The sequence below is a fragment of the Trichosurus vulpecula genome, chromosome 4 (genome assembly GCF_011100635.1).
Source record: "Trichosurus vulpecula isolate mTriVul1 chromosome 4, mTriVul1.pri, whole genome shotgun sequence".
In the NCBI taxonomy this organism is placed as follows: domain Eukaryota; kingdom Metazoa; phylum Chordata; class Mammalia; order Diprotodontia; family Phalangeridae; genus Trichosurus; species Trichosurus vulpecula.
Window position 1 is genome coordinate 275,716,631 of NC_050576.1, and position 141,268 is coordinate 275,857,898.

At 40.3% G+C, this 141,268-nt stretch overlaps 2 protein-coding genes across 2 annotated transcripts; one reads left to right on the forward strand and one right to left on the reverse strand.

Annotated features, from left to right (window-relative positions):
- Positions 1-25,722: 25,722 nt before the first annotated feature.
- On the forward strand, positions 25,723-107,962 carry SERPINE2 (serpin family E member 2). The gene is made up of 9 exons (XM_036758217.1): positions 25,723-26,057; positions 74,399-74,678; positions 80,908-81,135; positions 88,017-88,214; positions 99,417-99,615; positions 100,412-100,512; positions 102,614-102,700; positions 105,644-105,727; positions 107,186-107,962. The coding sequence occupies exons 2-9, from the start codon at positions 74,420-74,422 to the stop codon at positions 107,221-107,223; spliced, it is 1,194 nt and encodes a 397-aa protein (XP_036614112.1). The 5' UTR covers positions 25,723-26,057; positions 74,399-74,419; the 3' UTR covers positions 107,224-107,962.
- Positions 107,963-114,359: 6,397 nt separating this feature from the next.
- On the reverse strand, positions 114,360-124,107 carry MRPL44 (mitochondrial ribosomal protein L44). The gene is made up of 4 exons (XM_036757965.1): positions 123,856-124,107; positions 121,205-121,673; positions 118,522-118,700; positions 114,360-115,467 (listed from the first exon to the last, which is right to left on the reverse strand). The coding sequence occupies exons 1-4, from the start codon at positions 124,035-124,037 to the stop codon at positions 115,299-115,301; spliced, it is 999 nt and encodes a 332-aa protein (XP_036613860.1). The 5' UTR covers positions 124,038-124,107; the 3' UTR covers positions 114,360-115,298.
- Positions 124,108-141,268: the final 17,161 nt, after the last annotated feature.

Sequence of the window (141,268 nt, forward strand, 5' to 3'; positions counted from 1 at the left end):
TTAACCTCAGTTTTCTCATCTGTAAAATGAGCTGGAGAAGGAAATGGCAAACCACTCCCGTATCTTTGCTAAGAAAACCCCCAAAAACGGGTCATGAAGAGTTGGACATGATTAAACAACACAAGTTCAACGTCCAAATGGACTAACTAGTTTCATGTGAAGCTAGTGAATTGGTCAACAAGCATTTATTAAATGTTTGCTGGGTGCCAAGCACTGTGCTAATTCCTGGGGATACAAACAAAGGCCAAAAAACAAACAAACAAACAAATAAACCCCGCTGTCCTGACCTTAAGAAGCTCCCATTCTAACGAGGGAAAAACCTATTCCGAGCTTCAGACTTCACCCCTGATGCCAGCCAACTAGCCAGAGATTGGGTAGGAGTATGGATTATTTATCACAAATCCATCACTTCTATTGGAGAAAAAAACCAACCCAAAGCAGACATCTTAGGAGAAACACGGACTATTAGAGCTTAAAGAGATCTTAATGCTTACCTTGGCCAATCTGCTCATTTTATAAATGATAGAACTTAGACCCAGGGAGCTGAAGTAATATTGCTTTAAATGACAGGACCAGAATTAGAATGCAGATGTTGTGTTTGCTAATCAGTTCAAAGAGTACTAGACTTGAAGTCAGAGGACCTTGGTTCAAATCTGGCTCTGCCACTTTCTACTTTGGTAACCTCTCTAGGCATCCGTGGGTAAAAGGAGAGGGTTGGACAAGGTGATTTCTAAAGTCTCTTTCAGTTCTAAATTTGTGATCCTATTATGGGGGCTGCAAGATGGGCAGAGCTCAGGTGTTGGAATTGAGAAGATCTAAGTTCAAATCCAGCCTTAGACACTTACCAGGTTCACTACCCTAGGCAAATCACTTAACATCTGTCTGCCTCAGTTTCCTTATCTGTGGAATGGAAGTGATAACAGCACTTATTTCACAGGGTTGCTGTGAGGATAAAATGAGGTAATATTTGTAAAGCACATTGCAAATCTTAAAGGGCTATCTAAGTATTTCCTATTACTGTTATTATCCTGTCCTCCAGATTGAGAGCCCTTTCTGTGAGGCTTCATTGCCTCCAGAAAACCAACATGAGTCATACAGAGTCTCTGTGAGTTTGTAGGTTTCCTTGTTCCTCTTCATAAACTCATTTTCTCTAGGAAAATCCCTATAAACGTCACCACGTTGATGTAGTTTCCTGCTTCCTTGAAATAGCTTTGTAAGAGACCGCCAGTCTTAGAGCTAGAAAGGACCTTGCTGGTCATGGACTCTTACCTCCTCTGTGTTCACATGAAGAAACCAAAACACAAAAAGTCAACTGATTGTCCGAGGATCACAATTAATAATGATGATATTAATATTGTTACTAATAATAGCTTACATTTCTATATGCACCAGGCTCTGTGAAGAGCTAGCAAATGCCTGAGTAGCAATTGAACATATCCCTTAATTAATTAGTTCATTAATTTATTCAACCGATATCAATAACTGCTATGGGGGCAAAGTACAGTGGTAGGCTGAGTATCAAAGGGGAATTCAAAGAAGTGTAAAACAAACTCCTGGTGGCAGATAAGTGGATGTTGGTATGGGAAGGAAACCACAATCTTTTCCCCACTCTACTCCTGTCTCCTTTTGTTCTCCTTGGCTTTTTGACTGCCTCATCATTCTTAACTTTGAAAAGTACTTTCCCAATTGAGCAATCCACACTGGTTAATGCATCTTTTCCCCCAAAGTAAGACTTATGATGATGAGAATTAACAGTAGCTCATATTTTACAAGATTGTTCCATTTTTATTCCCTTTATGACTTATAACACTTGTAGCAGGAATTGACATGTCCATAGGATTCCTGACCTTCTCTCATGTTAAGAGGACCCTGTCCACCTGACCCTGAGAATCAGGTTTTACCCTACCTCCCAAAACACACATGCACCCCTCCTTCCTGAGTTTCTTTAGTTATTGATCTTATGTGCTAACTTATCTTTCAGCTGTTTCTTCACCAGCTGCCTTATACATCCCCTCCCCTAAGGACCTCTTAAGTACAAAGAGGTCTCAATTAGCATGAAGAATTAATCCAATGAAGTAGTCACATCAATTGAATTTTCATTGATATTTCCATTGGATGGAACCAATTACCATATTTTGCACATAATTATAAATTCAAATAGTGCAGATTCATGGATTCATTATTCATACTAATTGGGACATGGCTGCATGATTAAACAGAGTTCACGTGACAAGTGGCTTTATCACTCTGCTTAATTTGTCAGGACATGTGGATTTGAGTTCTGGCTCTGCCATTTTCTAGCCATGTTACCTAGGACATTGGTGAGCCTCAGTTTTCTTGTCTCCAAAATCAGGGTTAATGGTACAGGGAATCGCAAAAGTCTTAATGCCATTTTAAGCTTTAATAGCTTACAACTGCACTAAGATTTTTGGGACGCCCTGCTTTACAGTACTTGTTTCACAGGGCTGTTGTAAGAACCCAAGTGGTATTGTTACCATTGCTTTAGAATGTTTTCCACTGTATATTATCAATTATATCATTTACTCTGTAGGATCCACCTACATCAGTCTTCCCTTGATGTGCCCTGGTAGTGACTCTGGGTTCTCCAAGGTGATGCTGTTGCCAAGGTTACACACCCGGGATGGTTCTACCTAGAGAAAATCCTCCAAGTTCAGAACCAGTAGTGGTCTATTCCCTTGAAGGACTGGCCTACGTGAGATCTGAGAGGCTCATAATCAAGTTGGCTTCAGGACAACACATTTTTTTTCCAGCCAAGATGACTCACCAATCAATCAATCAATCTTTATTAAGCATCTGTGCTAAGTAAGTCTGTGGAGGTGGCCCTTCAAAGGCACAGGTTGCCGGGTAGAAATAAGATTCATCTTCCATCATCGTGGCACCTGGGGACCATAACTAGCCATAAGTGCCAGCACTGCTTTGATACAGGACGATTTCAAAGGACTTCCAGATAGTCCAGTAGAAAAGGCATTGACTCTAGAGAGTCTGAGGATCTTGCCTTAAATCCCACTTTTTATGATTCCTAACTGTAACCTGGACCTCATTTTCTCCATATATTATGAGGGGGTTGGATTAAATGGCTTCTAAGGCCCCTTCTAGTGCTAAACTTATGATCCTGTGAATCCCAGCCCTGCTATCTATGTGGCCTCCAGCAAATCACTTTCCTTGTCTAGGGCTCAGTTTCTTCATTTGTACATGGAGAAGGTAGGACTAAGTAATGCCTAATAACCCTTTTAGCTCTAAATCCTGTAATCCCATGGCTCCTTACAATGGCCCTTCCCTTAGAACTGGCCCCTTCCCTTATCATAATAAAAAGATGGTGTAAATTGCTAGCCCCCACTCAGAGCCTAAAAATAATCCTTCACCTAGTCCCTCAGAGAGCAGGGCTTGTCTAAGGAGATGAGTTTACAGCAAACCAGGGACATCATCAGGACACATTGTACCCAGTTTCGGCAGCATTTCATCAGAAAACCATTAAACACATTAAATTAGTGATGTCCACTCACATTTTCCAGAGAGGATAAGTCCATGTGTTTGAAATTGAAGGGTCAAAATGTATTCCAGACCCAAACTATCCTTCAAGGTCTGACTCACACTCAAATTCTACCACGGGACATTTCTAGGCCAATTTGGCTTATAGTGATGTTCCCTTCTGAAAAACTACAAAATCTTTATATTATTATTACTATTATTATTTACTATCTGACCTTGGACAAGTCCATTCTTAGGACCTTGGTTTCCTCAACTATAAAATCAAGGACTTAGATCATTCCTAGGGTCCCTTCCAGTTCTAGCTCTATGGTTCTATGACTAGATCATCTCTAATGTCTCTTCCAGGAGTAACCATGACTCCTAGGATGGAAAACTCTTTGGAGTCATCTCATCCCACTATTAACCAGATCTTATTGGTAAGAAGTTGTTTCTCACATCTTCTTGAAATCTCTCTCTCTCTAAAACTTCTGTCAGTTCTTCCTAACTCTGCTTTCCGGGACCTTTCTACAGGTCAACCCTTCAAATACTTGAAGATGGCCAACCTGCTTCTTTTAATCATCTCTTCTTCAAGCCAAACAAACCAAATTCTTTCAGTAGATCTTTGTCCAGCATGATCTCCAATCTCCTCACCATCCTGGTTGCCCTATTCTGGATAACAACAAATGATAAGTACAACTAGCATTTATATAATGCTCTAATATTTGCTAAGTGCATTACATATATTAACTCATTTAATCTGGATGTCTTGCAACTTGTGCCAATGTGTTTCCTACAGTATGGTGCTGAGGACAGAACATAATACTCCTGATTGTTAATCTTAGAGCACTTTCATCTATACTGCTCACTTGGGCCCTTCATCATGTCTATTGTTACTTAAATATCCCACATGTGTATGACTTATCTTAACTAGGACAGGGACTATGTCTAACATTTCTTTTTATCTCCCACATGAATCCTAAACAAACAATTTTTTAAAAAATCTAAATGCTGATTTCATTGGTATAGAAACTTCTTCCAATGCATTTGAGCAGCTATTTGGTAACTTACAGTCTTAGAGGGTTGCTGGAGGGCATTGAGAAGTTAAGTAACTTCCCCAAGACCACTCAGCCAATATCTGGCAGATACCAGCCTTGAACTCAGTTCTTTCTAATTTTGATGCTAGCCCTTTACCCACTAGGCAACCCTGTCTTTTCAAATAAAAAATAATAAATAACATTTGTGTAATGATTTAAGGTTTGCAAAATGCTTCACTTATCTTATCTCAGTTGATTCTCACAAACTTGTGACCTAGATACAGATGAGGAAATTAAGACTGAGAAGTATCCAATGACTTGTCCAGGGTTACATAGCTCATAAGTGTCTAAGTCAGGACTAAAACTCAGACAATCCTGACTCTAAGTCCCATGTTTTATTCACTCTGTAACCTAGCCATGTCAGAAGGTTTGAAGGAGGAGGAAGCACCTTCAAGGCAGAGGGGACCCCCTGTTCAAAGACCTGAAGGTGGGAGATGGAGTTATAATAATAGCCATGGCCAGCATTTATATAGATAGCCCTTTAAGGTTTTGCAAAGCACCTCATTTGATTCCTACAACAACCGTGTGAGGTAATATAATTATTCAATGCAATTCAACAAACATACAAGTGCCTACTATGCACAGGACACTTACTAGGTGATAGGGCTAAAAAATAAATCAGCCTCTACCCTCAACGATCTTACATTTGGATGGCAAGTTCAAACACTGTGAAACAGGGGTTTCCGTAAAGCCCAGGTGAGGAGAGAGTGAATGAAAGAATGAATGAATATAAGCTGCATATAGTTTGCATAAAATTGTCATATTTTAAGGTAATGTTCAAGTCTGAAATTGTTCACACTTCAAGAGTTAATGCCTTCCTGGTTAATTCCCTTTCTGGAAAGCTTTGATGGTGGGAGAACCTGTTTCAACAGTTATTAGCACAAACGATTGAATTTAGTCTGTATTGAACCATCTTCATTTTAATGTGTTCACCCCATGTTTCTTGTCTATACCAAATGGAATTTACATATGTCATTTGCTTATATGCCACAGAAATGCTTTTATATTGTTATTGTTCTTGGCAGAAAAGGAAGGCGTTAGTATTCCCCTGTGATATTTGGATTAGAGAATTTGTTTAACCTTGAGTTCTCCCGGGGATATTGCTGATCTGACAAATTTAACTATAATTGGCAATCTGGGGAAGGCAAAATTGAATGCAAATGACGTGTCATTAGTGTCTGAGAAGGTGATCTAGGCCATCCCACAGCTGCCACGTTCCCCTTCACATGCTTTTTAAAGCCAGAAGAGAATTAAACAGTCATTTAGTTCTACCTCTCTCATTTTACAGATGAAGAAACTGAGGCCCAAGGAAGGGAAGGGACTCGGGGGCAGGGGGAGAGAAGGGAATGTGCATTTATTGAGAATCTACGAGGTGCCAGGCATAGTGCTAAGCACTTTACAAGTATTATCTTATTGACCCTCACAACGATCTGGGGAGGTACACACTGTTATTATCAGTTGACAAACAGAGGTGGACAGAGGTTAAGTGACTACCCAGGATCACCCAGCTAGTAAGTATCTGAGGAGGGATTTGAATAAAGGTCTTCCTGACTCCGGCCAGGCCCATTACTCTATCCGTTGTAGCACTGAGCTGCCTTGGATCCACATCTCTTGACTCATAATTGCGAGATTTCTCTTGTCTCCTAATTTAACGCTTTTTTTCTCCAATACAAAGCCCAGACCAAATGCTAAGTGCATGGTGTCTGGCACATAGTAGGTGCTTATAAATGTTTATTGGCTGACTGACTGAAATGCTTTCTACTATGTAGCTTTGATGATCATTCCAGCCAGTCCCTTGGCTCCTTCCAAGTCCATCAGTTCTGTACTCTCATTCTGTACCGTACTGTACATTCTGTACTCTCAATTCTGTACTCTCTGTACTTTCATACTGTCACTTTGTACTATGTTGCTTGGTTTCCTGTTTCCCCTAACAGGACTGGAAGCTCTTTGAGGGGAAGGATCTTCTCTTAGTCATCTTAGTTATCCTTCTCAGAGTCTAGCCCAATGCCTTCACATACAGTAGGCACTCGAATATTTGCTGGATTGTTGATTGAACTGAGTAGAATTGAATTAATTGTATCCCAAGGCATAGCCCATTTTTCTTAGAGAAGCTCAAATTTCTGCTTGGTTTTTACTTGGTAAAACCATCCCCTTGGTGATTTTTTTCCCTCTGTTTGATTAATGAGTTCAGGGATTAAAGAGATTGTAGCTATAAAAAAAAAGGAATGTGTTTGCATTTTAGTTTCTAAGTTTAAAAAGTCCAATTCTAATTCCTTCTTCAGAAGCAACCACATACTGCAGGTAGTTTCATCCTCTCCAGCCTCAGAAGACCATGACAGCAACATTGCCAATTAAAGGCAAATAGTCATCAAGCCTGTCACACTGCCTTCTAATGGAAGAAACCTATCCAAACAGGATGCTTCAGAAAGCAATGATCTAGCACTCAGTAACAGTGGTGTAGTGATAAGAGAGCTGGGCTTGGAATGAAGAGAAGCCTTAATTTAATCCCGACCCTTAAATGCATACTATCTGTGTGACCAAGGACAGGCATACTTGAATAGGAGCCTCACAACAATCCTGCAAGATGGGCCCTACAGATATACAGTTGAGAAAACTGAGGCAGATAAGTGATTAAGTGACTTGACCAAGGTCACTCAGATAGTGTCTGAGGTCACATTTGAACTCAGATATCTTGACTCCAGGCCCAATGTTCTATGCCCTGGGCCACCTTACTCTTACTTTTTAATTATTATCTCCATTCTACAGATGAGAAACTGTGGCTCAGAAAAATCTACGTGTCTCTTCAGTGTAGTAGAAAGAGCACTGGATTTGAATTCAGGGGACCTGGGTTCAAATTCCACCTCTGCCACTTCCTACACATGACTGGACAAATCGCTTAGCTTGTCTGTGTTTCCATTTCCTTATCTGCAAAGTGAGGGAGTTGGACTAGGTGATCTCTAAATATATGACCCTATGACTTGCCAAAGGGCAGCTCAGTGCTGCAGTGGACAGAGCACCTAGGGTCAGGAAGACTCCTCTTCCTGAGTTCATATCTGGCCTCAGACACTCACTAGTTGTGTGACCTTGGATAAGTGACTTAACTGTTTGCCTCAGTTTCCTCATCTGTAGGGAAAGAGGAAGAAATTCCCTCTAAGCTGCCTCTCAGGCAGAGTAAGGTGGCCCAGGGTGTAGAGCATTGGGCCTGGAGTCAAGAAAATCTGAGTTCAAATCTGACCTCAGACACTATCCGAGTAACCTTGGTCAAGTCACTTAATCACTTATCTGCCTCAGTTTTCTCAACTGTAAAATGTGGATAATAATAGCACCTTCTTCCCAGGGTGGTTGTGAGGACTAAATGACATAGCATTTATAAAAGCATGGTATGCAGCACACAAGAGATGCTTAATAAATGTGTATTCTCTTTCCTTTATGCAGGTCAGCACATCATCTGAAACAGTCTTAGACAGCTGTCCAGAATGCTGAGATGTTAAGGGACTTGCCTCAATGTCACACAACCCATACGTCCAGAAGTCTTATAGGTCTTCTTGGCTCCAAAGCCAGCTGTCCATGCGCTACTGTTCTCTTCTCTCCTCTAATGAGTCATGCCTACATGACTTATTATCCCAGGTGAAGACATGGTAAGAGGGTGCCTAGCCACTTTCAATGAGTTAAAGTAGCCTTTGAAACTGCTGATCACCTTCCTCCTTGACATTCTCATCTCTAGATTTCTGTGACACTGCTTTAAACTAGTTCTCCTACCTATCTGATCATCCCTTCTCATTCTCCTTTGTGTGACATCCAGGTCATGCCCACCAACCTATGGTGTCCCACAGGGTTCTGTTCCGATCCATCTTCTCTCCTCCCTCTATACTACTTCACTCAGTGATCTCATCAGCTCCCATACATTCAGTTGCCCCCTCTTATCTGGAGGATTCTCAAAAGTACTGATCCAGCCCTAATCTCTTTCCTGACCCCCCCCCAGTTTAGTATTGGGCAGCTAGGTGGTGAAATGGATAGAGTGCCAGGCCTGAAGTCAGGAAGACTCATCTTTTTGTGTTCAAATTTAATATTAGACACTAACTGGGCAAGTCATTTCACCCTGTTTGCCTCAGTTTCCTCATCTGTAAAATGATCTAGAGAAGGAAATGGCAAACTACTCCAGTATCTTTGTCAAGAAAATCCCAAATGGGGTCATGAAGTCAGGAATGATTGAACAACAGCAAAAGTTTAGCATCTCCAACTGCCTATTGAACATCTCCAACTGGATGTTCCACAGACATCTTAAACTTAATACATCCAAAACCAAGCATTATCTTTCCCCCAAAACCCTCTCCTTTTCTGAAATTCTCTATCACTGTTGAGGCTACCACTAACATCATGGTTACCCAGGCTCACAATCTATGTGTCTTCCCAGAATACTCATTATCACCACCCTCTATGTTTAATCTGTTGCCAAATCCCTATTCATTTTACCTCTGTAACCTCTCCTGTGAGTATACCCTTCCTCCCTTCGGACACTGCCCACCCTAGTTCAGGCCAATATCACCTCTCACTTGGACTATTATAATAGCCTACTGGTTGGTCTCCCTGCCTTAAATCTCTCCCTACCCTAGTCTGTGCTCTATTTAACTGTCAAATTGATCTTCCTAAAGTGTATGTCTGATCACGTGACCCCACTTCCTATTTAATAAATCCTAGTGACTTCCTAGTGTGTTCTTTCAGGATGCGGGGCTAGTTTGCCTTTTTTTGTATCTTTAGCACTGAAAATATTTGTTGTTGTTATTCAGTCGTTTCAGACTCTTTGTGACCCCATTTGGGGTTTTCTTGGCAATGCTACCAGAGTGGTTTGCCATTTCCTTCTCCAGTTCATTTTACAGATGAGGAAACTGAAGCAAACTGGGTTAAATGACTTGCCCAGGGTCACACAGCTAGTAAGTGTCTGAGGCTGGATTTGAATTCAGGTCTTCCTAACTCCAGGTCTGGCATTCTATCCACTGCACCACCTAGCTACTCGTAGTAAACATTTAATAAAGGCCAGTTGAATGACTGATTAATTGATGGTGGTGATGACTGACAGTTTGGTTGATGATAATAGCAGTATCATGTAGACACAGCCAAAGATAAAGACTGTCCTATCAACTCCTTGTGCTATCGAATGCGTCAGTAGACATTATCAAAATACCAACACCTTCAGAATACACACTCAGTGAGCACCTAGATCATAGACTCAGAGGGGTTTGATATGACAGGATGAAAACAAACTGGTCATGCCCTACATGTAATACGTGCTCCTAAATTGTTGAAGAAATGTGGGATGGCCATGCTGGATTTGGAGTCAGAGGGCTAGGGTTCAAATCTTGGCATGAGTATTTGAAAAATTCCTATATATCATAGCATCCACTATACAAGTCCAAGTCTTTGTACCTGTCCTGTGGTAAAGCCTTCCGAGCTCATATGGGTTTGATTAGCCACAGTCAGACACAGGACAAAGGACAGTAACCAACCAACCAACCAAGACTGTCTAGCACACAATCCTGGGCATTCTGAACCCCTGGCATAGGGTACTGAGTGGATTGGTTATCCTACTTTTGCCATCATAGAATCAGAATCCCTTTGGCAGAAACTTTCTTTTCACACACACACACACACACACACGCGCACACGCACACACATGCATGCATACACACATATCCCTACACAGTCCTACTCCTCCAGGCAGAAGGAGCTTCCAATACTGTGGACAGCTTACCATGAGTTGATCATATCCCTTTTATCTGGTCAGTGTTTAATTTAACCAAGTAAACTTGAATTGGCCTTAGGGAGTTATAGAGAAACCTTCTATTAAATGCTTAGCAACTTCTTTCTGGCTTGCATTTAACCTCAGCAACATAATCTACAATCTTCTTTATAACCTAAAGCAAAGGTCTCCTTCCATAGGCTACATGCATGGCTCCCAGTCAGAGGTACTATTTATGTGGTTGGATGAAAGTGTGACCTATGGACTTCCAGAAACATTTATCGGCATCTGTGCAAAGTTTATGTATGAGCACCATCAGAGAGCAAGTCATTTGTCTCCAACCCAGCTCTAATTAAAACCACATCCTTATTTGGTGGCCCCCACCTGAGAAATGTTCCTCTAGGGATATTTATATTCATTCACATATTCTTGACACATTGTTTTGAGGTTATGACAGGTATTTCTGAGATGTTTTACTCATACACAGAAATTGCTCTTGACTCTGAACACCCAAAATATATCAACAGTTGAGGTAATCAGCAGCTTGCTTTAAAAGAACTGTACTATAATAAGAATAATAAAGCATTTTATGAGGATAACCGTGCTATTCTTGACGAGCCCAATTTAGAAAATTATCAGTAATACCACCATCTGGTGGTTCCCCCAGATAGTTACAACCATCTGTATATCAATAGTCAAGATTTTAATGACATCTCAAAGTGAGATCAAAAGGGCAGGAAAATCTATTTTTAAAAACTACTTTTGGAAAATGACTGCTTTGTGATTTTGGAGCACTAATATCAACTAATAGGTGGACTTTCTAGTGAGCAGGTAGAGAGAACTAATGGACTCTCACCTAAGACATACCCCCTGAAGTCATATAGAAATACATTATTGCTCAAAAGGGTTTGAAGATCCATTCATTTATTCATTCATCAAACATTTCTGAGAAGACATCCTACCTAGGGGTTGTTGAGTCAGTTCAAGAGGAGTTCGAGGTATAGCTGAGGGAATAGAGATTTGGACTCTAGAAAGACACAGATACATAAAGGTGATGACTTGAGTTAGCAAGCAGCTTCGTATAGTGGGACCTCTGCCAGCAGAATTCAGAGCCAATTATGACCTTGAGGGGGTTAACCTTGGCAACTGAGAGGCAAGCATCAGAGAAGAAAAGACCTTAGGAGCCCAGCTAAGACTCTGAAGTTCAGGGGAGCTTTGGGAGGATTCCACAGAGAAGAAAACATGGTAAACCCTGACAGTGATAGAGGATGTCTGGGGCCTCTTTACCCTAAAACACACCACCACTCTTGGGGCTTGCTCACCATGGAGTATCCCTTGGCAATGCCCACCCCTACCCCCTTTCTCCCATTAGTGATCTTCTCCTGGAACCTCCATTTTGTGAAGGGTCCTGAGCCAGACTGCCTTCATTGCTCTTCCAACCCTATTCTCCCTGTTTTGGACTTCAAAATCAGCCTCAGCCCAGGTACTTTTATCTCATCCTTCTCCTCCTCCAACTTTTCAGCTTTCTCTCCTAAGTTGTCTTTCTCCATTAAAATGTAACCTCCTTGACGGAAGGGACTCCTTTTTGTTTGTATTTGTTTCCCAGAGCTTAGCACAGTGCCCTTCACATAGTAAGCACTTAATAAATGTTTGTTTACTTTATTCCTTCCTCCTATTGTACCTGCTATGTGCTGGGCACTGTGCTAATTGTTTGGGGAGAAAAGATGAAGAAACAACTACATCCTTAATTGATCCTCACAATAACCTTAAAAATAGGTATTACTATTAGCTCCATCTTATAGATGAGACAACTGAGGCTCTGAGAGGTTTAGAGACTTGTCCAGAGTCACATAGACGGTATCTGATGCAGAATTTGAACTCGGATCTTCCTGACCTCAACTGCAGAACTCCAGACACTCTTCCACCTCACTGCCCATATGATTTTTATATAGAATGTGATAAGTGCCAAGAAACGTATAAAGTATTTTCAGAAAAATATGAATAGAACCCAACATGTAGGAAGTAGACAAGAAGACAAAATAATGTCAATGCACAAGCCCTTCCCCCTCTTCTTCCTTCTCCCCTAGGATCCATCTCCCTCCCTCCCTACCCTAAGCAAAATTTAATAAATAAATGAATGATTTTTCCCCTCTATCCTCATCTGCTCTGTGGGGAGCCTTGTACTATGGTCAGAAACCCTCCATTGAAGAAGGGTTTGAGAGAGCATTTGAAAGGAGAGAGGCTATTGGCTTTTATCTTAATGTATCACAAGGGGGAGTCTGTTATAGACACAGCCGGTACTGTGAAAAGAGACAGGGAGCATGGGACCAGGAGGGGGGAAGAAGTGAGTGAACCGACAGCCAAAGAGTGAACATGAGCAAAGCAAAGAAAATGAAACGAAGGAGAAGCCAATCCTGAAACCAAAATGAGCTTCTGAGAGGACTAGGGATTTTCCATGGCACCATGTGGAAGTGTACCTAGCTATCCTATCCAAGACAGATGGGTGTCTATCCCTGGCATCCTAGCATTATGGCCTTGGAGAGGACCATAGAAATAATCCCACCCAAGCCTATTTTTAACATCCCCTAAGGACGTTCACGTGGAATTTGCCCGGTAATCACTTCCAATGACTAGTAACCTTTACCATCAAGAAATCTGCCCTGAGCTCTAACCTGAATCCATCTTCCTGAAATTTATTTGATCTATGTGTTTGCAGAAATAAAGAATACCTTATAATAGCACTCCCTGTGTATAATACATTGTGCTTAAAATCTTTGCTTGATATTTCTTTTAATCAGACTAAATATATTCACTCCTACAATGTTTCTTAGAAGCCTTTAAATCAACTTTATTTAAAATAATAACAGATTAGGATTGGACGTTCCATTGTGATTTCATTGGAATAGAGATCTCCCTGATGAGAAAAGTAACTCCACCAATCCAGGTCTCACCTAAACTGTAATTCGCAGCCTTATCTCCAACTTCCTGAGTTGTCTTAAACACGGAGAGGTTAAGGGACTTTCCCAGGATGTGTCAGAGGCAGGACTTGAAAACAAGTCTTCCTAATTCTGAGACAAGCTCCCTGTCCCCTACACTACACTGCCTCTAACAAAATAACAACTGACATTTATGTTTAAAAAAACTCTTTACATGCATTATCTCATTTGACCCCCACTCCAGCCTTATGAGGAAGGCAATTTGTTGTTTTTATTGTTTAGTCCTGTCCCAACTCTTCGTAAACCTGTTTGGGGTTTTCTTGGCAAAGATACTAGAGTAGTTCGCCATTTCCTTCCTTAGCTCATTTTTCAGATGAGGAAAGTGAGGCAAACGTGGTTAAATGACTTGTCCAGGGTCACATATCTAGTAAGTGTCTGAGGTCAGATTTGAACTCGGGGAGATGAGTTAAATAACTTTCTTAAGTTAACACATCTACTATGTATCAAGGGAGAATTCAAACCTAGGTCTTTCTTGACTCTGTATCTATTCATCTTTCCACTATACTAAATTGCCTCCCTTATTATAAGGAGTAGGAGTTCACAACTGGAATGTGTTTATTTATACTTCCCTCTGTTTGGTTTTGTAATTTTTTTTAATTGAGAATTTAATCATCAGCAAACATATACATTTCAATTTACAATGAAAGAGGATTATAGTCTTATAATATATTTATACATAGATAAATACAAACTGTGTACTTTTATGTACAGTTTGGTTTTTTAAAGACATGTATATATCAAATTTTACAAGCAATAACAAAATTTCTCTATTTGTCTGTGTCCCCTTCTTTTCTTATCTTGGTTTTCTTCCATGTGTTTTTAAAAATGTTTTGTTGATGCTGTTTTGATAGGAATTTCTATTATTACCCACTAATCTATGGACTGAACCCCCTATGAACAGAAGTCCTCACTTGTAACAAATACATGCAGTCAAGTGTTCACAAAAAGATTCCCAAAGTATTAGCAAAAATAACTCCCATTGAAGGTGGCCTAGCTGTACCAGATCTTAAATTGTATTATAAAGCAGCAGTCATCAAAACTACTTGGTACTGGCTAAGAAATAAGAGTGGTGGATCAGTGGAATAGGTTAGGTATGCAAGACACAACAGCCAATGACTATAGTAATCTACTATTTGATAAATCCAAAGACTCCAGCTTCTGGGATAAGAACTCACTATTTGACAAAAACTGCTGGGAAAACCGAAAAGTAATATGGCAGAAACTGGGCATAGACTAACATCTTATACCCTATACCAAGATAAAGTCAAAATGGGTACATGATTTAGATATAAAGGTTGATGCTATAAGCAAACTAGGAGAGCAAGGAATATATATTCCTTGCCAAATATATAGAAGGGAAGAATTTATGACCAAACAAGAAATAGAGAATATTATGAAATGCAAAATGGATAATTTTGATTACATTAAATTGAAAAAAGTTTTTGCACAAACAAAGCCAATGCAACCAAGATTAGAAGGGAAGCAGAAAGCTGGGAAACAATTTTTACAGCCAGCATCTCTAATAAAGGCCTCATTTCTAAAATATATGGAGAAATGAGTTGAATTTATAAGAATACAAGTCATTCCCTAATTGATAAATGGTCAAAAGATATGAACAGGCAGTTTTCAGAGGAAGAAATTAAAGATATCTATAGTTATATGAAAAAATGCTCAAAATCACTGTTGATTAGAGAAATGCAAATCCAAACAACTGTGAGGTACCACATCACACCTATCAGATTGGCTAACATGACAAAACAGGAAAATGATAAATGTTGGGGAAGATGTGAGAAAATTGGAATATTAATGCATTGTTGGTAGAATTGTGAACTGATCCAACCATTCTAGAGAGCAATTTGGAACTATGCCCATAGGGCTATAAAACCATGTATACCCTTTGACCCAGCAATACCACTCCTGGGGCTGTATCCCAAAGAGATCACAAAAATGGGAAAAGGACCCACATGTACAAAAATATTTATAGCAGCTCTTTTGTGGTGGCAAAGAATTGGAAACTGAGGAAATGTCCATCAATTAGGAAATGGTTAGACAAGATGTAGTATATGAATGTAATGGAATATTATTGTGCTATAAGAAATGATGAGCAGGCAGACTTCAGAAAAACCTGAAAGACTTACATGAACTGATGCTTAGTGAAATGAGCAGGAACAGGAGAACATTGTATACAGTAACAGCCACATTGTGCAACAGCTGACCTTGATACAATTAGCTCTTAACAGCAATGCAAGGATCTAAGACAGCTCCAAAAGACTCATCATGGAAAATGCCATCCACATCCAGAGAAAGAACTTTGGATTCTGAATGCAGATGAAAGCATGCTATTTGGTCTCCTTTTCCTTTGTTGTTTTGTTTTTTCTTTTTTGCAGTTCCTCCCATTAGTTCTAATTCTTCTTTATACCATGACTAATGTGAAAATATGTTTAATAAGAACGTATAAGTAGAGCCTATATCAGATTGCTCGCTGTCTTGGGAAGGGGGGAGGAGAAAATTTAAAATTCAAAATTTTATGGAAGTGAACGTTGAAAACTAAATATAAACTATTATATTAAAAATTGCTCCCATTCGCATTACTGAACTTTCCAACAATCTGTGAGGCAGGTGGTGGGAATGGTATTATCCCCATTTTATGGATGAGGAAAGGTTATGGATGAGAAAAGGTCAACAATGTTAAGCCATTTGCCCAAAGTCATACAAATTAATAAATGGTAAAATCTGGACTGGACCCCAGTTCTTCTGGCTCCTCTTTCCACTATACAAGGGTGCCTCTCCATAGAGCATGTATCACGTTCCTTCCTGTTGAGGGATGAAAGGGAGAAGGCACACTGCCAAGAAAGGAAAAGATGGAAGGGGAGTGGTAAATTTTAAACCCATGAAGAGATTTTTAAAGAAGCACTGATTAATCACTTACTATGTACCAAGGCTGGGCTAAATGGGGCATCCATCATCACATTCTCACACTTAGCATTATAAATTTATCAGTATCCTCCTTAACCTCCCACCCCCAACTCCACTTTACATGTTCTCCCCTGTCTTGGCATCAGATCCAGGCACATCACTGGAGCTTGACCCTCTCTGGCTGGCTCACGCATGGAATCTATCCCCTGGCAATGGGTGGATTTCACTCATATTGAAACTTACCTGACCTACATCTCCTCTCATCTCAAGTTCCCTCTGCCTTCCAAAGTACCCGAGATGCCAACCAGCTACTCAAAAATACAAATCTGTGCCAAAGCACCAATGAAAACAGTCTTCTTCCCCTTGTCCTCCCTCAATCCCAGCCAGCATTCTCCTTCCCCTACCCCAGAGGTAACATCTGTTGATTTAAAGTGACTTGAAGAAGACTTTTCATTGCCTAACTCACTAAACACTTCTATGGAAAGAATTTCAGGTACTCATGAAAATATTGGGTGGGGAGAAGGGGAGATGATTTCAGCTCTGATTTATATCACTTGTTAATTCATAGTAGTTTGGTGATGCAGTAGATAAACCACTGGGCTTGGAGTCAGGATGACCTGAGTTCAAATCTGGCCTCAGATACTAGATATATGACCTTAGGTGAGTCACTCAGCCTATGTCCGCCTGAGTCACTTTCCTCAACTATAAAATAGAGATGCTAATGATAGCACCTATCTCCTAGGGTTATTGTCAATGTCAAATATGACAGTATTTGCCAAGCACTTAGCATAGTGCCTGGCACACAGTCAGCATTAAATAAATGTTTGTTTTTCATTTAATAATCAATCAACAAACACATTACTAATGTAGCAATGGTGGCTTAGGCAAGCTTGAGTCCTCGGCCCCTTTCTTCTGCTTTCTGTTTTCTTCCCTGATCAGAGGCCATAGACCAGTCATCTTGAAATTAAGTGCTTCCAACCCTGGTTCAAGAGGTTGAGAGTTTCAGAGTCAGATGCCATTTGTCCAGAGGAAGGTAAGGCCCACAGTAGCCCTGATCTTCAGAGGATACCTGCAGCTGATAGGACCAAGAAAGCCTATCACCTATGGGCCCTAGCTGGCTGGGATCTCTGGACCTTGCGAGCTGCTCAGTGCAGCTCGGAGATAAAAGTAAAATATCTCTGTCAGAAGTAGCACTGAGGGTTTTTTTAACCTTTTGAGAGAACATAATGTGTGTGGTGGATTATTGTTTTATGTTTCCGTATTTGTTGAGGTGCACTTATGATGTCTTTTATGTTTAAGCATCTTCAGTGGAAATTACTTTCCTATATCTGACACCCATATTTTATATCAAGTATTTCTTCTAGAAGGGATCTTGTTATCCACTTTTTGGGAAGATCCTAGGCATGAACCACATCTGACTTTGTTTTAGAAATTTCCCCAGAGTCATACCAGGGTGAGGGCAAAGAGCCAGAAAGCCAAAAGAAACAATGGCCCCTGCCCTTTTGGGCCAGGCTGTCCTGCAGATTAACCTGGTCTCTGTGCATCCATAACCCAGCCTCAAGCAGGAAGGGGTCCACTGGGCCCAAGTCACCCCTCGTACATAACTGAAATCCATGGAAGGTTGCTAGGCTGGGGAGTGTCGCTAGCAATCAGTGAACAAGTGTTTACAAAGTCCCTTATATGTAAGGCCCTGTGCTAGGCATCAGGGATACAAAACCAAAAATGAAACAATCTTTGCTTTATGTTCCATTGAGGAAACAGAATATCATCAGATCCAAAATATATAAAAAATAAATACATGGTAATGAGGGTGAGGCCAACTGGTAGCCAGTGGAAACTAGGAAAGGTCTGGTGTCCAAGGTGGCACTTGAGTAACCTTTGAAGGAAGCTAAGGATTTGAAGAACCTGAGATAAGAAGGGAGGGCATTTCAGGCCAAGGGCATAGCTTGGGTAAATGCACAGAGGTGGTAAAATATGGAAAGTTTTGTGTGAAGAGCAGCTAGGAGGCCAGGTAGTTTGGCTGGATGGTAGAATGCATGAAAATGAGTGTAATAAGCCTGGAAAGGTGGGCTGGAGCCAGATTGTGAAGGCCTTTAAATGCCAGACAGAAGAGATTGTATTTTAATCTAGGGGTAACAGAGAATAGAACTAAAACTTGTTTGAGCAGGTAAATTACATGGACAGACGTGTGTTTTAAGAATATCACTTTGGCAGTTGTGAAGAATGGACTAAAGTAGAATTTTAGAAAGGTTAATCTGGCTGCAGTGTACAGAAAGAATTGGAAGGAGAGAGACTAGAAGCTCAGAGACAATTTAGAAGGCTATTGAGATAACATTAAGTGATAAGAACCTGAATTGTGTTAATGGACTGGATATGGAAAGGAAGATGAGGATTCAGTCATTGAAAAGGAAGAATGGACAGGACTTCACAAAAGGACAGAAGGTAGGCTAAGGGTTTTCATCCAAAGTAAAGAGAAAATGATGAGATCATTAATAAAGAGATGAAAGTCAAGATGAGACTGGTTTGGGGGGAAGTAGGGCATGATGAACTTGGTTTTAAACATGTAAGTGTTAGGTAATGGCAGAATATCCAGGTGGAGACTTCATGCCAGTATTTGGCGCTTGGGATAGAAACCAGGGCCGAAGATATGGATTTAGGAAATTATCCACATGGCAATGGCTGGCTGAAGTGGCTGGATCATAAGTAGGTAGGTTCTTTAAAAAGAGAGACTGCAGAAGGAAAGGAATCATGGACAAAAAATTGGAGAATATTGGAGAACATCTACCTTTGGGGGTGGAGCAGGAGGGTAAAAGACGAGCCATTATAAGACATAGTAACAGAGAGGTCAGAAGGGTAGGAGGAGAACCAGGAATGTAGCTGTGCTGTGTAAGATGAAAGGAGAGAAAGTTTCAAGAGGGAAGAGATGAGAAAGAAATTTTAAAAAGAAATAAGAAGGCCACTGTGCACAAAGAACAGAAAGAAGCAGACAAGCAAGACCATTTGCAAAATAATGGGTGGAATTTATTATATACATTCTTTAAATCAAGCACTATAGTTTTATATACAATCCTCTTTTTGTGTTGTCCTTTGTATATAATAGCGTTCCCTTTTCTGATGTTGGTTGATTTCGGGATTTTGAAAAAAAAAAACCTAAATTTAAAGAAAAGACCAAGTGAAATGCTTCTTTTTCAATAATCTCTATCTTGGTGATCTCGTCTAATCCCAAGGATATACTTATCATCTATACACAGATGACTCCTAAAGTACATTAGTCAATCCTCATCTCTTTTATGAATTTCAGTTCTGCACCCCCAACTGTTCTAGAAATCACTCTATAACCGCCAACTCAACATGTTCCAAAACAACTCATCACCTTCCCCTTTTAACCTACATCTCCAAAAGACTTCCCTACTTCTGCTCAGGACATAGGATCCTCCTAATCATCAAGGTTTGTAACCTCGACCTTATTTTCAGTGCTCCCTTCTACCTCACTGCCCAAAGCCAACCAATTGCCTAGGACAGTTAGGCAGCGCAGTAGCTAGAGAACCACACCTGGAGTCAAGGAAGACCTAAATTCAAATCCAGCCTCAGATACTTGCTAGTGATATAACCCTGAGAAAGTCATTTAACCTCAGTTTCCTCCTTAATAAAACACCTACCTCCCAGGGTTGTTGTGAGAGACAATATTTCTGAGAGTGCTTAGCATGGCGTCTGGCATATAGTAAACACTATATATATGTTAGCTATTATTATTAGGGTTTTTGATTTTCCTTCCCCATCATCTCATGACCATTTCTTCTTCATCTGCTTAAGGGTCACCACTCTTGTTCATTTCCCTATCATGGTTTTATATGGACTACATATAGCTTCCTGCATGTAAGTGGTTGTTCAATCATTCTTCAGTTGTATCTAACTCTCTGCGACCCCATTTGGGTTTTTCTTAGCAAAGAGACTGGAGTGGTTTACCACTGCCTTCTGCAGCTCATTTTACAGATGAGGAAATTGAGGCAAATAGGGAGGTGACTTGCCCAGGGTCACACAACTAGTAAGTGTCTGAGGCCAGGTTTGAAATTAGGAAAACTCATCTACCTGACTCCAGGCCCAGAGCTCTATCCACTGAACCACTTGGCTGCTCACCGCCCCCCCCCCATATGTATATAGTCTCCTAATTGGTTTTCCTGTTCTCAGTCCCTCTCATCCCCCTCTCCAATCTATACTTCACAAAGCTTCCAAAATAATTTAAGGTCCAGGGGTCTAGCCATGTCATTCTCCAGCTCAAAAAAACTTCAGTGGCTTCCTGCATTTTCTAGGATAAAATATGCCTTAGCCATGCAATCTGGCTTCACTCTACCTTGACAGCCTTATTTCACCCTCTACCCTTTTGTGTCTTCTTTTTTCCAATCAAATTCCATTGCTAACTATGCCCTGGACTCCAAATGGCCATCTCCTTTTGCACAAGACTGAAAATACACTCCATGCCTAAAACACACTCCCTTTCCATTCGTACCTTTCAGAATTACCTTCTGTTAAAATTCAGCTTAAGAGTGGAGTGTGAAGTCTAACTTCCCAACTCAACGGTCTAACACTTAAGTCTACATTGTTTAACAACACTAGGCTCTCTCATGAAGCTTTCTCTGATTTCCAGCTTTTGATGGTCTTTCCTTCCTCAAATATTTCCAGAGTTCCTAATCTCATCTCTTCTCCCCACCCCTCACCCCACCCTTTCCCCACCTTAGACATGTCTGTGCTCCTGTTATCTGTCCAAGAATACGAAAGCTCCTTAAGGACAGAGACCATTGATTTGGATATGGATATTTCCATAGCCCCAGCTTTGGACACAGGTTACAAATAAATCCTGTTTGGTTTGAATATACTGCTGAGAGCTCAAGGAAGATGAAGAATAAGAAAAGGACATTGTTTGGGGCCATTAGAAAGTCAACAAAAACGCTGTGGGAGCATTTCAGCAGAAATGTAAAAAGCTGTGGATAGGGAGTTAGAGGACCCCAAAGCTGTATGCTCAAATGCAGCTCTGCCAGTATTGTTTTGTGTGACCCTCCACTTCGGGCCTTGATTTTTTTCCTCATGTGTAAAATAAGAGGGGTTGGACTAGATAACCTATCAGTTCTCTTCCATGATACTACAACCTTACCTGTTGGAGATGGGGGGGGGCGGCGATTGGGAAGATAGATGGCTAAGAGGTAAAGAATGGTGTGGAAGTGGCTCTATTGAGTAAACACTTTTTAAAGAAGTTGGGGAGGGAGAGAGAGAGGGAGAGAGAGAGGGAGAGAGAGAGAGAGAGAGAGAGAGAGAGAGAGAGAGAGAGAGAGACAGAGAGAGACAGAGAGAGACAGAGAGAGACAGAGAGAGAGAGAAGACAATAGCTTGAAGATGGAACAGGGACTAGGGAAGGTTGCTTTTTTTCTGTTGGAATCGGAGGTTTCCCGTCCTATTTGTGTGATAATTTCAGTGGTTTGACTGTATACCAAAAGCACACCATAGCTTGTATTTCATGTTGTCTCTTCACTCAGAAACTCAATGGAAAGATACACTTGTCAGGTACCTTCACAATGGGGATTCCTTTCATACTTAGGTTAAATTAGGTGGCCTTGAGGAAATAGCTAGCATTTCTATCACGCTTTAAGGTTTGCAGAGCACTTATACTTATAACTCATCTCGTCTTCTCAACAACCCTGAAGTAGGTGCTATTATTAACCTCATTTTACAATTCAAGAAACTGTTGCAAACAGAGGTTAAGTGACTTGCCCAAGGTCACACAGCTAGTACGTGTCTGAGGCAGCATTTGAACTCAGCTCTTCCAGACTCCAGGCCCTAGTGCTCTATCTACTATGTTACCTAGCTGCCTCACTTCCAACATAAGATCCCTTCAAACTCTCAAATCCTGTGATTCTATGAAAAGTGATGAGGGTCATTGGGAAGCCTAAACAGATAAACGTTCCAGTCTGTCTCAGAAGGTTAAGGAAGGAAGTGATTTGATTTCATTGGAGAACAAACTTTTAAAGGAGATAAATGAAAATAAATACAATGTATGAAATGCACAAGTTAAATTCTTGGGTTAGGTTTGGTTAAAAGCCAGTCTTCTTTCCCTCATTTAGATTTTAGAGTAGTAGTGGAACATAGAGAATTTGTAAAAGCTAAGCCTTTTTTACAAATATTACCTCATTTGATCCTCATAGAAACCCTGGGAAGTAGGTGCTTTTATTATTTTCATTTTACAGATGAGGAAAATGAGGCAAACAGGTTAAGTGACTTTCCTAGGGTCACACAGCCAGATTATATAACATTACACAAAGCCTAGGTTTTGTAGTAGGAGTGGTAAAGAGAGATCACAGATGAGAACAGAAACTAGTCATCTTAATACTATACCACCATAGGATTATAAATTTATAGGTGGACAGAACCTCTAAAGATCCTCTAGTCCAGCCCTCTCATTTACCAGATGAGGTAGGAGAGGCTCAGAGATTCAATGACCCATCCAAGGTCACAGAGCTAATTTACAAGCAGAGTCAAGATTCAAATCCAGAATGTTTGACTCCCAAATCAAAGTTCTTTCCACTGCTGGCTGCCTTTTGCAGTCCCCCTCATTCTTCAGGACTTCATATGATTACAAGTTGAGATCAAAAGGGAATTTTTTTTCTAAGGTACAAGAATTTTTTTTCTAAGGTACAAGGTACAAGATATTTAGGTCTGTTGTAGAGGTGGGGGCTGGGAGGGGGCGGTTTATATCTTCTGAAGCTTTCTGCACTGGACCCCTTCCAAGAGAGGAAATAGGTCTAAATGGATCATTTGTTTCCTCCTCTTTTGGCTTTTCTTATGTTTCTCCCAACTGTGGCTTACAGACACAAAGCCAGGCTTAGAGTTCTACTGAGCCTTCCTTGCACTGAGCTGGATAAACTCCAGGTAACCTTACATTTTTTTGAGGAACAAACAAACAATCCAAAGCCCTATCTGAAAAATGTGATGGATTGGACAAATGAATAGGATAATGGAATTCAACGCAGTGAAGACTAAATTACAAAGAGAGATCAGAAAAAAAAAAATATTCTATTTAGAGAGTGAGGAAGCCCTTGGCTTTTTCCAAAGAGACTGAGATATAGTAGGGAACTGTCAATTAGAAGTACAAATTCATCAAAAAAAATGTTTTTTCTAAAGAAGAACCAGACGCTAAAGAAAAATAGCTTTGACTTATTACTACTGACTACCCCCCAAAAAGAAACATAGCTTCTTCCACAAAGCTAGGTAAGGCCTAGTCACAAGTTTATGATATCTCAATTACTATATACAATAATTTGCTTCATACGCTGGAAAAAATGATGCCACTGAATCTCTTTTTGTAGTTCTTATTTCTGTCTCTTCTCCCCAGCACCGGGAGCACAAACTAACATTAGGAAGGCTCACTTGGTTAGAAGCAGAGTTGGTATTCCTGGCACTATCCAACTTGCAAAACAGCCCTTTGTCTTATACTATTCCCTTTTGAGGAGATGCTTTGGACCTTTCACATAATATCCACAGAGAATAAAAGACAGCAATATGTCATGGGATTCAGCCTGGCATATTTTTTTTTACCATGTCCTCCTGATTTCAGAATTGACTATTGCTCAAAATCTTCCTTTGTATAGAGCTCAGGAGAAAGAGAAGGTATTCAATAGCAGTGAAAAGCCTGAACAAAAATAGGTAAGGGCCCCAGGTTTCTGTTTACTCTGAATCTTTTTTATAGTAACAATCCCCAAGTTTTCTGTAACAATCTATTAAAATTAAAACAGCTAAGCAAGAATGATCTGGAAAAACCAACTGCCTAAACTGAAATAATAGATGAACTATTTGGGGAGGTCATATTTGTATAATCCTTTCAAATCTGATTTACGTTTAAAGGTATTTTTTAAAGGAAAATATAAAATTTTCATGAATACCTCCAAAGGCTTTAAGTATGACATACCAGGCTGAGTTAAGGGTCGTCCATCTTTGGGGGTCCAGCCCAGAATTAGTAGCTGTATGGTATATGTCTGTCATTTAGGATGAATTACCTAATATTTTTACCCACTTTTAGATGTATGCAAGATGTAGCAGAGAGGGCAGGCCTTGGAATCTACACAACCTGGGTTCAAGCCCAGTTTCTTACATACTGACTTTGTGACCTTAGTCACTTCACATCTCTGATGCGCTAGTTTTTCTCTAAGGCAGAGAGTACCATAGTTAAAGTTAACTTCCTCACCTGGAGCATGCTATCCACATGAAATCAGAGGCCTGGACCAATATGTATGTATGAGTGCATGCATGCATATGTGTATGTATGTATATATGCATGTATATGTGCATGTATGTGACTATAAAGCCTTGAGACTGACATTTTACATGTGACTTGGAAGAATCACTCCTCATTTGTTACTCAGGTTACTTCCTTAACTAGACAGAAGCTCTTTGAAGAGCCAGGTGCATGCCTTAGACTTCTTTGCCCACCACCCCCAACCCTATGCCTAGCACAGTGCCCTGAACACTGTATGCACTCAAGAAATATTTCTTTAGTGACTGAAAAGGAGACATCATCCAAGATTTTCTAATTATTAGTCAGTGGATTCACATTTAATCCACATTCTTTAGAGGGAAAGCTTTTAGCTTGATTCTGAAAATAGTAGTTATGGATATGATGAGATTTCTATTCCTGTCTATGGACAAACTGAGCCACTGGTAAAGAATGTCCAAAGAGACTCCATTCTTCCTTAGGAGTTAAAGGTAAATATGTAAAATCCTGGTAATTCTGATTGGGGATTTGGACAGAACTTTGTTACTGATCTCCAGGACTCATGCACTCCTTCCTCAGGCAGATTATCTAGGGGATCTACTTGTGCATGCCCTCCATAACCTGCCGCGCCCCCCGACCCCACCTTGAATATTCTGATTTTCTTAGGTATACAAGCAACTCTGGTCCTTTCAGGGCAGAGAAAACCCTGGTGTGGATCCGGTGTGGACAGTTACAGAGTCAGAGCTGGGCCCTGAATTTTGTCCAATGCCTCCTGACCTTGGTTTTCATCACAGAAGCCATCACCAGGGCCAAGTAGGCTGGTAGGTCCTCGGCTACTAGGGTCATTATAGCCTCTTGGGCACAGGCTATGTATGGCAGCCTTCAAGTTTGTAAAAGAAAAGGAAGAAATACTCCCCTCTCCTCCAGTTGGTACATAGTTGTCCCAAAAGCACAAACCTTGAACTGACCCCTCTTGTCCCCTCTCACTTTCTGTTGGAACTGAACCCTATTCAGCCCGCTCCACGTGTTCTGGGATCCGTCCCAGCCCTGGGGTTGCACCTCAGAGGTAGGTGCCAACCCCCACGAAACCTTGGCGGGGGTGGGGGGAGCGAGGAAGGGTAGCAGCTCGGTGGGTGAGTGGGGAAGGAGGAGGAGGAGAAGGAGGAGGCGGGGGCCGGCTGGGAGGAGGGGCCGCGGTCCAAGAGGGCTCCCTCAGACTTGGGGGGGGGCGGGGGGAAGAGGCAGGAAGGAAGGGGGCGGGGGGGCTGCACGGGGCTCTGGGACCGCTCTGCGCAGCCCGCTCCATCTGCTTAATAAAGCCCGGGCTGCGAGGAGCAGCCCTTGGAGCCGCGGTCCGGGACTATAAAGCGAGCTTTGTGGCGCTAGCGCCTTCCCCGCTGCCGCCTCCTTTCCCCTTCGCCTCCTTCCCCTTTCTTTCCTCCTCCTCGTACTTCTCTCCTCCTCCTGCTTTTTTTCTCTTCTTCCGTCTTCTCCCCGCCCTCGCAGGACCCAGCGCCCGCTGCTGCTGCTCCGCTGGTGGCGTACCTGGTGATCGGGACTGAGAGGCGGTGAGTGAGGGCTCCGAGCCGGGGAAGGAAGGGACGGGAGAGGGCTGCGTGCCTCGGGACGGGACAGGACTGGGACTCGCCGCGCTCCCCCGGGTAACGGCGCCCAGCTGCATCCTGCCCCGGAGGCGCGGGCAAGGCGAGGAGCCCCCAGAGCTCTGGAGAGGGTAGCCGTGGCTCTGTGCGCCCACAGGGCTTCTGCTTTTCTACCCACGGTCCTTAACTGCTTGCATTCCCTGGGGGGCAGAACAACTCTTGTAGACCTTCTTGTGCGTGCTTTGGTGGGTGGGGGAAATCCTTTCCTTTGCCCTTTTTTGCCAGCGCCTACAACGTTGAGACGTTGGTGGAACTTTCTCCTGCTTTTTGGATGCCTCTGCCTCGGGTTGGGGGTATCCTAGGTTCACCCCTCCCTCTCTGTAACAACCGCAAACAAGACTCAGGGAGGAGAGAGCGAGAGGCGGTCCCAGTTGTGGTATCCAGGTGTGACTCGCAGCTGTAGGATCTGTAGGATGAAGGCAGTTCAAGCCGCTAGCTTCTTCCATGGGTTCTTGATCGCCATCCTCTATAAAACTCGACAAGGAAAGAGGGCATGGAAAGAAGGGTAAAGGGCATGTATCTGGGGAAGACACAAACGTTCCTGAAGGAGTTGGGGTGGGGGCGGGGGGGCGGATTTCTCTCTCCTTCCAACTTGTGAAACTTGAAATCATTACTGGCCAGTGGTAGAGGCAAGAGGGGCACCTACAGGAAACTCCAGCCGGCCTAATGATGGATCTTGGTGCCAAAACCTTGCCTGAGAGTCACTTGTTAAAGGCAAGACTGGGCTCTGGCTCCATAAACTGGCAGATGAATTGATTGCTTGCTGTACTCCCTACCCCTTACTTGGGCAGGGTGTGGGGAAACTAAAATCTGTCAGCTTTTTGGTATTTTTCTCTTGAAGGTTATGCTTAGCCATTCAGAGAGGCTTAGTATAGGAGGTTGATGAAGGAAAATAAGTCCTTATTGTCACCCTATTGTCTGCCATTGATATATGTAAGCATCTTTGGCAAGTCTGGGTGAGCTGTTTTCATCATAATTTTAAAAAATAGGAATTGTGGGGTGGATTGCTAAATATGTTTATCATGGAAATGTGCTAAGATGCTTGTGAAATGTTCTTCTTGTATGTAATTTATCTGTATTGAAAGAGACAGTTTTTTCCTTTCTCCTGGAGGTAGGAAGGGGTGGAGTTAAACTATTCAAGACATGTAGGAAGCAGATACAAAACGACCTCAGATGGGAACGCAGGAGCAATTGGGGGAGACCAGGAAAGGCCTCCTGAGAAAGGTGGATAAGCAGAGATTCTGTCCCATATCTTCTTTTTTTTCTTTTCTTTTTTATTTATTTAATATTTTTAGGTTTCAGCACTGATTTTCACAAGAGTTTGAATTACAAATTTTCTCTCCATTTCTTCCCTCCCGGCCACTCCAAGATGGCATATATTCTGATTGACCTGTTCCCCAGTCAGCCCTCCCTTCTGTCACCCCACTCCACCCATCCCCTTTTCCCTTACTTTCTTGTAGGGCAAGATAGATTTCTGTGCCACATTGACTCTATAGCTTATTTCCTAGTTGCATGCAAAAACTTTTTTTGAACATCTGCTTTTAAAACTTTGAGTTCCAAATTCTCTCCCCTCTTCCCTCCCCACCCACCCTCCCTAAGAAGGCAAGCAATTCAACATAGGCCACATGTGTATCATTATGTAAAACCCTTCCACAATACTCATGTTGTGAAAGACTAACTATATTTTGCTCCTTCCTATCCTGTCCCCCTTTGTTCAGTTTTCTCCCTTGACCCTGTCCCTTTTCAAAAGTGTTTGCTTTTGATTACCTCCTCCCCCTATCTGCCCTCCCTTCTATCATCCCCCCCTTTTTTATCTCCTTCCTCCTTCTTTCCTGTGGGGTAAGATACCCAGTTGAGTGTGTATGTTATTCCCTCCTCAGGTCAAATCTGATGTGAGCAAGATTCACTCATTCCCCCTCACCCTTCCTACAGAACTGCTTTTTCTTGCCACTTTTATGTGAGATAATTTACCCCATTCTATCTCTCCCTTTCTCTCTCTCTCTCAATATATTCCTCTCTCATCCCTTAATTTAATTTTATTTTTTTTAGTTATCATCCCTTCATATTCAACTCACCCTGTGCCCTATATATATATATATGTGTGTGTGTGTGTGTGTATGTATATGTATATATATGTATATGTATATATATATACATACATGTATATGTATATTCCCTTCAGCTACCCTAATACTGAGGTCTCATGAATTATACACATCATCTTTCCATGTAGGAGTGTAAACAAAACAGTTCAACTTTAGTAAGTCCCTTATGATTTCTCTTTCTTGTTTACCTTTTCATACTTTTCTTGATTCTTGTATTTGAAAGTCAAATTTTCTACTCAGCTCTAGTCTTTTCACTGAGAAAGCTTGAAAGTCCTCTACTTTATTGAAAATCCATATTTTGCCTTGGAGCATGATACTCAGTTTTGCTGGGTAGGTGATTCTTGGTTTTAATCCTAGCATTGACCTCTGGAATATCATATTCCAAGACCTTTGATCCCTTAATGTGGAAGCTGCTAGATCTTGTGTTATCCTGATTATGTTTCCACAATACTCATATTGTTTCTTTCTGGCTGCTTGCATTATTTTCTCCTTGATCTGGGAGCTCTGGAATTTGGCAACAGTGTTCCTAGGAGTCTTCTTTTTGGGATCTTTTTGAGGAGGTGATCAGTGGATTCTTTCAATTTCTATTTTACCCTCTGGCTCTAGAATATCAGGGCAGTTCTCCTTGATAATTTCTTGAAAGATGATGTCTGGTCTCTTTTTTTGATCATGGCTTTCAGGTAGTCCAGTAATTTTTAAATTATCTCTCCTGGATCTATTTTCCAGGTCAGTGGTTTTTCCAATGAGACATTTCACATTGTCTTCCATTTTTTCATTCCTGTGGTTCTGTTTTATAATATCTTGATTTCTCATCAAGTCACTAGCTTCCACTTGCTCCAATCTAATTTTTAAGGTAGTATTTTCTTCAGTGGTCTTTTGGACCTCCTTTTCCATTTGGCTAATTCTGCCTTTCAAGGCATTCTTCTCCTCATTGGCTTTTTGGAGCTCTTTTGCCATTTGAGTTAGTCTGTTTTTAAGGTGTTATTTTCTTCAGTATTTTTTTTGGGTCTCCTTTAGCAAGTCATTGACTTGTTTTTCATGGTTTTCCTGCATCACTCTCATTTCTCTTCCCAATTTTTCCTCTGTTTCTCTAACTTGCTTTTCCAAATCCTTTTTGAGCTCTTCCATGGCCTGAGACCAGTTCATGTTTTTCTTGGAGGCTTTTGATGTAGGCCCTTTGACTTTGTTGACTTCTTCTGGCTATATGTTTTGTTCTTCTTTGTCACCAAAGGAAGATTCCAAAGTCTGAGTCTGAATCTGAGTCTGTTTTCGCTGCTTGGTCATGTTCCCAGCCAACCACCTGACCCTTGTGTTTTTTTGTCAGGGTATGACTGCTTGTAGAGCATAGAGTACTTTGTCCCAGGCTTGAGGGGCTGTGCTGTTGTTTTCAGAGCTTTTTCTACACAGCAAGCTCTGCCACACGAGTGCTACTCTTTCCCCAAGAACCGCCAACCAGGACTGTGACTCAGATCTGAGCAGGCTCTGCACTCCTGCTCAGATCTGCCACTTAATTCCTCCCACCAGGTGTGCCTGGGGCCAGAAGCAACTGCAGCTGTAGTTCTGTAGCTGCACCACCTCCACTGCCACCAGGGTGGTGGCCAAACTGTGAACTCCTTTCACTCTGTCCCCACAGCTTTTTCCCACTAGGGTGTTGTCTTTGATGTTTGTGGGTTGAAAATTCTGGTAACAGCCACAGCTCACTGATTCAGGGCACTAGGGCCTGCTCAGCCCAGCTCCCGGGTCTGGTTGGTCCAGGCGCAGCCCACGCTAGGCTCTGCTCCACTCTGCTCCCAGCTCTGTGCAATAGACCTTACCCAGAGACCATCCAAGTTGTCCTGGGCCGGAGCCCTGCTTCCCTCTGCTATTTTGTGGTTTCTGCAGTTCTAGAATTTGTTCAGAGCCATTTTTATAGGTGTTTGGAGGGTCCTGGGGGAGAGCTTTAGGCACATCCCTGCTTTCCAGCTGCTGTCTTGGCTCTGCCCCTGCCCCATATCTTCTGACCGTCCAGTTACTATTGTATCACAAATATATTGTGCCTTTGACAAAGAAAGATAATCACCAGGATTTCTTTAAAGAAATAGGGTTAGGGTTAGATTCTGTTGTCCCTTGCTGTGGATAGTTAATGGTGTAATTGGAGCTCAAAAGAAGAATGTTACCTTTAGCATCAAGTGAAAAGATGCTTAAAGATGTGACTTTGTCTTTCATTTCCCAAAATAGTATTTACTTGTCTGAATTGCTTTGATAGAATAAAAATGAAAATTACACACTTAAAAATTTTTTTCTGTCATAAGTTGAACACAAAACAAAGAAATCACAGTACAGTATAGCGGGAAGAGAGCTGGCTCTGGAGGCAGAGCTGAGTTGTAGCCTCTGCTCAGCTGTGTGACTTGGGGCCAGTCACCTCACATCTCTGGGCATTCCCTAATCCATACAGTGAGGAAGTTGGACAAGATAATCTGGAGGCTTAATGCTTGATCCTGCATTCTCTCATTCTAAGTTTTAAAAAATTAATAATAATTGATATTTCTATAGTTAACTTCCTTCGTGTTGCTGTACAGAACATGTTAGTCAGAGGTATTGTTGGCAACATTTGTAGTAACAAATTTTTGTAATTGTTAAAGCGTAGACTCTGTAAATGTGGGACAGTATATGGTGATGACTGAAGGGTCTAGAGATGTCCTTGATTTTGTTATCTTAGAAATTCACAGTTGGAAGATTCTTCAGTAGCCATCAAGCTCAACCTATGTGTGGATAAAGGATGCCATCTGCGGTAGCCTCTCCAGCCTTTGCTTGGAGACTGTCACTGAGGGGAGTCCATTACCACTTATTCAGTTTTTCCTTTTGGTCACTTTTAATTATTAGAAAGGTTTTTCTTCTTCGCAACTTTTACCTGTTGTCCACCATTTTGCCTTCTAAACCTTCTTCTGGTCAGGTAGGTGGTGGAGTGAGTAGAGCTCCTAGCAAAGAGTCAGGAAGACTCATCTTCCTGAGTTCAAATCTGACTTCAGATACTTATTATCTATCTGACCCTGGGCAAATCATTTAACCCTGTTTGCCTCAGTTTCATCATCTGTAAAATGAGCTGGAGAAGGAAATGGCAAACCACTCCATTACCTCTGCCAAGACAGGACTGAAGAACAAGAACAATCCTTGTTCCACAATGCTAGTTGTTTGAGTACTTAAAGCTATTGTCTCCCCTACTCCCCCAATCTTCTCTTCTCCAGACCAGAGGTCCTCAGTTCATTCAACTAATCTTCATGTAGCATAGGCTCAAGACCTTTCACTGTTCTTGTTGGCTTTTTCTCTACAGCCTATAATTTACCAATTGATTATCTTTCCAAAACTTTGGCTGCAGAACTGAAGACAATGCTCCTGATACCGTACACTCTCTTATTCCTGGCATCTCTGGTTCTCTGTGTAGTTTAAGGTCACATTGGCTTTTTTGATTGCCATATTACACAAATAATTCGTATTGAGCTTCTGGTCTATCAAAAGCCCCAGGTATTTTTCCGATCGATTGCTGTCTAACCCTGCCATGCCCATTTGGTACTTATTGAATTGATTGTTTCCAACCCAAGCATAAGATTTTACATGGATGGCCAAAGCCAAGTGGTTTTTGAAACTTCTTCATTCAAAGTTATTCTACAGCTTGATGACTCTCAAGGAGATTGGTGGGGAGGAAGCAGAGTGTCTGTTGAATGGAATTTCAGACTTTAGGATCTGACAATGCGCCACCTTCCTGCCATTCTCCCCCAGCCCTACCATTTTACAGTTCTGGAGTTAGTGAGAATTGTAGGTGTCCATTCAGGGGCTGAATATGCTCATTTCTTTGAATATTGTCCAGGCCACAGTAGTATCCAGTGGTGTCAGACTCAAATAGAAATTGGATCCCTGGGGCAGCTAGGTGGCGCAGTGAGTAGAGCACTGGCCCTGGAATCAGGAGGACATGAGTTCAAATCCAGCCTCAGACACTTGACACACTTACTACTTGTGTGACCTTGGGCAAGTTACTTAACCCCAATTGCCCTGCTTTCTCCCCTCAAAAAAAAAAAAGAAATTGGATCCCTGATGGCCACATACTGAGTTAGAAAAGTACACGTTAACATTATCTATGTTGTGTTATATTTTATTTTGTTAAGCATTTCCTTATTGCATTTTAATCTAGGGGAGTTCTGCAGCCCTGAGTTTGACACCTCTGGTATAGGGCACACCTGCTTTCAGCATGGAGTGTACTGGATTACCCCTGTGCCGCACTCGGGCTTGGGAAAGTCCATGATTTAACAAGGGACTGAGGAAATTATCATACAGGCAGTACTGCAAGACTAGTGCTTGGATGCCTACTAATTGTGTGGCCCTAGACAAATTGTCTAATTTCTCTAGATCTTAATTTCCTCATCCGTAAAATGGAGATAATTCTTATAAAAGACACTATCTTGAGGATCATGAGTTTCAGAACTAAAAGGAACTTTTAAATGATTATCTAGTACAATCATCTTGCTTTGCAGATAATGAAATTGAGACCTAGAGAGAGGGTTTGAAGTGACTAGTCCAGTGTTAGTAAGTAACAGAGCAAGGGTTGGAATCCAGATCCTCTGATCCCATATCCAGGGTGCTTTCCATGCTGTCATGCTTAGTGGGGTTGTTGCAGAGAAAGCATTTAGTGCCTGATGGGGAAGCTTGCCTCATATCTCATGTCAAGTGGTGGCCTAGAGTCATGGAACAAGGCTAATGTTTGTAGACACGGTCAGTGTATCACTTCATTTTGCATGACTATAAGTATTTGTTACAAGGGAGAGTTGTATTATGGGAAATGAGTAGTGACAGCAATATTACAAAGAAAAAAGCATCAATAAAGCTTAAATTGTAACTCTCCAAACATTCTCTAAATGTGAGTTGTTTCTAGGTCTTAAGAATGTAATATATGTCATGCTGGGTCAGAGATTCTCACTCTAAGAGGAAATGGTTTGGAAGTAGTCATGATGTCTGAGGTCAAGGATGTCTTCCCAAACCACTCATCTGTCATCTAAGAACTTCTTTTGGACTTGGCATCAGGTGATCTGTGTTCTAATCCTGGCTCTGTCACTATCAGGTAACTAACTTGGTGACATGCTGTGCTAACCTGGAGGCGTCATCTCACTTTCCTGGGCCTCACCTTCCACATCTTTAACATTTAGGTCATGAGATGGTCAAAGGTCCCTTGTAGGCCCAATATCTGATGGCTCCATGACTAACCTATTTTTACCTTTCATTACTTTTGGGGGTGGTAATAATTTCATCAATTTACTGGCTCTATTATAAAATAGCTCTTCCTTCTATGGCCTTCTTTCAAGCTTCAAGGGGTGCTCTTTGTTCTGAACAGAATCCCACATCCTCTTAATATATAGCATAATTTTATAACCTTTGATCATATTCCCCCCTCAGCCTTTGCCGCTGATGATGCCTAACTTTAGCCTTTCAAAGCTCTTTCGTTCCTTTGATCATTTTAATGGATCTTCTGAAGCTTCATGCTGTCTATGTCATTCTGAGGTTCTTGGTTCAGAATAACATGCCTTTTTGGACAGGTATCCACACTTGTACATCCCTTGAAGTCCTCCTTCCACGCACCATTATGGCATGCGGGTGACCCTGGATTCTTGAAGACTCACTCTGCAGAGCCCCGCTCTGAAAGGTCCTACCAAGCTAGAAAAATTGAGTACTTGTCCAGGAATGGACAGTAAGCCTGTTGTCCAGGAGGCTGAGGATAACTAAGGCAGAGAGACTCCTTATCAGGTTGGCTTTAGGACAACTCTTGAATCCTTGTAACCCACACTGATGAAATCACAGATCCTTGAAATGTTGAAATGTGTATAAGGGTAAGAGATAACTTTCTGTTTCACTCTTGAGGTTGACCAGCATCCTCTTGGCCTCATCCCCTAAAACATTCAAAAATAACCCTCCCCAGAGTCCAAGGTCAGCTGTTCTAATTCTGAGCTTGCCATAAAATTGGCTGTTTGACTTTGGGCAAGATCCAAGACTAAGGGTGCTGTGTTCAATTCTAGACACCACAGCTTGGAAAACTGATACTGTTTCTTCATCAAAATTGGGGGTTCTTAATTTGGGTTCTGTGGACCACTGAGGAGTCCATGAACTCAGATGGGAAAAAATTACATCTTTATTTTCACTAGCCTATAACTGAAATTTAGCATTTCCTTCGATTATAATTTTTTTAAAAAGCCTTATTCTGAGAAAGGTTCCATAGGTTTCACCAGACTGCCAAAAGAGGTCAGTTACACAAAAAAGATTAAGAACCTCTGGTCTGCCTGAGCCCAGAGGTTTTCTCCCACTCTAAAATTTTGTGACTTCTGGGTCTCTTTCCTAACGCGTATTTAATAGCTTCTGTTAAGTACTTTATTTTATAAGTATGTAGTCAGGATTCTGTTTCATGCCCTGGTAGAGTTAGAGAATCATAGATTTAGTAGAAAAGCCCTTAGAAGATCTAATCCAGCCCTTTCATTTTACAAATGAGGAAACCGAGGCCCAGAGAAATGAATACTTGCTTAGGGTCACATAGGTAGGGAAGATTTGAATACAATTTGTCACCAAATCCAGGGCTTTTTCTAGTGTAACACACTACCTCTAGTTGGTGTACAAGAACCTCTCCAACTCTGCCATTCTGATAGGGGTCATCATAGCCAACCTGCTCGTGATGTGCTTCATTCCCATTGAGGCTGGTCCTTGCGCAGCAGACACAGTTCATTGTAGGGATCATACTTGAGACTTTCAACTTAGTAAAACCTCTGGGAGTTTGTGCTTTGTTAACATAGCCTTTGAGAACCAGGGTCACTTCCATGCATCAGTGAGGTATCAGGATGGAATTTTTGTGGAAATGGCTTGGCTAATTTTCCTGACATACATTTCTCTGTCTACCTTCATCCACCTTGTTTTAGCCACACTCTGACTGCCTTGTGAGATCAGTTTGTTCATAGCAGTTTGGCATTTCAAGATCTAGCTCTGCCCCTTCCCCCCATGTGGCTCTGAGCAAGTCTCTCTACCTCTCGCACCTTAGCTTTTTTCATTTATAAAGTGGATCAATTGGACTAAATAACTTTTAAATCAGGAGTTCTCGACCTTGGGTCTGTGAACATTTTTTTTAATGTTTTGAGAACTGTATTTCAATATAGTTGATTTCCTTCATGATCCTATGTATATTGTTTCATGTATTTCAAAACATTTTTCTGAAAAAGGATCCATACAAGCCAAAGGGGTCTGTGACACACAAAAGTTAAGGACCACTGCTCCCAGGTCCCTTTGAGCTAGCTCTTAGTCCAAGTATCGCTCTATATTCTCTATGTTCCAAGTAATTTCAAATCATAGATGTTGTGTTGGTAGGAATCTTAGGGGTCATTTGGTCTAGCCCCTATCTGATGCATTACATTCTTTCTACAATTTCCTAGGAATTCCATTTTGTACTGGTTATGCCTATCCCAGGAATGCATTTTCTCATCACTTCCACCTCTTGTCAGACAATCTACTTTCCTTCGAGACCCTGTGAATACTCCACCTTTTCCATGAAGTCTTTCTTGATTTCTGCTCCACCCTCCGCCACATGCTGGTGCCCTTCCCAACAAAATCTTGTATTTACCTCTATACATATGTATTATCTTCTCCTGATGGAATATAAGCTCCTTGAGGGCAAATTCTATATTACTTTTGCCTTTTGTATCCACAACACCTTTTAAGATGCCTGGCACAAAGTAGGTACTCAATAAATATTGATTGATTAACAATCTTGTGAGAGTGTGTGTGTGTGTGTGTGTGTGTCCGTCTGTCCATCCATGTCCGTGTCCTTCATTCTCAAAGAGGACTGTGACATCGAGAAGATGATGTCCTAACTTACAATCGAATTGGATTTGAGTGAGGGAGGGCTGTGCAAAGTCGCCAGCCTCACTTTCTCCTCTGGAGCCATCTGAGTCCAGTGGCCAGATATATATCAGGACAACTGGAGATGGCCCCGGATGTGGTGGGAGACCTTGACCTTTTGAAGCTAAGATCTCGCTTTGAAAACCTTCTTGAATAGCTAGTGATCAGGAAACTATGAGGCTGCCCACTCTATCTTTTAAACAGCTCCATTTGTTAAGAAGTACTTACTTTTTATACTTAGCCAAAATCTGTCTCTGTGATTTTTATTCATTGAGACAGCTCGATGGTGCAATGGATAGAGCACTGGACTTGAAGTCAGGAAGAACTGAGTTCCAATCCAAGTTTAGATACTTACTAGCTGTGTGACTCTCTATAAGTCTCTTCACCTCTGTCTGCCTCAGTTTTTTTTTTATCTATAAGAGTAGCACCTTCCTCCTCACATGATTTTCGCAAAAATAAAAGGAGATATTATTTGCAAAGTGCTTTACAAAACTTTAAAAAGCTATGTGCCAGCTGCTATCATTATTATTATCAGTCCAGGTGTTGTCCACTGGAGCTACACAATATGTCTGCTTTTTCTCCTACGTGAAAATCTTTTCTTAAAAATGTATTAAAGCTATTATGTGATCTCCCTCTACCTCCAAGCTTTCTCTCCTCTGAGCTATATACCCGGGTTCCTTCAACCAATCCTTATTTATAAAAATCATCCTGAGACCAATCTCTGGTGAATTCCTTTCCTTTGAACACTTCCTCATTTCACAGACTTGGGCATTTTTCCCTTTGTCTCCAACCCAGCTCCTTATCCATGACTAAATATTACCTCTAATCCCATGGTAACTCAGTTTTGTAGAATAACCTTTGATGAGGAACTTTATAAAGCATTTTCTGAAAGTCAGTACGTTATGTCCATATTGTTCTTAATCCACATGCTTATTTACCTTGTCAGAGAACTCTAAAACATTAGGAAAGTCAAACTTCTTATGAAAGTAACATTGTTTTCCTCCTATCGGATTATGTTTGCTTAGATGTTCAATGATTTTTTCTATTGAGCTGAAGTAAAAATCACCCTTACCAGTCTGAAGCGCTTAGATGTCTTTTGGGGCCTTCTTTGAATATACAGGTCTCACCAATGCTATTCCCCAGTCCGCTGGTAGTTATTTCAAATAGGAGGTCTAAACATTCCATAGTTTCATCCTGGAATTCAAGCAACTCTCTTGAATAAATCCCATATCTAGTTTTTAAAATTTGGCCTAGAACATTCCACATCCTTACCACTTTAGTCGTCTTTAAAATATTAATACTAATATTACCAATAAATATAACTACATTTAATGCTATCTGGCATATAGTGCTTTAAGGTTTGTAAAGCGCTATGCATATGGTATCTCAAATGATTTTCACAACCACCCTATGAGGTATCTGTTTAATAATAATAATAACAATTAATGATAGTCTTCATTTTACAGATGAGGAAGCTGAGGCTACATGATGGTGACTTGCCCAAAGTCAAACAAATAGTAAATATCCAACTCCTCAAGTACAGTGCTCTTGCCCATTATGCCACCTAGTTGCTTCCATAATTACAAATTTCGACTGGCCAGTAATTTGTTACTAATTAATCATTTAAAATGTTTTAAATTGTTTACCTTCCTCTCAATGCTTGCCTTAAAAAAAGAGAATGTCAGTCGTTTGAAAAGGTAGCAATTTTAAAATGTTGTCTTTAATTATTGATTTAAGAAAATACTTTTTTCCGGCATAAATTGATATTGCTCATACTTTGCCAACTTGTGGGATTTTTTCCTTGGAGGATATGCCAAGCATGGAAACTTTTTTTCTTTCCAAAAATCATATCAGGTGATTATTTTTCTAAAGTCTATAGAAAAAAGATGTCATTTCTCTTTTTATCCAGAGTTTTCATGGGCTGTGATTGGGGGTGGGTGTTTATAAGGCAGAATAACACATCACACTTCAGAAATGAACAAGGCATTTGAAAAGGTGAAATAATGTTTTATGAGCCTGTGGAGTGGCATGCTTTCTCACTATCTCTATGGATTCATGGTCTCTTTGTAGCCATTATTCCGTGCCTTGGCGCAGATGATAGTCTTTCCAAGACTTCTCATTCAGTGCAGTCCTTTGGCTACGTGTTTGAATAAATGCTCCATAGAAAATTCCCTTGATATGCTGGAATCACAAAATCTCAGACTTGGAAAGTTCTCTGGACTCTACCTCATTTTTAGACACAAGAATTCTGTCAACACCATTCCCAAGGAGTGATTGTCCACTCTTGGCTTGAAGACCTTTTACTGAAAGGAGAAACCCCTTACCTCCCTAGGCAGCCCATTCCATTTTTGAGTGGCATTATTAGCAAGCTTTTCCTCACATCAAACACAATTTCGTTTCTTTGTAACCACTACCCATAGTGTCTCGTTCTGTCCTCTGGAGTCAAGTCCCCCTTTCACATGATAGCCTTTCAGATACTTAAAGACAGCTATTATGCGCCCTCCTTGCTCCTTCCACCTCCAGCCTTTTCTTCTTCAAGTTATCCTTCTCAAGTTGCTTCATCTGACCTTTATGTCTCAAGGCCCTTCATCAGTCTAGTGACTCTACTCTGGCTATTCTTTCAATAATCAATTGTTCTTTCTAAAATGTAGCACCTGGTATTTCAGAAGTGATTCAACCAGGTTAGAACGCAGTAGGGCTCTAACTTCTCTAGTCCTGGACCCTCTTCCTTTTTTTAAAAAAAATGTGGTTTATGATTGTATTACTGTTTCATTTTGTGGCTACTTTCACGCTGATTGATTTTGAGTTTTCAGTCCACTAAAGTCCCCAAGTCCTTTTCAGATCAACTGCGCCTAACTGTACTTATTCCATCTTGTAGTGGTGAAATATATTACTTTACATTTATCCCTGTTAAATTTCAATCTTACCTGATTCAACCCAGTGTTTTGGCCTATCAAGATTTTTTTTAATGTTCCTTTTTATTATGAATTTGACAAACATCAGCATTTTCCTATTCAAAAAACAGTAGAAAGAGAGAATTGTATATGCAATATGAATCTTTACTATATAAAGTTTGTGGTTGGGATTTTTTTGGGGTGTACTTCAGATTTAACATGGCAGTTCTAACACTGTGTTCCCTTCTAAACTTCCTTCTCTCTTCTATTTATACATGCTCTTTTCTTTCTTTTCATCCTTTTGGTTTTGTTATCAATATTACTCCCTCATGATTTTCCCTTACTGCCTCCTTCCCCCAAAAAGACCTCTTTTATAAAAACAAGTGTATCAGCACAAAACAAAACCACACAGGACTTGTCTGAAAAAATGTATGTCTTGTTCTATACCTCTAGGCCATGTCAAGATTTTTTTGGATCCTGAATCTCTTTTCCAGTTTGTTACCTATCCTTTCCAGATTTGCTCTCCAATTTGACAAGCATGCCATCTGTGCCTTTAATTAATTAACTAAAATAGCATAAAACACTGCACAAAGCATCTTCAAAGATGATGTTGAACGTGATTACTTTCTGGGTTGGGGAGGAAGGGTTTCTCCTAGTTTCATAATCTACTTAATATGATAGAGACTATGATAAGCCTACATCTTTCATATAATAGCTTGAGAATAGTATGTTAAATCCTAAAGTAAAAATCTAAGCAAACTGTCTCTAGCATTCCCCTGGTTAACTGTACCAGCCTAGTAATCTGTCAAAAAAAAAAGTACAAATGCAAGGTCAAAACCATCTTTTCTATCTCTGGTGCCTTGACTAGGTACAAACTCTTTTTAAAAAAAATTTAATCAATTAGATCTCATTGTGAACAGGGCCTGTACACCTCCTTGAATCAATCAAAGCCATTGTGTGAGAGACTTGTTGTGTGAGTCATGACCTAAATACTTTCATAAAAGGGAAAAATGCTTCAGAATTAGGGAAGAAGAGATTCTAAACTTCTAGATTTCCATCAGTTGGAGCAGGCATGGAGCAAATGTAGGACTGAACTGTGGTAGAGAAGGAACATACAGAGGAATGACCTTGGCTCTGTAATTAGCATGGAAAGGAAGATTAAGGCTGAGGAGAGTCCCAAGAAAAGGTAATTTCTTTCCTCATTTTCTCCTCCCTGTGTCTAACATGAGACACAATATAATCTGCAATTTCATTACCCAAATGTTTGAAGCAAACTGAATTTTTTTTCCTGCCACAAAGAGGCCCAGGGGATAATGTCACATTTATATTAAAAAAAAAGTAGATAGGTAAACAGATAGATTACCTCTACCTAGCTGTTAGAAATTGTTCCTAACTAGAAGGAATTTGGACCTTTTCATCTAAAATAAATTTCCTAAAACTGAAGAGAAGGAAACCAGTGGACTTCATGGACCACTATGTTGCCCCCTAGGCTTAAAATGAGCTAATTATTATAATAGTGTGTTGCAGTAGAAATGAGGAACAGGCAAGCATAGTGTCCTGAGACTTATGTGAAAACTTGGTTTATTTTTTGTTGGTTTGTTTTTTTTTTTTGGCAGGGCAGTTGGGTTTAAGTGACTTGCCCAAGGTCACACAGCTAGTACATGTGTCGAGTGTCTGAGGCCGAATTTGAACTCAGGTCCTCCTGACTCCAGGGCCAGTGCCTACTCACTGTGCCACCTAGCTGCCCCCAAAACTAGGTTTATTACAAGAAAAATGAACATGCATGTGGAACCCAAAGAGTTCATAGCCGTTACAGAAGTTTGTATATTGATGATAGTACAACAAAAGGAGGAGAAAACAGATAGGGGTATGGCATGGAAGGAGAAAGGTACAGTAGCCCCTCCTGAAGGGGAGGAGCAAAGGGATGGCAAAAGCCACATTCTTGTTCCTTGGGAACTGGCTAGAGTAGACTATGAAGATAGTCTGCTGATTATCTGCAAAAGACCCCAGTTGCACAAGTGTCTTTCCCAGCCTGGCATAGAGTGACCGGTTTCAGGCTTGCTTCCCAGGGACACACAGGGAATCCAGCTTGGGGTGCAAATAACAAATTATATCAGCTGAGGTGGGGTCTTCCTTGACACATCCAGGGCCTCCTACATGCTCTGGGTCCAGTGTTTCTGGAAAATATGGCAACTCAAAAAGACAAGTTCAGGGGACCCCTTAATAGCCCTTAACATCTGATATGGAATATTCTTGATGAAATACTTTGGGAACACCACTTTTCTAGCCATCTTCTTAATTAAATGTTTTAGAATTTTGAGAATTGAAATCAAACTTACTAGCTTTATGGTTTATAGATTTTTTTATCAGTAAATTCTCTAGTTCATTGATACCTCTCTTCTATTCTTCACAGTTTTGCAAAGGTCACTGACTGTTTCATCAAATCTTCCAGTTCAAAGCCCAAGGATGTTGGGCTTGGGACTTGAACTCATCAGTGGCAGCCAGGTGCTCCCTTACAGTTTCCCTACATCTCTTGGATATCAGATCTCCATTAGTCATTTTTTAATTTCTCCTTTCCAGTCCTCAGACATATTCCTTGGCAGAGAAAACAGAATCAAAATAAGAGTTCAGCAGCTCTGCCCTCCCTCCCTTACCCATTATCCTGGGTAATCCACTTTGATTACCTTGACCAGCAGCAGCCTTATCAGCTCTATAATTATCCTCCCCCTCCCCGTATAGGTTTTGTTGAAAATCCCATTTTGTTGCCTAACATTTATTACAGCTCGTTCTTAACTTTAACATTCCAAACACTCTCCTTATAGGATCATGCCTAACATTTGTCTTCATCCTCCATCTTGTTCACAATCTTTTTAAAAAATTTAAGTTGGTTGATTTCCCTCTGCATCTTCATTGTTCTCTTTATACAATTCCCCCTTTTCCTCTTCATTGCAATTGCTTCACTTTGTGTTCTCAATCTCATTGTTGAGTTTTCTGAGTTTTCATCAGTAGCCTTTTAGTCCATATGAAATTGCCTATCCTTTCTCTGAAAGAGTCCTTTAAAGTCTGCTCACCATATCCAGCTCCCCTCTTTTCTGTCATTTTCTTAGATAAATGAATTTGTTATTCCCTCTTCCCCTAAGATTTCCATTATTTCCACCCCAGTAACCATTTCTTCCATTGTTGGTAACAGTCAGATTCAGAATGGAAGTTCCCTTTACTGCTTCATACTATTTTTAAGAGAGAAAGATTATATTATCCTAAAGGCAAGCCAAGAAATTGTTAGCTGCCTTGCTTTGGTCAGAGAGAGAGCTCCAGAATCTGTAAATATCTCTATTATGCTTCCCCTCTAGGCCTGTGATCCCTTCCCCAAATTTCTCATCTATTTCTTTTTCATTTCTAGGTGGTCTGAGTATGCTCTAATGCTTGTTTCTGCCTCATTTGATCTTCATCTAAATGTTTTCTTCCGTGTTTCTTCCTTCTACTAGATTTCTTCAATGAGTATATTTTAAAACATAGTTATAGTATATACATTCTCACGCCCACTCCTCAACTTTCACGTAGTCTATTCCTTCTGAATAAGACATACCCTTTTAGAATTCTATCCTAGTTATAGGTCTCATCCCATTAAATCTCAGTGGGATGTAGTCAAATTTGTTTCCTTGTGTCAGTATCTTTCATTCAGATTACTTTGTAGAGAGCGTCTTCTGGCTCAGCTTAGAGGACACCACTGTTTCATTTGGACTGCCCATCCATTCCTTCTCACTCTCAATAATGACTGGCTTACCTCTTCTTCTTCTCATGCACATCCTTAGTGATATTTTTTATAATGCTTCTTCCAAGTCATCTTTAGTAATATGCTATAGCCTTCTTAAACTTACTATATGTACCTTTACATTGCCTTTTGGGTAATCTGAATTTTTATTCTTCTGTGATCATAGTGTTCTATGATTAATAACCATAAATCAATGAGCAGCTCAGGATCATTGAAAGGTCTCTCTAGTTTCCTAACTGTGAACTGGCCCAATCTCCTATTCAGTTCTGGATCCTAACTCATTATCTCTATGCAACACCCATCTAAGATATAGATCTAGATATATTCGAACACATGCATACATAAACACACACACTGATGAATGAAATGTCCTCCAATTGTATGTCATTATTTAGGAAATATTTGTTTTTCTTCCACTTGGTCTTTCTGATGTAAATGGTTAGACTAATCTCTTTTGAAAGACTGGATTTCCTTGAGGGGGCATTCTGGCTTGTGGTATTCAATGCAATTGATAACAGTCATAATCTGTAAACAAACATCTGGAAAATCTCACATTTTAGATTTTATCAGTGGTATTAATGTTCAGTGCTTCTGAATACAGAATATATATTTTTGTGAGAAAGCACATAAAACTTACCTTATGCAAAGTTACTTAAGGTGGTAGTCTATAAAAATGTTAATGTGATATGCAATTTTCTTTATCCTAAAAGACAAACTTCCTATCCTGGTATTTCTTTGAAAAGAGGAACCCTCTGACTTTGTGTTAAGTTTATTTATTTGATGCTTTCCAATGTACATGTTATGTGTTCTAGCATTCCATATGCAAAGAAACTGAGGTTCAGAGAAATTAGATGATTTGCCAGGGTCACACTGCAAGGAAATGGCAGAGGTGGTATTCACACACAAGTCTTCTGACCCCACATTCACTTTTCTCCACTATAAGACAGCTTCCCACATTATGAATTGAGTGATGTGATTTTCTGCTAAGTCTGGCTGTCTTCTATGGATGGAAGAAACTGAACTTGGCAGAGAATGCTTAGTCTCTTCTAGGACTTGAACTTTAAAAGATCTTGGCAGCTAGATTCAGAACAAATGGTTGGGAGGATGATGAGTTAGCAAAAAGAAGTATTACATTCATCCGCTGGATAGCTAGGTACCCCTCAGCCAAGAGAGCTTTATTTCAGACAAACCAAATTCCAAGTGCAACACAGTTGTTTTTTTTATTTAAGGTTCCCAAATGAAAGATGACAGTGTTCATAGGAAGAGGAAAAGCATTTGAATGTTTACTTTTTTCCCAAAGGTGCTGTTTAATTGAGTTTCCGAAGTAGATATTTATTGTCTTCTATCTGTGTGATCCTGGGCAAGTCACTTAACCCTGTTTGCCTCAGGTTCTTCATTTGTAAAATGAGCTAGAGAAGGAAATGGCACACCACTCCAGAATCTTTACCAAGAAAACCTCAAAATGGGGTCACAAAGAGTCAGATATGACTGAAATGACTGAGTAACAACACACATAAAAGGAGAGCTGGAAGAAGATTTTGGCACCTTTTGTTTTTAAACCTGTTCTCTACAATGCTTCCTCTGAAATTGTCTCCACAGTGGTTACTTGGCCAGTGATTAGCTTCTCTCTCTCTCTCTCTCTCTCTCTCTCTCTCTCTCTCTCTCTCTCTCTCTCTCTCTCTCTCTCTTTCTCTCTCTCTCTCTTCCTCCCTCCCTCTCCCTCCTTCTCCCTCCCTCTGTCCCTCCCTCCCTCCCTCTCCCTCTCTTCTTTTTCTCTTTCTCACTAACAATTTATTCTCTTCCCTCTTCAAACTGGCATCTTTCTAGGGAGCATGTGGTGCAAAACCAAAAGATGCAGCATCATCAAGGCTGTAATAGATATGTCTCCGTGTCTGTATGTCTATCTCCGTCTCTCTGTGTCTGTCTCTGTCTCTCTCTCCCTCTTTCTCTGTGTGTGTCTGTGTCTCCCTCCCTCCCTCTCTCTGTCTTTTTTTGTGTCTGTCTCTTTCTGAAGCCAAACAGTTATAAAGAACTGCAAAATAGGCATGTTTACTAACCAGTCACGCTTAGGTACTCTGACATGCCAGCACTGAAGGATTTGATTCAACAAAGACTCATTGGGGTCCTATCCTGGGCACGGTATTGTGCTAGGGGCCAAGGGATATAGAAAAAGGATTGAGATTCAGTACCTGCTGTCATTGGTCTTAACAATTAAATGTTCCAGATAAGTAAATGACTTTCTATAGTAAGAAGAAAGTTGGCCATGATTCATGGAATGTTAGCAATAAGGGACCATACAGATCACTTAGTGCAACTCTATTCCTCACCCACATTCTATTGAAAAGGAAACAGGCTTAAAGAGGTTGGGATCTATCCAAAGCCAAATGGCTGGTAGCAAATGGCAGGATTGAAATGAAAAAAAAAAAAAACCCAGGTTTTCTGAATCTTAGGCAAATGCTCTTAATACCATGCTACACTGCTGTCTTTGTTTGGTCCTTGGGTGGTTTTTTGTTTTTTGATTTTTTGGTTTTTTGCATGTGTAGGAGTCAGCTTTCTCCCTCAGTGGAACTACATTTTCTCACCTATAAAATGAAGAGATTGGCCTAGATCTTAACCTTTTCTGTGCCTTGGACCCCTTTGGCAATAGGTGAAACCTGTACCTGTAGCCTCTTCTCAGTACAATACTTTGAAATGAAATGCATACAATAAAACACATAGGATTACAGAGGAAGTTATATACCAATTATGCTGAAATCAGTATTGAAATTTAAAATACAAAAACAAAAGAACCTGAGTTCACAGACTGCTGACCTAGATGACCTTTAAGATGCTTCCAGCTCTCAGGTTCTCTGACTTCATGTTAATATGTCAGCGGTTACTCATCTTAGTCTAAACTTGCTTTAAGATGGATAACACATTATTAAAAAAACTTACTAAATTTTTATTTTATTATTTTAAACTTTGTATATATGTGAAAATGTTGCTTTAGGAGGCCGGGGACAGGTCCACACCTTAATTAGTGTGTAGAAACTCCATCTCCAATGCAGAGAAGCAAATCCTCTGTAACTTATTATCTAAGAGTTGCCTAGAGCTGAGAACATAACAGGTTGCCCATGGTCACCCCACTAATACGGGTCTTTCCATGGTCCTCCATAGCCAGATCACCTTCCATTATACCAGGCTGAATTTGCACATATACATACATACATACACACGCACGCGCACACACACACAAGTTGATATTGATACATATGTTATATAATTAGAAATAATTCTACAAATAATAAAATTCTACAGATACATGTAATGCATATAATAATTACTATGTAATTATACATATATAGTATATTGTAACTATGTAGTTATATACAATTGTTTTATACACTGTATTGTTTATATAATTATTATATAATAATTGTTGACAACCTGTGCCAAGCCCCATGTTCAAGAGCATGGGTTTGTGCTGCATAGGGAGAGGGACTGGACCCAGGATTTCATTGGTGTAGAAGGTAAGTGACTTGCCCAGGGTCACACAGCCTTTTAAAAAGTGGCCAATTGGATAATGGGGGCAGTCTCTAGTGTTATAATTATATACTAACCTATTATAATAGGTTCTATACATAACAGATGTATAATAATTTTTATACATTACATATGTATTACACATAGATTTGTGTATTAATACAACCTGATGTAATGGAAGGAGACCTGGCACTGGAAGATCTGTCTCAAGACCTCTGTGTGTATACACATATATAGAGACATAATGTGTATATTGTTCAGTTATTTCATTCACGTCTGACTCTTTGTGACCCTGTTTGGGGTATTCTTGGTGAGATACTGGATTGGTTTGCCTTTTTCTTTTCCAGTTCATTTTACAGATGAGGACACTGAGGCAAACATGGTTAAGTGACTTGCCAAGGGTCGCATAACTAATAAGTGTCTGAAGCTAGACTTGAACTTAGAAAGATAAATCTTCCTGACTCCAGGCCTCGCCCTCTATCCACTGAGGCCACCTAGGCTATTTCAGAGTAACTGACTTCTGAAGAGTTTGGTCAGTCAACAAGCATTTATTAAGCTCTTACTATGTGCCAGATACTGTACTAAGTGCATTGGCATACAAAGAAAGGCAAAAACCTGGTCCCTGCCTTCAAGGAACTTACGTGTTCTAATGGGGAGGCAACATGCAAACAACCACATATGTGTAAGCTACATCCCACATGAATGGGAGATCATCTTGGAAGGCAGTAGCAGTGAGGGAGACCAAGAAAAGCCTCTGGCGGGAGGTGGGATTGGAGCCAAGTCTTAAAGGAAGCCAGGAGGTAGGGGTAAGAAGGGAGAACATTCCTGGCACGATGGGGAGACCGAAGAAAAGTCAGAGAGCCAGGGGAGGAGCAACAAGAAAGCTGATCTTGCTGAATTGTAAATTATGTAGAAAGGAGCAAGATGGGGCAGCTAGGTGGCACAGTGGAGAGAAGGCCAGCCCTGGAATCAGGAGGACCTGAGTTCAAATTCGGCCTCAGATGCTTACCAGCTAGATGACCCTAGGTAAGTCACTTAACCCAAATTGCCCCCTACCCCCCCCAAAAAAGGAGCAGTATAAGGAAAGTTTGAGCGTCCCCTTGGCCTGGCAGTTTATGAGAAAGTTCCACCCCCAAGGAGCCTACATACATGTCTCTGTATTTGCAGAGACAATATGCACCCATGTGCAACATTTAAATAATTCGGGGACGGAGCCAAGATGGCAGCGTGAAAACGTTTAAATAATTCAGATTGGCCTATATGAAGTGCCAATTTGAATGGTTTGTTTTGTGCTTCAGGAATTCAGAGAAGGAAGTGACCCCTCTGAACTGGTCTCATTTCAGGAGGCTTCCTGGAAGTCTGAGACCCTCTGGCTTAACTTTGGGGAGAAATTGGAAGAGGCAATAAGTAGGGTGAGGGGCAAAAGTAAGTACTAGAGGATAGACCAGATTTGGTGAGAACCATAGGCAGTATTGCATGGTTCCTTCTGCCTTTTGAGGAAGCATTTCCCAATTCTTGCATGTAAACTTCATAATAAATTGATTTCCTTTTCTAAGGACCCAGGAGTTGTAGTTAATATTTGAGCACAAAGTTCTTTGTACATTTATTTTTCATTCTAGTGAGTCTATGTAATATTGGACCCCACCAATTTATGAAAATGTTGTTGTCTCCTTTGTCCAGACATGGGCACAAGAAAGTCCATGAGAGGCTCCTTTAAAGTCACATTCGATGTCAGGACTTAGTCATGAATAGGACCAATGGTTCTTTCCACAATCATCCAATTTCCCAAAGTATCTTCCCATTCTTTCTGAGCAGTGTGGATATTTAGGGACTTTTGAGGTTTGGATTAGCACTCACTTGGTATGACCTCTGGATGTGTAATATTTTTATATCAAGATTATTTCTTGCTCGCTGGAATAAGTGGAGAATGACGAAGTTTGAATTTGTCCAAAGAGTGAGAGAAGGTAGGGAGGCCCTTAATTGATCTAGTACAGGGGTTATTTAACTGAGGTCTATGAATTTTTTTTACAAAACTGCTCTGATAACCCTTTTAATGTAATTTGTTTCTTTTTACTCCTGTATAGTTTATTTTTTATTTTTTTTTAATAATTAAGATTTTTTTTATTTTTAGTTTACAACACTCAGTTCTACATAATTTTGAGTTCCAGGTTTTCTTCCCCCTCCTCCGCCCCCTGCCCAGGACAGCATGGAATTCGATATATCTCCTACATATAACTTCTCATTGAACTTATTTATACAATAGTCAAGTTGTAAAGTAGAATGATGACCAATGGAATGGATCAGGAGAAAGAAGAAACGGTTTATGTTTTTTTAAAAGCATTTTTTTCTGTTGAGATTTATAGGCTTCACCAGACCGCCAGAGGGACCTGAGACGCACACACACAAAAACAAAAACAAAAAAACTCCTTCTCACCTAGCACCAAAAAAATTGGTGAGCACTGGATGCTGTTCATTGTCCTTCCTTGGGTCATGTCAAGGCTGGCCAGGTAGCAAGCTAGCTGTCCTGTGCCATTGCCTTTGGTTACGGCTGGTCCATGGAAATGGCAACTAGGGACCCAGGATGTGAGTTGTGTGGGCTTAAGGAACTAGCTGGGGGTAGGGCTAGGGTGGAGCATCCAACATTGTAGAAGGATGATTAAACTCATTGTCTTTTGAGGAGGGAAAGAGCACCTAGGGCCTCAGGAAGGGCTGTAGCAGCTGGGACCAGTAGTGACCCTCGCAGGAAGCTAGAATTGGAAAAGGCCGAATTGAGGAGGGTGTATATTCCAGCCACTTGGGCAGCCTGTGCCAACCTCCGCTTTCAAGAGCATGGATTTGTGTGGCACAAGGATCCGTAATTTCTTTGGTATAAGGAATTCTCCCTACTAATGCAGGTTTATATATTCTCTGAAACCTAGTCCTAGATAGGGAGGAACCCTTAACCTGGGATCCTTGAACTTGTTTTTTGTTCTTTTTCTTTTTTAAAAAATTTTGATGTCTGTGTTTTGATGCGATTGATTTACTTTTATGATCTTGTGTATTTTGTTTTACGCATTTAAAAACATTCTGAGGAGGTTGTCAGTAGGTTTCACCAGACTGCCAAAGGCTGCCAGCATGAAAAAAAGAAAGGTTAACCCCTGACTTAGTTCCCTGGAACCCCTAGAGGATAAATGACTTGCCCAGGGTCACACAGCCCTTTAAAAAATAGCCAATTGGATAATGAGGGGCAGTGTCTAAACACTGTATCATGTAAAATAGAACAATAGCTTTTTACTAGAGAACAGTGGCTACTTTTCTGAGTTAATTCTTGAGATTTAATTGAGGCAGTGTAGTGTAATGGGCAGAGAGTTGGCCTCAAAGTTCTATTCCCACCTTGGACTCATGCTGGATATATAACCCTGGCCATGTCATTTAACCTCTTGGGGCCCTCAGGCAACTCTGAGCCTATAATTTGGTGAGAAGGTGCCGCCCTGCATGGGTAGAGGAAATTTCTGAAATCACAGGTCTTGTATCTTCTGCAAAAGGCTTTTCCTAGTCTCCCTCACTGATATTGCTTTTCCTGCAATTTATTTATACTGACTGTAGCTTATAAATAGTTTGCATGTAAATTTCACTTTTGACACTGGATGATCCAGACTGAGGCTTCACTACATTTTCTGGATAAATCAGCAGCTCTTTCTCCTTGTTTGTATCTGGGATTGGCCAGGGACTGCCACCTTTCCCATTGAACAAATGAGTAAATTTAAGTTCTTAGAAGGGACAACAGCCTTACTGGTCACAAGTCTTCTGGTAATCCGAAGATGTGAATAATGCTGCTAATGTTTCACTACATGCAAAATCTTAATGGAACCTTTTTGCCTCTGGCTTTAGATGATGCCACATTATGACTAAGTAGGCAATTTGAGACAGGTGTGTTTTGCCTAGTTTTTTTCCCCACCATGCTAGCAAGGAGACCTGGCCATGATACCAGTGCTTCTGATGAACCTATGACCTCCAAAGAATCCTAGACTGCCAGAGTAGAAAGGGGACTTTAGAGTTTATCTAGTCAAGTTGAAGAAAGTGAGACTCAGAGAGAGGAAGTAGTTTGCCCAAACTTGGTTGTCAAAAACTTTGTTGCCAAAGGCAGAATTAATATAGGCAGAATCCCCATATTTAAAGGTATCAGAAAGGGGGCGGGAGGAATGATATAAAACCCTCATTAAATCATAACGAAAATAGCACCAGATATGCCACAAGATATAAAATGTGCCCCAGGGATTCTTAGAGAAGAGAAAGAACGCTATAAATAACTGGAAATTTATTCCTGGTATCAACTGGCATTGGAAAAGCTTAGATCTCATTGTCACATGCTTCTCTGTGGACCTGAATCCTTCCTGGCCTTGTCCTGGCTAGCATAAATGTGCCGAAGAAGTCTCTTACGTTCAAACCTTCTCTCTACCCTTTCTCCTCCCTTCACTGCTGGAGTAACAGTCAGGCTTTCTTCCCTCTATTTCAAGACTCCCTGTAGTAACTGAAAGCATCAAATATTCATCTGGTCCTACTTTGGGCAAATCACGTCATCACTCGTTCATGATGTCATTGGTCTTCTTCTAAAATGAAGAACAAACAACAGCTGATTTCCTATCATGGCTTGTAGAGAAAGGGTTAAGGGGGGGGTTGTATAAGACTAAAGAGTGAATGAAATTACAGTTCACTCTTTGTGATTGGTAGGAAAATTGATAGAAACAGTGCAAGCTGTGAGATTAGAGATTGGTGGTTTCATGTCCTCTTATTTTTCCTCTATTTTTATGGAATGCTCATTTGAGTATGGTCAAGTTCAGAATAATATTCTTTTCACTGTACCCTAGAGGAGAGAAGAGTTCTGTTGTACTCCCTTACCATAGTCAGATGACATTGAGAGTTTTGTGTGCAGTTCTGGTAAACAAACTTCAGGAAGGGCTTTTAGAAGTTGATGTGTATCTAATGGAAGATGGAGTGGGTACCAGAAATCACACCCATACAAGAATAAGTTGAACCAACTGGTGATATATATCCTGGAGCAGAAGTAGTATTGGGGAAACACAATGGAGCTGCCTTTGAGTATTGCCACATTCAGACTCATCTCTCATTTTTCTGTCAACTTGAACTTCTAGAGAACTCCTTGAAGTTTCTCTCTGTGTTGTTGGCAGCTCATTACTTTGCTCAGTTGAAAAGCTGAGCATCATCTTCAAGCTCTCAGAGTTTACCATGCTTAACAAACAAACCGCTTCTAAAAATGGTAGAAAAAGCAGGTTCTAACGCAAAATCTTGAGTCTTAACTGTTTATACTTCTAATTTAAAACTGACTGCCCCATGACAAACTATTTCCTCCCTCCTCTGCCTTTCCAAGTTCTTTGGTGTCTCAAATTTATTAATAGTCTTTGGCAGATTTTGTCAGGCACTTTGAAAGACTTCATGAATTACATTTTCCCTTCCTTCCTTCCCCCTCCCTCCATACTTGTTTACCCATCAATGAACTCTAACCAAGTATGTTTTCCCTTTACAGAACTCATGTTGAGCCAAATGTCCAATGAGACTACATTTTTAATTACAGAGGCTCTTTTTAATTTAGATTTATTAAATTAATTTATTTTATTTCTTATTTGTTTGTAGCACTTTTAGTTCAAGGAAGTAGTTACCCTCTAGGATGTATCTCATGCATAAGAATTACATTAGCAATTCATGTCTGCCATTCAGTGATCCTTGGTAAAGTTTAAAGTGAACCTATGCCTGAATGCATTTTCTCTTCACTTCTACCTCTCAGAAACTCTAGTTTCCTTCAAGGCTTAGTTCAGATGCAACCTCCTATGTGAGACCTCTCTTGATTTCCACACCTCCCCTTCCCTCACTGGACCCCATTCCTAATTCCCAAGTTTATCCCTCTCAATGTTACACAGATAACCTATTCTTGCCACTTTCCTGGCAAATGAGTCGTGATCTACCTCTCTTAACATCAGTTTTGCCTTTGGAGTTGAAGCATTATCCAACCCTGGATAAACTGGATTTGGATTGGAGGGAGAGGAAGAGATACCGATCATACAGTAAGGAAAAGACCATTGACAAGGCTAGGAGTTCTGAGTTCTGTCCCTGTGGTGCCACTAACTTATCCTGTGACTTGGGTTGAGTCATTGACTTTCTTTGAGCCTCAGTTTTCTCACTTGTAAAATGGGAGGTTTAAACTAGATGACTTCCAAGATCACTTCCAGCTCCATGCTCCTAAAAGTATCAGGCTGTTATATGGAAGAAAGAAAGATTAGATTCACTTTGCTTGGCTCTAGAGGGAAGAACTAGGAGTAATGGGAGATGGCTTTTAGGCTAGACATAAGGAAAAAAAAATTCCTAAACATAGGAGCTGGCTCAAGAGGAAGTAAGTTTCCCCATCACTAGTGGAGGTTTGAGCAAGGGGTCTCTAGGTTACCTCCAAGGTTCCATGGACCTTGGAATGTTATCTTTGGAAGATACCTATGGATTGGTTTGTCTTCCCCACCCCTAGCACCCTCCCCTAGCCCTGCCTTCAGGAGCCCATCAATGCTGTGATTCCTCAGCCAGTCATGCTCCCTTCACTCCTGGCTTGACATTCTCTTCTGGAGAAGTATATCCTCCATCTCCTCCCCAGGAATCTCCCCTCTCCCCTCCCCTAACCACTTCCTATCATGTGCTATGTCCCTCCATTTTAATATAAACTCCTTGATGGTAGGGACTGTCTTGTTTGCTTCCCCCTGGGCCATCTCCAGTCATCCTGATGGATAGCTGGCCACTGGACCCAGATGGCTCTGGAGGAGAAAGTGAGGCTGGTGACTTATACACAGCCCTCTCTAACTCAAATCCAATTCATTTGCAAGTCATGGCATCATCTTCCTGATGTCATGGTCCTCTTCGAGAATGAAGGACAAACCACACAATCACAACCACAGTTTGGTTCCCCAGCACTTAGCTCAGTACCTGGCACATGGGGACAGTTTAATAAATGCTCTCTGTTGATCCATTAATGCATTTCAACTCATCCATGCCCCATAGTGGTACCAGCATAAATTTAAAGTAAAATGGGAGTGGGGTGGGGTGGTAAAGTGGTTTGGTGCAGTATTTCAGCAAACATCTGAGCCCATTTAGCTACAGTTTGATTTATAAAACACCTGGAAAACACAGATTGCCCTTCCCGGAAGAAAATTCTGTTACCAACCCCCAGCCTCGCCTACACTGTTCCAATCTCCAGCTGAGAGTGCTTTTCTAAAGGGAACATCTGCTTGTGATCCCAAGGTTGGGGATTGCTTTATGAATTTTCGGTAGTCTTTTTGCAAATAGGGAGAACACAATTTGGGAATCAGGGGATTAGGACCATTCCTAGTCCACAAAGTACTTTGAGAAAAAGAAAAGTGCCTTTGGATTTCTGAGGATTTTCCCATATTCTTGGGAGTCAAGAACATGGAATAGGAAATATTTGCTGCTAGATAGCTAACCTTGTTAGGTGGTGCTCTGTCAGGATCATGGAACCTGGGATCATTGACTTAGAATTGGAGTCCTTAGAAATCACCTAACTAAAATGAATAAATTTTAAAAATAAACCTCATTTTATAAATGAGGAGACCTGAGACCCAAAAGATAAGTGACTTACCCAAAGTCACACAGCTAGCTAGTAAGAATCAGAATTCTATAGCCATTGCTCTTGGTGCCACACCTGTATGACTAATCATGTTTCAGGGAAAGGCTTTGACATTTGAAAGTCCTGAACCTAGAGTTTTATGATTTTTTTAAAAGAGAAAACCCTTTACTTGAAAGGAAGTATAATATAAAGACAGGAAAAGTCTCAAAAAAGCTTTAAAAAAATTTCATAAAGCACTTAATATGTGCCAGGCACTTATAAGTATTATCTCATTTGGTCCTCACAACAACCCTGGGAGATAGGTGCTATTATTATCCCCATTTTATAGTTGAGGAAACTGAGGCAAACAGATTAAGTGACTTGCTCAGGATGACACGGCGAGTAAGAAACGATGCCTTTCTGAAGGGAAAGCTGTTGCTCTGAGGACTACCTGTCATTACTCAGGAGAAACTGCCAGGCAGTGTGCATGGGAGCCAAGGAGAGATGAAAATGGAATCAGACCTGCTCTGTTCATGTTCCTAAAGTCATCTGGCCAGAACAACATTTTAGGTTGAGGTTGAACTAGAATCAAAGAATTTCAAAGCTGGAAATGATCTTCGAGACCATTTGTTCAACTGCCTTGTTTTTCAGATGAGAACACTGAGACCCAGAAGTGAAGGGTCTTACCTGAGGCAATTAAATAGACTGTCGAGCCTGTGTTGCCTCGGTTTCCTTTGGTGTCCACCGTCACCCAACTCTCAACCGTAGCTCCAAGAAGGTGTAGCATGCTCAGCAGCCACACACCAGTGAAGTCATCTCAGCGGATGGGCTAAACCAGGTTAAAGGTTCAGACCTCAAACCCATCAGTGCGTTAGGGAGGTATCCACCCCAAGCATGTGAAGACTTCCTCAAGCAGAATGAAATGATGAGAACAATTTGTGCCAGTGGCCAAAGACGCAACTGAAGCAGGCATTGTGGAGAGCTTAGAGCTTAGTCAGACTTCAAAGATGCCAAGGTCATCCACTGCATCCCAGCCCTTTGCCAATTGTCTTGCCAATGGACTGTGATGACTGTGGAAGAGAGAGTGAGGCTGACAACTTTGTACAACTCTGCCTCACCAAAATCCAATTCATGCATGAGTCAAGATATCACTCTGTGCTGTCATTGGTCCTCTTCAAAAATGAAGGACAGTGACAGCTAAGCTAAAATTATATAGCACTATGAGTTTTGCAAAGCATTTTATATATGTAAAGTGACCTCAGATAAAATGGGCAATTTTGATTAATGAAAATCGGAAAGTTTTTCCACAAACAAAATCAATGCAGTTAAAATTAGAAGGAAAATAACTAAACTGGGAGGGGGTGGGGAGAGAAACTCTTTGCATACAATTTCTCTGAGACTTTTCTCAGAGATCCAAGGTATCCAAGGTATATAAGGAACAAGAGTCATTCCCCAAGTGATAAATGGTCAGAAGGTATGAACAAGTGATTCTCAAAGGAAGAAATCCAAGCTATTAACAGTAATATGAAAAAAACCCTCCAAATCACTAGTACTTTGAGAAATGCAAATTAAAACAATTCTGAGCTTCAACGTTACACCCTTCAGATGAGCAACAGTAAACCAGAAAAAATGATGATTATTAGAGGAGATATAGGAAGACAGGCATAATTATATGTTGTTGATGGAGTTGGCAATAGTCCAGCCGTTCTGGAAGATAATTTGGAACTATACCCAAAATGTCACCAAACTGTGAATACCCTCTGACCCAAAGAGATCAAAGAAAGAGGGAAAGGACCTAGATAGATATATCAACATTTATAGCAGCTTCTTGTGACTTAGAAGTGGAAACAAAGGTGGTACTCATTTGTCAGTCAAGAAAAACTTATGAAGCACCTACTATGTGCCAGGCACAGTGCTAAGCACTGCAGATACATTAGCTGGGTAATGGCTGAACAAAATGTAGTATGTGAATGTGATGGAAATTTATTGTACTCTGAGAAATGATGAAAGGAACAGTTTCAGAGAAACCTGGGAAAACGTGCTCGAACAAAAGCAGAGTAAAGGAAAAATACTTTGGACAATAGCAGCAACATTGTAAAGACAGTTTTGAAAGATTTAAGAACTCTGAGCAGGGGAATTGATTAATCAGGACTCCAGGGGACTCAAGATCATGCCAGAGGGGTGATAGATTCCGGCTAGAGGATGAGCCTCACATCTTCAGACATTGGTTTGTTTAGCTTGACTAGGTTTATTACAAGGGTTTGGGGTTTTTTGTTTTCATCCAATGGGGTGGGGAGGGGATTAGCAGGGCCTGTGGAAGTGTTGCCAAAAAAATGAAAGAAAATGTTGGAGCAGCTTAAAGAAAATGTACAAAAGACAGGGAAGTTCGGAAGGAAACATACTAGCAAGAAAGCTTTGAAAGTAGCCTTTTGAATTTGTTACACACTTTTTTTAAAAAAGTGATACATATATAATAGAGATTTGTAGTTTTATGTACAATCATCTTTTTTGCATATTGGGCTTATTTTTTTTCAGGTTAAAGGACCGAATCACAAAATTTTAAAGACTGTTGTGGCATTTTTGTGTGGTAAATGGGATGGGAGAGGAGAAAGACTAAAAGCAGGGAGACTAATTAGAAGAGTGTTGTAATAGCCCAGGAAAGAGGGGATGAAGGCCAAATTTAGGGTGGTAGACATGTGAGGAAAGTGAAGGGGACAGATCCATGTGAATGATTTTGTAAAGGTAGAATCACTAAGGCTTGGCAACTGGTGGGATGGGGGATGGGGTTAGGGAGAAGGAAGAGTTGGCAGTTACTTTGAGTTTGGGAACATGGGTAACCAAATTGCTTGTAGTAACCTTTAAGAGAGATAAAGAGCTTTTGAAGACTAGTGGGGGTTTTAAAAATTAAATTATATTTTATTTCCAGCTCTGCTTCTTCTCCCTCCTCCCTCTTCCCTGCCCTACTGGGAAAAGCAAGAAAAATGAAACTGATTACAAACATGTATAACGAAGAAAAACAAATTCCCGTATTGGCCATTTTTTAAAAAGTATCTCCATCTGTACTCTCAATCCATCATGTCTCTAACAGGAGGTGGGTAGCAGGGTGGCATATTTCATCATGAGTTCTCTGCAATTGTGACTTGTCATTGCTGATCAGAATTCCTAGGTCTTTCAAGGTGATTTGTCTATACGGTATTTGTATCAATTTGTACGGCTTTGTATCAATTGTTCTCCTGGTTCTAAGGAGCAGTGGTTTTAGTGGGTAACTGATAATGAATTCCAGTTTGGATGTGTTAAGTTTGAGGTGCCTGTTGATCTTCTGAGTAGAGATTTCCCATTGGCAGTTAGTTGTATATGTTGCTATTATTGGAATCGGGACCTGTCAAGGAGCGAGGTGTACATAGTGTTTTCCTAGGTAGACGTCTCTTACTAAGAGTTTCAAGGTTCTCCTTTGCTTCACTGATATCTATGCAAGCTACATTTGCTAATGTTTCTACAGTAAAACAGACACGATAAAAAGCATTGTTTTAAAAGTCACTTAACGTTAAAAGACTCAGGTCATCAATTTGCAATGTGAACGTTTCTGATTAGTTCAGTCTTCAGGCAAACAGTATTGAATTAGAAGTGCAGAACAGCATAACATGAGGATTGGCTTGCATGCTTTTTAGGTTTGGGAATGCAGATTGAATTTTCTCTTGGGAGCTTTAACTCATGTGTTACACCTGTGATATTTTCAATTAGCTGAAGAAATGCAATGGAATGCCCAACCTGGATGGATTTTTACAGTTGGGCATAGCTCTGAGAACACAATTGACTATTTCATATGGGAAATTTACATAATGACTCATGGGCCTTTGGGGGCTTTAATCACAGAAATATTGTTGCAGCATAGCCGATAAAGCTAAGAGGTGCATAATAATTCTCTTTGTGTTAGCCCCAAGATTAAAATAGCATTAAGGTAGTTATTTTGCATTTCATTCTTGGGGGTTTTCATGTGAAAGAAAAGAGTGCTGAGGGAATCAGTACAAGACTTTCCTTCTACATGGATGTGTGAGCAGATTTCTAGAGTACAATGGGAATTTAAAAAATAGCCTGACTTTTCTTTCTTAGCGCATGTTGTCTTCACTTAGGAACAAACTCCACTGATATGGAACCCATTAGCTTCCTGTGGAAGCCACTTTGTTCCTTCCATTAAGAGAGGAAGGGAATAAACATTTATATAGCATCTATTATGTGCCAGGCACTGTGCTAAGTACCTTTACAAATATGTGTGTGTCTGTCTGTCTGTCTATCTGTCTGTCTGTCTATGTATCCTTACAATAACCCTAAGGTAAAAGCTATTTAATATCTCCGCTTTCCAGTGCAGGAAACTGAGGCAAACAGAAGCTAAGTGACTTGCCCAAAGTCACATACAGTGAGAGTCTGAGGTTGGATTTGAACTCAGGGCTTCTGACCCCGATGCTCTATCATAATTTTATTCTGAGAAAGGGTCCATAGACTTCACCAGTGTCAGAGGGATCTGGGACACAAAACATGTTAAGAACCATCCTCCTCCTGCAAAGAAATGCTTTGTCTTATTCCGATGCAGAGCTCTTTCTTTCTGCCAACAAATTTGCTAAGTTTTCCCTTATCATCCTAAAAGCAAAACACATACAAAAACCCTTCTCTTAACTTTAAGTTGTCAACTCATCGGTCTCCTCTTCCCTCCCAGCTCCCTTACTGCTAGACTTCTTTTTAAGTTTTTATTGGTATCTTTTGATTTTATATCATCTTCATTTCCAAATATATTCTTTCCCTGGCTCCCCCTCCCCCAACACCACCCCCGAGTATGATTTCAGCTCCACACCCAGGTTGCTTCCCATGTTACCTCCCTGTTCAATAAGCTCCCAATAAATTTTCCCTCTTGCTTAGAATGTTCTCCCTCCTAACCTGCCTTTTGGTTTCCTAGTCTTCCTTCAAGACTCCAATCAAATCCCACCTTTGGAAGGACGCCTTTCATATCCCTCCAGTGATTTATAAATGCTTGTTGGCTCATGCACTGATTGTGGACTGGCCTGGGGACCCAACTATCATTTCTACTGGAAAATGTATTTTGAGTTCCAAACAACCCTGACAAACAGACTTTTGGAAGACAACCAGCTTGTTAATTGGGAACAGCCTATATGTGACACTGATACATAATTTCCAAAATTAACATTGTAAATTGAAAGAAGTTGACATTAGAAGGAAAACTGCTTCATCATTTGGGATGTTTAATCCTTCCCTTCCCCATTTTCTTTTTCTTTCTTTTTTTTGGGGGGGGGCAGGGCAGTTGGGGTTAAGTGATTTGCCCAAGGTCACACAGCTAGTACATGTGGCAAGTGTCTGAGGCTACATTTGAACTCAGGTCCTCCTGACTCTAGGGCCGGTGCTCTACTCACTGCTCCACCTAGCTGCTCCCCCTCCCCATTTTAAATGTGTTTTTTTAATACTTTAAAAAAAATCTTCAGGGAGACCTAAATGATATCTTGAAAAGAGCCCCCAAAATGGAGTGAGAGGGCCTGTACTCACTAGATATGTTCCAATGGTTAACTCCCCACATTTGTAAATTTCTAAACTCTCTTCTAGGTACTTCCCATCTATGATCTCAAATATTACTTTATATTTTTTGATAGACTCACCTTCCCTGTTTTTTCCCTAGAGTTGCCTCAGAATGTTTTACTTCTCAACCATTAGTTCTCAGTATTTACTAAGAATAATACTAACCTAGCCTCAAAGCCCTCTTATTTGGGGGCTCACTTGACCCTCTCTGAGTATCAGGATAGTATAGAAAGAAATTCCTTCTGTTGCCTAAGCTTGGCAGTCCTGGAAAATAACAGAAAAGGAAATACCTGGAAGCTGGTATATTGACCACTGTTAGCGCAGTAAATCAAACTTTCAGACTCCAGCAGAGAAAACTGCAAGGCTTTCCTTAACCCGGTCACCCAAGGGCTTTTTGTTCAGGTTGCCAGCAGCAGCCATGCTGGATTACATTCCAACAGATAGCCTCCAGGGACAAGGAAGCCAGTGAGCCAATCTCTCCCCAAGGGTGTTTAACCCAGATGTGGAAAAGCTAATAAAGTCCTGTACTGTACCACTGAGTCTTTCCAATAGCAAAATAGCAAAGGAATAAAAATAGAGGTTATTTAGTCAACTTTTGGCACACAACTCAAAAAGTAACACTAGTTAATAGAAAGAAAGTTGGGTTTAGGGGTTTTTTGGGGAGAGAGAAAAAAGCAATGGTTTAAAGAATCAGAACCATTTAAATATTCTATAATTATGGAATATTTTTCTGGGGTGTTTGCTAATGCAAGTTTTAAAAGCTAAACTCCCAGGTCCTCCATAGCTTTTCTTTCCCCATTCATATATAAAATTAAATAGGACTAGTGTTCAAGATTATGTTCTAGTTGAGAAACAAAGTGGGAGATAGGACAGCCTTGGAGTCAAGAAGAAACCCAGGTTTGAATGTTTTCTCTCCCACATTATATGTGCATGACTTTGGTCTGGTCCCTTAACTTCTCATTTGTTTATCTCATCAGCCAGAAAAATGGAATAGTCTAAAGTGTCCCAGATTTGAAGTGACAAACTGTTCAAGTAGGGCCCAATTTGTGCAAATAACGAATCTCATGAGGAGGTGGCATTATCGAATTCACACTGCATATTTCCTTTGATCTAGAACTAATTACCCCATTTTACATAATTCTAGCTTCAGAAAGTATAAACGTGAAAACATGTGGCCATTTCAAAGTATTATTTATCCACACTAATGGGGAGTTGACTGTATGCACCCTGGGCTACCCTCTTTAAGATTCTGTTATAGGTAAGTTGCTGATGTGTATTGGCTGAGAGTGGTTTTTTTATACTGGGAATTCTCTACAATGGTAAAATAACAGGGGGTAGACCAAAAGAAAAATTCAGGGTTCTAGGATTCAGAGCTCCTTATTTTGTGTAGTCAGCATGGTAGTGTGGACGTAGAGGTTAGCTTTGGCTTGAGGAAGACCTAGGTTAGAGTCCAGCCTCTGACCGTACTTGCCTTTATAATCCCGAGAAAGGTAGCTAACTCCTCAGTACTGCCAGCCAAGTCTCCGGACGATGCCTGAGTTGTTGGTCTGTGCCTGTGAAGGGGGTTGTCATACCAGGAGTTCCTCCATAGCATTGATGTCACAGGTATCGACCAAAAGCAGACCTGTACATGAGAAAAATGAGGCCAGAAAAATTTGTGTCGTGTAGCTATTAAGGAGCAGAGCTGGGATGCACCCCAGGTCCTCAGGGGCTAAATCCAGGGCACTCCCAGCTTCTGGTGACACTGAGAGGACAGGGGTGGGGAACCTGTGGCTTCCAGGCCACATGTAGTCCTCTAGGTCCTCAAGTGTGGCTCTTTGACTGAATCTAACTTCATAGAATAAATCCCCTTAATAAAAGGATTTGTTCTGTAAAATTTGGACTCAGTCAAAAGGCTGTACCCAAGGACCTAGAAGGCCCCATGTGACCTTGAGGCCATAGGTTCCCCACCCCTGCATTAGGATATGACAGTATGTGAGAGTTATTTTTTTAATGGAATTTTGGAAGACCAAGTTTTCTGCCCTTAACCATTTTAAAACAAACCATTGAATGAGAACCCCCATTGTATTAGGGTAAATTCAGTTCTATTCAGATCACAATCCCAATATGTTTACTGGGTTGCCCCTCCTGATCTTCTTAGTGTCCTCATGCTACCATAATCAGAATTGAGGGATAGCTGCCAGAAAAACCTTGAAATCAGATTAGTCTTAATAGTCTCCTGTCTCATTTTTGTTCTTGGACAGACATTTGCTGTAATGAGCAGATTGCTCGTCATGATTAGGCCCCAACCAAGAATCATCTTTGCCATAAAAGATGGTGGCAAGAATCAGCAATGCATAGAAAGTCAGAATAAGAAGGACATTAATGGGGCAGTTAGGTGGCACAGTGAGTAGAGCACCGGCCCTGGAGTCAGGAGGACCTGAGTTCAAATGTAGCTTCAGACACTTGACACATGTACTAGCTGTGTGACCTTGGGGGAGTCACTTAACCCCAATTGCCCTGCCAAAAACCAAAAAACAAACAGACAAACAAAAAAAGGACATTAGCAATAGTCTGGTTCAGCCGCTTTGCTTGGTAGAAAAGGAAAATGAAGCCTAGAAAGGTTTAATGATTTCCCTAATGTGTGGTGAGCTTAGATCCAGACCCAGATATTCTGATCCCAAGTCCTTTGTTCATTCCATTATTTCAAGAAAAGTCAGTAAAATGCTGATATATGCTTCTGGAGACCCAACTCTTTTTTTTTTTAAAATCCTATCAGGTTTCTGTTTCATTTGGTTAAGACATAAGTGGACTTTCAATTAGTTGTTGCTGTTTGTCCTTCACTTTCAAAGAGGACCATGACATCAGGAAGATGATGCCATGACTTGTAAGTGAATTGGATTTAAGTGAGGAAGGGCTATGCAAGGTCACCAGCCTCACTTTCTCCTCCAGAGCCAGCAGGGTCCAGTGGCAAGATATAGATCAGGATGACAGGAGATGGCCCCCAGACTTTAATTGGAGATTCAGTGGAGAAGAGATGTTGGGTGTACCGTTCTTCTTGCCTGAGTGTTGCTTCCTAGCCTTTTTCACCCATGACTAAAATCTGTAGTGCTAAGAGTTCTTCCCTGATTTAAACTCCGGTCCTAATCTTAACACTGTCTTGGAGGCAGAGGTGATACCCTCCCAACTGAGGAAAAGTAACCCTGTAACCAGTCTCAGAACACAGTGACCTCACACTGACCATCCATCAGCTCTTCTTCTCAGGCAAAAACAAGCGCCCTATCAGTACTCCACCAGAACCGCCTTGTGGGATAATTGAACAAATGCAGCCCAAGGTGATAGTCAAGTCCTGATTCAGAGAACCCACCTGCTGTGATGTGTGTTTTATTTCTGAGCTGACTCTCCATACTGAGAAAAGTATGGGTTTCAGCTTTCAGTTTTGCTTAAGCAAACATGTAGCTTGGATTGAATCGTTTTAGAGGATATCCAGCAAGTACAGCAGTGGTGAGAATGACTTGGGGATGGAAACAGCTGGAACGGGGACACTTTACATTCTCTTTCCCTACATAATTGACATGACAAATCCACTCCCTTCATACAGGCACTATCAGGTTTCATTCCATTAAAAAAAATGTCAGCTGACGTGGTGGGGGGTTGGGGGGACATGCCAACAGGAAGCCATTGCTTGTTAGCTAAGCAAAATTTTCTCCCCTGTTTCTTTTCCTACAGAGAATCTGAACTGTTTTTTTTAATAGATTAGTTTCACTGAACATTCAAAAGTCCCATCTGCCTGCTGAGGGGAGAGAGAGCCGCTGTTTTATCTACCCCTGTGACTCAGCACAATGTCCTATCACTCCCAGGATGTGCCACAGGAAGCTTGGTTTAATAAATATAACTTAGCAACATAGGCAGAATTTTTCTCTGCTAGGTTTTTATTGAACTCTAAAAAGATGATGCTTTGGTCAGACAGGCTGCTCTTCCAAGTGCCATTAAGACAAACTTTCAGGGGTCGGAAAAGTAATGCCCTCCAATTTTCCCAGCAACCACACAGAATATTTATTAAGAGTTTATCATAAGATGGGAGGGAAAGTCATTGTGAGGAATTGTCGAAAGAATCAGGGAAAGTGCCAGTTTCTCTGACAAGAAAGATATACCACTGAGGGTTCATCAAGTCAAACCATGCTTTCCTTCGCTTTAGAAAGCCTATAGGATCATTGATTTTGAGCAACAGGAGACCTTGGAGGTCATTCAGGCAAACTCTTTTATTTTACAGATGAGAAAATGGAGACCCAGGGAAATTAAGTGACTGGCTCGGCATTGCACAATTAAGCAACATGGCTGGGATTGGATTCAAGGCCTTGTGACTCCCAGTTAGCACCTTTTCCACTTTTCCTGGAGGTCTACTGGATTTGGGTTCATCGGACCTGGGTTCAAATACCGAGTCTGCTACTTACTGTCATTGCGATCTTGGACAAATCACTTAGTCTCTCAGGGCCTGTTTCCCTATCTATAAAATGAAGGCATCTCTAAAGTTACATCCAGGTTTCAGTCTACAATCCAATGACTTGCTTAATGTCAAATAAGTAACTATGGTTCACATTTATGTCACTTTAAGGTTTACAAAATACTTTACATGCATCATCATTTAATCTTCACTACAATCCTGTCCTCTATTATACTATCTATCATTAGACTCATTTTACTGGTAGGGTCGAATGGTTTTGTAATGTACCTAGTATCACAGAGTTGATAAATGGAAAAGCAGGCATTTGAACCCAGCACCTATGATTCCAACCCAACGCCATTTCTTTTTCTTAAAATGCAATTTTATTTTATCTTCAGGTCCAAGTTCTCTTACTCCTACTTCATACCTTCCTTCTTCCACATTGAGAAAGTACCACCACCCACTAAAAAAAAAAAAGCCTAGTGCAGACAAACATGTATAATGAAGCAAAACAAATTCCTGCATTAGCCATGTCCAAAAGAGAAAGTCTCAGTCTTTTCTCGGAATCTGTAATCTCTCTATGTAGAGATTGGCTGTAGCACGTGGCCTCATGAGGTCTCTGGAATTGGGTTTGGTCTTTGCAGCCCCGTCTGCTATACCTCAGCAGTGCCATTCCCATTGTGGAGTGTGAACATCCAAAATATAAACGACTCTCAGAATTGGTGTTGTTATGTGTCTGTTTCTTATGATCACCCGTGGTCATATACTTACAGTATTGCATGACAGTGTGAGGGGAAATGGAGTTTTTGGCCAACATCAAATTATGTGTGTGTGTGTGTGTGTGTGTGTGTGTATGTGTGTATGTTGTTTTAACAGACCTCTTTCCTCCATATGAGGATTTATTCTCATAACCGTAGCTAATCTAATGGCTTTTTCTCTTCTACTTGTTTGAAGATGTTTGGAGGAAGGACAACCCTCAATATATGAATTGGTAGTTAGTAGTTATGATAATAGTTGGTGTTGTTCAGGCATTTCCATAACCCTCCGTATGGGGTTTTCTTGGTGAGGATACTGGAGTGGTTTGCCATTTCCTTCTCCAGTGGATTAAGGTAAACAGAAGTTAAGTGACTTGCCCAGGGCCACGTAGTCTGTAAATGAGGCCAGATTTCAATTCAGGTCTTCCTGACTCCAGATCCAGCGCTGTATCCACTGAACCACTTAGCAACATCCAATAATAATAATAATAGCTAGCATTCGTATAGCGCCTATTGTGTACCAGGTACTATGCTAAGCACTTTACAAATATTATTGCATTTAATCCCCTCAACAACCCTGGGAGGTAGGTAGTCTTATTATCCCCTCTTTTTGCAGTTGAAAAAACTGAGGCAAAGATAGGCTAAATGATAATTGATGCTCCTCCTGTCGATAGTCATAACAGATACAGAAGGATATCACCAAAACCATTTGTTTTTTACACAGAATTTTTACATAGCTACCCTGTGCGTCAGATTGCCTTGAAGTAACTCTCAGTTTAGTGGTGAGACTGCTGGATTCGGGAAATCTGGATTCAAATCCATGCTTTGGATGATCACCAGTTAAATGATTATGGGCAGGTCACGGAAGCTCTCTGAGCCTTAATTTTTTTTTTCATCTAATAAAATGAAGATATTTTTTATACTCCCTACCTCACAGGCTTGTTGGAAGGAAAGTGCTTCACAGACCTTAAATTGATGATGAGTGTGTGTTGTTATTGAATAGGTTGATATCTGCATTAGAGGAGAGCTTTCCCAGTGTGAGAAACTCACAGATTGTTGATGTATAGATTGAATAGTTTCCCCTCCCCCCAAAAAATCCATTGTTCTACTGAAATACTCTATTAGTTTATCTATAAGCATTTATTAAATACCTACTACATGCCAGGCACTGCACCAGGCTTTGGGGATACATGTATGAAGAATGAAACAATCCTAATTTACAGGCCTCTTACATTCTGACACTTGATATGAGCTGAGTGAACGTCAGTCCATCAACAACCATTTGTTAATCTCTTTCCACCTGTGAAGAAGTTAGACTTGTACCCCCCAGCACCATTGTCAAACTTTGAAAAACGCAGTGGGATCTTCTACCCTTTCCTGATAAAAACTTTGTACTTTATTTTTGTTGCTGTTTTGAGAACCTGTGATTTAAACATTATGTCAGTCTCCATGGCTTCCCTTGTCCCTTTCGACCCTGTCCCATCAGATAGTCTAGAACCCGCAAGCTACCGTGAAATATCTACCGTGTACCCCAAGCAGAATATAAACTCCTTGAAGGCAACTCTTTGGAGGCTTTTGGGGTCTGCCTTTGCATGCTCGAACCCTGGCAGAGTGTCTGTCACATTGTAAGTTCTTAGTAAACGTTTGTCGAATTTAAAATACCAACCACCAGCAACAGCCTTCTGACTCAACAGTTGCTTCATTGAATTGTAAAACATGCAAGCAAGAAGTGAACTTGAAGACTATCCAATCCAGGACCCTCATCGGTAATCAGAAAAGTATTTGAGATTTCTAGAGTGCTTTCCATACATTCTTCTCTGAGCCTCACCACAGCTCTGTAACATAGCTAATTTAAGCACCATTATTCCTATTTACAGAGAAGGTGATGGGTCCAAGGTTTAATCAGTAAGAGAGCGGGGGCAACAGCCCAAGGGTTAGAATTCAGGATTGTGTTTGTATCGGCCTAATTTTCTTCAGGCTTCCAGAACAGTAACACCTTTCTGTTCAGCCATCAAAGTCACACGCCCTTCTCATACAGTACTAACAATCCAAACAGTAGTACTAACAGATTAGTCAACCAAAAAGAGATGAGGATGCTGTTTCAGCTTGATTGCTTGGCCTTTCACATTCCCCCATCAGTTTTGCCATAGCTTTTGAAGACAATGGGCTGATTTCAACACAGTTTGGTTCACACCCAAACAGTGTCAAGGTACACTTTAAGCTTATTTCGTAGCTGTCTACGATCTTGAATCAGTGGAGAAAGATACAATTTTCAAACGCATACATCTTTTATCAGTCAAGATAAATAAAATTTGGTACATTTGGATCCAGCGCTATCTAGTGGAGAGAGGAAGCCCTGGATTCAGATCCGTCCTCAGACATGTATTAGGTGTGTGATGCTGGGAAAGTCACTTGGAATCTCTGTTTCCATTTCCTTATCTAGATTTAGAGTGGGGATCATAATAGCCTTTACCTCACTGGGTTGTTGTGAGGATCAAGTGCAAGACTTAAAGTGATATGTAGATGCTGGATATCATCATCATCATCATCATCATCATTACTGCTATTATTATTACATGGCTAGTGATTAGAGAGGCAGGTGGATTTCATTCCTATGCAATCACAAAACATGAGATTCTTGGTCATTAATAAGATTAGCAATTTTCTAATAGCTAATTTTCTAAATTAGTAATACTGATTTTGCAAATATAGCTTATTTTCTGTGTTCTCCTTATAGCTGGTCAGGGCATAAGTCCTTAGATTAATAGAATTTTAAGTGCTGGAATGGACTTGGAGGCCAATTCCTTCCTTTAACTCAGGGCTTCTTAACCCTTTTGTGGACCCCTTTGGCAGTTTGGTGAAGCCTATAGACTCCTCAGAATAACGTTTTTAAATGCATAAAATAAAATGCTTAAGATTATAAAGGAAAGCCATTCTTTTGAAATACAGTGATCAGAATTACTAGAAGCAAAACAGACTCACAGACACCAACCTCTGCTTCAATAACTGACAAAACTGAAACCCATGGAAAGAGAATGACCTGTCCAAGGACACATAGCTAAATTAGTTGAATGCCTGAGATTCGAAGCAGTGCTCCTGCATCGTATAACAAGCAGCTAAAGAGTCGCTGCCAAGCAGTTCCTGGAATGGTCAAAGTCCTGGGGCTGTTCTTTATTTTAGAAGAGAAGTGTAACAGGAAGACCCTGGAGAAACTTCCATCAGCCACATTCCCAGATGGCAACCAAAAAAGAGCCCCAAGTCTAGGTCCAGAATGTGCCACAATTCCTGGAGTATCCCCAGCATCCCTCCTGACAAAGAGCATTAAAGGGAAAATGTCAGAGAAAAGCCTTTTACCCAGATGCCTCTGCAAGGCTAGTTAGAAATCCTAGTTTTTCAAAACTGGACATCCAAAATACTCCTGCTTTTCAGCCCAATTTAAGGAAGGGGGATATTCTTGCTGGGAAGTCTCACTGTGCAATCTAGTCACATGAATTCTGTGACTATAAGAAAGGTACAGAGATGCTCATCAGATCTCTGAATCAGAGAGTGGTGGTCCAACAAAAAACTACAGAAGTCAGGAAGGGGAGCCGTTTGCACAGGCAAGATAACAAATTTGTTCTTAAGCATGTCACCTCAGAGATGATGATGAGATCTATCCAGCCAACATTTCATCCCAGTTTAGGTGTCTTCAGGCACCATGCTTTTTACACATAGATACTTTATAGATATTTATGATTGAAATGAAAGTGTCTGGTGAGCCACAGGAGAGATGGGATTAGAGCTTAAGCCAAGCCACAGTCATCTGTGGAGAAGTGATTAGTTGAATTAATGAGAGAAGAGAAGAATTGTGTCTCCTCTTTCTGACCTCCCCAAGACACCATAGTTAGATCTGCCATGGGTGTGTGATGCCTGTATAAGTAAATGCAGCTTCATGGTTTTCGTTCGCATGCCTTCCAAGGTACCCTTATCTTAATCTAAATCCCACTTAAGCACAACTTTCATTCATACATAAAGCAAGCTTTCATTTATACACAAATATATTTCTCCACCCTGGAAAATATGTAGTGCTTGGGGAGAATGAAACCAAGCATTTTGAAATATCTGAATTACTCTTTGGAGAAATAGATTTTTAGATGTGTTATGACTTCCCTGGGAGAAAAGCCTAAATTTGAATACATTTTTACAGTTATGAAAAACATGATTCAAGAAATGAAAACAGTAAAACTAATTGAGGCCACTCGTATTGAAATTTCCCAACGTGTTTGGGCAACACCCTTATTCTTTCTCCCACACTTAACATTTTGAGTGTTATTTTGCCTTTAAAAACAAACTGACTGCTGAAGCTAAACCTCCATCCTGCAAGATTCCAGGGGCTGATTTTCGTCCAACATTTAATTTCATGTAAGGAACTTCCTGCTTTAGAAAGAACAGTTGACATAAACCAGAATGCTGTGAAATCAGAATGACCAAGTCTGGCCCCAAGGAAGACTTGACAAACTGTACCTCTCTCCCTTCCTTGCAGATATAGAAGACTGTGGGTCTGGAATATTATTATACATGCCATCAGATACAGTTGATGTTTTCGTTCTTTTTGCTCAACTCCCTTTATTTATTTATTTTTTTTTTTTTTACATCTTTGCTACAAGGAATAGCTCACTGATTGGGGGCGGGGGCGGGGCACGATGTAGTCTGAAATGAATGTGATGTAAAAAACATCAATAAAGCATAGCCTGCTTATATTAGAGTTAATAATTCAATACCTAGAATTTTGGGGGCCTAAGAGAAATTCTTAAACTTTATACCTAGCTTAAAAAATAGTAACTCTAGAGAGAACTATAAATGTTGCTCACTTACATGGGAATAGGTGAGGTTAGGACATGGGATAATTTGACTTACAGAGTCACAGCCAAGTAGGAGAAATTGCCAGTTTCCTCCTAGAGAACACTGTTCAAATTTTCACTAATTCTGAGACCTCCTAGGTTTGCCATAAGGTCAGTAGTACCTTGAATAGATTCTTCTCCAAGGCTATCCACACCCATAGCTGAGAGACCACTAAGGTGGCAGTCTCTCTTTTTGGCAATAAAAACTGGTGAGTTTTTTTTTCAACTCCCAGCAGAACTCCTAAATCAAACAGTGATTCAGTTAAATAAGGTGGTTATTTATGTAAGTCACTATCCTGCTGACTATCAGGTAGTAGAAATCCAAGCTTCAGAGGAGGCTGGAATATAACTCTTCTCTGAGTTCCTGATGTTCAGGACATTGTAGTTGTTTTGAGGCTGTGCAGTTGGGTTTCCACTGAGTTCACATCAATGTAATCTGCTATGGAGGCTGATCAGAGGACAGGGGATAACCATGGCATATGTGGGAACTTGGATACTTTATAATTTTTATATACAATTATGAAGGATACTGTTAAGGAAACAGACTATGGTTCCTTGAAGGGAAACAGTAGAATAGGATAAAGCCAATGTGAGTAGAGACACAGGTACTCAGACCAATGAAGATGATGGCCAGGGAACTGCATCACAACATTGTAAGGATCGTTTTTTTTTAAAAGTATAACCAAGTGTCTTTAAGTAGAATAAAATGTAACTATAGCTTCTTCATAGTAGACCTCTGGGATCTTTTACACTGAAAAGGAGATAAAATTTCTAGTTTTGAGAAGTTAACACAGTTTCTACAGCAAGTATTTGGAAACTCTCAAATTCCAGATATTATTTTTTCCTGGTTTACTTTAGCATAATAATATTAAAAGTAATCTTATGAGCCAAAGCAAAATTAGGTCATGCTGGCCATGGAAAAGACCCAGAGAAACAAAGTATGTAGGTCACCTTGAAGTTTTGAATTTAGAAAGCGTTGGCTTACAGAGTTATTTTACAGTTACATCCATGGGAAGATACATGAAATATTGATTATTAAACAGAAAACAAATTCTACATGGCATTTGTAAGAAAATAAGGATGAATGACTTCAGATGACAAGCCCCCTAGTAGTTATGGCTAATAGCCATGTAACTTAGAAAATTTGCAGACTCTGTTTCTGTTTATACTTCTGTTCTCAGCCTAATAGTTTATTTTACTGTCTTTACTCTGGGCTTTAATGTACCAAAAGTAAACAATTTGTTTTAGCAAAGAAATAAACATAAGTACAATTCATTTCTTAGCCTGGCTCAAGAACACCATTTTGATGTACCGGTATACCCTAATGAAGATAGACGTGACTAGTAAACAGACAGTCAGCTTCAGAACATAAGATTTAATACAAGTTCTTGTTGGCAAATTTGTAAACTATATTTCAGCCAAGACATGTCATTTAACTTAAGCTGAAGTTTAAAACAAGTCTTCTAAGGGATAGATGCAATATTGTAATCAAAGCAAACTTACGACCAATTTAACCTGGTAGGGTTATTGGGTATAATTGGTAAACAGCTCATATGATTACTATGATTATATAACTTAAGTCAACCATTTGGGGCTTTAGAGGAAGGTATTTCTGGGAGTAACTGGCTGATAGCTGTAGGTTTCTACTAATACCTAGGAGTAAGAACAAGACAGACTTCGGTGGTCTTGGAATATGTTTGGCTTTGGATGGACATTCACTGTTAATTTAAGAAATATTGTTAAAAAGTCAAATGGACCCAAGGCAATGTGATCTGTTTCTCATTCCTGAGGGGCAAAAATTAGGGATAACATCAGGCTTTCAATAGAAAGCTTATGAGTGGGAGGGGAGGATCACAGTGGCCAAATTCACCATCCTAATGAGGGAAAGAGGTCTTGGGAAGAGAGTAGGAGTTGACACCATACATAAGAGCTGCTAGGAGGCACAGTGGATAGAACAGTGGGTATGGAGTCAGGAAGACTCATCTCCTTGAGTTCAAATCCAGCCTCAGACATTTACTAGCTATGTGACCCTGGGCAAGTCACTTAACTCTGCCTCAGTTTCCTCATCTGTAAAATGAGTCGGAGAAGAAAATGGTAAACCACTCCAGTGTCTTTGCTCAGAAAACCCCAAATGGGGTCACAAAGAGTGGGACACAAGTGAAATACAACTGAAACTCCTGTAGATATAATAGCCTTAGTGATCTTTCTTAAGAAAGTGTTCTTGAATAAGAAAACCATCTCCTTTAGGGATCAGGAAAAATTGATGCTGAAACACTGACAACCTATTAGCGATTCACTTATGTTAACTGGCAATAAAAGAGTTGGGGGAGGGGAAGGTTAATTTTTCATACTTTTCTGTGAATTGTCCATCAGCTTTCCTAATACTTGTTTGAGATACCAGAGGAACAGAAGAAAGTGTGTGAAAATCGGAGGAATAATAATTATGGAGAACAGATGTGGTGACCTTAATTAGGAAATGTGGTCTGCTTTGGCAGTGTTCATTAAAAGTAGGCTTTCATTTCTTTAAACCAAGACTGTAAAATTTGGATACTGTTTGGTCTGTGGGACATTGTGATGGGAGAGGGCAAGACTCCTACATGAGGGCTTCAGAGTAATGGTGGGCATCCAGACAGTAGCTTGAGTTTGCTGGGTATATCTACCTCAGGGAAGACAGAGGGGCCAGGAAGAAGAAAAGACAGAAGGAAGATGGGAGGGAACCCAAAAGGTGAACTTTTCCAGTTCAGTGCAGAATTTTTCCTGGGGCTGACCCTGTTTTCTGCTCTTTCATTCCTCCCGAAGGACAGGTTGGATAAATAAAAGGTCTCTATCCCTCAAAACAGACAGGATTTAACTTTTATCATGTCGCTCCTTCCACCCTCTCCTTGATTTGCACCTTACTTTGCTTTACCACTAAATAGCCTTGCTAGGAGTGAGTGGAGGGGAAGGCTCATAATCCCCATAATTTTAAGTGCTTGGTCCTTTTATGGTGTACCATGCATACAATTTAACAGAAATTGTATACTCCATGGAGGAAAAAAGAATCATGCTTTTCATTCATTCACTTCATTCAATAAACATGTATTAAGAGCCTTCTATATGCCAGGCACTGTGTGTTTGTTTAAAGTAGTGTTTCCGGTTAAGGCCTTTATTAAATGGAAGATATATTTGGATGCATTTCTACAAATACAGCCATGCTTCACAGCAAAAAAAAAAAAAAGTGGAGGAGACAAGTTCTGCTTAATGGTGGTGGGGGAGCTTATTTTAAATGGAGTTAGAGTAGGTGAACAGAAGTGTAAACAGAAGCATTCTTCATCAATTTGTTTAATGCTCTTCCTTGATATACTGTAGGTATTAAATGTGGCCTTCAGGTATAACATCTGTACACTCCCTTTATGACTATTTCAGCAGGTGTATGAATGGATTAAAATACTTGGTGAATCTTTCTCCCATCCATTCCTACCGCTCCCTCCCTCTACCCTTTTTTTTTAACAGAGGTAGAATATCATGGGTATAGAACACAGCAATATAATGTCAGACTTTTTCAATATGTTGCTTAGCTTTGTGAAACTGTTTTTCCCCTTATACTTTGTTAAAATAATAACTAGCATTTACATAGTACTTCAAGGTTTGTAAGTGCTTTACAAGTGTTATCTCTTTTGATCCTAACAGCAATAGGAGGTAGGTGTTATTATCTCCACTTTACAAATGACAGTGACTGGCCCAAGGTCACGTAGCTGGTAAGTATCTGAGATCAAATTTGAACTCAGGTTTTCCCAACTCCAGGTGCAGCACTCTATCCACTGTTCCACCTAGCTGTTACAAGGCATGGCCCTCTGGGAGGGAAAGGCCAGAGATACTTGAAGAAATGTATAAAAACAAATGATATCAATACTTATTTATTTTAAAAGAATATTTAACTAATACTTATATGGAATTGTAAGGTTTGCAAAGCACTTTATATTCCACATTATTTCCTTTGATTCTCATAATATCCCTATGAGGTAGGTGTTGTTATTATCCCCATTATATAGAGGAAATTGATTTGCCCAGGGTCACACAGATAGTAGGTGTCTGAGTTGGGATTTGAGCACAAGTCTTTCTAACTTGAAGCCCCGTGTTTATCAGCTATGATAAGCTGCCTTTTCGTGGCTGGTAAATATCTGGCTAGCTAGGCCCAGATTTGGTATGTTGCTGGTGAAGCAACTTAAACCCTAAATTATGGATGAGTTTACATCTGCTGAAGTTTTATTAAATCCTTCTGTGTCATGTAACCTTAAAAGATTTTTCTCTCCTCCCTTCCTCCTGCCTTCTCCCTTCTCTTCACTCCTTCCTTTCCCTCAATTCTAAAACTTTATTATTGGGCTAAAAAAAAGTACCAAAGAAAAATTATTTGAGAATTTTGTTGCTTTAAAGATTTGAGAGATACATGCTTCTCTCCTGATTCTAAGGGAGAGAATATAGAAAGGGGAGGCTAGATTGGGGAAGGGGAGTTTTAGAACTGTGATCTCATCAGTGTCAGAAACTCCCAGCATGGACAATACCTTCCTCAATGATGATTGGTCTGTAGCTTAACATCTTAGAGCCATCGGTCACTGAGCAGTTAAGTGACTTGCCCAAGATTGTAGAGCTGAGTGTCAGTCATTGCCTCTGATTTCTTAAGAGATGTCCAGCAATTTCTGTTGTATTTAATTTCAGTTCTCCTTAATTATTCTTCAGTTTTTAATGGATAACATGTAGTAAAAAGATCGATACCTACCTGAGAAGACAATATACTCCTCGTGACTGCGTAGTAAATATATCTTAATTTTCCTTAATCTGCAGGTTATCCTTCAAGAAGGAGCCATGTCTTGGCAAATTGCACTTCTCCTTTTCAGCACGGTGACTTTGACATCAGCCTACTCCCATCTTGATCCTTTCTCTCTTGAGGAACTTGGCTCCGACACTGGAATTCAAGTTTTCAATCAAATAGTCAAATCTCGACCTCGAGAGAATATCATCATTTCTCCCCATGGGATTGCATCAATCCTAGGAATGCTTCAGCTTGGAGCTGATGGCAAGACTAAGAAGCAGCTGACGACAGTGATGAGATATGGTGTCAATGGTGAGTCTTCTCTCATTACTGAGATATCTGTCTTTTACAGGATGGCCTCTTTCTTCCTCGGGATACATCAAGGGTTATTGGGGGAAATCATTGATTCCTAGAGCCACAGAGTGTTAGAATGAGTTGAAATATCATCAGCTCTGGAGCTGAAGGACATGCGTTTGAATTCCACCTTTGATTACTACCTGTATAACCTTGAGCAGAAGTCACTTGATTACCAAAGGACTCAGTAATCTCATCTGTAAAATGAGGAAGCTGGCCTGGATGAGCTCCTTTCCAGCTCTAAATCTATGATCATGTGATCTGGTTCAATGCCCCATTTTACACAGAAGAATGCTCTGCCCGTAGGAATCCAAGTGGCTGCCCCAGATGATGTAGTTAGAGGCAGAGCTGATACCAGACCCTCGGGCTGTCTAGTTCCCAAAGCAGCATTATTTCCATTACACAGTACAGTCCTGGGATAAGCAGGCTGTTCACTAAATGTGCTTAAAAAAAATAGTGCTATAGTGAAAGCATAGCCTGATCATAGTATGATATATTTATTTAGGGCTGGAAAGGAGTTCTGAAAAGTGATCAAGTCTAAGTCTTTTATTTGACAAATGAGGAAATCTTGTCGCATTTTACTGATGAGGATACTTGAGGAAAGTGAATTCCTTAAGGTAAGACGAATAATATGGTAAGGTCAGGACTAAAACCTAGTTCATGTGACTCAAAATCCAACTCTCTTTCCATTATACACCATGATGCCACTAGGTGGAAAGAGTTAGGGGCTGGAAGTCAGGAGACCTTGGTGGTCCTAGGATGACTGCTAACTAGCAATGTAGCTTTGGGCAAGTTGTTTTTGATCTTTCTCTCCCTCCCTGTTCTCATTACCTACACACACACACACACACACACACACACACACACACACACACACACACGCACACGCACACGCACACGCATGCGTGCACTTGTGTGTGTGTGTGTGTGTGTGTGTGTGTGTGTGTGTAAGTTGACACTACTTGTTTTTTGCCTCTTTCTTCACCAATGTGGAAATGAATCAAGAGAAACAATATCTTGTCTGAAACAAGGGCAAGGCAACCTGGCAATCAGGACTTTGCCTCAGGGCGCTGAACTTCCTTGGGAGCTGGCTGTGCTTGGAATCCTTCAGTAGAAGCAGTTGAGCTTAGCGCCTCACTAGCAAGAATAATTAGCTAAAATAGGCAGCTCCCAGATGACAGCTCTTTCCCCTCCCCACTGTGCCCCAGGTGAGCTCCCACCAGGCCCCGCTCCAGTGACCACCCCAAACACAGACTTACTGATGACATCTGCCCGAAGAGGCTAATGTCCTACTGTCTCTTTCTTTCCTCCTAAGGCAGTTTGTCGGGATCTTACCCCAGCAACTGAATTTATCTTCTAAAGTTGACTGGAGGGATCCTTTCATGCTGCTTATGTGAGGTTAATTTGGGGCCCAAAATTGCTAATTATGGCTCTGAGCTAGAGGAAGTGATTAAAATAAAGATTGACAGTCCAGAATTTCCTCTACTGTGTAAACTGATGTTGCTTAGATGGGTCAGTGCCATGCTAGTTGGCTTACTCTGAGGTCTGGAATGTCCCTTTGGGTCATAAAGGGAGGTGTGGTACAATATAGAGGGCCCTGGTTTTGGAGTCCCACACATCTAGTATTGTCTCTTGCTACTTGTATGACTTTGGGGAAATCACTTAACTTCTTTGGACCTCAGTTTCCTCAGCAATAAAATAAAAGGCTGGAATAGATGACCTTTAAGGATCCTGCTAGCTTTAAATCTGTGATCCTTTGTAATAAGGACAGTAGTTTGTAATCTGCCACCTTTCAGGGAAGGAGGTTGTTTTTACTGGGTTCTTTACTTAAGAAAGGTCTTTACTTAAGGTCTGTGGACTTTGAAAAATATATATTTTGATAATTGAATTTCAGTATAGTTGATCTCCTTTGTACTCCTATATTTTTATTTTATGCATGTAAAAATATAATTCTGAGAAGGGGCTTCATGAGACTGTCAAAAGGGTCTACGTCATAAAAAAAGATTCGGAACCCCTTTTAGAAGAGCCCAGCCTAAGAGGAGAATATTAAATTATTAGACCATAAACTTCTTAAGTTCAGGGAATATCTTTTCTATTAATTGCATATAGTGCTTAGCATAGCACCTGCAACATAGTAGGTAATTCTTGTTTGTCCTTCTTTCTCAAAGAGGACCAATGACATCAAGAGGGTGAGGTCTTGACTTCCAAGTGAATTGGATTTAAGTGAGGCAGGGCTATGCAAAGTCATCAGCCTCACGCTCTCCTCCAGAGTCATTAGAGTCCAGTGCAAGACATAGATCAGAATGACTGGTGATGGCACTTAATAAATATTTATGAATTGGAATGTAAATGTTAGTTGAGAGGACTCTATGGTTTAAAAGCCACAATGACTCTATGGAGCAGTCAGTATAAGTGTTATGTCCATTTTAGAGATGAGGAAATGAGATGCAGAAATTTATGATTTTCCCAGAGCTACTCAGCTCAAAGGGTCAGAGCCAAGACCAGATGTTATGACTCAAGCTCACTACACCTCCCACTTGTTAGCTAATCTGATAAAGTTTTGGGTGGGACTGATTCTGAGATCAAATTCAGGAAGAAGGGGTTGAGGGAAGGAGGAAGACTAAGAAAGATTAAGGTCTGGTTCCAGGGGACTCTAGTATTGAGCCAAGATTCGTGGATAGACTTCTGTACATTTGTAACTTTTCCTTTTGTTGTTTTGACCCCTGTATGCCTTCTTATGGTGCTTGACAGTGAACGCGCAGACAAAAAAGAAGCCACCTAAGAGAACTAAAAGGTATTTTCACAGGATAAAGAAGGCAAAAGTGAGAATTAAATGAGATGATGAATGTCAAGAACTTTGTAAATCTCTACGCACTATGCAAGTGCCATTTATGATAAATAGGTAGGCAGAGGTCTATTTTATCCCACCATAGGCAAGGCTGGGGTGGTGTGCCCAGTTTCCAAGCAGAGAGGTGGCATCCAGAAGCTAGAAAGGGGAACCAGTAAGCTAATCCCCAGAGCTGGGTAGGGGGGAGAAAACATGGGGTCACTGCAACTCCCCAGGCCTGCTAGGTCTTGCTTGCCTGTGTCATCAGCTCTCTGTGCGGGATTAAGGAGGTATTTCTGGACTCCATTGCATCATGCAAGGCCTCTTCTTGTGGACTTTTTCTTCAGAACAATTATATTCTCTCTAAAAACACTGGCTGTGATATTTATTATTTCACAGTTAAGTCAATTGCCTTCAAAAGATGATAAAGACTGGTACTCTTTTATAGGGCAAGCCCACACTTGTAGACCCTATAAAAATAGTACTTGTTTTTTAAAAAAAATCCACACATAAATCCAACCAATGGTACTTTCAAAAAACGCTGATGGTCTTAGCCTTTTGATGAGTTATCCCTGCACCTAATTCCTCCTCTCTGGCCCTCTCTTCATCTGTTCAGAACAACACAGAGCAAAAAGAATAGCAATAGTATTGAAATCTCAGACTAAACTGTACAAGAGTCAATCAGGGGAAAAAAAGGACAACTAATGATCAGGTACATCCTCAGCTTTCATGCCCCTTAGGACAAAATGGTTGTGTTGTCTCTGTGGAGCAGGAGCTGAGATAGGGTTGATTTGTTGAGCAGTAAAAATGAGAAAACAGTGTAGTGTGCAGTGGAAAGACTGGAGGATCTGGGATCAAAACCTGCCTCTGTTAATCACCACCTGGGTGACCAGGGCAAGTCACTTAGCCTCACTATGCCTTGTGTTGGTGTTGTTCAGTTGTTTCAGTTGTGTCGTACTCTTTGTGACCCCATTTGGGATTTTGTTGGCAAAGATACTGGAGTGGTTTGACATTTCCTTCTCCAGATCATTTTACAGATGAGGAAACTGAGGCAAACAGGATTAAGTGACTTGCCCAAGGTCACACATCTAGTCAGTGTCTGAGGCTAGATTTGAACTCAGGAAGGTAGTCTTCTGGACTCCAGGCCTGGCACTCTATCCACTGTGCCACCTAGCAGCCTCCAGGCATCAATTTACTCCTCTGCAAAATGAAGGAATAGAACTTCCTGGCCCCTAAAGTCCCTTCTAGCTCATCATCCATGATCCTTATATATTTTTATGTATGTGTATATGTATTTATTTATTTATATATACTATATATTTATATGTAGTATATGTAATTATACATTTCTATTATATACTTATATATTCATATATATGTTTCTATATATATGGCATTTTTCTTAGGTCTATGACTTCATCTACGTTAAGGGAATCTTAGTGAGGAAACCCTCTTCACCAATGCAGATCCGCACTTACCTTATTAGTCTTGCCTAGGGGCATCGATTTTTTTTTTCTTCTTAAATTTGGCCAGGTAAGCCCTAAAGTGTCATATGAAAGGCAGCTGCTGTGTAGTAGGTAGAGAACTGACCTCAAAGTCAGGAAGACCTGATATTAATTTGAGTAACAAGGGGAATCTCCAGAATAACTGTAAGGTCTGTGCGTCTTACCTAAACCTAGTGTCTCCTCCATCACCTAGCAGAGTGGATGTTTTGTCAAAGGCAAACAATGTGCCCGATGTTCGATGTTGACCTTGCTATATTGAGAGAGTCATTTTTTGAAGAAAACTGAAATAAACAGGAGAAAGCTAAGAGCTTCTCTCCTTATTGGCCAAATAGTTTCCTGGTGTCTTGTCATCTTGTTTCACATTTAAGTATTTCCGAGACTGTGATTTTTGTCTGGGTGGTGGTTCCTTCTGTGATAGAGCTCAGAACTTCTCCGTGCCTGAGTAAACAACCTTGTCAGTTGCCAGGCTGAAGAAATCCATCACCCAGTGGCCAAGCCTTTGAGGACAAGCCTTTCCACATGCAGTTCGTCCAATCTTTAGATGACAGTCTTTTGCCGGACTAAAGTTTTTCCAGCTTCAGAACATTCAGTAACAGCAATAACGGCCAGCATCTCTATAACACGTTAAGGTTTGCAAAAGACTGTACGTTATTTTAGCTCAGTTGGTCCAGCAGCAGCTATTAAACGCCTCCTGTGCCAAACATGGTGTCGGATGCTGAAGATACATAGACAAAGGTAAAATAGCCTCTCCCTCAAGGAGCTTACATTCTGTCCAGAGCACACTCTACTATTTTGAAAACCCTCTTATAGAGCTGATGACACAAACCAGCAAGAGTTAGCACGCCCTGGGAGTTGCAATGGCCTTGCATTTTTTTCTTCCTATCAGCAAGCCCCAGAGGTCCCCTCCACACCATGATGATGCATTGGACACCTCGAGTGGAGGCCTCTCATTGTTAACCGTTTTAGAACCCAGTAGGACATATACTAACATACAATAAAGTTCCCTTGAGGCAGTGTTGTATAGTGGAATGAACACTGATCACTGATGGATTCAAATACTGGCTCTGACACTTACTACCTATGTGTTTCTGAGCTTCAGTTTTTTCATTTGTAAAATAAAAGGGATGGACTCTGAGGTCCCTTCCAGCTCTAAATCTATGAACATGTTTCTTCAAATATCTTTAGAATCATAGACTCATAGAAGCATGGATTGCCATAACTGCTAACTTCAAGGTCAGTCAAGGACACAAGAAACATTGGGATTCCTTGGCTAAAAAGTAGTGTCAAAGAGTGTGAAAACAACAAAAAAAAATCAAGTTGATTCCCTTAGTGTATGAGAACCAAGGGGGACCTTCGAGCCCATCTCCCCTCATCATGTGAGAATGCACCACCTCGACAAGAGTTGAGGATGAAGCAACACATTCTCACATGCCTCCATAGTTGAGTTGCTTGTGAGTAGGGATCCGTTTTGAATCAGGATATTAGCACATTTGGCCTTGAGCCTGTAATTAGAGTTACAGTCTACAGGAAAAAAAGCTCTTGATTGTGAAGGTGATGTTGGTGCATTGAAGATGTCAGAGCCATTTCTTTCTTATACTGATAAATGTATATGCCTTGTGGCTCTACCTTTGCTGTCAACTAATTTTAAAGTCCCAACACTTCCTGGAATGTTATCTGGCTTCCATTTTTAAGAGAGTTCACTCTCATGGACAACTAAGAAGATAGAAGAATTGGGCCTCCTGCTGCCCAAACATCTGATTTAGAACGTCCTCATTCCCCATAAGTTACCAGACAGAGGTCTCCTTTTTTATTCTCTTTGTAATTAATTTGCTGCGTTCTCCCATCTCTCCCACAGGTTTCGGTAAAGTTTTGAAGAAGATCAACAAGGCCATCGTCTCCAAGAAGAATAAAGACATTGTCACGGTAGCTAACGCTATGTTTGCAAAGAACGGCTTTAAAATGGAAGTGCCTTTTGTTACAAGGAACAAAGATGTGTTTCAGTGTGAGGTCCGGAATTTGAACTTTGAAGCTAAAGCCTCTGCTGCTGATGCCATCAATCTCTGGGTTAAAAATGAAACTAGAGGTGAGTATTTGCAGCACCCTGAAAAATACTTGGGGTGTCGCAGAATGGATGAATAGTGAGATACTAAGATAGATTCTGAACATCTAAATGGATTGTCCTACTTACCCCTCAGTAAGGGAAAACCTCATTCATCCAGATCCTGCTAATTTGGAATTTACAGTCATTTGAACAGCCATTTATATTTATAGACAGCTGCCCCAAATCTTCTCTTTTTCTTACTAAACGTCCTCAGTTCCTTCAGCTGATCCCCATATGACTTGGTTTCCAGTTCTTTCAGCCTCTACTGGGCATGTCCTAATTTTCAAAGCCCTTCCTAAACACCTAGAACTGAGCATTAGTATTCCATATGTGGTCTAATGAGCATCAAATACAGTGTGTCTATAACTTCCCTTGTTCTAGACACTGTTTCTATTCGTGTAACCTAAAACTAAATTGGCTTTGGTTAACATTCTGTTGACTCGTGAGCTTCCAGTCAACTAAGGTGCTCAGAAGAGGTAGAACAGATGGATTTCTTCAGAGAAACAGTTGTCTAATCATTTCTCCTTTGTACTATACTTGTACAATTCGTTTATTTATTTTTTTATTATTTTACATTTTTTAAATTTTAAATTTTTTAATAAATTTATTTTGCAATTCATTTTCTAAAAACTGAAGCATTAAATTCTTATTAGAGTCATGCTATCATTCTTACCTTGTTTATCACTTTGGATCCCCATTTTACTATGTAACTGATTAAGCCGTCCCTGCCAAATTCAGTTATTCAGTTCAAATCAGCAAACGTTTATTAAACACCGACTATGTTCACGGCACTGTTTGAAGTACTAGAGATACTAAAAAAAGGCAAAAAGAAAACAAAACCAAAAAAACATTTCCTGCCCTCAGTTTACAGTCTAATGAAGGAGACCACATGCAAACAAATACAGACATAGCAGGCTACATACAAGATAAATAGGAAATAATTTAATTAATTAGATAGAAAATAATTAAAAGAGGGAAAGCACCAAAGTTAAGAGAAGGGAAATTAAAGGAAGGCTTCTTGTAGAAGGTGGGATTTTAGTTGAGATTTCAAGGAAGCCATCTGCAAGATTGATGAGCATTTTTGTCAGAGAACTGGATTCAGAAATAAATAGCATGGCTAACACAATAAGCAAAAGACAGCTTCCACCATGGACCTCACCACAGGTTGACACTGATCCTTTAATCACCTCTGGCTTTGCAGTCAGGCCCCGGTTTACCTAACTATATTATCATCCAGCCCTTCTAGTCCACAGTGATATTATGAGATACTTTGAAATGCCTAACTGAAATCCAGGTTACTGTGTCTGCAAGTAGGCCAGAGGAAGGCCAGACTTTCAGTTAACTTGCTTGAAAAGAAAGGAAAGATATTATCATGAGCCTGTCATGACTTGTTCTTGGTGAACCCAGTTCATACTGATTGTAGCTTCCCTTTCTCAGTGTTAACCACTTTTCCACGAATGGAAGTCAAACTCAGCTGCCCACAGTTTGAAGAAGCTCTCACCTTTTTGAAAATTAGTGTTTCATTTTCCAGTCTCCAGTACTATGATACTTTTTCCCTGCTTTCATGATTTCCCCCCAAAAAAGCCTCAGCAATCAGATGCATAAGATCTTTCAGTGCCTTAGGATGCAGTTTTGTCTAGGTTAGATGACTCTAACTCAACAAGTCTATCAGTTAAAAAATATTCTCTTGCCTATCTGGTAACCCAGGCATCAGTGACTTGGGAGGGGCAGGGTGGTATCTACAACAAGCATGTGAAGACTTGCCCCAGTAGTATGGGAGGAATGGCCATGAAAACAATTGAAGCAAGCACTGTGGAGTGCCTAGAGCGTAGTCACACACTGAAGACACCAAGGTCATCCTTCAGTCATCTTGACCTTTGTCCTGCCACTGAACTTTAGTGACTCAGTAAGTGAAGCTGATGATTCTGTGCAACTCTGCCTCACTTAAATCCAATTCATGCACAAGTCAAGACATCACCCTTGGTGTCATTGGTCCCCTTTGAAAACAAAGGACAAACAACCAGCTCCTCACTGTCTCGTTAGAGGGAGCATGGCCCCGGAGTGAGGAAGACCATGGATAGAATGTTGGCTCTGGAGACATACGAAAGAGAGAGCATACACTCTAACAGGGGAACACAACACATAAAGGTGATGAGAACTGAGGCAAGAAGAAAGAGCTCTCTCCCTCTGGGGCCATGCCAAGGAGGGAGACTGTAGGATGTGGCAAAACAAGGCAATAGGCTTAACCTCTCAGATCCTAGGGGAGCTATGGGTCAAGAAGTCCTAGCTACAGATCCTACCTTTGACCTTTAGCAACTGTATGATCATGGACAAATCACTCAACTTTACTCAGCTTCCTTATTTGTAAAAAAAAAAAAAAAAAGGCTAAAATGAGGAATTGTATTATAAAGCACTTTGTAAACTTGAAAGCACTATGTAAACGTCAACACTTATTATCTACTCACTTACCTGAGATTTTGCTTGCCTGTTACCCGTGTGTTCTATGCCTCCCCTTCCAAGGGTCATTCTTCTTTTGTAGAGAAAGCAGAAGCCAAGTAAAAGTTAGGTAATAATAACTTATAAAGTCATCTAGTCCCAGGCAGCCATTCTGTTGCCTTTGACCTTGAGTGACATTGAAGACAGGAGAGGCAGCTGGTAGTGCAATGGACTGAGTGTTGAGCCTTGAGTCAGGAAGTCCTAAATTCATATCTGGCCTCGGATGCTTAGTAGCTCTGTGGGAAATCACAATCACTTAACTCCTGTTTGCCTCAGTTTCCTCAACTGCAAAAATGAGGATTACATTAAATATTAGATAATATAATATTAGACAAGATGCACATTATCTAATATTACATAATATAATGGTGATAATATATTATCACAGGATTATTGTGAGCCTCAGATGAGATGACATTTGTAAGAAGTGCTTAGCCTGGTGTCTTGGCAGGTAGTAGGTGCTATATAAATGCTTATTCCCCAGAAAGTACATTGATTTTGAGGTTGAGCCTAGACCTTTCCAGGCTTCAAGAATTGCTGCATGAGCCAGGGCAAGTCCCTTTTTATAGCTGTAAATCTCAGTTACGTCTTCTGTAAAATAGCATCAGTCATGATAGCTTCCATTTATATAGCACTTTTAAGTCTGCAAAGCCCTTTGCACACACTCTGTCTTTTTGATCCTTGTAACAGCCCTTTGAGGTAAGTATTACAGGTATTATTATCACCATTTTATAGATGAGAAAACTGTGGCCTAGAGTCAGGTTAGAAGACTTGTCATAGTCACCCGGTTGGGAAAGATCCAAGACAAGATCTGAAATCTTCAATCTTACGCGGTGTCCACTGACCCCATCTGCCTGTCCACAGCATAGGCGCTTAATAAATAATTGTTAAATTGCCCAAGTCTGCAACCGCATCTTGGTTTTTTTTTTTCTTTCAACTTCATGACATTGAACACTAGAATTCTCCCATCAAAGCTTCTTTCTTGGTCCCATGGTATTCTGCTCCTGATAGAATCTAGGGCCATTCCAACCAGACTTTCTCCCTTGAGACTCTAAAATGATTATTTTTTTAAAAAAATTGGACTATACAGTCAGTACTCAGTTGAGGAGCACAGAAATTTTGAACTGGACTTCAATTTCCTATAGAATTATTCATGTAAGTAGTGATAGTCTCTTACCTTGCCTGAAAAGTAAGCTTGCAAAAACTGATTTTTCCTATAAAATAAGTACAATGCTATCTGGTATTTTTTCTATTATATATAAAATATATTTTAAATGGGTTTTTATTCCCCCGAAATCCAAAGTACCTTCTGCATGAAGGGCCTGGCCCTGAGCCCTGGCCCCAGCAGCTGAGCCAGGAGCTTGCTGGCTCTGCCCATTACCAGGTGTGGGAGCACCCAGACCCTGGAAGGCAGTGGCTTGCATTCCCATAATAATCAAGGTGCTGCTCCTCCCACTAAGAGGAATAAAAAGACCATGTTGGAAGTAGTAAGCCTGGGATTGAGGTGAGAGGAGTGAACCCCTTTGACCTGTCAGCATAATACACAGGCAGGAGCCAACATGGGAGGTAGTACCTGTGTGCCTCCTGAGGCCTAGTACTGTTAGACAGTGTGGTATTTTCATAGCAGGGGGAAAATGGTGATAGGCAGGCAGAAAAAAGGCTGTTATTCTGGTCCCTTCTCTCTGCTGATTATCTCCAGTTTCTCCTATCTATCACTTGTAGGGAGATGCTTGCTTGTTGTCTTTTCCATTAGATTGTAAGCTCCTTAAGGGCAGAGACTGCTTCTTTCTTATTTATGTCCTCAGCCCTCAGTGCGTGTACCTAACACATAGTAGGCACTTAATAAACTCTCATTGACTGACTGGCAAGGAGAAAATCAGGAAAGTTCTTGAAGTGACCAGAGCATGGGGCCTTTGTACATCAAAAGGATGTATCCATTAGTTGATCAGCAAGCATTTATTAAGTGTCTGTTATGCGCTGGGCAGTGAAGACAAAAAATAGAGATATAAAGAATGAAACCTTCTTTACTGCAGGCGCATATGTGTCAGAACTGCCTGTGTCTTTGTCTTTGTGCTACCTGAGGAAATGCTTTGGGCCTGTTAGAAATCAGAGCAAGGCTAGGCAGCCAGGACATGAGTGCTGATGGAGAGGATCTTAGGAACAGCTTCCTTTTCTCTTCCTTTCTCTATTTCCCAGCCTGCTGGTGCATCTGTGGTAGTCCTGAGGTTTCAAGAGCTGTCTGTTACACAGTTTTACACTAAGCCGCTAAGAGGTACAGGGCACAGAGGGTTGCACTTGGAATTGGGAAGACCTGGTTCAAATCCTGCCTCAAATGCTTATTAGCCACGGGACCCTGGGCAAGTCACCTAACTTCCCTTGGCCTCAGAATCCTCCTCTGTCAAATGGGGATAATAATAGTGCTTCCATGACAGGACTGTTATGAGGGTTAAATGAAGTGAAATTTTTAAAGAGATTTGCAGACCTTAATGCTCTCTACAAATGCTAGCTATCATTATGATTGTTGTTATTAATTTGAGGGTGATTAATTAATAATTATTAATAATTATTAATTTGAGGGTGATGATGACTACCAGGGTCATAGAAACATTGATTTCTCAGAAGGAACCTGAGATGTCTCCTCTTCCAGCCCTTCGCTTTTACAGATGAGGAAACCGAGGTCTGAGAAGTTAAGTGATGGCAGAGCTGGAATTTGAACCCAGATGCTCTGCCTCCAACTCCAGCGTTCTTTAGGAGGCTGTGTACGAGCTCCTTGGGCCTTCTCCTTCAAAGCGCTATTTAAAGTTGTATTGGAAGTGCCCTGTTGTGTAAAGCCGTGACAGAAATGAAAATGGCTCGCGGAGGCAGGAGACCCGGTGCACAGTTTGACAAATTTTAGCAACTTACAGAGATATCACTAAAAATAGTGGATATACCCTGCAGTGATAGGAAAAGCTTCAAGTATTTTTAAATTTAATTTAAATTTTCAAGGACCCTGATCTCTAAGCTTTATGTTTCTGCAGAGCAGTGGTTATCACTTCTGTTAAGCAAATGTCAAAATGCTACAATAGCATGTTTGCTGCTTGGCTTTTAGTGACATCTAGGCAGGAACCACAGTTGGAAGTCTTTAGAGAAAAAGGGAAAGGAATTTTTAAAAATTGTTTTTTAACCAGAGTTGACGTATTTTCATAGAAGCTGGTCTCCTGTGCACAGAGACTGGGTTGATGCCTTTTGTGACTTTAGTAGGTGATATAAGCCACTTTCAACAACTTGAGATTGGAAGGCTGGGAGCCAGGACACCTGGGTTCTAGACCCAAGTCTTTCATTTGGAGCAGGCTGCTTTTTTCTGAACCTCTGTTTCCTTGCCTGTCAAACAAAAGAGCCAGACAAGATCAAGGTTCTTAATCCACCTCTAAGAGGTATATGTATAGATCTCAGGGCATCTGTGAACTCAGATGGGAAATACATATATGTGTCTTAATTTTACTAACGTCTAACTGAAATTTAGCATTTCTTCCAGTTAACACATTCTGAGAAGGGGTCCATAGGTTTCACCAGACTGTCAGAGGCATCCATGGTATGTGATGGACTGCTATTAAATGAGGAAGTGGATGATTTTAGAAAAACCTGAACAGGCTTGAAGTGAGCAGAATCAGGAGAACAATTTATACAATAACAATAATACCGTAAAGACAAACAACTCTGATTTCCACAATAAAACCAGCCACACAGTTCCAAAAGACTCAAGATGGAAAATACTGTCTACCTCCAAATAGGGAGGTGGACTTAACATACAGATCGAAGAGTTCAGATAGATATGTGGATATAGATAGATATGTGTGTTTACGTGTACATATAAATATCTACAAATATAGATATCTGTATTTATATTTACTTGGGGGAATGGCTAACATGGGGATTTGTTTTGCTTGACTATGCATGTTTGTAACTGGCTTTGTTTTTCTTGTTTGCTCAGTGGGTTAGGGAGGTGGCAGTGTGAAGAAAAGAATTCAGACCTGCAAATAAAATAATTTTTTGTAAACGGAGGATCCATGTCACAATAATAGTTTAAAAAACTAGATGAGTGAGTGGCAGAATACCGTGATGCCTAGAGCACGAGGCTTATTAGAGTCAAGAGGTCCAGGGTTCAAATCCTGTGTCAGATATTTAGTTTATACGAACCTTGCTTGGCAACCACTCTTTACCTCGAGTTCTACATCTTCAAAAGGGGAGGGGACATGGACTCAGTGGCCTCTGAGGTCCTTAGGACCTTAACTCTGTGATGCTTTGAACTTCAGTCCTTTTCGGATTGTCATTGGCACATCCCTTCAGGTTTGTCCTCTTACTCTTTTTTCCTTTTGACTTTACAGGAATGATTGACAACCTCATCTCCCCAGATCTTATTGATGGCGTGCTCACCAAGCTGGTGCTTGTCAATGCAATATATTTCAAGGGTTTGTGGAAGTCACGATTTCAACCTGAAAACACAAAGAAACGCATGTTTATGGCAGGTGATGAAAAGCCTTACCAAGTACCAATGCTGGCTCAGCTGGCTGTGTTCCGATGTGGTAAGTTCACATTCAAGTGCCCAGAATTCAAAAACAAGGACAGACGTTTGTAAAATCCATTGTTTGGGGGCAAGGGCAGGGTAAGCCAAGGTCTAGTACATATGAACAAAGGTTGTTTTTGCTTTTTTTTAAATTAATTTTATTTTTTAAGTAAAAATAAAAAGCTTAGTGGTGAGAAGACTCTCTTTCCTTAAAAATAATGCCATGGTCTGTTGCCAGGCATTCATTTAAAACTTTTAAAGCTTACTAAGATCTTTGAGAATCTACATTCCTTGAAAGCCCCTAAGATCATTTCCATAAACCAACAGTGTGGGCCATGTGACAGGCTATGTTTTAATTATCTGAGGCCTAGCCCTTTATTAATTTAGGGACGCTCATTGCCAGAACAGATTACCCCCAGTTTATCCTGTAGAGATCTTGTTTGCCCCTACTTGTTCCCATGTTCTCCTCTTCCCCTTACTTAAACTGTGAGTTCCTTGAGAGCACAGGCTGGTTTTTGCCTTTCTTTGTAGCCCTAGGGTTTAGGTGGTGAAGTTTTTTAGCTGGATAAGTTTATAAAGGCCATCTTAGAGAAGTTACCATCTCTATCGTTAGGAGGATTCCCCAAAATCATAAAATTATAGATCCTGGGTAGTTTTAAGGGAGTATGGTATGATGGTTAGAGAACAGTCCTCCAAGCCAGGAAGGCTGGCTTCAGGTCACATCGCCCTGAGAAAGTCCTACAACTTTTCAATACCCTAATCCAGTGGTATCAAACTCAAACACAGATCCTGGGGGCAGCATATTGACCAAGAAAACCACACATTAACATTATCTATGCTGTATTGCATTTCAATTTATTTTGTTGTAATTTCCCATTACATTTTAATCCGGGCTAGGCTGCACTCACTCAGAGTTTGACATGCTTCCTGTAGTCGTCAACCTTCTGAAATGAGAAGATGCTAATCTCAATTGGTAGAGGGAGTTTCTTCCTCTTGAGAGTTCCCTATAACAATGAAATCACACATCTAGTTCCTATTCCCATTTAAAGATCATGTGAACTTTCCTCTTAATGTCTTAAAGACCTCTGTACTCATTATTACAGAATGAATGAATGAAGGCCAGTCTTTTTCTTTCTGTTTTAATCCTGGCTATGCTGAGCTATATCACTTCCATAATTCGATAAACTCCAGTGGCTCCCTATTACCTCCAAGATCAAATATAAGATCTTCTGTTTGATTCCCAACCTGTCCCCTTCCTATCTCTCTGGTTGTCCTACCTTACTCCCCACCACCTGCCCAGAAGTCCAGTGACACTGGCCTCTTTGCTCTTCCAACTCCTGACTCCAGGCATTTTCTCTGTCTGTCCCCCATGGCTGGAACTCTCTCCCTCTTCATCTCTGCCTCCTCACTTCCCAGGCTTCCTTCTGGTCTCAGCTAAACCCCTACCTTCTTCAAGCAGCCTTCCCCCAACCTTAATCTTAGTGTCTTCCCTCTTAGATTACCCCTAGTTTATCCTGTAGAGATCTTGTTTGTCCCTACTTGTTCCTACTTGTCTCCTCTTCCCCTTACTTAAACTGTGAGTTCCTTGAGAGCACAGACTGGTTTTTGCCTTTCTTTGTAGCCCTAGGGTTTAACAAGTGCCTGGCACATAGAAAGTGCTTAATAAATGGAGTTGACTGAAACACACAGGAGCCGATTTAAATTAGTAGTGATTACTGCTTGAAAATTATGCTGTTTATGACTTGAGTCTAAACCTGGGTTTAGTTAACAATATTACATTTTTATATATCTTCAATTTAACTTCAGTACTCAAATTATTCCTATATGACTCCTATCCATGAACACTGTCTACCTCAAATCCTCTGAATATACCAAGGACGTTCTTTAATCTTTTTTTAATTGGCAGATCTTTTCCTTGTTAACCCACGGTGAAACTGGGCTGTTTCATTAGTTATCCCTATTAAACCTTAACATAGCTGGGTAAATAGCAACTTGGAAGGAACAAGTTATTTGAGATAACGTAATTGTTCCCTATCTCTTACAACCAATATGCCTCCTAGGAGGAGGGTGTTCTAGTAGAACTTTCGCTTATTCAAGAAACTATTTTTTGAGTTCCTGCCATGTTTATAGCATGTCCTTAGGGCTGTTGAAATATCAGAGAGAATAGACGTTGTCTAACAGTTAGGCAGTTTGAAAGTGAATGGAGGGACAGTTTCTCTATAACCCAACAGCATTAGCCCAATGTAGCTACTTATCATCACCTTTAGTTTTTGCATTGCCTGTAGGTGATCTTACCAGGATAATAGAATACATGTCCTTACCAGTATCCAGCACAGATCTGCTATAGGTACTTTCTGGTAGCAGGCGTGGATTCAAATTGCAATTTGCAAAGCTCTTTTGGGTAATCTTTGCCGTGTTGTCTGGAGGAGGAAGTGCACATGTTATATTTGTGGATCTGTAGTAGAAATTTGACAAATTATGTCATGCTTGATTACAGTGAAATCATGGTTAACCATGCTAAAACAACACTCTAAATTAATCATTAGAGGTTGAAAAAACTGCCCAATTCTGCCATTTCTTTCTAGAGTGTAATTTTTAATAGAATGAATAGGATATCAATAGAGAATCTTTTCTAAAAACTTAGTGCCATGTCAAACTTAATAAACATTTTTTAAGTATCTGTCACGTGTAAGGTACTAGGGACAGAAAGGCAAAATCAACATGTTTTCTGCCTCCAAGAAGCTTACCTTCTATTGGGGGTTGAGGGAATGCAACATTTACAAGAGGAAGTTAAGACAGAGTGATTTTAAGAGAAAAACAATGGTTATAAGTGAGGTCAGGAAAGGCCTGTGTAAAGAGATGACTCCCAAGCCGTTCACCAAAGGTAGCTAAAGATTCTATGAGACAGAAGTGAAGGGACGCTGCACTCAGACACGTGCACCCGCTTGTACATAGATAGAAGGAAGAGCCTCTCATGTCCTGAGAATCACTAGCAAGTCAATCTGATTAGAACAAAAAGTATGCAAAGAGATCTATCAGATAATACTGGAAAAATAGATGAGAGTGAAACTTAGACATTTTGAAAGGTTTAAACTGAGACCTAGAGTTAGATAAGTGATTTCCATCAAGCGGGTTGAAACCATTTTTTGTCAACCAAACAGATTTTCCTGTAGTCACATCACATTGATGTATTGACTCTGGGCTGAGAAAATAGAGTGGTATGTCAGCTACCATAGGTTCTTCTGCTCCTGGCAAGCATTTATTTGTGCCTGTAACAGAGCCGGAACCACTGCCCAATCAGTGATCTGTCCAAGGTAACTAAGGAGAGCCTAGTGAAAATCATGATCCAGATTTGGGCAAGCCAGGTCACCATTATCTGAGCTTTATCTGAACAGACTTCAAATTACTTGGGCTATCAGTTTTGACAATGTAAATTTTCTTTTCCTGGGTGGGGGTTTTTGTCCTTTTTTTTTTTTCTTCAAGAAACATTCTCATAGTTTGACCCATTTATTTTACCTCTGTGTTCATGACTTTTTTTTTTCAGAAACATTGAAATATGAGCCAAAAACATCTCATTGACCCATGGGACACTTAAAATGCTGATAGTTGGGAACATAGCTATAGCAACGTTGGCACTTAGCACAGTGCATGGCACATAGTAGGCATTTAATAAATGTTTGTTGATTGATTGAAAATCATAGTTTCATAGTATCATAGATTTAGAATTGGAAGGGCCATTAGGGGCTATCAGTTTGAACCCTTTCCTTATACAGATATGGAAACTGAGACCCAAAGAGGTTAAGTAATTTTCCCAAGATCACACCAGTAGTAATCATCTGAGACCAGATTTGAATCTAATTCTGTTTTAGGAGGGACAGCTAGGTGGTGCAGTGGATAGAACATGGGGCTTGGAATCAGGAAGACTCATCTTTGTGAGTTAAAATCAGACCTCAGACTTTTAACCCTGTTTGCCTCAGTTCCTCATCTGTTTACAGATGAGTTAGAGAAGGAAATGGGAAACCACTCCAGGATCTTTGCCAAGAAAGCCCCAGAAGAGTCAGACATTACTGAAAAACAACTAAACAAAAAAAAACCTATTTACTCTAGCCATGCTTCTCCTTAATAATGCCTCCCTACCACGTTCCCCATTCCTCTTTATATGTTGCCTTCCCCCATTGGAATAGTAACTCTGATCAACACAATAACCTACCAGAATTCCAAAGGATTCATGATAGAACATGTTATGCACCTCCAGATAAGAGAGGTGATGAACTCAGTACAGATTCCTTTCTCTCTTTCTTTCTTCCAACATGGCTAATGTAGAATTTGTTTTGCATGACTGCATATTTGTAATGGGTTTTATTTTTCTTGCCTTCTTACTGGTTGAGAGATGACAAGGAGGAGGGAGAAAATTCAGAACTGAAAAGAAAATCAAATCAAAGTGAATTTTAAAAATAGAATAGAAGCTCCTTTGAGCTTGCTTTGCTTTCTTGTATTTGTATCCCAAGAGCCTAGCACAATACATGGCACATAACAAGCACTTTAATCAATGATCTTTCTAGTACCTAACAGTATTTGCATACTTTAATAAATGGGATGTCTAAAGAAATGTATATCACACAAGCCAATGATGTAGATTCAGGAAACAGATGGATATTCACCTTGTTGATATAACTAGATTGGTTTCTTCTGGTGGATTGGTATTTTTAATTTTTTTTTAAATCAACAGATCTTCTAGGTGTTAACCTACTATTTTCATGGACTAGGAAGCCATATTTAGTTCCCATTGTTAGCATACACATTCACAACAGTGCACTGTTGTCCATAAAGTAGATCCTTGATAGTCCTGGGAAAACATTTGGCAACATGTGATGAGAGGTGACTAGTGTGTAGAGAAGCAGAAGAGCTCACTTCCTGTGTAAAAGTCTTCCTAGAATTATTTATTTGAAAAGAAAGAAAGCCGCATAAACTTTTTGCTTTGCGTTAGGAAAGACAACTTTTTTTCCCATAAGGGATGTGATCACCTTTTTTATATCTTCTCTTTAGGGACTAAGATAGAAATGAAGTATAATTGAGTGGGCTTCTCAATAGAACCACATACCAGAATACATAAATGCTCTCTAAGCATCTGTAGTCTTTTGATACTTTTTTCATTCCTTAATTTCTTATTTTTCATTCAAATTTTCTAGATTACAATTCCTTCAAGGGGAAATGTTTGTCTTCCCATAGTTTTTCTTTACAGGCCATCAAGTGAGATTGCCTCCTTTTTGACAGCATTCCCCCCGAATCTTCTAATTAGAAAGATATTGAGAGTCCTTTAATATCCAAGAATGTGTAACAAAGTACATAGAATTTTAGAACTGTGGCATATCTTAGTAATAGAGAAAGAAATTTTGTGCTCTGCCAAGAGGCTGCCTACACTCCCTTCCGCTCCTGATTTGATTCATTGTTTTATGGAAACAATAACTTTCAGCTGCAGCAGGTGTGATTCCTTTTGGTCACTGAGTTATCTTGTGTTCAGAATGCTACTTCAGAAGTGAACTGGCATTCAAGAAGATTAGGATTCTAGAAAATTTCCATAAAATCATGGAATGAATTATTCCTGTTTTTTAAAAAGTGGCGAAAGAATATAATTTAGACTCTGAAAAAAGCAATGTTTTCTTTTCTTTCTTTTTTTTTTTGGAGGGAGGCTTTTAGTTTATCTCTTTCTCAAGCCCAACCCATCGTTATCCACCTTACCTACCGATTTTCTAGCAGGTATATGAACAAGCACTGACAGATTTGTGATTTAGAACATGGAGATACAAGATTATATGGGAGATAGGCAAGGCAGTTGTCATTGGCTATACGTAAAGGCTGGGAAGTGATTGGTATTGGAAATCAATAAATCATATATGTGTATATATATATGTATTTATGTGTGTGTATTTATATGTATGTATGTATGTATATATATATATACATATATATGTGTGTGTGTGTGTGTGTGTATAACCTTCACATATAGAGAGAGCTGATTTTGTGTTTGACCGTGTACAGGATGCATCCAGGGTCATAGATTTAGACCTAGAAAGGATTTTATTAGCCATCTTTTCCAACTGCCTGCAAGTAATGACTGAGTAAAATAAACTTCCAAAGTAGTGAATTGACTTGCACAAGACCACATAACATTTGACCCCGACCTCTATCTCTCCATCATTAATGACTTAATCCTACTGATTTTTTAAAAATGTGGTTTGTTAAGAAAAAAAAATTGCTCCAGTCTTCTAAATAGTCTTAAAGTATTTCCAAATTTCCAGTGAAATCACAGGCACCCTCAAAAAGCAAATTTTTGGCAGAATGAAGACTTGAAAAGATCATCATTCCCCTCCAAGGAATCAAAAAAATACTAACAGTCCTAACCTTGCCTTGACAATTCCACTCATTTTCTTGAGAATATTTAATGCCTAAAGCTGAGGGGAAAATAGAGAATCCCTCTGTCTTTTGTATTCAAGTAACCAAAGGACAGAGTCACTCATATCCTGAGAGTCATTATGTATCCCCGAGCAGTGGCCAAGTGTGCTAGGGCGGCTGAGTGGCCTTCTTGTCTGAATGCTGTGGATAGAAGGAACACCATGTTCCAAAAGGTTACACTAATATGCTTGTCTAAATATTTCCTCTTTAAAGAGAAACTAGTGTCATGCGTTCCACTAGCTGGACTAGTTCAATTGCATTTTATGGTCCAAGATGTTCTTAGGGTAACAGAGCACCCTATGTCCCACATAGGGGCAGACTTATTTCTGTTTTGGATAGGTAAGCTTTATAGCAGACTGAAAGCTTCCAGAACCCTGTAGAATAGGGCAGACACCCCCAACAAACTGCTGCCCCTGATAGAGAGGAATTAGCTCAAATGCCATCTTCTGCAAAAGGCTTTTCCCAATCTCTTAATGCCATCTCTGCTAAGTTACTGCCTTCTATCTCCTCTGTGCATATCTTATATAGACCTGTGTCCGTTATTGCTTGCGAATATGTATTTTCTCAACCATTAACATATTAGGCCCTTGAGGGCAAGGAATTTTTTTTTCTTTAACATTTTCTTTCTTTCTCCAGTACTTAGTGCAGTGCCTGGCAACATTTTTTGTTCAGTTGTTTCAGTTGTGTCTGACTCTTTGTGGCCCCATTTGGGATTTTCTTGGCAAAGATACTGGAGTGGTTTGCCATTTCCTTCTCCAGATCACTTTACAGATGAGGAAACTGAGGCAAATAGGGTTAAGTGACTTGCCCAGAGTCACATAGCTACTAAGTGTCTGAGGCTGAATTTGAACTCAGGAAGATGAAGCTTCCTGACTCCAGGCCTGGCACTATCCACTATGCCGCCTAGCTGCCCAACATAGTAAACTTTTAATAATTCCTTCCTGATTGATTGACGAAACTTCTGGTTTCTAGGGAGAAGCTGAGTTCCCTCTAATGCGTTGATTGGTCTTCCTTAAAGATAGCAAAACCCTTTAGTCTGTTATTAGCTCTGTTTTTTCTTCAACCCTTGTCTTGGATGTCTGTATTCTCCTTTGGTCATCTATACCAAGTTTATTAGGTAGTGTGAATGGTTTGCTTTTTAAAGTAGGATCTGTGATTTCATCCATGTAGGGAACTTCCAGTGATGCACCCTGACTTACTGTGTTAAAGAATTGCCTAGGGTCTTGAGAGGCTAAGTTTGCCATGGTCACACAGCCAGTAAATATCAGTGGCAGAGCTTGAACCCAAGTTTTTGTGACTCTGATACCAGCTTTTTAGCAACAGCACTATACTGGCTCTAATGGTAATGTAGTTTGGAGAGGTGGGGGGAACACCAGACTTTGCTTTGAAAGTCTTAGTTCTGCAACTGTCTATGAACTTGAACTAGTCACCTCATCTCTAAATGCCTGTAAATTTGTCTATAAAATGAAGGAAAATAGTATTCATACTACCGTTATACTACAGGAAGTTTAGGAAAATGTTCTACAAATGTACTTTGATATGTTAGTATGTTGATGCATCTGTCATGTCGTTGATAGGAATATTCTCTCTGGGCAACAATCCACCCCTTAAATCCTGTGGAACTTCTTTTAAGTCCCTTGCCATGGGCAGGATAACAGCTGGACACATGTACTCTTCATCAGTCATCCCTTCCTCTTGCTACATGACTGACCCATGACTTTTTCTAGTCATTTAGATCTCTGGCATCCTCTCCACGGTTCTCATTGTGTGGTTCTTCACTGGCCCTTTGTTATACCCCATGCACACCTACTGTGAAACTCTTAAATGAGGGCTACTCACTACGTCCATTTTAATGAAGACTATTTACATGAGTTCTAGGAGTTTTTAAAATGAGAAGACTTGATCCCCTCTAGCTATTTAGATTGCAGTCTTTGTCTGTGAAGGCCTTTCCAAAAGGGTAATTATGGGACTGTACAGTATCCACGCTGGGGAAAGGGGAAAAACCTCACCTCAGTTTGACGTCAATCAATATACAGTATTATCCATCAATCAATATGCATTTGCTCAGAATCTAGTGTGGAGCACTTAGAGCTTGGTCAGGCATCAAAGACACCAAGGTCATCCACTGCGTCCCCGGCTGTCACTGGTTGTCTTGATTTTTGTCCTGCCACTCACCTTCAAAGACTTAGAAAGAGAGACTGAGGCCAATGACCTTATGTAACTCTGTCTCACTTAAATCCAGTTCACACACAAGTCAAGACATCACCCTGTGACGTCATCAGGCCTCTTCAAAAACGAAGAACAAACAACAACTAAGTGCCAGGAGCTATGCTAAGCAGTGGGGATACAAATCAGTCAAGAGGCGTTTCCTAAACACCTAATACAAGGTGCCAGACACTGTGCTAAGAGCTAAGGATGCAAAGAAGAGCAGAAGGCAGTATCTACTCTTAAGGATATATATAGGATAAACTGGAGATCAATAATACCTGCCCTCAAGGAATTTACATCATATAGGAGACAACATGTACATATATATGTACAGAATACCTATGTGTATACATATACACACACACACATACTACAAAGGCCTTTTGGGAGAAAGCACTTAGAGCTGGGGTGGACGGCAGTGCAGGGAGGAAGAGGTCAAGAAAGACTTCATGGAGAAGTTGGTGCTTGATATAGGTTTTGAAGGCAAGCAGGGGTTCTGGGAAGAAGAGAGGTAGAAGGAGAGATTTCAGGCATGGACCAACAGCCAGCACAAAGGCGTGGAGGTGGAAGTTAGAGTACTGAGTGTGAATACATTATAGCTGTAACATTACAGTATACATTATAATAATGTATTACATTATGTAGTGCATATATCATAATAATACATTAAATTATAGCTGTAACAAAGAGTAGAATGAGTTAGATTGAGATTTGTTAAACGATTTTCCATAAGGCCAACTGAAGCTTCAAAAGGATTGAAAACTGGAAGGATACTGTGGTCCTCAAAGCCTGCATCCAGGTTAGGGTGGTGATGTAGAACCTTCTAAGCTGGTTCTACAGCTTTCTCCTTTTTTACAGGAAATGTCCCATCTGCCTTGTATGTTAGTGGTTGTCCTTTGATTTTTGAGAGTTGGGAAGGGGGCGGGGTGAGGGTAGGTTATCATTGAAGAAGCAAGATGCTTTCTATTAACCTCTATTTTAAAGTCCACATTTTAGAAATTTTGAGCATTATAACTGATTGTGAAGGGAAAATGGAATGAGAATCTGACCCTTCCTATGGGACTTTGAGCCTGTTCTTCTAGAAATTTGGAGACTGTTCTTCATTGCTTTGGCTTGACTTCTGAGAAACTCTCCCTTGCACAGGTGATCATGAGCTCATAAAAGATGGTGGAGTTGTTCATGACCCGATCTTCTCATTTAACTCTTAGCTCACCTCGACCAGCCTCTAATGCAGTGATGTCAAACTCAGATAGAAATAGGGGCCACTAAACTGTATCTCAGGCTCCTCCGAGGAGCATATGGACTTAGAAAACACATGCATGTTATCAATGTTTGATTGTATTTTTATTTATTTTGTTAAATATTCACCAATTACTTTTTGATCTGGTTTGGATTTCATTCAGGAGGCTATTTCACTCCCCAGGCTATGTGTTTGTTTGACACCTCTGCTCTAAAGCGTGCTATAGGTGCAGTGAATAATATATTACATTTATTGAATGGGCTGGCAGATAATTGCCCAGGGTTGTATAGACCCTTATGCATCTGTCCATTACTCTTTGAGTTAACTACAACTTTAATCTTTTGGGGAATGAATGAGTAAAAAGCATTTAGCAAACACTTACTGTATGCAGGGTATACCAAGTACAGCATATACAAAGAGAAAAGTCAGTCCCTATTCTTAAGGAGTTCACATTCTAATGGGAGAGACTATCCCACATGGCAGGTTTCAGCTACAAGTCAGCCGGAGATTGTGGCCTTTCATGGCTCCCAGTCCTACAGAATCACCAGAAGAATATTGATGTAAAAAGATGTGCTTTCACTTCAAAAAGAATCTTGGTCGGGGTGGGGGGCAGGGAAGGTGTGTCATTAAAAGCATTGCATAGTTCCCTGAAAATACTCCAGTCTGTTCTCCTCCTCCCCAGTTCAAAACACAGCACATTATCCAATTTGCATGTACTGATGGACCAGCTCAGGTGGTAGTTATATACACATGTACTGTATATACTAATCGACCAGATATAAAGGTTGTATATCTTTATGACCTCTAGATGCATTTACTAGGATAGCTACAGAAATGAATGGAAAATGTCCCTTATTATCCTCCTGTTCCTACTCACTTACAAATGACGGGACACCAAAGCAGCCTGAATTCACTCTTTTTTTCATAATTGATACCCACTTAATGCAAAGCCCAGAATCGAAAGTATTTCCAAAGACAAGGGGTCTCCTTGCATTTCCACTGAATTCCACACCAGGCGAAATGCAGTGATTGTGAAACACAGTAGCTATACTATTCAGAGGTCCTTTTAATTTGAGGAAATGTAAAGCTGCATGGGGCATGAAGATGTAATTATACTTGGCCTTGTTCCTTAAAGGGAGCGATTGTCTGTGGAGAGGAAATGTCAACCTGAATTGCTCTCTTCCCCTGGGGGATGTCCTAGTGAACACTTTGTTGCTTTCTGTTGGCACCGTTGCACACAGGAGTAGGACAGTCTGTGAATTTCTAGGAAACCATGGAAGCTTTACTGAAGCTGACTCTGATTTCTTTTTCCCTGTTTAGGGTCAGCGAGCACGCCTAATGATTTATGGTACAATTTCATTGAGCTGCCTTACCACGGAGAAAGCATCAGCATGTTGATTGCCCTGCCAACAGAGAACACCACCCCACTCTCTGCCATCATCCCTCACATCAGCACCAAGACAATACAGAGCTGGATGACTAACATGGTACCAAAGAGAGTACAGCTGATTCTGCCCAAGTAAGCAGCGCTTTGTACTGAAGATGGAAGTGCTCAACAGACATTTGTTGGATTACATTTGGGTGCCAGGTGGAATCTGAAATAGGCTTACCACCCTAGTAAGCATGGTCTGGTAGAAAGGGCATCCAACACACTGAGAGTCACGTGATCTTGGTTCTAGTCATAGAGCTGCCATTTATAGGTTGTGTGACTTAGGGTGAGTCATTTTCATCTCTTTGAATCTCCATTTCCCCATTCACAAAATGAGAGTGGTTAGACTCCTGAACTCCGAAGTCACCTCCAGCTCTGTAGTATTGGATCGTGAATCCCAGGATCCTGTTTGGGGTGTTGAGAGCATATTTCTGCCCTGAAGCATCAACTGTTTGCCAAAAGATTAGGCTAGGTATTCCTGGATCTAGTTTACTACAGTCACCTACATCTGCAGATGTGGAAGCTTCTGCTCTAAGTCATACATTTCCCATCCGCTCTGAATTAGAGAATAAAGGGGGAACTTCTGCAGTCTCTTTCCCTTTCCCTCCCCCCCACACCCGAGAATGGAGCTTAAGTAGATAGGGACACTGGCCTTTTTCTCTCTTGCTTCCTTTTCATATGTTCAGGTTGTCTGTAATGCCATTGTTAGGGATTGCTTCTATTTGCTTGATATTTCAATTTGGGGCTTAAGAATTAAGATGCCAGTTTAAATTCCTATTTTTAAATTTGCCACTGGGTACTAACCATTTCCTAGGTTGTTTCTTTGTTGAGTTCTAATAGTACGTTTGTTCCCTTTTTTATTTTTAATTTCCTTCTCTTGTACCAGATTCACAGCAGTAGCAAAACTTGATCTGAAGGAATCCCTGAAGGCTCTTGGCATTACTGACATGTTTGATCCATCGAAGGCAAATTTTGCAAAAATTACAAGTATGTTTGTCAAGTTTTAGTTCCTAAATAAGCCTGCACTTTCAGTTAAGAGTAGGAGCATGGTGGCATTAGTGGATAGGATAGAGGGCTAGGCTTTAAGTCAAGAAGACCTGAGTTCAAATCCCATGTCTTACAATTGCTGACTCTGTGCACTGGGCAAGTTACTGAACCTCTGTGTGTCTCAGCAGCTGCCTAGGAGGGACCTGCTAACCTCTTTGCAGATTCTGACTAGGAAGAGGAAAGGAATTCTCATCTGACAATTGTAGATCCTTCACATTCATTTCTGTGAGAAACTCCCAGAATTTGGCATGTGTGACAACTCTCAAAGTGACCCTTTAAAATTTTAATTTTTTTGCTACAGACATCACAGAATAGTCCAATTGAATATTGATGATAATTATAATCTTATATAAACACCTGATTAAACTTATCAGAACTTATCCTTAAATCCTGCAAAGACGTTCATTTTGTAAAGTGGCTGTTCCAAGCCGTTTGACTCTTCCTTTTAAATTCCACCCAGTATCTGAAACCTCTGGGTTCATTATTGGCCTTTGCAAATGCTCAAGTGTGAGCTTGGTAACTATAGGATTACCCTGAATCAAGAAGTTCTATTTCAGGTGTGTTTATATCTGTGAATTTGAAATGAAATCCCAAAGACAAGCTTGATTATAGTTTGCTTTGAACTGAGAGAATAATGTTCCCTTTGCAACCACTTTTAAGATTTACAGGTTTGAAATTACACTTATTATATCTCACTTTATATAACTTTTTTCCCAAAATAATATTTCAAAGGTGTGATCTCCATACATATGTAGATATACATATGTATTATGTATGTATGTATATTTTACCTTTTGAAATTTTGAATTTGCTCTCTTCCATTTTTGGAAGTAAATATATCTAAACATTTTGCATATATGTGTGCGTGTGTTTATATGTGTGTATATATTATGTGTGCATGTTATGCATATGTATATGTACATATACATGTGTGTGTTCATTCCCTCAAAGGTTAAGAACTCAACCAATTATCATTAATCCATCAGTCAGGATACAGCTGTGGGTGTTCTCCCCCCCTCCCCCAGTTCTATATACCTGCCAGGTGACAGATGTGCCTGACATTGTGAAGCAGCAGCTGTCTATGTAGGTATGGCAGTGTACTTTAATGAGGATGCTCTGCCTATGGCTTTGTCATTCTTTGGTGGGTGAAATGGATGCTGATGGTGGTGGGGGTGCTAGGCATAGAGCTCCCTTGTGAAGGGCCTCTGGGGTACAGTGGGAAGAATGATGTTGCATTTGGAGTGAGAGAAGCTAGGTTTAATTCCCTGTTCCTCTTCTTACAGTCTGTGTAACCTTGAGCAAGGCAGTTAGCCTCACTGGCCCTCACTTTCCTTGTCTGTAAAATGAAGTTGGATTAGATAATCTTTACTATTTCTTTTAGTTCAGAATTTGTGCTCCCATGATCTATGGGGCATCAGTTACCTCTGTATGGAAGCTGTAAGGTCAGTGACTCCTCCTACATGACTTCCCATCTCGCTAAACCACTTCTCTGGCCCTTAGTTTCCTCATCTGTAAAACTGTATTAGGTGATCATTAAGGTCCCTTCCAGTTCATAGAACTGTTGTATAATTCAACAGAGACTGAAAGTTATCCGAAATGACGCTGAGCCAACAAGCTTCCATCATTGGCTAACCAGATCACCTTCCCTGCCACCTTCAAGAATAATGCTAATGATAAATAGCTAGCATTTATATAGTGTCTACTATGGGCCATGTACTGTGCTAAGTATTCTACAGATATCTCATTTGATCCTCACAACAACCCTGGGAGGTAGGTGCTAGTATTATCTCCATCTTACAGATGGGGAAACTGAGGAAGACATAGGGTTTAGTGACTTGCCCAGAGTCCCACAGCTAGTAAATGTCAGAGGCTGGATTGGAATTCAGGTCTTCCCAACTCCTGGTCCAACATTCTATCCACTGTACCACTTAGTGGTCTGTAAGAATGATAATTTGCATAGGTTTTGTACACACTAGCCAAACCACAGGGACCAGCAGTGTTTTGACTTAAAATTCACTCTTACTTTGTTTTGTCTGAACAGGATTAGGAAACCTTCATGTTTCTCACGTCTTGCAAAAAGCAAAAATTGAAGTAAGTGAAGATGGGACCAAAGCATCTGCAGCAACAAGTAAGTCCTGAGCATGGATGCTGGGCAGTAGCTGCCCAGAGAACAAAGCCTTCATCAGGCTGATGAGCAAGAGTGCCCTTCTGCTAGCAGGCCAGATAATGCAGGCTCAGCTCCTGCACTCATGCTCTTTCTTCACTTTGGATACTAGGGAAGGCAGTGCTTCTCAGACCATGATCCAAATGTGGTAGAACGTATTCTTTCTCAGAAACTCATTCCTAGTGCAAAGTAACCTCCCTCTCTGTCCAAAGCAAAGTGAAGAGTTGGCATCTGTGTGATGAATCCTAGCTGTGTAGTTCATACATTCAAAAACCTTTCATTGACAGTCTGCTGTGTGCAGGGCGTCCTGCTAGGGAAGAGGGAAAGCTGAGGTAAGCCACGGTCCTTGGCCACACGGAGTCAACAGCCCAGAAGGCTGAGGGTAAAGACAGGCAGACAGATAATCAGAGGGAATCATCTAGATTGTGCTGTGTACCTGGAATCAGAAAGACCCAAGTTCAGATCCAGCCTCTGATACACTTAATAGTTGTATTGCCTTGGGCAGTCGCTTAACCTCTGCTTGCCTCAGGTTCCTCATATGTAAAGTAGCGATGGTAACAGTAGCACTTCCCTTCCAGGATTGTTGTGAGGAGCAAATGAGATAACATGTAAAGCACTTTGCAAACCTTAAACTGCAGTACTTATCATCATCATCAGAATTATTATTAATAGAGAAACAGATAATATATTACACATCTCTCCATAGATAAGTGGATTGGAGTCATTTTTCCAGCTTGATCATTGTGATGCCAAATCTGCTTTTTCTCTCCATGGTTTGCGGAATGTAGGAGAAGAACGGAAATCAGTGGAAATTCAGAAGAAATTCACTTAATTTCTCCATCTGTCAATGAGCGTTAATTATTAGAATGTGAGCTCCTTGCAAATAGGAATTACTTCATTCTTGTATGTTTATCCGAAGCACCTCAGACTGCCTGGTAATTTGATTGATTAAGCACCTACTGTGTGTCAGATACTCCACTAGAAACTGAGGGCACAAAACAAAGAACGAAACAATCTCTACTCTCCAGGAGATGACATTCCAATGGGGAGAAACATACATATAGCCAAAATCATAAAACTTGGAGAGGTAGTTGGAATTTTTTTAGCACTTCCCCCAGACGATGCAATATCACAAAGTACAAACCTTTGTAACAGCTGCGGCCTTTGTTAAAATATTTTGGCCTCTGAAAGGTTTCAGGTTGGATGAGCTTCCTTAAGTACACTTTGTTTTTAGTTGTATTTTAAAGGATAGTGGTAAAAGTCTAGGATGTCTAGAAGGTTAGGAAAGTCAGAAGGCATGCTTTTTCCTTTTGTAAGTTGTTGTATTTTTAATTTCATGTTAACAGTTGATTCTGAGTAGTGGTCCCTGAAGTGAGTAGAAAGGGAAAAAAGTTGCTCTTTGACTAACATTGATAAAATATAAATGTATCACAGTAAGACTGTAGTTGAAACTCCTTGTTGCCAAGCATGCCCTTTGACAAAGCAATACCACTACTAGGTCTGTATCCCAAAAGAGAGAAAAAACAAAAAGGAGAAGAACTTATACGTACACAAATATTTATAGCAGCTCATTTCTAGGGGCAAGGAATTAGAAATTGAGAGGATGCACATCAATTGGGCATTGGCTGAATAAGGTGTGGTATGTAATTCTAATGAAATACTAATTGTACTGTAAGAAGTGATTAGCAGGATGCTCTCAGCGAAACCTGGGAAGACTCGCATGGGCTGATGCAAAGTGAAGCATACTGGGTACAAAGTAACAGCAATATTGTAGGATGATCAGCTGTGAATGACTTAGCTATTCTTAGCAATACAACAATCCATGACTACTCTGAAGGAATTGATGGTGTCTGAATACAGATTGAAACAACTTTTTTTTCACTTTCTTTATTTTTCTTGAAGTTTTTTTTGTCTCTGTTTTCTTTCACAATGAGATTACTATGCATATGTTTTGCATGACCACACATATATAATCTATATGAAATTGCTTGCCTTCTCAATGGTGGGGGTGGGGGGGCAGGAAGAAAGGGAGAGAATTTGGAACTCAAAAGTTTTAAAAGCAAATGTTAAAAGTTGTTTGTATGTGTAACTGGGGAAAAATTAGATACTTAATAGATGCAAAAAGAAGAAAGAACTCTGAGCTAAGGAATAAATCATTACTGACCTTTAGTAAAGTACATGTATTATGAATTTATAAAATGAAGAGGACTGCATAACCTCTATATTTAAGAAGGATAATTAAAGAGACCTGAATATTTAAAAAAAACCAACAACAAAAAGAAATTCCCTGTTGGTCATTAAAAGAGCAACACGACCTCATTATGACAGAGTTAGTTTTTAGGATATTAAAATATGCCATGTATCAGTCATATGTAAGGGACAGTAGCAGCAAGGTAGGGAGAAGGTGGGTCAGGAAAGGAAGAGACATAGTAGTTTAAAGCACATGCCTTGTTTTTAGTGACCTTACACAGTAGACTAGAGGAGAACTAGATATATTCCCCCCAAAAATTTACTTGCAAATTTGTATGTCATCAATGCAAAATAAGTGGCATCTGAGTGATATAAAAGAGACCATGTTAGTGGGCTAGAGAGGTCAAAGAAGATTTCGTAGAGGTGGCAGCTGGAGGAAGGCCTTAAAAGATGTTTACCAGGTGGGCAGACTAAAAGAGGATGGGGAGACATTAGAAACAAAGGAAATGATGTTAACGAAGGTGTTGCCACGTGTCACATCATTCTCACTGAACCATACCAGACAAGGGGTGGGGGGAAAGAGTCTGATGCGACTTGGTTCTCTAGTAAGAGGAATATTAACTCCTCCCTAGCCTCCTTTCTTTCTATGTCTTGTTTACATTACTGACATTTTCCTCTTGGTTCCTCATACCTTTTTCCCTTTCTTTTCTTTCTTAGCTGCCATTCTAATAGCAAGGTCATCACCTCCTTGGTTTATAGTGGACAGACCATTTATATTTTTCATTCGACACAATCCTACAGGTAAGTGATTACTACTGATTCTATCATGTACTGCATGTTGGCATTCAAAGAAGTGTGTGGGGAGCATAGCTCTATCAAGTCTTTTAGCCTAAGCGTTGTTCGACTTAATACTGTAATTGCTATGTGGCAGCTAGCCTTTGTATACTGTATCAGTCAACCTTGAAGAGCTTCAGGGAGGTGTTTTTAGATCTAGGAAACTTTTGGCAGGAGCTCATTTGTGGCAGCATTCTGCCAGAGAATGATGGGACCTTTCAAATTTTGGCAGAATCTTGGGGGGGCGGTTCTTTTGTTATCATTTAGGGCAGGTATATAGCATTTTAAAGGCATGATTGTTGACTTACTGAAACCATCTGGATCTTCCAAAAGACTTAGAGGCAGTGAACAAATTTAGTAGGAAACTTCATTTTTTGTGTAACACCTGTGAACATGTTGCAACACTCTGACCCATACATAATATGTTCATTGACTGTAGGGCTCAGGAGACTTTAATATAGCATGTCTTTAATATATTGCCATATTGGTTTACATACAGGCTAAGCAACTAAAATGGAATCCCTTTGAAAGGAGTGCGGGTAGATAGAGATATGGGTAGAGAGATTTAGAGATATTTCTAATACACACACGGAGAGATAAAAGTATTATATATACTTACAACATATACTTGCCTAGAAATAGAAAAAGGTTTTACTTTTTCTTATGATTCAAATTTAAATGACGTATTCATTATTATCATCTTTGTTCTTTGTCTTAATCACTTTGAATGTCATTCTTCTTTACTTAATTCCCTTGCACTCTATAATCTTTGCTATTATCTGTGACTCTGCAGCCTTGTGTAGTGAAAAGATACCCAGATTTGGAGTCAGAGGACCAGTTCTGCCTCTTAAATCGTCAGCAAGTCACTTAACCTCTCTAGGCTTCAGTTTTTCTCATCTCCAGAATGAGGGAGTTGGATTAGATTATTTTAAAGGACCTACTACATATATACAGATACAAAGAAAGAAATTCCTTACTCTGCGCTCCAATGATCAGAGATCATGATCAGGTTCTATGAAAGCCAGGTTTGAAGGAATCCAGTGTTTGGATCCCTTTTATCACAACTCCTGCATGCCTTAATATCTATTTTCATAGGTTGCCATAGCCAAAGACCTTTGTTACCTGGTGGCCAGCCACCCCTTTGATAAAAAGCAGGTCCTCAGCTGACAGTTGGTTGCCAACCCTGGACTGGACTTTTGCATGCAGCTCATGAGGACCTATAAAGGCTTTTGCTCTAGTAGCATAGACTTTGAGAACCCAAGGTCATCTCCATGCTTCTGTGCTTTGATGTAGCCCCAGAGGCAACTGTACGTCACATCTGGGCTAGACAGAGATACCTAGTCTCAAAAAAAAAAATTAATTAACGAATGAATAAAGAGTGAGTTTTTTCATGAACTATGTAACAGTTTTTTTTTTCTCCTCTAGGTGCCATTTTATTCATGGGACAAATAAACAAACCCTAAAGAATATGCAAAAAAAAAATGCAGTTTTTCTTTGAGAGGCAAAGACTCCTTTGCTGTGAAGGAAAGACTCCTTGATGACTACATCTTTAATAGTTCTGTTGAATATTTTTGTACATTATTCTGACTCTGTTCCAAAACTAGGTCTTAGGAAATTTGGCTGGGTTTTTTTTAATAGAGCCTCCACCATAGAAACATTGCTGTTCTGGGCTAAATATCCTAGGGAGAAAAGGATAGGGATGGTTGGAGCATTGCAAGGAGTGAATAGAAAGGCTTAAGACTTCAAAATGTCTAAAAGATTCTTCAGACTACTGAATGGTTACCTAGGCTAACAAACCTCTTACTGTCAGTTTCAGGATTTAAAAAAAAATTTTTTTTGATGTCGTGGCTTTTGGAGAAGCAGTTTAACCAGTGTGACTAAAAATTTTGTGGTAGCGTTGACTTTTTTTCTATTGAAAAAAATTGTTGGATGCCTTTTTAATTCTCTTCTTTGCCCCTCAAAGACTTGACAATAAGCATTTGGGGGACAGAAATAACTCAACTCTCAGCCTTTTGTGTGTTTTGTTTTTGTTTTCTATAATGCATGTATTCACTAAAATAAACTTTAATGAACCAATGGCGTCTTTGCTAGACAAGGTTTGCTATTCTGTGGTGGGCCTGCCCTAGCTGGAGTGTGCTTTTTCTTGCACTTGCATTTTTGTATTTTGTACAAAGGAAACAATAAAGTGTTTGTAAACAGTGAGAAAATAATGCTCCTTCAACCCTTCCCCTTCCCTCCCCCCACCCAAAAATCCTTTGTGTTTTTTTCTATCATTTGAAAATATGACAAAAGGTTTGTGGGAGTAGAACCATGGAGCGGTGATATTTTGATCTGACAGCAAACTCTTCCTTCTGAACCTCTGCCCTTACCAAAACAACAAAAAAATCCAACACCTCCAGATATTCCATCTCCTTTTTCCTCCAAGCCTGACAGCTAAAACTTAATTCAGTCCTTCAATGCTTCTTTGTTCATCTAGGATTGCAGATCAGTAGCATGAAAGGTGACCCATGCTAATCTCTTCTGCACCCCCACCCCACTGCAGCCCCAAGAGAGGTCTGTTTAGGCTTCCAGCAGAGGGAAGACACTCTTCTGTACCAAGTACAAAAGAAGAGGTTCTGACTTTGGTAACTTGAGGGGGTGGGGGGTTTTCTTCTTTTTTCCCCCCTTTTTATACCAAGACTCTTTCCATGCTTTTGGGGATCCTAGTTTTCTAAGGTAAACTTATAAACAATTTTCATAAAGTTAATGTTACCACAAATTCCATTCTATTTTGATTAAGAGATTTCTCAAAACCCTGACTCTGCCCAGTACATTCAGAATACTTTTAAAGGTTTCTCACCACAATTTATAAATATGCTTTTTCTCCTGGACTTCTCCCACCTCTTCAGTCCTCAGGTTCTATTTGTCACCTTTTAATGTGTACATGAAAATGTCAGACTTGGGACTGAGCTAGTTTACAACTTGTGATAATGCCAGTGTGCTGACTGAGTGGAAGTTTACAGCTTGACATCAGTTATTTTAAAATACGTTGGCTAAGCAAAGAGTGGAAGCCAGAGGAATGCTTACTTAAGAAGGAAGACTGAAGAGTTGGCTGTGGTCTTCTTTCACCAGCTGTTTACATGCAAAAGTGTGGTAATTACATGCAGTTCTCAGCGGTTTATTAAATTACTTGCATCTATAAGACACTTACCTAGTTTTCCTTATCCTCTGACTACATCTAGAAATGAATTTAGTAACAAGATTTAGAACTGGAAGGAAAGAACCATAAGAAGCATATGGTCTCCCCTTTCTTCCTTTTACAAATGAGGAAACTGAGGCCCAATTAGATCATTATAGAATCGTCACAGAATTTAGCAGAGAAACTTTAAAAAAAATTTTAAATTGGAGAATACAATTCTTTTTTTCTCAATAGTATTTTTCCAATTACACATAAAGATAGTTTTCAGCATTCATCTTTGTAAAATTTTGAGTTCAAAATTTTTCTCCCTCCCCAAGACAGCAAGCAATCAGATATAGGTTGTACATGTACAATTATGTTAAATGTATTTCCACGTTTATCATATTGTGAAAGAAGAACCAGAACAAAAGGGAAAAACCATGAGAAGGAAAAAACAAAAAAAAATGAAAATAGTGTGCTTCGATCTGCATTCAGACTCCATAGTTCTTTCTCCAGATGTGGTTAGCATTTTCCATCACGAGTCTTTTGGAATTGTCTTGGATCATTGTATTGCTGAGAAGAGCTAAGTCATTCATGGTTAATCATCGCACAATGTTGCTGTTGCAAAGAAACTTTAGCGACCACAATCCAACCTCCTTATTTTTTAGATGAAGGAATTGAGACTGAGGGTTTATGTAGCTAGTAGGGTCTATAGAGACAAGAACCCAAGTGTCCTTACTCCTAATGATTGTTCCACTATAACTTGAACAGGCTTCCCTTCCAACTGGTCTGAATTAATGAAGTTTTACTAGGACACTTATATTGTGATTACTTCTCATTAATACAACTAAACATGGTTCTGAGGCTGGTGGAAATTGAACAACCTGAGACATTGAAAAGAATGCTTGATTTGAAATCGGTTCACCTCTCTTCAGGCTTCCAGTCCTAATCCACTCAGCCAGACCACCAGAGCCACACCAGCAGATCATACCAACCTTGCTAGTTAGAACTTCCGGAGGACCAGAAAGGAAGAAAATCACCTAGGAACTATCTACAAAGCTGGCCCCTCTGTTTAAAGAGTCCCTCAGTTACACTAACTCCGTTACTGTACACGTCACTTTTTGCTCAGTGTACAGCGATATCCTCAGGCATCTCAACACCACACAGCCTGTGTCCCAGAAATTTTCAAAATGCAATGGAAAGCCTAGACCATGCTCAATCAATGAATAAATATTAAGTACCTACCGTGCATGTGCCAGGCACTGCTAGACATTAAAGATACAAATAGAATGAAACAATTCCTACTAAAAGAGTTTATAGCAGGGGCAGTTTCAGGTAGGGGGTTGCATTCAGGAAACCTGAATAAACTCAAAAGATTTGAAGACAAGAATAAAAACAGTCCACTGGGGGATGGTGGTATGGACACTGTGTGTTTGCCTGCACTTGTATGCATGTGGGCTTGTGCATGCAATTAAACATACAAAGGAAATGGTTTCTCACACAGATTAGATGTCAAGCCGAGTTTGAAGGGAAGACAGGCAATTTTCAAGAGTAATGGTGGTAGTAGGAAGGACAATGACAGGTAGACCCACTCATCTCCATCTTGAGTGCATGTGGTGCTTTCAGTTGGGCCTCAAACACAATGCATTGAAAAACGTTAGAGAGGAGGCGTTGACCCAAATAATTGTAAAGCTGTATGGTGTTGATGGCCTACAGAAGTCTTTGTCCTTGGAAGGCAATTGGAAACAAGCCGCCTGAAAAATCATTCACAAGAGAGCTTTTCAAAAGGACATAAGGGAGTGGCCCCTTTGTACTCCCTGTAATTTTCTGTTCGTCCGAAAATGAAAAACCTGAATAATATTAGCTTAGTACATCTAAGTGCTGCTGCAGAAGGGAAATGAGAAATTGAAAGAGGTACACAAAAGATTTGTTTTCATCCTGGGTTTCCACTCTATTCTTACGTAGTCCTGCCCACCTCCTGAGACCAACTGGAAAGAACTTCTAGAAAAATAGGTGAGGTCTGTTTAAGCTAGTAGGACTTTGGTGTCCTGGATGAGGTGGCTTTCATTTCAATCTCAGTGTCTATGCCAGTTAATACATTTATCTCCTCACAAGGTTTATGAGCGCCCCTAAAATGACCCTGGCCTCAGAATGCCCAACGCCATTGCTATTGCCAGCCATTTGATAAGATATGGTGGAGTTGTTTTGAATGGAAGCTGGAGAGGACATAGGGCTGGGGGTGGTAGTGTCAGAAAAGGTCCTCACAGTCCCCTGTCACTTTTCATTGAGTGCAGGCCTGTACAACCTGTGGAACCTCGGGCTGCCAAAGGATTTTGAGCAGAGGAGGCCTGGTTTAGTGAAGCAGAAAGTGTCACAACAAGGAAATGGTCATGCCATATCTTGTATGTACATCCTGTTCGGGCTAGTGAGTGCTGACATCAGCAGCACCTGGGTCTGGTTTCCTTCACACACACATGACTTTTACCACCATTTTCTTCAAACTTTTGATTACTTTTATCACATTTTTTTAATGCTAGAAGTGCTAGAAACAAAAATTAGCCCATTTTGCAACTTCTTTCTGGTAATAAGTTTACTGGAAGGACTGCAACTAGTGGCCAACATTAGGTTGACCGTAACTATGGATTTCACTCCTCTAAGGATCATACAGAATTTAGAGTTGGAAGAAGCATCAGAGATCACCTATTTAGAGCATCACTGGCCACATAAGGGCAGATTAACTGGCGGTTGATTCCATTTGCCAAATCATCCAAACTAAATGATTTTTTTAAAAAATAGGCACAAAACTCTACCTTACATTATTCTAACAAATGATTCATCAGGGTTTTTTGTTTTTACTATGTTCAAAGTTGACTTGGTCAAAAATATGGCATAGGAAAAAAAAGTTTTTTAAAAGTCTTAAAAATATGGCATAGGGTAAAATAGAATTTGAAATGTTATTGTAATTTCCTCCAAAGTGTATTAAGCTGATTGTATAAGCCTTTACAATAACTTCCTTAGTGAACATGCTAACAAGCCTTCCAGGAAAGTGTGGTAACTTCGGAGCATTAAGGTGTTGGAAGCAATGTAGGCAAAGTCCAGGAATCTATCTAAACTAGGATAAGTGAAGACTTGGTCCTAGACTCTATTTAGATCTATCCCTACCCATGTAGTCTATGTGAATGCACAAACACTGGAAACAGATAATGACCCAAAACAATTATTTGAAGGTTGAACGGGCTGCTTCTGGAAATAATGGGTTTCCTCTTCAGTAGAGGTTCCCAAGCAGCTAGTGAATTCAGGAAGACCTGAGTTCAAATCTTGCCTCAGATGACTGACTGGCTGTGTGACCATGAGTGAGTTACATAACCTGTCTCCCTCAGTTTCCTCATCTGTAACATAAGAAGGGTGGACCCAGTGACCTCTGAGGTCACTTTGAGCTCTAAATAGATGATGCTATGACACAGAAAGACCACATGAAAGAAGGGTAACCTGTGCCAGGCATGAAAGATGAGCAGTAGGGACAGCTAGGTGGCACAGTGAGTAGAGCACCGGCCCTGGAGTCAGGAAGACCTGAGTTCAAACCCGGCCTCAGACACCTGACACACTTACAAGCTGTGTGACTTTGGGCAAGTCACTTATCCCAATTGGCCTGCCTTCCCCCCCTCAAAACAAAAACAACAAAAAAGAAAAAAAAAAGGCAGACTTCAATGAGGAATGTGGGAGAAGGCATTCCTGGTGGAGAAAAGTGTATACAAAAAGGGAAGAGGGGGGAAAAAAGGATGTTTTGGGGGAACAGATTACCTTTGCCTGATTTGCCTAGAACCTAAGTTTGGTAAAGGGAAGAAATGAGGTAAAGCTGGAAAAGCAGGTTTCTAACCAACTAGCATGTTCTTAAATGCCAGGCCAGGATGTTAGACTTTATTTGGTAGATGATGTCTACATCATTAAAGGTTTAGGTTTTTTGGTTTAAAGCAGCAATGGCAGGCTCATACCTGTCCCTAAGCATCCAGAAGGAAGAGGAGACTAGAAAGCAAGGTTGGCTTTATGGTTGGGGTTGGGGGTATATATGAGAGCTTATAACTGAAGGAGAAATCTGGTTATAAAGCACTTTTTCTCAACTACAGTGGGTTTATTCTTAATGTAAATCACTTAATTGTTGGCTTTGGAAGATCAGCTTTCTTTTCACAAGATTAAAGAAACACCTCCTTCATGTGAAAGGAAATGGCCACATCGCCCTCTGGTGGTCAAGAACAGAATGATGGCCCTAAAACCACCAGTTTAAGCGATCCATTCTTTTTTATCTGGTAAAGTCATACTTCTTAGTTCATTTTTTGTTCAATAAACATAAGCTTAATGCTTAAATTCTCAGGACAGCTTGCTGTGCCGGGATAGCCACCTATTAAGTAGTGATTTGCTGTCTTGCATAAAATTCTTACATTTTAATTTTTAGATACAAAAAGTTTAATTTGGGGCTAGTTTTTTTTCATGAGATGATAGTTATATATTTAAAAAATCATCGAACAGTTTACAGTAATTAGTTAACTTACGTCAAAGAAAAGTGTCTAATACCCTTTTGTCCTAGTTCTGACTTGAACTCAAGTACTGGCTTTATATTTTTTAAACTATATAACAAGTCTTTGATGACACCTAATTTTCCTCTTGACAGTTCTGTGGCTGACCCAGTAAACAATTCTTTTTTCTTTCTCCCCTCAGCAGGGAACCTGTATGATTTCTCTCGTTGACTTCTATTAGTTCTATGGAATAGATCAATTGTGCCTTTTTTTCCATTTGCATTTTAAAACTAATAGCAGAGTTTAGTCTGGGAAAATTTAACAAGAGCTGGATGGTCCAAGAACTGGTTGTAAATTTCAAGCTTTTTCATACTACTTTTTTTTTCAAGTATACAAAGTTATTAGACTACTTCCTTTCCAGGTCTTGCATTTTACTAAAATGCTTCTTTAAAAAACAATTTCATGCTCTCCGCATCCAGATACAGAACTGATGGACTCTGAATGCAGACTGAAGCATTCTTTTTTCACTTTGTGTTTTTTTTTTCCTTTTAGTCTGTTTCTTCTTTCACAACTGTGACTAATATGGAAATGTTTTACATCAGGGCTGTCCAGCCTAGGAGCATAGAAATTTACATAAATGCTTTAGTAAACAAAGCCAAGCTACCTAAGCAGAGCTCTCACTAAAATGGCAAATCAAAATATATTGTTTATTGTTTCAATAAAAACCTAAGGTTGGACAGCCCTGTTTTACATGATTGCACATATATAATCTATATCAAATTGCTTACCATTTTAGGAAGGGGGGAAGAGAGGGAGGGAGGGAGAAAAATCTGGAACTCAAAATCTTGTAAAAATGAATGCTAAAAATTATCTTTACATATAAGTGAAGAAAATATAAAATACCATTAAAAAATAAAAAATTTCAAACTCCTTTGCAAAAGACTTTTGAGAACTTTAATTAAAAACTTTATGAACGACTTTATTTCAAAGTAAGGACATATATAGAACTGTTTTTTTCCCAAATAGCAAGATGGATGTTTCTGATAAAACTGCCCTAAAAGGACAACATTGAAGCGAAGGTTTTCTCCTCCAAAAATTATAGAAACAATAATGTTTGTATTTATGGTAATAAATTATCCTCCCAATTCTAAATGCATTGAATTAACTATTATTTACAATCTTCAAAGTAGTTTTTAAGTTTATATTCATAGTGTGATTTTAAAAAATAGCCTTGAATATTCTCCTTTATTTACTACTACTTTACAATTCTAAATAGTTTACTGACTTATTAGCTCACAAAATTTTAAGCCATTAACCCTTATTGTATAATTGTCACAATTTGGCTTTTGCCTTTCCAGTGATGTCAAAAGTTGTACCATACTGTTTAGTTGTATTAAATAAGCCAAGTTAGCCAACCTGTTAACAACATGTTTCAAATTAAATTATTAAGTAACACTTTGGAAAATAAAGATTAATTGTATTGAATTTTTTTTCAAATTGGTATTGTTCAGTCTTGAACTAAAAAATATTTTCTTTAGGCTATAATACTTCAAAGTTAGAAGGGAATAATTATATGAAAAAGAAAAATCACACAGTGATAAATCTAGAATTTTAAGACACCGTGATAATTCCAGAACTTTAAGAGCAATTTCTTCCAAAGAGGTCAACAAATAAGATGACAAACTTGAAAGGATTTCACAGTAACCACTTTTGAACAGTAATTGACTCTCTTGTAATCTGACAAGCCCCTGAGGAAGGAAGAAGTCTCTGGGCAGTCTGGGAACTGTCATACTTTCCAAGTCACTTTGAAGTTTATGTCTCATGTTTCTGCTCCTTTGGTGAATTCAAGTGCTAACGTGCTTTTGGCCAATTAACTTGAGGCGATAACTTTTTCTGCTAATTTTTCATTGGGTTTGGAATAGTCCCAAGGCCGCCTATTCTCAGCCAAGCCATAAAGTTTCCTTAGGGCTACCCGGGCAGCTTCTTCTTCTGCAACTAGTACTGTTTCACCAGGTCCTTCTGCAATCAGTTTCTTTTCACTAGAAAGAAAGTAAAAACAACCATTAAATGTCAGTATTCAGTCTTACTATATGCAGGCATTAGATGGGCCTTCTGAATGCTAGGTGGAGAGGACATCCATTAGAACTAGGGTCTTAAGAAGGAGTCCATGAGCTTGTTTTGATATTTTGGTAACTGTATTTCAATATAATTGATTGGTTTTCTCTGTAATCGATGTATTTAAAAACATTATTCGGAGAAGTCCATCAGCTTTACCAAACTTTCAGTGGGGTCCATGACCAAAAAAAGAGGTAAAGAAAACCTGTATTGGAGGTGACACTGCTTTTTTGTATAGAAATTTTTATATTTTGGGCAGCTAGGTGTTGCGATGGGTAGAGGGCCAGGCCTGGAGTCAGGAAGACTCATCTTCCTGAGTTCCAATCTGGCCTCAGACACTTACTGTGTGCAAGTTTGCTTCAGCTCCTCATCTGTAAAAGGAGCTGGAGAAGGCAATGGCAAACCACTCCAGTATCTTTGCCAAGAAAACTCCAAATGGGATCACAAAGAGTTAGTCACAACTGTAACAACTTAAAACACCACCACATTTGGATTTTAATGCATCCTGTATCATCTTCATTATAAAAAGACCTTTTCTGTACTATAACCAATTTGGGAGAGCAAGGAATAGTTTACCTATCAGATTTATGGAAAAGAAAAGAATTCATGACACAACAAGAGATAAAGAGCATTACAAAATGCAAAATAGATAATTTTGATTATGTTAAATTGAAATGTTTTTGTATGAAAAAAGCCAATGCAACAAAGATTAGGAGGAAAGCAGAAAATTGGGAAAAATCTTTACGAGTAGTGTCTCTGATAAAGGCCTCATCTCTAAGATATACAGGGAACTGAGCCAAATTTATAGGAATACAAGTCATTCCCCAATTGAGAAATGGTCAAAGGATATGAACAGGCAGTTTTCAGAGGAAGAAATTAACGATGTCTATAGGCATATGAAAAAATGCTTGAAATCACTACTAATTAAAGAAATGCAAATCAAAACAACTCTTAGGTACCACATTTCTTCTGTCAGATTGGCTAAAATGACAAAACAGGAAAATGATAAATGCTGGAGAGGATGTGGGAAAACTGGAACATTGTTACATTGCTGGTGGAGTTGTGAACTGATCCGGCCCATTCTGGAAAGCAATTTGGAACTATGCCCCAAGGGCTATAAAAATGTTCATACCCTTTGACCCAGCAATACTACTTCTAGGGGTGAGATCACACATGTGGGAAAAGGACACACATGTACAAAAATATTTATAGCAGCTGTTTTTGTAGTAGCAAAGAATTGGAAATCAAGGGGATGCCCATCAATTGGGGAATGGCTGAACAAGTTGTGGTATATGAATGTAATGGAATACTATTGTGCTATAAGAAATGGGGAAGACACAGACTTCATAATAACCTGGAAAAACCTACATGATACAATGCTGAGCGAGTGGAACTGAACCAGGAGAACATTATACACAACCACAGATGTATGGATTCTGTGATGACTCAGCCTGAAAGACTTGGCTCTTCTCAGCAATACAAGATGCAAAGACAACTCCAAAGGACTCATGATGGAGAATGCTACCTACATCCAGAGAAGAAACTATGGAGTCTGAATACAGACTGAGGCACACTGTTTGCTCGCCTTTTTTTTCCTTTGTTTTTTTTTTCTCTTTTTTTTTTTCGGTTTTGTTTCTTCTTTCTCTTGATACATTCCATTGGTCATAATTCTTCTTTACAATGGACTATTGTGTAAATAAGTTCAATGTGAAGTTACATATAGAAGATATATCGGATTCCATGCTGTCTTGGAGAGGGGGGGAGGGGGGAAGAAAATCAGGAACTCAAAATTATGTAGAACTGAGTGTTGTAAATTAAAAATAAAAAATCTCAAAAAAAAAAAAAAGGAAATTAAAGAAAGAAAAAAAAAGACCTTTTCTAACATTTCAACATCATTAACATCACTCACTGAACTGGGTTTTCAAGTTGGCCCCTGTTCAGATTTACCACAGATAAAGAATTGCTACAAAACTTGCTTTCTAAATATTAAACAACTGCACTGATTTAGCAACACTGCCTTAACTTGTGCTGAGACTAAGATTAAGGGACATTCAAATTTAAACCAAACTGAAACAAAGGTATATGAAGGAGCAAGGGAACTACAACAGGGCAAGAATGTATTAAATGTATAAATTTTAGGAATCTGTGATTTCATTTATGTAGGCAGGTACCATCTTCGTGGATGCAGATCATAGCCCTCTCTGTCTTGGTGAATGGTTTGCTAGAATTGCTGCAGCTGAAATGCATGGTAAGCCTCTTGCAATTTAGCTAAGCTAGTCCTTGGACCACAAGCACAGGTCACTGCTAGGCCATAACTGAAACTTTTATGGCTCGGTAGGACTCAAAAGAGATTGCTGTTTGCCAACAGTTTTTGAGAACCTACAAGGAAATTTCCGTATCGTAACTGAGAATTAGAATGAGACCTTGGCAGATTAACAATGTACTTAAAGGTTTAAAAAAAGCTATATTGTACCTTTTAAGAAACTGTGAACATTCTCATTTATCAGTGTACAAGTTGATTTTTTAAAATTAAAAAAACCAATATCTTCTCAAATTTGAATTGAATGCTGACAGTAGTTCTCCTTTCTGTAGCTGAACAGTCTCCCCTGCTAAGAGCCAATTGGATGTCAGAACCCAGGTCCCTCTTGGTTACAACAGCTAAGTGCCAAGAGCTGGGCAAGGTCAATTAATACAACAAATATATCTCAGACCCTGAAATTTTATGGAGAACCTCTTAGGTCAACATCTACCTTACAAAACTCATCATTCAGTAATAAAACTAACAGAAGCTATCAGCAAAATAACACAGCACAGATCATGTTTCTCAAGACAGATGTCATGTAGATTACAAAGTGCTATCTACAGGAAAGTAGGATCTGAGAAGCCATCTTTCTCTGGAATAATCACAATATATTTTAACATAATTTTGTTAAAATTTGCAAACCATTTCTATAAAATAAAATGCAAACTTTACTAACCAGTATAAGCCAACAAAATATAGTGGCAATGCTGTGCTGCTTCCAGACTGCCTAGTAATTCTGGGTTCAGGAGCAGAAATATTCCTTTTCATCAACTCATCCACTAGTAGTCCCATGGGATTTACAACATTCCATATCTCAAAAAGTTCTTTTCCAGTCATCTGTGTAATTAAGAAGTCCTGCAGATAAAGGTAACATTAGAGATATTAGGTAGAAGGAAATGAAAGTCATCGACAATTCTAGTGATTTTATCATGCAGTTTTTCCTTTATGATCCAGATCATACTTCTTTAAAAACAAAGTTCCCGCAGAACAAAAGGAATTCCAATTCCCACATGATTGCCTATCTCAAGTCATACTCCTTATAAAAACTTCAGTGCGATGAAAAATGTGAATAGTTTGAGTTCAATTTAACAACAGCATTTACATAGCACCTTAAAAATTAAAATTCTTTATATACATTATCTTCGTTTGAGTATTACAAGCACCCTATGAGTTAAGTGACCCCACTTACAAATGAGGTGAGGCCCAAATAGGTTGAGTGACTCCTTGTGTCACACAAGAGGCACCAGAGGCCAGCCCCAAACTCAGATTTCTAAGCATCAAGTATTTGTGCTGTCCCTTGTTCAGATGTAACTTACATCATGGAAAGGTGCTAAAATATTCCTGAGGTTACAAGTTAATAAGCTCTATTGATATGTGGGAAATGTTTTAGGTAGTCCCAGATTTATTAATTGTCTACTTATTTTCTTTACATATGAAGTATCTATTTGCTAAGGGGAATTTCACAAGTTTTTATTTACCTTTTAAGGCTGGGCAAAGTAGCTAACTCAAAAAATAGTCACCTTACAACAGATATAAGTAACTCTATTTTGAAGCTTCACAAAGATGAGAAACAAGGTTGAATAGTCCAAGAAAAATGCCAATGTTCATTCTTTTATTATCTATTTAAATGAAAATGGAACATACTAACAACTATGAACCCTAATAGTAACTAGCCAAACACTGACTTATTTATTCACTAGATGTGCTGTTTAAATAAACATATGACAAGAAGATGGTGGGGATGAGGCCACAGCCGTGTAGTAAACAAAGTGTTTGAACTGGACCAAAAACTACCTAGATTCAAGCTAACATTGTTAGCATGGTCAAACTGCCCTAAGCCTCAGTTTCCTCACCTCTAAAATGGGTATAAAAAGATCTTTAATACCTACAACCTCCCAAGTTTCTTGCAAGGTTCAAATACCATAAAATAACAAAGTGCTCTGCGAACTTTAGAATAATCAACCAGCATTTATTAAGTGCCTGTCTGCTGTGTATGAGGCACCATGCTAGATGCAGTAAGAGGCCTGAGGTAGGGAGACCATTTATTAGAGTCCTCCATGGTCCAGGGGAAAAGCGATGAGGACCTGAACTAGGCAGTGACCATGTGAGGGGATGGAAGCACATGGTGGAGGGAGATGAATCAATAAGACTTAACAAATAAATGAATATGTGCAGTGACAGAAACTAGGGAATGGAGCATGACACCAAGGTTGTGAACTTACACAACTGGAAGTCTGGCGATGCCCTTGACAGACACAGGCAAGTTCAGAAGGGAGTTTGCTGGGCTGGGGAACCTGTGGCCTTGAGGCCACATGTGGCCCTCTAGGTCCTCAAGTGCAACCCTCTGACTGAATCCAAACTTCATGTGGCCTCGAAGCTGCAGGTTCCCCACCCCTGGTTTATGGGAAAGGATAATGAGTTCCATTTTAGACATGTTTTGAGGAACCTATGGCCCATCCTGTTTGAACTCTCTTACAGGCAGGTCCTAGAGTTCAGGAGATGCCAGGGCTACAGACACATCAGGGGGTCCTCTGCTATGTAAATGCCACTTATTATAATACGTAAATATTTGTAATAATTTATTATCTAAATAAAATGTACCCACATTTTAGCAACATTAAGCAAACAGTCAAATTCCATTAAAGCATCGTCTCCAAAGACTCTATGAACCCAACTGAAGTTATGTTGTATTTTTTTTTTATCAAATATCACTTGAATTAGTGAGTCAATGACAAGAGATTGGTAATCTTTATATACTGATATTGAGTATAATGTACATTTTGGGGGGGGGCGGGGTGTAGCTAGGTGGCACTGTAGATAGAGGGCTGGGCCTGGAGTCAGGAGGACTCATCTTCCTGAGTTCCAACCCGGCCTCAGACACTTAGTAGCTGTGTGACCCTAAGCAAGTCACTTAACCACCCTGTTTGCCTCAGTTTCCTCATCTGTAAAATAAACTGGGGAAGGAAATGGCAAACCACTCAGTATCTCTACCAAGAAAATCCCTACGGGGTCATGAAGAGTTGGACACGACCGAAACGAATCACCACCACCACCACCATAATTCTTGCACATGGCGGATGGCTAATAAATATTTATCAAATTGAGTAAGAACTTGTGCATACTTGGGCAGATAGTTCTAAAGAGAGCTAGTAGTAGGACTGCTCATAATTCTGTCTAACATTTTAACAGAAACAAAAAAAAATACAAAACTATTCCATTACTCTTGATTTTTCTTGCTGTTTGTACCTAGTCTTGGGAACAGTCTTTTTAAGTTATCAGGAATAAGGACTTGTGATTTCAAAGCGTAGCTGTTTAAATAAACTCAACCTCAAAAGCATAAGTAATCAATAATTATATACCCTGATGAAAAACGATGTCCTCAATGGTCCACTGCTTTGCAGCAATGCTCCTATGACTGCAAAGAAAGTCTGCTGGAATACTGTCCGGGGGACTGGAAATTCCGCACTCAGTGTTAACTGCTCCACAGCAAGGTTTCTGGCTACATGACACACGATGTCCTCACTGGTAAGAAAATCCACAATTGCTTGTACACCTTCTGAGGGCAGGCTTGGGTATGCATCTCCAAGGAGCTGTGTGAGACATGTCTGTGAAAAGGCTCTCCCTTGTTCTGAGAGCTCTCTATTATCTCTAAGGTTGAGAGCCACAGCCTCTTTGTCTACTCCCAGCTTCTGCCGTCTGGCTTCCTCACTTTCAATGTAACATCTGTTAACAAAAGCAGTTTTGAGAAGTTCTAAAGAAAAGTCTTCGTGTAGTCGGTGACAAAACGCCTGGATTTCTGCATGATAGTCCCAGTTGGGCTTCTCTGAACTGAAAATGAAAAAAAGAACAGACGAGATTAAACACTGAAAATGCAAAACTATACATTTTATCATGAAAGAATAATTTTCCTTTTAAGAAATGCCATTCCTTCTCCAACTACAAGAAACAGTTAGAAAAATGGCTATTCCTACTGTCGGTACTGATTTTCAAAACTTAAATTGAGACTTAATAATGGCTACAATTTTTTGAAATTTAGATGGCTAGATTAAGTTTTTGAAAAGTAGCTATAGACTGGCAACTCCTCATGGTAAGAAAGTATCTTAATTTAGAAGCTCTAGATTTTACCAAGAATCTCTATCTCCCCCAATCCACAAAGTTTTCAAAGTATACCATTTTTCCCCCTCCACAATGTCTTTTTCTAGCTCACCTGGCAAGGTGATGGTCACATCATATAACCCCCTGGGTCAGCTACCTTTATCTATTAAATCAGAGGGTTAGACCAAAAGACTTAACGTCTTTCCCAGGTTTCTATGATCTTCCTCAAACAAGGCACTTCACCTAACCCTCAAGGCTCCTAGAGAGGGATTCCAAGGCCTGGAGGGCACAAGTTATGAAGGTGACAACTAGAGAAATGGAAAGAGAACAGCATTCCCCAATGACTTTAGCAAGGTCCAATCACTACGGGCACTGAGGATCAAAGAATATCAGGGTTGAATAATGAATGTCATTCTAATTCCCCTCCTCCCCTCTCAGCTCTCTAGTACCTCCAGAATCAAATGTATCCCCTCCACCTCACTGTTCTATCTATCTACACTGGTCTTTTCGATACTCCTCAAACATGACATGACACTCCATCCACACATGACACACGCCCTGTACCCCCATGTCTAGAATGTTCTCCATCCTCATCTGTCTTCCCCAAAGACTCATCTCAAATCCCACCTGCGAAGGGGCACTTTGACCCAACTACTAGTTATTTCCCTATGAGATCACCTCCCAACTACACCAGATTTATGTTCTAGGTACATATGGATCTAATGTTGTCCCCATTTGTCTGTGAGCCGGTTGAGAGCAAGGACTAAGTTCTTGCTTTACTTTGCATCCCCAGCACTTAAAATGGTTCCTGGCCCATAAAAGGTAAAGGATCTGTACCCACTATATGCCAGGCACCATGCTAGATGCTTTTTGTAAATATTTCATTTGATCTTCACAACAACCCTGCCAGGTAGGTACTATTACTAACTTCATTTTAGAGTTGAAAAAACTGAGGCAAACATTGAGTGGCTAAGTGACTTGTCCAGGTCACACGGCTAGTATCTAAAAAAGTGCTTAATAAACGCATAATGACTGACTGCTCTCAGAGATCACAGGATTTTTATTACTAATGACCATCTGGCAAAAAAAAAAAAAAGATACTGTTTTTAGCCTTCGGTGGGGAAGAATATGCTTTATGGTCAACATTTTACCTTATTCCAGTTTTACTATAAAATGGGATTAGAGAATGATTTGCTAAAATAAGCACCGCATTTGGAGTCAAGAGGCCCTGGACTCCAATACTAGCTCAATCAATCGATAAACATTTATTAAGCAACAGTTATGTGCCAGGCACTGCACCAATTGATGGGGATGCAAACAGGCAAACACAGTCCCTGACCTCAAGGAGCTTCCAAACTAATGAGAATCAGACATTAACAACCTGTGTGGCTTGAGTTTCAGGACCTGATTCCCTGGGGCTGGAGTCAGGAAGACTCGAGTTTAAATACAGTCTCCGACGCTTACTAGCTGCGCGACCCTGGGAATGTCACTTAACCTGCGCCTGCCTCAGTTTCCTCAACTATAGACTGGGCATCATAACAGCACCTACTTCCCAGGGTTGTTCTGAAGATCGAGTGAATTAATATTGTAAAGTGTGTGGATACAGTACGCGCTTAATAAATGCCTGTTCCTCCTTTTCCCACTTTGGTCAAGCCCCTTCTCTCCGGGACTCAGTTTCCACATCTGTCAAAGGAAAGGCCTGGTCCGGATGACCTCTAAGGCCTTTTCCATTTGGCTAGGGGAAGTGACGGGTCCGACACCGACTCCCAGAATTCCTCCGGCCACAGTCAGCTGAGGTGAGGCTGGGTGGGGGAGGGGAGAGCCGGGGGTCTTTCTTCCCGTTACGTTCCCCCCCCCACCCCCGCGCATGCGCAAGGGTATACGTTCGGTCACACTGCCCGAATCCCGAACCTACCGGCGCACAGGAGGCGGCGGACACCTGAGCTGCCGCCGCCGCTCCAGCTCCTTCTGGAAGCGGAGTGCGGCGCGGAACCCGCCCTTGATGCCTCGGCTCGGCTGGACGGGCTGCGGGACGGCTGAGGCCCGCAGGAGGCCGCGGGGCCCCCGGACAAGCAGCCGCACTAATCCAGACGCCATGGTGTACCAGCGCGGGCGGAAGGAAGGAAGCAAGCCGGTCCGGACGGTGTTACGTTGACACCGCTCCCTGCTTCCTGAGCTGGGGGCGGAGCCTCCGCCGAAGGAGCTACGGGAGGTGGGGCCAAGATCCTAGGGGCGGAGCTAAAGAATCCTTGGGGGCGGGGCGGGGAGCAGGGCCTTGGAGGTGGGGCCAAGCTCCGGAAGGGGTGGGGCGGGAGCGGGCGTAGATCCAGGGGCGGAGTTAAGGAGCGCGGAGAAGGCGGGGCAGCCTCTCGTGGGCGGAGCCTGACTTTCTTTCCTTACCTCCCTCTGCTGGATATTTCTCGTGGTGCTTCAGAGTCGCCCGGGGCTGGAGCAGCATGGATGACCAGCACGGATGCTGGTGTAGCACTGTGTCCGCACTTAAAGTGCTTCTACTGCTTCTGGACAGAGCACTTGTCAGCTCGCTGGGGATCACTTAAACATGTCCATTACCAAGCAACCCCTGTTAGCTGGCTAAAAATGATTTAAACCTGACCCTGAAATACAGATCTGGGATAACAGCTAGCATTGATAGAGTGCTTTAAGGTCTGCAAAGCACTTTACGGATACCTCATTTTATCCTCAAGAGCAGCCCTGGGAAGTAAATGCTATTATTTTTACAGATGAGGAAACTGAGGCAGTCGGATTGAATGACTTGCCCAGGGTGGCACCGCTATTAAGTGTCTGAGGGCACATTTGAGCAAAGGGCTTCCCTAATACCACAAATCCAGTGCTCTACCCAATTCACCACCCAGCTGCTTATAAATGGGCTGCTTATTTCAATGGACTGCTGACCACTCCCTTCTCAGGGTTTTCCTGAGGTTGGTCTCATGATTTTCCTCCCGCTTGTCTGACCGCTCTCTCAGTTTTCTTTTCAGGATCATCATTCATGTCTTGTTTGATATGTATGGATCACTCCAAGGCTCCATCCTGGCCTCTTCTTCCCAAATACTCTTCCTGAGAGATCTCATCAGCTCCCATTGGTCCAATTATGATCTCTATGCAGATAATTCCAGATCTACATATTCATAGCTTTGTCCCCTAGCTATATTCTTCCATCAGCATCTGCCTTTTGGACCTCTCCACTGGCAAGTCAGTCTATCAGTATCAGTCAATAAATATTTATTTGCCAGGCAATAAGGGATAAGTGACTTGCCCAGGGTCACACAGCTAGTAAGCATCAAGTGTCTGAGGCTGGATTTGAACTCAGGTCCTCCTGAGTTCAGGGCCACTTCACTTGGACACCTAGCTATCCCAATAAATATTTATTAAGCACCTACTGTGTGCCAAGCACTTGCTAAGTACTGGGGGTACAAAAAAAAGTGAAAGACAGTTGGGGTTTTTTTGGTGGATACAATCAGGTTAAGGGACTTGTTCAGAGTCATACCACTAGTAAGTGTCTGAGGCTGGATTTGAATTCAGGTTCTCCTGCCCTCAACAAGCTTATAGTCTAAAGGGGGAGACAACACACAAACAAATACATTCAAAGCAAGTTATATACAGGATCAAAAGGAAATAATTAAAAGAGAGAAAGAGCTGGAATTAAGAGGGGTTAGGGAAGGCTTCCTGTAGAATGTGGGATTTTGGCTGGGACTTAAAGGAAGCCAAGGAGAGCATTATTTAGTGTGAAGGAAGAAGACCATTCCAGGCATGAGGGACAGCCAGACAGAGAAAATGCCTGGAGCCAAGAGATGAGGTATCTTGTTCATGGAACAGCCAGGAGGCCAGTGTTACTGTATTAAAGAGTACATGTTGGGGAGTAAGGTATAAGAAGATTGGAAAGGTTATGACGTTATAAAGGGCTTTGAATGCCAAACAGAGCGTTTTGTATTTCTTTCCTCCTGGAGGCAATAGGGAGCTGCTGTGGTTTGAGTGGAGAATGACATGACCTGTATTTGAGGAAATTCAGTTTAGGGGCTGAATGGAGAATGGAATTGGAGTGGGCAGAGACTTAGCAGGCTGACCCACCAGCAGGCTATCACACTAGTCCAAGGGTGAAATGATGAGAACCTGCATCAGAATGGTGAGAGTGTCAAAGGAGAGAAGAGGGTGTATTTGAGAGACTTTGCAAAGGTGAAATCACCTTAGCAACAGTTTAGTGATGGGGGTGGGGGAGTGAGAGATAGTGAGGAGTCCAGGATGACTCCTGGGTTGAGAGCCTGAGGGTCTGGGAGGATAGAAGGCAGGGGGGAGGGGTTGAGGGCTGAGGGAGAAAGATAGTTTCATTTGGGATAAATTGAATTTAAGATGTCTACTGGACATCCCGTTCTAGATGTCTGAAAGGCAATTGGTGATACAAGATTGGAGGTCAGGAGAGAAACTGGGGCAGGAAAGGTAGATCTGGGGATCATCAGCATAGAAATGGTAATTAAATCCATGGGAGCTAATGAGGTATCTCCAATTAAACATGTAGAAATATTTTTGCTAAAATCTGCTGTGCTTTCTGGCACATACTAGGTGCTAAATAAATGCTTGTTGTCCATTTCCTAACTTCCCTGTTTTTGTTGAGGGGTTTGCCTAGTATCATAAATTTAGTGCTAGAAGGGTCCTTAAAGGTCAGATAGCCCACCACCTTATTTTACAGATGTGGAAACTGAGGCACAGAGTAGATAAGTGACTTACTTTGCTAATAGGACTCTAAAGCCAGATTTGAACACAGGTCTTCCTGCTTCTAATTCCACTGCCCAATCCACTGTACCATGCTGCTCTATCAGTAATTAAGGTGAGACTTTTTTACTGTTTTCTCTTTTGGAGCACTTATTTGATCAAGTGTCCTTGATGAGTCCAGCCTTTGTTTCTTTGATTAAATCAGGAGTCTTTGGTGACCTGTTTACCTCAAGGGAAAGCCTAGTTTACATGGGTTTGAGTCACATATTGTGATGCCCTTTGACCCTGAACAAGGTATATAAACCCAGAGGTTGGTGTCTTGCCTTTGCGGCTCTCATTCACTGGAAGAGTGTTGGTGTGGAGACTCTGGGTAGCAGCTGGAGCCCCCTGGCTTTGAAGAAAACCCAGATAGCGGTGCTTCACTTTTTGGTAACTATGTATGTGATGTCTTGATTAGACAAAGTCTGTCTGTTGAATTGTGTTATTTGACCTGTTGATATTTTCTGTTTGTAATTTCTATTTGTATTTGCTCTGAAGTTCTGGATGCTGGCTTTTCCTCCTGAACTAAGTGAATGATATATGTATGTTTAGTTAAAGTGAGATTGTTAATTCCATAAAGTTGCTTTCCTTAACTAACTTTGAGCAGATCAGAGAACCTGTGCTGGCAGCTCTTGTTGCTGGTCTTGTTGGGTCTTACACACCTATAGCAGCTGCTAGCCAAACTGTTGTTACAGCTGCCTTCCAAGTCTTTACTTGTTTGAATTAGTTACTCTTCTTTAATTACCTTCGTTATTAATTTTAGTATTTGGGGGCATACTTGGAAACCAATGAAAAAGGAAATCTTTTGATTGTCAACGTTTGAATCCTGTCCTCACTTCAGGGCATGCAAACAGCTTCCAGGTTGGCAGACTGGCTGCTAACAAGTTCTATTTCTCCCTTTGAATAGCTGGAGTCACCCTTGGTGACAGCATAGTAACTCATGGGATCGACTGTTTTTACAGCCAGTGCATTGTGTTGGAAAGGAGACTCCTGGGAACCTCCCTTGGCAACCTTTGTCCTATCCTTAGGGCCAATCAACATCACAGTGACTCCTGAAATTTACTAGGAGGACTATTTCATCCTATTGAAAACACAGGTTAAGTAGAATATGTTAACTAACAAATAATGTTTTGGCTTGGAAGCATATTAAATATTAGTAAGCTTTATTGGCTATGCCCTTTTGAAAATCCACAGAGATCTGAGTAGAAATTTAATTTGTCTGTATATTTATTAAACATCTTTTATGTGCAAGGTTCTGGAGATACAAAGACAAAAAGCAAAACCACTTCTGTCCTAAAGAAACTTACATAAGAATTATAATGATGATGATAGCTAGCACTAACAGCTCTTTAAGCTTTGCAGAGAACTTGTCATTTTATTTCATCTGATCCAGTGATGTAAGAGCTTTTACAGATGAGGACACTGAGGCTGGGAGAGGTTAAATGACTTGGCCAGAGTTATACACCCCCTGAGTATCTGGGACTTTCCTGTCTCAGGGTCCAGCACTCTATTCACTGTGCTACTTAGTTACCTATAAACACAAAATGAACCCATATAATTTAACAAGTAGGTCCTGCACAGTCCAAAGCCCATGAAGCTTGAAGAAAGGAGAAGAGGACTGTGACAGATGAGGGACAGATAAGAACATTGCTTGTTCCAAGCATGAAGGATGGGCTCACTAGATGCTAGTGGGGCAAGAGATGAATTGTGATGTTCAGGGAACAGCCACCTCTTGTTTGGCCCCTGATAAGTCAGCTTTAGTTTGGCTGGAAAACAGAGACTGGGAAGGTTCATTGACTTTGAATCAAAAGGGCCAGAAGTCATGGAAGCCAATCCTTTTATTTTAAAGACACACAAACTCAGCTTAAGTGGCGTGGCCAAGATAAACAAGGAAGAGCTGGGTTTCAAACCACAGATCTCAGACTTCAGAGACAGCATTCATTTTACTGCTCCACTAACTAATCCAAGCTAAGGGGCCCTAAGGAGCCACTGGAAATTTTTGAGCTGAGGGGTGACATGTGCCTTAGGAAAAGTATTTGGTTGTGAACTGATCCAACCATTCTGGAGAGCAATTTGGAACTATGCCCAAAGGGCTATAAAAATGTGCATACCCTTTGACCCAGCAATACCACTTCTAGGACTTTATCCCAAAGAGATCACACAAGTGGGAAAGGAACCCACATGTACAAAAATATTTATAGCAGCTCTTTTTGTGGTGGCCAAGAATTGGAAATTGAGGGGATACCCATCAATTGGGGAATGGCTGAATAAGCTGTGATATATGAATGAAATGGAATACTGTTGTGCTATAAGAAATGATGAGCAGGCAGACTTCAGAAAAACCTGGAAAGACTTCTATGAACTGATGCTGAGTGAAGTGAGGAGAACCAGGAGAACATTGTACACAGTTAACAGCTACATTGTGCAATGACTAACTTTGATAGACTTGGCTCTTCTCAGCAGTGCAATGTTCTAAGACCAGTCCAAAAGGCTCATGATGGAAAATGCTATCCATATCCAGAGAAAGAACTACAGAGTCTGAATGCAGTCTCTCTTTTTTGTTTGGTTTCTTCTTTCTTGTGGTTCATTCCATTGGTTATAATTCTTCTTTGCAACATGTCTAATGTGAAAATGTTTAATGTGAGTGTATATGTAGAACCTATATCAGATTGCACCCCATCTTGGGGAGGGGGCAGGGGAGGGAAGGGTTGGGGACAAAGTTCTGAACTCAAAAGCTTGTGGAACTGAATGTTGTAAACTAAAGAGGAATAAATAAATAAATGTTTTTAAAAGTATTTGGGTAGCTGTATGGAAGATAGATTGGAAAAGGGAAAGGTGGGAAGTAAGGAGACTAATTAAGTGGTTTTTACAAATGCAGGTGAAAGATGATGAGGGATTGAGGTAGGGTGGCTGCCAGATGTTGTGGAAGTAGAATTAAGAAGATCTGGCAAATGATTGCATGAGAGTGGGGGAGGGAGAGGGAAGAGTCAAAGGTGGCTCAAAGTGTGTGAATCTGAGTCACTAGGCAGATGACAATGCTTTCCGTGGAGACAGGGAAGTTTCTTTGAGAGAGGAAAATTTAGAGGACAAAAAGGATTTTGATTTTGGACATTCTGATTTTGAGATGCTAACAGGAGGTGGAGATGTCTCTGAAGCAGTTAGAGATGAAGGATTGATATTCAGGAGAGACATTAGGGCTGGAATATATAATTTGGCAGTCATCTTCAGATAATAACTGAATCTTTGGGAGCAGATGTTTTTAAGGGGGCAAAGAAGGATAGATGATCTAGGGCAGAATCTTGGGGGGTACCTATGTTTAGGGGGTGAGGTATGGATGATGATTCAGCAAAGTAGACTGACTAGTCAAGACAGGTTGGAGGAAATCCAGGAATAGCTGCAGAGGGGTAAAGTAAAATCAGGAATAAAAAAACCATAAGGCTTAGCAGTTAAGAAAATGATGGTCAGCATCAATGAAAAAATTCCAGTAAAATTGTGGGATCAGAAGCCAAATTATTAGGGTTTCAAATGTGAGTTATTTGGAAGGAGAGAGAGAGTGTGTAGACTATTCTTTCCAGGAATTTGATAGTGGAAATCAGAAAGTGTTTTGTTTTTTAAGGAAGCCTTTAGTCAGAGGATCTCCAATGTTCAGTTTCTTCATGAGCTTGGGCAAGTCCTCTCTGAGCTTCTGTTTTCCCATTTCTATAACGCATGGTTGGATATCTTGGGTTTTAAGGTCCCTTCCAGCTCTAGAGCTAAGATCCTATGATCCTGAGGTTTGGTGTGATCTGAGCCTATTTATAGGCAGTAGGAAAGACTTAGTAGAGACTGAAGATTGTAGAAAGAGAGATCAATGGAGCAGACTCCCGCAGGGGGAAATGGAATTGAGGGCACATGTAGAGGAGTTAACCTTCGCTAAGGAGGAAGGCCATCAATTTCTCAGTAATTAGAGCAAAGGAAGAGAGGATGGGTGATGATGAAGATGGGTTTTGATTAAAAAAAAAATGATAGATCTAGAAGGGGCTCTACGTCATGTTTACAAATGAGAGAATTGAAGGCCAAAGAGTTTAAATGACTTGCCCAAAGTTACACAGATGAAAAGAAGCAGAGCCAAGATTTGAACGGCTTCCAAGTTTTGTACTCTTTCCAACACATCATGCTTATCAAGGAATCCAGTTCAGATAGCCTTACTTTTCTTGGTAAAGGAGGAGGTGATGTCATCTGCCGGGTTTGGGCTAGTATTAGTGTGAGGAAAGAGGAAAATATTTGAAACAGCAGTCATAGGGAGTGTGATAAAGTCAATCAGGGAAAAATAAAAAGATTCCTGAATAGCCAGGAGGCCTCATTTCAACCAACCAATTGATAAAGGTTTATGTTACTAAAAACCTGAATTTGTAGTGGACCCAGTCAGCATGGCCTGGTGACTTCCCCTAGACTGGTAAACAGCTCACAAGGAGGAGCAGAGAAGTCCAAGGGGAAAGATGACCCAGGGTTGAATGCTGACAGTTGTTCTAGGAACTCAAAGGTAGAAGACAGTGTTCGTGACTGGGCTGGTTAAATTTAGGGTCAAGACAATGAAAGGAGGAAACTTATGCCAGAATTTGAGTGCAAGGCAACAAAAAATATGGTTTGTTGTGTTCTATTAGGGGAAATTGGAAGATCAAAGAAGAGCTAGGACCACTTGGAGGGAGGAAGGGAGTAAATTTAAAAATGGTTTCCAACAATGGAAGGAAACCAGATCTGTTCAACTCTTACTTTAACTGTTTTCTCTGCCAAGGAGAACGATATTTGGTTTAGAAAGTTTAGAACAAAAATGCATAATTGAGAGTTGATAATCAAGCCAAGTCAGGAAACAGAAGAGAATATGGGATTTCCCTTGATTAATTCAAATCACCAAGCCCATATTAAACACATCCCCCAGGGGCTTCAAGAGTGGGCAGCTGTGACTGTTGAACCATAGCCAGTGATTCTTGGTGGTTCTCATTTATTTCTGAAATAGATGTCACTTTAATAAAATCATGCATTTCCATTTTGTTTGGTATTTGTAATAACTGTGGCAAACGAAGTCATCTCATCTCTGCATCGAGGAGAGACCTAGTTTAATTTGTCCTCTTATAGATCCCTCTGGTTTGTTAAAATGTCTTGTTGACTGTGATGGTCTTTTATTCTATCACCATCATTTCCTACTGCTTCCCCACACGGGTCAGTTCCAAAAATGTGTACCTCATTCCAGATATAATATCTACCACCTGTCTGCTGGTGTGTGGCAATATCAGTCTTTTGTCACAAACTGTGACCTACTCTTTCCATTGTACTATGCTTATGTAGGAGTTCAGTTCAGATGGCCTCAATTTTCTCAGCAAATAAGGAAGTGATGTTATTTTCTGGGGTTGGGATGTTGTTAAGGTCATTTTGTTGGATGGTGAGCTCTAAAGAAACACCATTCCTGTGAGTGGCTGAAGTAGGGTGGAGATGATGGAGGTCATGGGAATAACAAACATTGGCTGATTGAGAGGCCAAGATGTTCAAAGGAACACAAGTTGTCAGCGTTAGTATTAGCTGAGATGAAGGCAGGAATTGGGGGTGATAAGGAAAACAGTCGGCCAGGTACAGAGATCCTTCTTGAGAGAGGAAGAACGACTTGGGAAATGGTAGATGAAAGAAACAGAAACGCAGACAGGGTCATAGAGATGAACAGAATGAAACTCAAAGAGGGTTCTGGATGTCAGTGGCAGAGAAAAGGCCCAAAACTAATAGTGGGGAGCAAGGAGTGTGTTGAGTCCTTATCCTGGCCTAAAGTGTTACAGAACATGAGGGAAGCAGTGGTCAGTCCTGGAAAAGTGGACCAGTGATGAAATATCTTCTGGGGAAAGTCAGGTTTCCCTATTAGACATCCTATAGGGACAGGTAACTGGGAAAGGGGAAGTCTGAACAACAAAGGTTAGGGAAGAAGGAGTAGGAATGTGCTAACCATGAAACTGTAAATATCAGTTGATTTGAATTTGGTTCATTCTTCATTTCTGAAGAGGACCAATGACGTCATGGGGTGGTATCTTGATTCAAGCATGGATTGGATTTAAATGAGGAAGAGTTGCATGAAGTCAGCCTCACTCTCTCCTCCTGAGTCATCAAAGTCCAATGGCAGGACAAAAGTCAAGATGACTGCAGTGGATGACCTTGGTGTCTTTGATGCCTGCCCAAGCTCTAAGAGCTCCACAGGGCCTGCTTCAGTTACCTTCCTGACCATTGGAATAAATTGTTCTCATCCACCCACTTCCCTGGGGGAAATCTTCACATGCTTGGGGTAAACATCCCCTTAACTCGCCAGTGGGTTTGAGTCTGTCAGTTATCCTCAATTCGGTTTACCTGGGTGTTGCTGATGAGTGTTCAATAGTTTCTTGGAGCCACAGATGAGAGTTGAGAGCCAGGTAGACACCAAGGATAGATGAGCAGCCCTGAAAAGGGCTCATCAAGCCCTCAGACCTTAGTCCTCCTTGAACACATGAGCAAGGAGGTTGTATTTTATCCTGTAGACAGACAATAGGAGCTCAGCCAAACAACAGAATCATAATTTTGTCAACTGCTTAACAGCTGGAAAGGAGAGCCTCGCTGGGGGTTCTGAAACCTGCTTAAACTTAGAAGTGGGTCCTGTATACATTTTTCTCCCCCTGGAAAGCTGGCTATCAAATATTTGTCAGCTTATCCTGAGAGACTAAAGTCAAGGATGATGTTAGGAAGCTGTTCCAGTAGTTAATACAAAAGGTGATAAGGGCCTGAATTAAAGTAACGGTAGAATGAGAGGAGAGGAAATATCCAAATGGTGTTGTGGAGGTAGAATTTTGAACTTTGCAACTGATTAGACAAGTGGGGTGAACAAGAGGGGAGAGACAAAGCTGATTCCAAAACTGAGCCTGGGTGACTAGGAAGTTGGATGGTGGTACCATCAACAGAAATAGGGAAATTGGAAGTTGTTTTTGGAGAAAAATAATTTGAAACCAGCTTGAATACTACAGTACTAGGTGAAAGCAAGATGTCCCTATACTGAGTCCCTAAACATTGTATAATGCTTTGGTTTTTGGGGGTGGGGTTAATTTCAGAAGATCCCAGAGTTCCTTTCCACCAGTTTTCCCTCCCTGTATTCATCTGGTGCAGTGCCAGGAGAGGAACTCAGAGAGGGAATAGCTAACCTTGCCCTCATTCTCACTTTGGTTACAGAGAGGACAAGATTGTATTGGCTGTGAACTCTGGACTCCCTTACTACTTTGACTATAGAGGTGGCAGATTAAAAAAAAAATCTTACCTGCTCCCTGCTCTCTTGGTTCATTAGCCCTCTACTCTCTTTATAGGTGAAGACCCTGGAAAATGGGATAAAAAGGATTTGGGAGGATAGGATAACTAAAAAGGGGAAGGTCTAGGTACAGGGATGGGGAACCTGCTGTCTTGAGGCCACATGTAGCCTTCTAGGTCCTTTTGACTGAGTCCAAATTTTACAGAACAAATCCTTTTATTGAGGGGATTTGCTCTGTGTAATTTGGATTCAGTCAAAGGGCTGAACTTAAGGACCTAGAAGGCCACATGTGAACTTGAGGCTGGCTTGGAGGATGGCATTTTTTGGTGAACATAAAACATGATCTCTCCACCCCCACTCCCACCCCTCATCATCCTGAAACAGAAAGACATTTTGTGTGTCTGTGTGTGTGTGGTGGAGGGAATGGGAGGGAGCTTTTATTTCTTTTTATTCATTTAATACTTATTAAGCTTAGGACCTCAGCACATATTTTTCTAGCTCCTGTGGACTCAAAGATGAACAAAACAAAGTTCCTTCCTTCAAGGATCCAATTGGAAAAGGAAGAGAAGAAATTTGCTAACTCTAAGTAGAATGTGATGTGTTCATTAGAAGAGATACACCACCCACAGCAAGAATTAAGGTGGGAAGACGACTTTTGGCTGCTTCTGAGAGGAAGAGGAGGTGGCACCTTAGTCAGTCAAGAAACATTTATTAAGGGCTTACTACATGCCAGGCACTAGGGCTAAGCACTGGAAATGATGAATATAAGCAAAAAGAGACAGTGCCTGCCCTTGGGGAACTTACACTCTAATGGGTGAAGACAGCACATAAAAGGAAATTGGAAAGGAAAGGTGGGAGCTGGCATTGAGGATTGGAAGAGATAACCAGTGTCCAAGTGAGAGGATGTTCTAGTCCAGCCTGGTGGGAAATAAGGACCTGGCTGGCAAGGGCTTCTTTCCTAAATGGAGGTTCTGGGAGGATGAATCACAGGGAGGGGCCACAGGGTACACTTAAGCTGAATCTGGAAGGAAAAAAAGAATTTTATCAGGTTGGGTGGGAGAAGGCAATAAAAATTGAAAACCGGGTAGGTGGAGGTAGAGATTTAAGATAATAAAGGTTTTCCATATCATCCCCATTTCTTATGGCACAATAGTATTCCATTACCTTCATATACCACAGCTTGTTCAGCCATTCCCCAATTGATGGGCATCCCTTTGATTTCCAATTCTTGGCTACCACAAAAAGAGCCGCTATAAATATCCTTGTACATATGGGTCCTTTCCCGCTTGTGTGATTTCTTTGGGATACAACCCTAGAAGTGGTAATGCTGGGTCAAAGGGTATGAACATTTTTATAGCCCTTTGGGCATAGTTCCAAATTGCTCTCCAAAATGGCTGGATTAGCTCACAACTCCACCAGCAATGTAACAATGTTCCAATTTCCCCACATCCTTTCCAGCATTTATCATTTTCCTGTTTTGTTATTTTAGCCAATCTGACAGGAGAGATGTGGTATCTAAGAGTTGTTTTGATTTGCATTTCTCTAATCAGTAGTGATCCAGAGCATTTTTTCATATGCCTATAGATAGCTTTAATTTCTTCCTCTGAAAACTGCCTGTTCATATCCTTTGACCATTTCTCAATTGGGGAATGGCTTCATAACAACCTGGAAAAACCTACACGACATAATGCTGAGTGAGCGGAGCAGAGCCAGGAGAACATTGTACACAACCACAGATATATGGACTCCGTGAGGACCAACCCTGACATACTTCGCTCTTCTCAACAACGTAAGGTGCAAGGACAACTCCAGGGGACTCACGATGGAGAATGCTATCTTCATCCAGAGAAAGAACTGTGTAGTTTGAATACAGATTGAGGCGCACTACATGCTCGCCTATTTTGCTTCTCTTTTGTTTTTGTTTTTGGTTTTTTTTTGGTTCTGTTTCTTCTTTCACATGATTCATTCCATTGGTCATAATTCTTCTCCACAACTTGACTAGTGTATAAATTAATTCAATGCGAAATTATACCTGGTAGTTATATGAGATTCCAGGCCGTCTTGGGGAGGGAGGGGAGAAAATCTGGAACTCAAAATTATGTAGAACCGTGTGTGGTAAACTAAAAATAAATAAATAAATTAATCAAGAGAAATAAATAATGAACACACCAAAAAAAAAAAGATAATAAAGGTTTTGAAACCCCATACCCCTGGTGTTTTTTTCTTAAAAGTTCTAAGGAGATCACTTCTGAAATGGTTATTTGGAGGGAAAAATGTATTGAAAAAAATCGATTAACACCATTTGGATAAATCATACAAGAAGAAATTTCTATTCCAGGGTCCAATATTTAACCTGGGAACATGCAGTCCAAGGAACTTTAACTTTAACTAACTAAAAAAGACTGTAGGCTAAACTGTTGTCTAGGAGAGAATGATGTCTTCCTTCTTCCATGGTGTGATTTAATGTTTCTCCAGAATCTGGCAAGTCCTGATGAGGAAGAGCTTTTCCAAAAAAGGAAATCACTTTAAATTCAGTTTTCTGCCTGGTTCACAGATTTTAAAATGCCTCTGGCTATGCAAATAAATACTGTTGAAGGGTTGTTGACAGTCCCTACTGAAAGAAGTTTACCAAGGTCTTGGAGAATTATTTCCTGGCATTTGGGGAGATCCACATTACATCCTTCAAAAATTTCTAGTTAAAATCCTAGACACCATGCCCTATTAGAAATGCTGCTTGTGATTTGGAACTATGCCCAAAGGGCTAAAAACTGTTCATATCCTTTGATCCAGCAATACCACTGCTAGGTCTGAATCCCAAAGACATACAAAAAAGGGAAAAGGACCTATTTGTACAAAAATATTTATAGCAGTTCTTTGTGTAGTAGCTAAGATTTGGAAATTGAAGGAATGCCTATCAATTGGGAATGGCTAAACAAGCTGTGGTATATGATTATAATGGAATTATTGTGCTATAAGAAATGACAAGCAGGATGATTTCAGAAAAACCTGGAAAGACCTACATGAACTGATTCAAAGGAAGTGAGCAGAACCAGGAGAAAATTATACATAGTAATAGCAATATTGTTGGATGAAGAATTGTGAATGAATTAGCTATTTTCAGCCATACAATGATCCAGGACAATCCCAAAGGACTCATGATGAAGCATACTATCTGCCTCCAGAGAAAGAACTGATACTGTCTGAATAGAGACTGAAGCATGCTATTTTTCACTTTCTGTCATTCTTTTTCTTTATTCGAATCTTCTTGTACAAAATGACTAATCTGGAAATGTTTTACATGATTGCACCTGTATAACCTATATCTGATTGCTTACCATTTCAGGAAGAGAACAGGGGAAGGGAAAAAGGGAGGGAGGGAGGGATAGAATTTGGAATTCAAAACTTTAAAAAAATGTTAAAAAATTGTTTCAACATGTAATTTGGGGGGAAAATAATATATATGTATAAATAAATAATAAAAGAAATATTACTTGTGTATAGTTTTCAAAATTACTCTTAGTAAAATAAATGAATTTCAATGTAAAACAATCACATGTAGTATTTAATTTTTTTCAAAGCATTTTACAATCAATCCTATTAGATAATGCAACCCTATGATGCAAATATCAGGAACTTTATTTTTAAGAGTATGAGATCTGAAGGAGGGAAATTACAGCAAGATTAGAACAGAAACTTCAGGTTCTTATTCATCAATATAAACTGTAACCCATAAGAATACTCTTCATAAAAACCAAAAACCAAAAAACGAATGACACACATACCAGAATATCTTGTATGGCATACATATTGATCATTTGTTTCATGGAACAGGAAAGCATTTACAATATATCCTATAATTGGGAAGGACATCTAACAAGTTCTGTAATTTCGTATTTGAAACAGCTTGGTATTACATAAAGGGCTGAATTTGGAGTCAGACAACTCCAATGGGCTTTTATCCCATCTCTCTAACAGCGGACTTGGGTTCAAATCAGCTTTCATCTATTTCTTCCAATGAAAAAAATGACAATTGGGGCCTGTCTTTTCATCTGTAAAATGAAGGGATTGTATTAGATAATCTTTAAAATCTTTTCAATCTTGAAATCTACAAATTGATGAGTTTCCTTTTCAGTTTCTTAATTGTAAAAAGTGAGAGTTAGACTTGATCTCTGATAAAATATGAGTTCCTCCCATCTAAGGTCCTTGAGGGCTTATGTTGTTTCCATTTTTGTCTCTGCATCCTCAGTGCCTAGCCAGAATAAGCAATTAATACACTATTGATGATTAAAATTGAGCTCTAAAAGAATTTCTTCTAATTCTAACTTTTTTTATTCTGAAACACCACCAAAAAATAAATTGGCCCCAAAGCATTTTTCTCCCTCTCTGTTTATTCACAGAAAGTTAGAGAGCTCTTCTTTGATTTAGGTTCAGAGGGGGAGCCAAATTGACAAGGGAACAAAGACAATTACAGAAAAAAAAATAAATTCAACACAGACCTTTGATTAAAAAAAAATCCAAAGCCTCTCCCATCGCCTACTCCCAAATCCATTTACCCACCCTAAAGATAAATACTCAGTTGTTCTGGGAGTTCAAGTATGTTTACTGCGAATTTAATAGTTAGCTACATACCCAGATTTTACAAATGCAGGCTGAATTCAAGTTCCCTTTCCAAGAGATCACAGCAAGTCAGGTTAAGTAACCAAACAGGAAATGAACCAAACATCAAGATTTCCTTGTATAAAAGGGATATCTAGGGGTTAATTGTCATTAAGTGCAATGCAAGGCATTCCTAGTTACAAATATGAAATACCAAATTAAAAAAAAACCATGAATGTTTTAATTTAATTTTATTATAAACTTCACAATCATCAATAAACACAAACTTATTTTTGTTTCCTTTTTATAGTAATTCAATTTTAATTATTTTTTATTCCTAATTCGCTCCTCATTCCCCTTCCCCTACCCATTGAGAAGGCAAGAAAAACAAAACCCCTCACAAATATGTAAAAATATGCAAAACAAATCCCTACATTAGCCTTGTCCAAGAATATAAAGAAAAAGAGCAGAAAGGATGCTTCAATCTGTATTCTGAATCCATCAGTTTTCGATCTGGAAGTGGATAGCATGTTTCATCATGAATCTTTTGGAACTGGAGTTGGTCAATGTGTTGATCAGTTACTAAATCTTGCAAAATTGATTTTCTTTACAACTTTGCTATTACTGTATAAATTGTTCTCTTGGTTCGGCTCACTTCACTCGACATGAGTTCATATAAGGCTTTCCAGGTTTTTCTAAAACCATCCTCTTCATTATTTTTTACAGCACAACAGTATTCTGACACAAAACATGTACCATAACTGACTCCAGCATTTCCCAAGTGATCAGCATTGCCTTGGTTTCTAATTCTTTGCCACCACAAAATGAGCTGCTATAACTATTTTTTGTAAATATGGATCTTTTTCTTTGAGCTCTTTTGGGGTATAATTGTGGTATTAATGAGTCAAGGGTATACACAGTTTAATAGCTTTTTCAGCTTAGATCCCAATCGTTTTTTCAGAATAGTTGAATTAGTTCACAATTCTACCAACAGTGCATTAGGGTACTTGTTTTCCCACATCCCCTCCATTTTCCTTTATGACATCTTAGTCAATCTGATGTATATGAAGTGGTACCTCACAGTTGTTTGAATTTACAAGTCTCTAATTATTAACAATTTAGAGAATTTTTCATGGTTATTGATAGTTTGGATTTCTTTCTATGAAGATTCTGTTCACATTCTTTGGCTACTAATCAATTGGGGAATGCTTCTTATTCTTGTAAATTTGACTCAGTTCCTTGTGTATCTTAAAAATGAGACCTTTATCAGAGGAACTTGCTGCAAAGATTTTTTTTTCTGCTTCTCTTTAATTTTCATGACATTGATTTTTATTTGTGCAAAACCTTTTAAATTTTATATTATCAAATTCATCTATTTTATCTTCTGTGAGCCTCTCTATCTCATTTGGTCATGAGCTCTTCCCCTTTCCATACATCTGAAAAGGAATTTTTTTCCAAGTTCTACTAATTTGCTTATATCACCCTTTATGTCTAAATCACGTACCCATTTTGAGCTGTATACAGTGTGAGATCCTGGTTTTTGTTTGCTAGACCACTTTCCAGTTTTTTGAGAGGTGTTTGCTAAATAATGAATTCTTGCCTTACTAAATAACTGGGATCTTTGGGTTTATCAAACACTAAGTTACTAGGTTCATTTGCTTCTGTATATTATGTATCCATTCTGTTCCACCAATGAACTTCTCTATTACCCAGTACCAAAACACAAACCTTTTAATAAGCAAAGAATAGAAAGAGTTTTGAATATGAAACTTGATCCATATTTTTGTGGGGGCAGGGCAACTGGGGTTAAGTGACTTGCCCAAGGTCACACAGCTAGTACGTGTCAAGCGTCTGAGGCCACATTTGAACTCAGGTCCTCCTGACTCCAGGGCCGGTGCTCTACTCACTGCACCACCTAGCTGCCCCTGATCCATATTTTTTAACAGCATATTAACTTTAATAAGGTAGTAACAAAATCCTTTATGTGGGCCTTTCTGAACTTTTCTATATTAAAAGAAAATATTTTATTGATTTTTTTGCATACCTGTTGCTACCCAGGAACACTCTCCTCACACACCTCTGCACCCTACATTAAGCCCTTCCTTGACAAATACTAGCTTTCTGAAGATCCGAGATTGGTGTGGGTGGGGTTTAAGGCAAACAATTTAAAAATTTTTTTTATCATATTAAATATGATCAAATAGTAGTAACAAAGTTGCCCAGTTGGTGCCCCTTCTGAACGTTTAAAAGTATATTAAAGCCATTTTTTTTTACATATCTGTTATTATCTTGTAACTCCTTCCCTCTTCTACCTACAAAGTCTCCTTTGAAAAATACTGGTTTTCTTAAGAACCTAGATTGAGAGGCTAGGGGAAACATGCATTTTGTTTACTTAAAAAGGGTATATTAAATGTAATACGGTAGCAATAAAATTGTCCTATTTGGGACTCCTTCTGAATTGTTAGAAACAATTTTTTGCAGTTATTGTTATCATTCAGTAATTCACTGTCTTCTGCCTTTACAGGATCTCCTTTGACAAATACTGGGGAGTGGGGGGTTTGGGGAAAATATTCTTCTTGTTACTTAAAAAGGGCAAATGTTAAATGTGATAAGGTAGTAACAAAGTTGCCCTGTTTGGGCCGCCTGGATTTTTGTTTTACGCATTAATTTTGGAGAGGGGGAG

Coding starts and splice junctions, on each gene's coding strand:
- SERPINE2 (XM_036758217.1), top strand. CDS start 74,420: ATGTCTTGGCAAATTGCACTTCTCCTTTTCAGCACGGTGACTTTGACA. Junction 100,513..102,613: donor AAATTTTGCAAAAATTACAA/GTATGTTTGTCA, acceptor TTGTCTGAACAG/GATTAGGAAACCTTCATGTT. Junction 105,728..107,185: donor CATTCGACACAATCCTACAG/GTAAGTGATTAC, acceptor TTTCTCCTCTAG/GTGCCATTTTATTCATGGGA.
- MRPL44 (XM_036757965.1), bottom strand. CDS start 124,037: ATGGCGTCTGGATTAGTGCGGCTGCTTGTCCGGGGGCCCCGCGGCCTC. Junction 121,674..123,855: donor CCGCCGCCTCCTGTGCGCCG/GTAGGTTCGGGA, acceptor TTTCATTTTCAG/TTCAGAGAAGCCCAACTGGG. Junction 118,701..121,204: donor GGACATCGTTTTTCATCAGG/GTATATAATTAT, acceptor CTTTATCTGCAG/GACTTCTTAATTACACAGAT.